General features: G+C 35.9%; 3 protein-coding genes across 3 annotated transcripts; all 3 read right to left on the bottom strand.

Annotated features, from left to right (window-relative positions):
* Positions 1 to 5,373: 5,373 nt before the first annotated feature.
* Positions 5,374 to 38,798, bottom strand: LOC128999327 (protein sax-3-like). The gene is made up of 16 exons (XM_054425763.1): positions 38,614 to 38,798; positions 31,856 to 31,986; positions 30,156 to 30,422; positions 28,460 to 28,665; positions 24,746 to 24,803; positions 20,547 to 20,780; positions 17,993 to 18,243; positions 17,067 to 17,402; positions 16,625 to 16,850; positions 16,062 to 16,177; positions 15,064 to 15,254; positions 13,814 to 13,980; positions 12,784 to 13,025; positions 8,926 to 9,019; positions 8,650 to 8,729; positions 5,374 to 6,120 (listed from the first exon to the last, which is right to left on the bottom strand). Exons 1-16 carry the CDS (start codon positions 38,796 to 38,798, stop codon positions 5,923 to 5,925), a joined length of 2,982 nt encoding a protein of 993 aa, XP_054281738.1. The 3' UTR covers positions 5,374 to 5,922.
* Positions 38,799 to 64,428: 25,630 nt separating this feature from the next.
* LOC128999318 (uncharacterized protein F54H12.2-like) lies at positions 64,429 to 65,751 on the bottom strand. The gene has a single exon (XM_054425751.1). It carries the CDS (start codon positions 65,749 to 65,751, stop codon positions 64,429 to 64,431), a length of 1,323 nt encoding a protein of 440 aa, XP_054281726.1.
* A 1,621-nt stretch (positions 65,752 to 67,372) lies between these two features.
* Positions 67,373 to 68,524, bottom strand: LOC128999309 (uncharacterized). The gene has a single exon (XM_054425741.1). It carries the CDS (start codon positions 68,522 to 68,524, stop codon positions 67,373 to 67,375), a length of 1,152 nt encoding a protein of 383 aa, XP_054281716.1.
* Between the last annotated feature and the right edge of the window lie 35,193 nt (positions 68,525 to 103,717).

The raw sequence follows: 103,717 nt of genomic DNA, 5'->3' as shown, positions 1-103,717 counted from the left end.
ATCTGAAGCCAGTTTGCACATCTACACACCTAGACGAACATTTTGGTTTATAATATGTGGGGTTAAATCTTAAAACAAAAAAGCCTTGTCGTTCACAAAGTTTCATGTCGCGTATTAAATATATAGATAGATTCACATTTATTATGGCGCATTGTCAATTGCCATAAAGATTATTAAGATTTTGCTATGTTATGCAATAAGTTACATTAATGAAAACAACTAATTCTATTTCTTTAATAATCTGTGGCAACAAAGACCTTATAAAATGGACTAAAAAGATTGTAATCATATTTATGATGGTTCAATGTGACTACTGGTTAACAATGGAAAAATATTACTTTTTTGGCAATTTTTATAATTTTTGGGACTTTTTAGCTTTAGCATATTTAGGCTATTTTAAACATTTTATTTTTATCAGTATTTTTTTCAGTATTTTTTATCAGTATTTTTTCAGTATGATTTCCCTACCATGAAACAAAACAAAAAATATTAGATTATGTTTATTTTGTTTACTCAAAAGTAGTTCCTTGTAGTTTGTCTGTTGCCATCAAGCAGTATTAATTTATGTTTTAAATGTTGATGAACTGGATGGTGATTAATTTCATTGTATTTACTTTTTGTAAAACATCAACATCTATCTATACCTCAATAGTTAGTTATTAAATAGACAATGCTCAGTATTAATTTTTATCAAACAGTTATTTTAAGCTTTTAGTTATTTTTGTATTAGTTTTTGTATTTATAATAAATTATATTTATTATTTGTCCTAGTATTCTTTGCCTTGATATTTTTCTTACAATTTGATACATATCTATCTATCTAATATATAAAATTCTCGTGTCACAGTGTTTGTCTGCAAACTCCTCCGGAACGACTTCACCGATCGTTATGAAATTTGGTGTGTAAATTCTGTAGGTATGCGAATAGGAAGTAAACTATTTCCCGTTTCGAAATTCTTAAAAGGGCTCCGCCCCAGTGGCTCTGGAGTTTCCCATGTTAACCTTATGGGAAATGGAATTAATGAATCTTAACAGCTGTTTCAATTAAACAAGTTGGTTCTGTTCTATGATGTTCAATGGCATTAAAGTTACAAGGATTACCAACAGGGTGCAGCACTATTATTTCTTTTACATTTATGACAACAGCTAATTTGCAACCAAAAGGTGAGTGAGCGTAGCGAACGAACTTCAACCTGGAGGCGAGTGAGCGTAGCGAACGAGCTAACCTAAAGGCAAGTGAGCGCAGCGAACGAGCTCCAACCTAAAGGTGAGTGAGCGTAGCGAACGAGCTCCAACCCAAAGGTGAGTGAGCGTAGCGAACGAACTTCAACCAGGACGTGATTGAGCGATGCGAACGAGATCATCTTGAAAATTAAACGTAACGGTACTTTCTTTCCATCGGTCTGTCTTAGGGGAAACCTATAACTTAGGCGATACGAAGTTCGCGGGGTCAGCTAGTATATAAATAAAATTTAAGTTTTGTGGTTACATAGATTAGAATCATGAAGTTTTTTGTTATTTTCAATGTTTCATGGCCTAAGAAAGCTAAAACGAGTTTAATCCCATTTCCGCCTGTTCTTCTGCCTATCAGTATGTCATTGTGTCTGTGAAACCAAAATTCCAATTTGCCAAATCTTACTATCAACAAGCATTAAGTTTCACGAGACTATGCGTTAATTCGCTGTCATTAGTACAGCATCGTAGCAGGTGTGTCAAGACAACCAGCCTAGTTGCCCCAAACTGAGCTTGGATGATACTGGTTAGGTTTCAGGTGTCCGCACTTTATTACATTGACTGTAGTTGTTATACTGCGCTGCACACTGCATACCTCCTCATACCTGCATATCTCTCTGCTACCTCTACCTCGTATATTAGGGAACAAAGACCAAAGTTTGACTACTAAAAAGAATTCAGGATTTGGTGGCCAATTAAACAGTTAAAAAGCAAAAGCAAATACAAACTTTTATAATCAAATTTAAGTAATATTTTAGTTGAATTTGTAAATTTCTGACCTGACTTCAGCCAGATTAGGTCGGTAAATTCATACTATTGTTACTTTTACAGTAATAAAAAAAACCACTAAAGTTGTGGGTAAATTATGATAAACATCATCTATACTTATAATATGACAAGTGGGCATAAAACAAAAACATGTCAACCAAATGTTACGTCTCAAAATTTATTGTATCACAATAATGAAAATATTTACAAAATACAAATGTACATTTCTAGGATACATTTAAACCTCTTACACTTAGCCCTTAATGAACACATATTACAGAGTTCTATGAAAGGCTCTACAATTATAATTTGTTTGGAGAAAAAGAAAAGAGTATGTAAGAAAGAGCAAACCCAGTATTAAGTGTTCAACTGTAATATGAGGCGTTCAGAAGTCAATCTGACTAAGTCCAATTTTTTTTCAAATCGAGTTTATAACATGGTTAGATTGCTTTTATAAAGAATTTTCAGTGGCCAAGACGACTAACTCCATAGTTCATTAGTTTGCTGCTAAAATGCGTTACATGTTTTACCAACTGAACCTTTCCCCAGCTGTTTCGGAGGCCAGTTTGATTAACTCCATGTTTCCATAACAACTGTCAACTAACAGATGTTTCATGTTTGAACTGTCATTGTAAAAGGTTATGATTTGCTAAGTTGATGCGTTAAGAGCTTTATAGTGCTTTTGTATGATGAGTTCTTTCATATCTTGCAAGGCGAAGTCGAGAGTGAAGACAATTGCATTACCTACGCAGAATTAAGTTGCTTGTATTGGATGGAAACCCATATTTATGTTTTATTAAATGCCAGAATTTGTGTTTAAATGATTTGCAATAATACTTTGTTATTTTTTATTTGATTGAGCTTTACTTTTTGTGTATTTGTTAAATAAAGTAATCTTTATACAAACCACTCAGAATGTTTTGTTAAATCTTTTCTGTTGGCAATGCGACTAACTCCATTAAAAGTGACTATTTTTTTTAAATTTAAAGAAATTTGAATTTTATAATAATGTAAATATAGGTTAAAAAGTTGGCCATTATTGTAAGACATATGTTGAGCCTAATAAAAATTTGCTAAGAATTTCTCAGAATTTTCCATTCAGAGATAACTTTGGGTCTCTATACTGAACATTTTCAATGATAGGACTTAGTCGGATTGACTTCTGAACGCCTCATATAATAAATAAAAATAATGGTAACCAAAAGTTATTGAATCGTGGAAAATGTATAGCAATTTATACTAAGGTTTATTACAATTTTTACAAAAGATTATTTTTTTTCTTTTGATATCATAGTTCTGAATAAATCCTAATATTAGTAACTCAAATCATATACAAAATCAAGTGTTTTTTTTTAACTTTTTGTCTGTAGCAAATACATTAATTTAATTTATACTTCATACATTTATCGTAGAGTATAATTTATAAAACACCTCTAGCAAAAATGTGTTTTCATTAAAAATTATATAGTTAAAATGAACCCAGCTAAAATAAATTCAAAATAAAAAGATGGAGGTATAACTGAAGATATCATTTCACAACTATTGTATGTTAAGCTTTTATCTTGAAATCTTTAGTTAATACAGTAGACTATTGCATGTATTCAATTATTAAAAACTTAGTAATGACATTTTTAAGAAAACGTTTTCACTTTATATTATAATTTTCCTCAGCAACTAATTTCATTTAGATTTTATAATAGCCCCTGATTCTTTGTCCCACAATATACAATTTTTAACAAGAGAGTTGATTAGTATATACAAAAGAGAGTGTTGGTTTATGAACTTAAACATTCATCCATCTAAATCTTTTATTGGCAATCCAGTATTTTATTTAGGACTAAGTCTATGATATCAAATAAAAAATCACTTAGTCCATTGACTGGATTGATAGTAAATTTGTATGAAACTTAGTTTTGTAAACATCCACATAAGAACTAGGAATTTTGTTAACAGCAGTAACATTGCTATAGTTCGGCTGCTTAGAAAGATACCTCCTCTAGCATTGATAGCATCAGCGCGCAGGTTGCTTTCTAAGCGGCCGAACTATAGCAACAGTATTTTGGAACAACAGCAAAGCACAGTGAACAGAGCCAGCCAGCAACATGTATGGTCTAAACAGTTTGAAGAAGTCAAATGTCATATAACTATAACCATAACAGGAAAGAAATCACATGAACCTCAGAAAGCTAGTAACTATAAACATTTGGAATAGTACAGTCTTTTTTATATTTACAATTCCAGTTACATTTATTTTCCAAGTATGAAAACCAATAAAAAATCTAGTAAATCGTGTTAACATTAGGAACTTTATACAAAAGCCATTTATTAAAGAATTACAACATTTCAAAATTTTGCCACATCAATGTTTTACAAATAATGTGATGTTTTAACAATATGACCAAATTGAACATTTTAGCAGTCCTTTCTAGATAGCATAAAAAATGCAAAAAGTCATCACACCCTAAACATAAAAAATTCCAAAAGTACTATTCCTATACCTAACACATTTTATTTACATATGTTCACAATATTTGTACATGTTATATCAGTAACGCACAATTTTTATTTCAGCTGCAGTTATTTTAATAACAATAAAATGAGAGCATTCTATTGGCTGAGGGAACACCATTAGCGCAATGAAACGATACGAAGCAATCGGCCTTGGTGGTCCAGTGGTTAGCGTGCTGGGCTATGAATCTTATGGTACCAGGTTCGAAACTCATCGGGGGCACAAACTTTTTGTCTAAGATTTTTGCATTATCAGCAAGTTTGGTTAGTTTTGTTAGGTTATAACAGTTAAATTTTATAATTAAAACATAAAATTGAATTTGAGCTATTTATAGTTTTATTTTATGAACAGAACTATTTTTTTGATTAGTAAACCTTCATTCAATTTTTTCATTATCAGCAAGTTTGGTTAGGTTATGACAGTTTAATTTTATAATTAAAAAATATAAAATTTAATTTGAGGCATTTATAGTTTTATCTTATGAACAGAAATAGGTTTTCTATTAGTAAACCTTCATTCAATTTTGTCATTATCAGCAAGTTTGGTTGGTTAAGTTAGGTTATGACAGTTTAATTAAAAAAATAATTATATATATTTTTTAGTTTTAGGCCTATAATAATTTTTTTTTAATTTCTAATTTTTAAACTCTCATTTTGTCCGTATTAAAAAACTGCAGCTGAAATAAAAATCGTGCATCAGTAACATATAATATAAATATTATTGCTTGTCAGTTATATTTTATTATATTTTTACAAAATGACCCTATAAAAAATAAAACTAAAATGTAACCGGTTTTTATATTAAAAATATTCAATAGGACAGGACAATGATGAATGGATGGATTTGAGAAATGGTATATAGGTATTTATTATTAATACTATTTAGACATTATAAATTATAATTATAATAACAACCCTTAAAGAATGAAAATATTTTCTTTTAGTTTTTAACCACTATCTGCATTAAAGGCATTACATTGTTTTAAAATTAATAGGCCTACTACATTATCACATTTAAAAACAATTAAAGACATGCATACTACTATTTTAATTGATTAATTTGATTTAAAAGACAGAATGTAAACAGTGATCAGCAGTCAATTTCCAAATAGGAATCCTGCATTTGCCCTGCACCTCCAAATCTTTTGAGATATTAAAAAAATCTGAAATTAATAGAAACACTTTTTAGTGGTCAGGTTGGTTTGAACTGCAATAATGGTTATTGGTTGCTATAAAATATAATGACACATGTTTTCCTACTTTTTATAGCATATAAAAACAGTATTAGCTACTTTTGAAAAGGATCACATTGTGGATGGTATCAATGCAGACATAAACTCAGGGACTGAATCTCCTGTTAGCAATAAACATAACGGTTTAGCCACTCCAATCCTAGATCCTCAGTTACTATTCTTACAAGCGAGCTGCACTTCCTCTAGGTTCACTGCGGCAGCTGTTGTGCTGGTAAATGTGTTGTTGATTGTGTGCAAAGCTGGAGAGTGTGTAGTTGGTATAGTTGCCACCAGGGCTGTGGAGGCGCCACTGCAGCGGCCGATGGTTCAAGCTGGGTGGCAGTGTCGGTTCAGAGCAAGGTTCACTGGGAACTGGAACCTGCCAGTAGGATTTATATAAGTATTTTAATATTTTAAACTTGCACTGTTAGCTACCATCTGGACAACAAAATGTGATGTTTGTGTTTTGAATATTATATTTACTATCCAATTATTTTACATATATGATTTTTGTATTACATTGTGATTAGACTACAACTGGCTACGATCAAGGGCTTGGTAATAGTAATGGTATGTTTGATATTGGACAGATTTAAGTAGTTCTCATACGTTGATAATTTTTTACCGATAAATTTTGACCCATCTTTACTTGATATTACCCCTTTTTACAGTATTATAGTTAATTTTACATGCAAAGAACACCAAGTCTGTGAGATCACAGAGCTTCTTTGGTCAGTCTGTTGCTCAGTAACACGATGCACTGTACACCTCCCAGTGCTGTCACCTAACATTTGTCATCATGGTTCCTTTCTCTAATGTACCAGAATTACACCTTACTGTGCTTTATTAATGTGCAGATCTCTTGTGGAGAGTCAAGGTAAAAAGAGAAAAAAAACATGATAAAAAATCCTATTGCAAAATTGACTTTTAAAATCATCAACAGTTATAGTATTGTTTATTTGTCACACTTAAGTCACAGTTAGACCGTAATTTACAGTCTGTGTTTAAAACCAAAGTTTGCAACAAAGAGAACACTATAGTTTTCTCAAAATGTTTTCAACACTTGTTCAGTGTTCATAACAATAGTTTAGGTTCCACAAGGATTGTGTAGTCTGTGGCTTTAAAAAAGTCTTGCTGTCCATAAATGTGGACATCCAAGTAGTACCAGTGGCGGCGATAAGAACCCGTGGGCCCCCCTGCAAGTATGTCCGCCGGGACCCCCTCTCCGAATGATCTTTAAAAACATTTTCCCATGTATTACCGCCTAAACTTGCAATTTTGCAATAAACTTGACAAGGCATCTCCCAAGGCGTCATTATCGTCTTCCATGATCGCGGCAAACTCGTAAATACTTCCCGTGGTCATAAGTCATGGAAGAAACATTATCATAGTTTACCGTGATTGCAAATGCAACCGAACCTATGACATCATTAGATAGCACCATCATCGTCTCCCGCGTTCACGGCCCAATCTAATATCACAGCCTAATATCTCCCCGCGACCCGTCGGTGGTGACGGGTAAATCATTTTTCCGTAATCGCGGCTAAATCCTAGATATATCTCTCGCTAAAAAAAAAGAAACGTCATATCGTCTTCCGCAATCGCGGCAAAATATTGAACATCTGCGGCCATGGTGACATCGTCATCATCACCTGCGGGGAAATATATTCTCGTCGATATCCGCGATCGCGGCAAAAGCGTAGAGAGAGAGAGAGAGAGATCTTTATTTACAAATCGTTAAGATTGAAAATTGCGTCAATTATATTACAGAATATATATTACATAATCATAATATTACAGAATTATATTACATAATCATAATATTACAGAATTATATTACATAATAAGATTAGGGTAGGCATAATCTTTCAATTTCGTGAGCGTGATCCTCACGGATATAAAAGCTTTTACTTTTAATAGTGCATTATTGTATTGAATACTGAGAAAATCGGCTTGAGCTTGATTTTATGACTTTGTGCTTGATCTCTCAAGCTTGTAGTCCAGGCTCTGCTCGGCTCGAAAATCGACATTATAGGCCTATTATAAAAATCAACCGTTTCCAAAGCAACCCGATTTTGAACGGATCTGATTTGGCCTAAAGCCCTTAGGTAAATAACATTTTTTACCTGACTCCATGTAAACACATCTAAAGTGGGAAGTAAATAAATCTAAAGGGCAGCCTCCTAATAGTAAGACATGAAATGAAATGAAAATCCTTCTTTAGCATCAATGAAAGAATGGAATTATTTATTAGCTAGTGCCCTAGCCACCTAGATTAATTTGCCGATTTGGTTGTAACAAAATTGTCAAGTTTATTTAGTCGAACCAGCATAGAGGATCCTCTATGGTGTCACCCGCTGGGGGCTAGGAGGATTGACATTAATGTTTTATCTTCCTATGCCAGAGGCCACATTGGTTATAAATACGGCCCTATTATTATGCAACCAATTTTGACTGCGCCTTCACACAATCCACGAGGACAGTTAATGCAACCCGCATGACTGATGACAATTCTTTTACTTAGGTTGGTAGATAATTAAAATAAAATAAAATCGATCGGGCAAGTAATAGTGTTAGTTTAGCTGTTGTAAACTACTTGAACTATAGGTTTGAACAAATTTTCATCATAAAAAAAAAACATATTTTAATTCTCATATAAATATTGTTATGATAGGGGACCCATGTGGCTGACCCTGTCACACTATCGCGGGCCCGTGGAAAATCCGGGTCAAGGCATACGGGCCCCCCCTAGCTCGCGGGCCCCCCCCCCCCCGCTATCGCCGCCACTGGTTTCAACAATATGCTGTAAATTTTAATTTTATTATTTAACTTGGCTTTTAGTGTCATTTTATATGCCAGTTTGATAAATTAGTGGTACCAATGTATTAATTGCAATGATTTAGCTTACCTGAGCTCTCAATGAACTTGGGCTGTGGTGTGTGGGTCTACGTAGAGATGAAGAATCTATGTCTCCATTACTTTTGTTTCCTGAAACAAATGTAAAATATTAAATACTCTTTGTGAACTTCATCAAATCTTAGGTTTAACTATTAGTGACATAGGCCTACTCTAATAATGGTTTTTAGAAATATGTCCAAACAATATTAATATTTCTATGATTAATAAAAAAGGTTTGATAATTGTCGGTAAATTAAGGCCAGTTACCAAATGAATGAAGTCTTACCTAAATTGTGGTGAAGGCAGTAGGTGTCAGAATAGAGTCTACTGTGGTAGCTAGGTGGGGAGTATAGAGGCTCCCGACTTGATTCCAAGCAAAACTGAAAAAGGTTAGTGCAAACGGGTTATAAAAACTATATGCGAAGTACATATTATTTTTCTGTGCAGGGCCCTGTTTCATAAAAATACTAGTCTAGTAATTACTAGTCTAGTAAATACTAGTCCCGTATTTACCTGTCCTACTAATTTGTGTTTCATAAACGTTTTTATACCGCTAGTAAATACTAGTGTATTTTACTAGTCACGTGACCAAAACTACTAGTCACGTGACCAAATTTACAAGGTAAACTTTCAAAACAAATTTCTAACCTCAATCACGGGTTTTCAAACCCTTTATAAAGGGTTTTAATTTTGTTTTCATTTGATTCAAAAAGTAAATAGTTGTAGAAACGCAGTGTTTTCTTTTAATTAATAACTATATAGACACATAAGTAAAACAATCACACATTATTTATCAAACCGCTATTATTTATGTTCATGAATGAGCCCGCCGGCGCGGCGCGGTTTCGCGTCGTTGCAATCAACACGGTGATTGTATTGTAGTAGCCGGTTGTAGGCCTAGTTGCGGCGCTCAACTGTTGGGTGGAAGTTGATCTGTTGCTGCCGCATTCGCTGTGATTTGTATAGTTTTTGTTTTATTCTGACATATAAAATTAAGCTTGCTATGGGTAAAGAAAAGAAGGCTCAAATTTTGAATGTAATTAAATCGTCTAAGGACATTTTGTTTATTGGAACGGTTTCAAGTACCCTTACCTATGTTTTCAAATACTCAAATGCATAAGGATATTTGGGTTAAAAACCATTTGGTGATATTCTAATTTTGAGTCTACAAACCATGAATATTAAGCCTAAACGTTTATTGATGTAACAAATAATTGCAACACCGATATAAGCAATGGAAAAGTAGGTTTTCAAGTATAGTAAAACATGGCATAGTCGCTGCGGCAGAGCGTAGCTCAGAGGTAGAGTTCTCGCTAGTCATGGGGCAGGTCCCTCGTTCAAATTCGTGCCACTCACTATACTTTTTATTCCATTAATTAAACTTTTACATGTTTTTACATTAAAATAACATAATCAACATCAAAATTTTTTATTACTTTGAATAACAAATTCAGAATGCCAAAATGGATTAAAAGTATTGTTTTTATGATAAGCAGTTCAGTTCAACGCCTAAAAATCAAATATAGGCCTACACAATTGTTAGTACATCACAGGGTTTTAGCTATTTAGGGAAGCAATTAATAAGCACCTTAAAAAATGCAATGCAACTCCTCTTTAAAATTGTCTTACTATTATTTCCTATTAAAATATCTTTAAATAAAACCGAGAGCCTTGGGTGTAAAATAATCTGATTAATGTTACAATGTTGGATACATTTGTTACATCTTTGTATGCAATTCGGTATGCGGTTTTAATTTGGTTTCTCTCAAAGCTTAACAATCTTTTCTTTGTGATAGCTAATAGTTGATATAACCATGAAATTAAACTCAAGTAAAATTAGACTAAAATTTCACAGAAATTGATAACTTATAATTATAATTAATTCTAATAGGGTGATTGTACATACATTATAAAATTCTATTTCTCTCATTTTGTTCTACGCCACATTTATTGATTGTAATTTATATCAAATAATTATGATTTTAGCACTCACAGATCTATTTTTATCTTAAAATGTGAGCCAATTTGCACTTGCAAAAAGAACTTAATAATTCATATTTTGTATGACGTGAGTAATGAAATATTTCTCTTTCCAAAAATACTAGTCTACTTCAAATAATACGGGTGTAGAGAGGTTGTTAGAAAATGGCAAGTATTTACCAGTGTAATTTACAAGAGTAAAACTTTTTGAAACACATTGCTGTCTACACTAGTAAAAACCACTAGTAATACTAGTCCCTACACTAGTAACTAGTATTTTACACTAGTAGGTTTTTGAAACGTAGACTTGTAAAATACACTAGTATTACTAGTCCATGGACTAGTAAATACTAGACTAGTAGTTTTATGAAACAGGGCCCTATGTTTGTTATCCCATCAATCCCATCCCTTTGTTAACTGCAATGCTAGTTTGATTATAAACATATTTTGTAACCTTAGACCCTTATTAGATGGTTACAGGTTTATTACAGGTACACAGGTTTCCATTGAAACTAAAATATTAACAGCAATTAAATGATCCAGCTGATCATAATGTAAACAAATATGTTCTTCATAAAGATAACATGGGAACATTAAAAGCCAATGGGAAAGAGCCCAAGGAACTTAAAAAAAAATTAAGGTAAATTTGCAAATCTATACACCTAGTCGAAAATGTTGGTATATAATACGTGGGGTTAAATCTTAAGAGTCCTAGGAGCCTAGACGTTCTAACCTGTTAAACAATTAAAAAAACTACAAAGACAATTTCTAATCTCACAGTATACTAGACATTTATGAGGCATGTTTTTTAAGTAAGTACAGTTTTTTAAATTCTCCATTCAAGCGCTGCGATTGGCATTATGGACATTTGTACTGTGTATGTGCATCTATTGGCAAGCCTGTGCCGGAAATTCGGCAACAATCGGCTGTGTTTACATCTGGTTTTGAGCATTCAAAATGGTGTCGCGGACTGCGAAGTGCGCACTGTAATTAGATTCTTAAGTGCTAAAGGTGTAAAAACCATTGAAATTCATCGACAGACTAGTAAAGTCTATGGTGAGAACATTATGAGTGACGGGATAATGGTACGCAAGTGGGTAAGGGCATTTAAAAATGGCCGCACCAATGTTCATGATGAGCGGCCACTGGGTGGTCATCTGTCATTACTGATGAATTGGTGCGTAAAGTCGATGAAAAAGTGAGAGAGAACAGTGGGTTTACCATCTCATCATTATCTGAGGAGTTTCCTTTACTCATAATGTTCTCGCCATACACTTCACTAATCTGACAATGAATTTTAATGGCTTTCACACCTTTAGCACTTGAACATTTCATTCCAGTGTGCACTTCACAGTAGGCGGCAGTCTCAATTGGCGGCACCATTTTGAATGCTCGAAACCGGATGTAAACACAGCCAATTGTTGCTAAATTTCCGGCGCAGGCTTGCCAATAGATGCACATACACAGCACAAATGTCCAAAATGCCAATCACAGCGCTGGAACGGAGAAATTTAAATCGGTACTTACTTAAAAAACATGCCTCGTAAATTACAATCACTCTGGTGTTTGAAAAAAAATATTTTGAGATGGTAAATAACTCTTCAGCGGCTGTTTAAAATTAACAAAATTAACATTGATCTTATGGCGGGCAAATCCAAGATGGCCGCTAGCTTTCATGGATTCCCACGGAGAACAATCCAAAACTACAATGAACATTTCTAATCTCACAGTATACTAAATAAATATTAAAATTATGATCACTTAGGTGTTTGAAAAAATATTTTTCGACAATAAATAACACTCTTCAGCAGGTGTTTTAAATTATCCAAGATGGCCGCTAGCCTCCAAGGTCTCTTAAAACAAAAAAAGCCTTATTGTTTACAAAGTTTCATGTAGAGTATAGTTAGGCCTATAACAGTCAAAAATGCTATTGCACATTGCTAATTCTTCTAAACAAAATCAGACTAAAACAGGCTAATCTCATGCTCATATGCACTTCAGCCTTATACGATACATTGAAACAATATTTTCTTTTATCCTTGATATGTTTGACTGATGTAAGGTACGGTAGTAGGTAGTTTATTTCTTGTGTCTTATCCATTTGTTTGACACTGCGGGCTCAAACCCTGCAAGATGATAGTTTACTACTACAGTTGAGACTCACCCCTCTGTCCCTGGAGCTGTGGGAGGTAGGAGGAGGGACGAGTGTAGTAGTAGCGTAAGCAGCTCCTGACCCATCGTCTACAGACTGGAACGTGGTGACTGTCCGATGTTGGACCTCCGCATAGTCTGGTGTAGTGCGGGACTGGCCGAGGGTCTTGGGTTCTATCCAGAGGGAAGCCTCAGTCTGCGTCCCACTCTTCAGATTGACAGGGGTTGCTAACACTCCAGCATTGCTGTGGCAGTCTGAACAACACATCAGTATGTCATTTGGTGGCAAAAGTATAAATATGATGTTACACAACAATTGCTTGCTATATTATTTAAACTCTTTTTTGTCACTATGTATTCGAAAATAGCCCATTTCCATACAGCTGAGATCTTTGAAAATCATCAATTTCCATACACCAAAAACAAATAGTGATCAGCTGACTTTTCCTGACATAAACATTACTTTCACAGTACACAAACAATACTTTGCCTGACATCAACAAAGTTACACCTGAAGTTCCCGAGCGAGCACCATTTTGTTTTAATTAAAAATACATAACAGAAAATTGATTTATATTTAAATACAATTTTTATTAACAGAATCAGCTGAATTTGACATTAAAATTAATTGTACAGCCGTATTGTGTTTGGATTAGAAAAATGAATAGATTACGAAATATCAGATAATTTTTTAAGTTTGATGAAGTACCATGGTTTTTTTCATTGTGATAAAAAGTATCGTTCAATACTCGTCATGAAGTCCCATTTCGGGGCTCGATACTGTTTCCCCATCTCGTCTTCTACTCGCATGTCACTGGGTCACTTTCGTGACTAGTAGTGAAATATACTATTATTATCATTTGAAATATATGTGTTGTAAAAGATTTTACATTGTTTAATTTTGATTAATTTAACAACGTAATAATTATTGCAGGCCCAATAGCAATGTAATGTCCTCCAAATCTTCCAGGGGCAATACTCACCTTCCTAAAATTGTTAAGCTATATATTCTTAGGTTGTTTTTGTTTACTATATAAACATACCTGGCAAATTTGTTTTTTTGGCGAGAAGTTGCCGTCTCCGGACAATGAGCATGGCAGCGAACATGAGCAGCATGACAGTGAGCAGTGAGCCAAGCAAGGCTACAAACCAAGTCTCTGTCACAAACTCTGAACTGGACGCAACAGGACTCTCCAATCCTACTGGTCTTCTGGGAAAAGTTTACATTATATGGTTACTTTGTTTTGATTTAGACAGTAATAAAATTGGTTTTAGCAGCTTGGAAAAAAAAAATATTTTGCTTAGCATACACACCAAAGGAACACTGTCAAAATAATCATTATCATTATCAATTATGGAGATGGAGATACCGCCTTGGTGTGTATTTGTAAACTAAAATATGAGCGATGGATGAGTGTAGAATGGTGGGAGATGATCTGTAGCTTTGTTTGTTGCTGACTGACTAATATCAGCTGTTTCATCAGTAGGATTGTTTATTTAAGGCACTATGATCAGGGATAGCTGGGTCCAGTTTAGAACAAATAAAAAGCTAGTGACTTTTCTCAGGATCGAAACGGCAACCTTTTGATTGTTAGGCATAAGCACTACAACCACTCAGCTACCCAGAAATGAATCAATGTAGGTGCATTAATTTATTTAAAGGATAGAAAAAATAATTGTCAACACTATTAATTCCTTAGGATAGTGTTAATGGTTTATAAAAACAAAAACCTTTACTTTTCTTGTCTGACTGTGTGATTAAAACTACCTTGATAAAAATTGGTGGTTAATTTAGGGTGGTCAAATCATCCCCGTAAAAGCCCGGACCCCTATTATTGTCCCTGCTGGATCTCCTGTCCCTAGCCCAAATACGCCCAGGAAATAAATAAACCATTTTTATAATTCCATAAAAAATTTTATACGCGTACATATAAATGGTTTGTATTCTTCTGGAAAGTTTTAGCGTCCAGAGAAAATTTTTCTAAACTCTGTATATTATGATAAAAATAAGAAAAACAACTGGTTCAATTCAATAGTTTTTCAGGACATTAAGACACAACAGCTTAACTCTGATTAATTTAAATAGTTGAGAAGTTACAAATAGTACAATACTTGTGGTCAGTATTGTAATAATCCATAGTACTTGTATTTTACTACAGATATGATCAGTTCTGGACTTATTAAAAAAATTAAAATAGTTGGGATCCATCTTAAAGAAAAAAATAATTTTCAGTGCCACTAATATTGGGAACATTAGTTGTCTATATTTCCAAACCAATGCTGAACCACTGACCGGTTGTAAGGCATGGATGGGTCTAGTCTGAGTGTGGCGGGGGCAGTGTAAGGCCCTGCCCCTACCCTAGTGGCCCCCGCTGCCTCCACCACATACACCACCCCTGCTGTGAGGTTGGTCAGCAGCAGGGAGGGAGTATCAGCAGGCACACTGATGTTGCTGAGTACCAGATGACCTGCTCTCACCACCACCTACACAGTATCAAATATTGCAATCTTCTTATTCGCAAAATTTAATTTAATCTAACTTAACACACAATTTAATCTAGTTGAACTTAAATGACTCTTGTGATTATCTATGGATAATTGTATTCTCCATTTAAAGTATTATAGTATGAAAAATTACTAAAACAAATAGAACTTTAGTTGGGTCACATTCATTCTACAGTATAAGAAGCTGTCCAACCATATGTTCTCTGTGAGTAAAACACTGGCTAAAATTGATGGTAAAATGGATGGGATGTATTCTTCAGAAACCAAAGCAAATGTTTAATCTGAGTGGTAACAGGGACAGTGAACCATTACTCGATCAGATTGCAATAAACCATTTCTGGATCTGAACGCAATACACCATTACTTGATATGAGCGCAATACACCATTACTCGATATGAGCGCAACACACCATTACTTGATCTGAATGCAATAAACCATTTCTTGATCTGAACGCAATACACCATTACTTGATATGAGCGCAATACACCATTACTTGATATGAGCGCAACACACCATTACTTGATCTGAATGCAATAAACCATTTCTTGATCTGAAAGCAATACACCATTACTTGATCAGATTGCAATACACCATTTCTTGATCTGAATGCAATAGGCCTACACCATTACTTGTTATGAGCGCAATACACCATTACCTGATCTGAACGCAATACACCATTACTTGAACTGAACACAATACACCATTACTTGATATGAGCGCAATACACCATTACCTGATATGAGCGCAATACACCATTACTTGATATGAGTGCAATACACCATTACCTGATATGAGCGCAATACACCATTGCAGGAGTGAGGTGGAGGAGGCTTCCACTTGAGGAAAACAGCCGTGGAGTTGAGAAGCACCGCCTCCATGTCTTGAGGAGCCTCCGTGGGCACTGAAATATAGATTTCAAACACCAAATAAAACACCACTGTAAAATAAAACTGTTGTTTAAAATCCTGCTCATTTTTACAAACCATAGTCTCTACACAAAATGTGATGTGGAAAGCGAAAAGGGACCTCTTGTCGGCAATGTAAAATTTTTAGTACGGCCGATATAACTAATTAAGGTTGAAAATATCGAAATTCAGGTTTTTGTCGATTGTTATATACCTCATTTAACATAGAACAGGACATTATCGGTCAAAATATTGAATTGAAGATGTCATCATCAAAAACAACTAAAGATCTTATTTTGAACTTACTTAGAACAGTTCAACAAACACTTTTTATAAGCACATTATTTTGCGATAAAATGTTAAAACAAATATGTCAACGTTTTCTGAGGAATTACAATCAAAGGAACTCCTGGCCTAAAACATTGATGAAACATTTCACTCACCGTCCTCCATTGTTCTAGCACTTCTGGAATTTGATGGCCTCCCATCGACGTTCTTGTAGAAGGGGATCAGGAAGAAGAGGTATCTCGTGAACGGCCTAAGGCCAGTGACAAGGAAACCTGAGGCCTCGCCAGCATGCAGCACGGTTAGCATGTTTGTGGACTTGAGATGTGAGTCAAGTGAGCGAGAGTAAATGTAGAAACCCTCCACAAAGTCCGCATTGACAATCTGCAAAGAGAACATACAGCGATGAGTCAATCCATCACAAAAACTGAGGCGAATGAAATAAAATAATGTACTGATTGTTGAAGCATGCTAAGGCAAGTTTGCAATCACAGTCAAAAGCATTTGATTGAAAAATGTTTCTTTTCTAATGGGTAAACCTGAAATTTTGGTTTGAAAAACTGTACAAGGTTTTATATTGATCAACACCTTAGAACCTACCTCCCAGGCCAGTTTGATGGATGTAGCGCTAGTGGGTTGTATGGCAGTCAGCTCCACCACATGTCCAGCTGACAGGCTAGCCTGCGCCTCCTTCAACTGATGGTCCCCTCCCTCCACACCTCTCACCCCCAGTGACAGCACAGTGGGGGTGGACGGGGGGCTTGGGGGAGAGAGGCCATGAGAGTTCTCCGCCCTTACCAGGAAGGTATACAGCAACCCAGGTCCCAGGTGTGTCTGGGTATATGTAGGTCCTGGGACTCTTCTAGCCACCACCACCCAGCCACTACCTCCTCCACTGCGACCTGACGCATTCGGGTCTCTACTGAACAGTTCCACCTAGACAAACACAAGACATAGACAGTCAGCCAACTACAGTAAAATCCCTCTATTGTAACACATTTGATAATCTGGCATCGGTCTCCCAGACATGGTCCCACTCATCTATAAAAGCCTTTTGGGCACATTCAGTTTAGTTTACAGGCAATCCTCTTGGTCTATGTTGTTATACTGTATACTGTACATTTAAAGATTATAAGTGAAATTGGGAAAGTAGCCTAAGCACCAGTAATAGTCCTTTTGACTAATTTTGCAGCGTTTCCACTACTCTTGCAATAGCGTTTATTTTTAGATTACAGTAATCATTTTAAAATATCCTACTGTAATGATAAAAAACAAGAGTTCATTATACTTAACTCTAGTAAAGTTTTGCCACAACGATAATTGTTACTATACAGTATACTGTGCCATCAATCTTACTCTTTTGAAGAAACTTACTTTTTTTACTTTACAACACAGTCAACATGTTGAGGGGAAAATCTTTTGATTAAAAATGTTTTTGTATTCAATGTTGGAGCATCATAAACTTGTCTATGCACCTTATAAAAAGCTTGCTAACAACTTATTATAGTCTAGACTACACTTTATACCTGATATCCCAGTAGAGAGGAAGATCCGATTTTGTTGTTCCTTGTCCAGGACACCGTGATACTGTTGTGGGTTGTGTTGACTATGACTGGTCTACTGGGAGGTCCTGGTAATGTTGTCAGTTCTGGGCTTCGGAAGAAGTGAGCATTTGGGTTTGTGCGTGACTCCAGCTTCAAGATAGCACTCCATGTTGCTTTACCACTTCGCGACGATGCAACACAAGTGTACACACCTTCGTCACTCGCAACAGTGTCTGGTAACACATTTCTTTGTTAAAGTTGTTTTGCTACTACCAGCTATGTTATTAACTTTAGTTGAGATTTAACCTGCTGGGATTCTTGATAAACTGATAGCAAATACCGTCTAATTAATAATTTATTTTTGTAAGTAAGGTGTATTTATTAACAACACCATGTAGCTAAATTGATTTAAAAAAAATTATTTTGGAGCAAAGAGGCAATGCTATTGTTTACAACACAACTAATTGCCACAAGCAACACATTCTAACACTAGATTTTGGGTGTTATAATAGGTAATAATAGGCATTATTAATTCGACTTAGCCTATGTTTTCACTGATATTAATTTTAGTATATTATCTTATAATTTAATGATTTTCATTTCAACGCTGCAATATAAATATTTTAGCCTCTAGTAACTTATAAAACATTACCCATAAAAATGATAGTTGTGTTAAAAACCACCCATTAGACATCTGGTTGCTAGATGATCACTGAACAGTATAGGGTTAGTTATATTTTCATAATCAAAATTTAAATATTGTCAGGGCTGTATTTGGAATCAATGAGCTAAATCATCATTGGCGGCTCTCACCAGAGGGACATATTCTGATTCTACGGAATGTTAAGGGTAAAAATACACGTAGTATTGGTTCAACTCGATTTGGCCTTTTGTTTTCATCAATCTGATCGGCATAAAGACCTGGAGTATAGATAATAAAATAAAAAGTCTCTTATTTTTTTTATAATACATGTATTATAAGAGGTCTTCTATCGGCGCCACTTAATCTTTGGGCATCGGATAAAAATCGGGTTGTTTCAGAAATAATTAATTTAAAATATTTTAATTGATATATACTATAATTGATTTATACAAAATCTGGGATTGCGGCCAAATACTTTTAATACTCATTCATTGAAATGGCGACCATACAAAGTATGTATTTTAAGCCAAATATGAGTGAAGGATGAGTGTAGGATGAGTGGTGTGGTTTGTAGTCTTGTTAGTGACTAAGGCCAGCATATTCCTTAGACACAGCGGTCCCATACAGCTAATGGCAACTAAAGGACCTGCAGTTTATAGTGAAATCCGAACCACATTTTTGCCTTGGAATTAACAAATTGGTCTAATTATCTAGGAAAGTTGTAGTAGGTACTCAATAGTGCGGACTATGTAATAAATAATTGTAAGGGTCTTCTGCGGTCACAGTAAAATCGTGGACATCTGCATCTGCCGCGGTCGTAAAGGGATCATGAACAAATTCTACGTTCACGGGAAATCCGCAAAAGTGAACGATCATAGAGACATCATCCTCGTCTCCTGCGATCATGGTGGAATCATGAACGTCTCCTATGGCTGCAGAGAAATAATTTGCGCCCAGCGCGAGCATGGAGACGCCATCTTCGTCTTCATCGATCGCGTGAAATCATGAAAGTGTTTGTGGCCTCGAATAAATAGTTAGCGTCTTGCGCGAGCCCGGAAGTCCCCCGTAAAACAGATTATCGGTGAAATAAATTTATCAAGAAAAAAAATTGAGGCTCCCGGGAACTGCTGTGTCCGCCTTTAGGTAAATACGGCCCTGAATATTGTAGTTTGTCAATGTAAGGATATGTACAATACGGTCTCGCTATTTTGAACTAATTGGGTCCGTAACCGGTTTGGGTTTGTGATGGGTGTTGGGAATAAGAAAATTTCTTAATAGTATCAACGTATCAAAGACTACACTGTTGTAATCGCAGTTGACTTTTAATATAGCTACGATGGCAAATATGTTGATCAAGAATGATTATGACTATGTTGCAATCATTGTCACTATCACAGGCGACAAACTGGCAATAATGTTTCTGCAATATTTTACTGTACATAATAAAAACTTTTGTATTGTTCATGGACACACCACAAACACACTTTGCCGACATTTGAGGTATCATTGTCAGATTCTCCACCATTTGCAGCAACAATGCAAATTTTGCTGACATTCGAGATATTGCTGAATTTTCCACTGTTCTTTGAGATGTCATTATCAATGTTCGCTATTCGAGCTTTGGAATAGCGAAACTCTGCTGCATTTGTAAAATTTGAATAAATTATGTTTTTGGCTTCTGAGGGCCGTGGAACAAAGAGGGCAAAAGTGTACCATGGTTACTGAGGTCGAACATATGGTAAGTAACTTATATTAATATTGAACAAATTCCAGATTAGGTCAGAACAGTTCAACTACAAAAAAGTTCAAAACTGTTCAAATGCTGTTCGATGAAGACTATGGCAACAGCCGAGCCATTTCTCTATAGGGAATCTCACTAAAACACAAACATACCATTGATCACCAGAGTGCCAGTCTCCGTGATGTTGATCCTGTCATGGCCCTTGGTGACGGGGACTCCACCCTTGTACCAGGTGATGATAGGTGGGGGGCTGCCAGTGGCCAGACATCGCAGCACTGCCAAGGTTCGTAGTGGCAGAGTCTGGTTGGCGGGGCCGAGCTCTATGACAGGCGGAGGTAGGTGCTCAGGAGATGTCACTGTCAGGCGTGCTCGCAGAACATCTGAACCTGATTGTCACAGGTTTTTGTCAATAATCAAATTATTTAAAAAACTAAAACCTAAACTAAAACCCTAGCTGTGTCAGTTAAAAATATGACAAAATAATGTATCAAAAAATTGTATAAATAGAAGGTTCTTTCACTTCAAAATGCCTAATATAAATAAGGCTAAGATGAGACTAAACTTAAATCTGAAAACTAATAACTACCCACAGTTAAGTGTTTTCAGTCTACCCTAGTGGAAGAGATCAATATATATCAATACAAAAATTGTATATTGATACGTATTGATACGTATGTGTATTTGGGCCAATACACATCAATACATATCAATACAAGTAAATAGGATCCGAGTCATTAGCTTATTTGAAAATAATTTGTAGCTTGTTAAAAAACCATTTTTAATTTGTTTCAAAACATTAAATAATATCAACTATGCACTAAAAATAAAATTAAAAAGTAAAAAAAATCTTGGCAAAAAGTTCAGTGAGTTCCCGAGATTTGAACCGGGGATTCCAGCATGTAAGCCGGTTGTCTTAGCCATTACACCACAGACGCTTCATGTTGGACTAAGTAATGATAGCCATTTTGAATGCGAGAAGCTGTGTTAGGCCTCATAATTGAAAAAGATTTTCAATGGCATTTGTCATTTCAAGCATGTACCTATATGCTTTCCCTAGTGGAAGAGATCAATATACAGACTGTTCCAAATGTCCCGGACCGGTTAAATATTTTCTAAACGACAACAGATAAATCAATAAGATTTGGTACATCACCACCACACCTAAAAATCTACTTTTTTAAGGAAATATCAATTTTCTGTCACATCATGGGGACGTCCCGCAAGGAGTCAGAAGGAAATCTTAAATAGAAGCATAGGTTGACATGTACATCAAATTAAAGGTCTTTACTAGCAAAATATAATGCCGCAAATTTGAACTCAAACGGATAAACAAGTCAAGAATGACAGTGGTTCAAAGATTCATTTAATTTGCATTTGGGGGCACAGCCCTAAGAATCGGAAAAAAATTGTTAACGTAAGCATAGGTCAATATGCATATCAAATTAAAGGTCTTCACTTGTAGATTACAATGCCGTAAATTCAAGCTCAAAAGAACGCCTGAGTAAAAAATGGCAGTCGTTCAAAGATTCAAAATGGCAGGTTCAAGAAATCTTTGAACGGCTGCCATTTTTTACTCAGGCGTTCTTTTGAGCTTGAATTTACGGCATTGTAATCTAATAGTAAAGGTCTTTAATTTGATGTGCATATCAACCTACGCTTCTATTTAAGATTTCCTTCTGACTCCTTGCGGGACGTCCCCATGATATGACAGAAAATTGATAGTCCCTTAAAAAAGTAGATTTTTAAGTGTGGTGTTGATGTGCAAAATCTTATTAATTTATCTGTTGTCGTTTATAAAATATTAAACTGGTCCGGGACTTTTGGGACAGTCTGTATATCAATACAAAAATTGTATATTGATACGTATTGATACGTATGTGTATTTGGGCCAATACACATCAATACACATCAATACATATCAATACAAGTAAATATAGAATCCGAGTCATTAGCTTAATTGAAAATAATTTGTAGCTTGTTAATAAACTATTTTTAATTTGTTTCAACACATTGAATCACATCTACTATGCACTAAAAATAAAATAAAAATGAAAAAGAAATATAATTCTTGTCAAAAAGCTTGTGGTGTTTCCGTGATTTGAACCTGGGACTCCAGCATGGTAGCCGGCTGTCTAAGCCACTACGCCACGAACACTTCATATCTGACTATGTAATGATAGCCACTTTGAATGCGAGAAGCTGTGTTAGGCCTCATAATTGAACTTAAAAGATTTTTCAATGGCATTTGTGTCATTTCAAGCATGTAGCTACCCATGCATGTAATTATGCTTTAACATGTTTCAAAACTGTTTTATTACCAGTTCAAACTGTTTTCTTACTACTTGGGTGATGTGAATAGTGTCAATACAATTTATTTTTATTGATTTCTAGAAATAAGGAATTAAATGATGAATTTGTGAGTGATTTTTATCCCTAAAAATAACCCATTAAAAGAAATTGTTAAAAGTTGTCAAAAGCTGTATTACAATTGTTGTATAACAATTTTAAAACATTTTGATTTAAACTTCATATTACAACAATGTTGATATAAGATTGAAAAAATTTAAAAAATGTTTAACAATCAGTTTTTTGAAGTTTAAAAAAATTAGTTTTAATACAAGTTGTAAACTGATTTACAACAATTTTAAAATTGTTTAGCAATCAGTTTTTGGCAGTTTAAAAATAAGATTTAATACAAGTTGTAACTGTTTTACAACAATTTTAAAATTATATATTTTTAAATTATATTAAGTTTTAGGTACCTCAGCTAACGTCTATGACCTAAAACTAGAGTTTTTCCTTTTTTCAAAAAATAACATTCTTATTACTGTTTATTTAACCACTTTACATTGATAGTTTGTATAATCCATAATGCTCATATGTGATTCATTTTAGAGATATTTTGAATTTTATTTACCCGTATTGATGTCTATTGATTTACATTTACATCTAACGTATTTAAAAAATATTCTCTATTGATATCAATGAACGATTTGTTTGCTCTAATGATCTATATTGATATATTTTATGTTTATAGATGTCTAGTGATATGTATTGACTAAGTTTTCAGTGATGTCTATTTGTTTGTATTTACTTGTAATGATATCCATGAACATCTATTGATATCACTAAGCATCTAGTGATATCAATAGATTTTTTCTATTGATTTCTATTGATGTCTTCCACTAGGGTTAACATGTTTCAAAGATGTTTTATTACCAGTTCAAACTGTTTTCTTGCTACTTGGGTGATATGAATAGTGTCAATACAATTTATTTTTATTGATTTCTAGAAATAAGGAATTCAATAATGAATTTGTGAGGCATTTTTAAACCTAACGATAACCCAATAAGCAAAAAAATTGTTTAAAGTTGTCGAAAGCTGTATTACAATAATTGTTGTATAACAATTTTAAAACATCTTGATTTAAACTTCATATTACAACAATTTTGATATAAGATTGAAACAATTTTAAAATTGTTTAACAATAAGTTTTTTGGAGTTGAAAAAAATAAGTTTCAATACGAACAATTTTAAAATTATTGTTTTACAACCACTTTTTTGAAGTTTAAGAAAATCAGTTTTAATACAAGTTGTAAACTGTTTTACAACAATTTTAATGTTTAGCAATCAGTTTTTGGCAGTTTAAAAAATAATTTTTAATACATGTTGTAACTAACTGTTTTACAACAATTTTAATGTTTAGCAATCAGTTTTTGGCAGTTTAAAAAATAAGTTTTAATACAAGTTGTAACTGTTTTACAACAATTTTAAAATTATATATTTTTAAATTACCTATATTGAGTTTTAGGTACCTCAGCTAACGCCTATGACCTAGAACTAGAGTTTTTCCTTTTTTCAAAAAATAACATTTTTATTACTGTTTATTTCACAAAGTTTACATTGGTATTTTGTATACCTAATCCATAATGTTCATATGTGATACATGTTAGAGATATTTTGCATTTTATTTATCCGTATTGATGTCTATTGATTTATATTTACATCTAACATATTTAAAAAATATTCTCTATTGATATCAGTGAACGATTTGTTTGCTCAAATGGTCTATATTGATATATTTTATGTTTATAGATGTCTAGTGATATGTATTGACTAAGTTTTCAGTGATGTCTATTTGTTTGTATTTACTTGTAATGATATCCATGAACATCTATTGATATCAATAAGCATCTAGTGATATCAATAGATTTTTCTATTGATTTCTATTGATGTCTTCCACTAGGGTACCTTCTTACAGTGTGTATTCATAAAGTATCATTTACATTTTACAACCCAATTTCATACACATTACCAATTTAAACATTATAGTTTTCTGATTTGTATTTACCTGCTGAATTGACTGCAGCACACATCACTGTGAGTCCACTGTCGTTTCTCTGTACATCCTGTGAACAAAATTATTAGTTAAATCTCCACAAATGACAAGAAGTACTAGTAAATCATAAAATTTAGGATTACATTCAATTTTAGGTAATACTTACTTACTTACTGCCGTGGCTCTTGGTACCCAAGGTGGTACTTTGCCTGGCCAACACACTGCCTCCAGATTTTTCTATCCATTGCCTCATCTTCCCTTCTTCCCAGTCTTCTTAGGTCTTTTCTAACCTGGTCTCGCCATCTCAACTTGGGCCTTCCTGGTGGTCTTCTGCCCTCCGGATTGTTCAAAAGGACGTTCTTGACTAAGGAGTCGTCCTCTTTCCTTAGTAGATGGCCAGCCCATCTCATTCTCCTACCTCTCACCTCGGCCACTATGTCTGGGTCCATATATAATTGCCTCAACTCTGCATTGTGTTTTATCCTCCACTCTCCATCTTCAAAGGTTGGACCATATATTTTTCTCAATATTTTGTTCTCAAATACTATCAAACGTTTTTCTGTTTTTTTACTTAACACCCAATTTTCTGAGCCGTATAACAGAACTGGTTTTATATATACGGAGTTTTGTTTTGTGTGATAGTATTCGAGAGCTTAATAGTTTGTGGGATGCTGATAAACTTCTGTGTGCTGCATTTATTCTTTGTTGTATTTCCATATCTTCTTCATTATTATTCGTCAGCATTACTCCCAAATAAGTGAAGTTGTTTACTTTTTTAAAGTTGTACCCTTCTATTTCTATATTGTTGTCATTGTTTATTTGGGTTGCTCTCCCACACTCCATTATTTTTGTTTTCCCTTCATTTATTCTTAAACCAACTTTCTTTGTATGGTTTAGGAGTTTTGTGACCAGCATTTTCAACTCTTCTTTACTCTCCGCTATAATTGCAACATCATCTGCAAATGCAAGGACGTTTATTTTGGTCCCTATTGTAATTCCAGCTTCTGTTTGCCTTACTTCTTGTAGTGCTTCCTCTAAAGCTAAATTAAATAGCAATGGGGACAAACCATCCCCCTGTCTTACGCCTGTGCTTACATCAAACTTTTCTGAGATTTCGCCATTTATCTTAACCTTACACCTAGATTCTGATATGCTTGATTTTGATAAGTTTATTAATTTTTTGGGTATTCCATACTTTTCCATATTCTCTTTTTTTCACCTTTCTTATGAATAGGAATGACTATCGCTTCCTTCCATTCGTTTGGAATCACTTCTTTTTCCCAAATATCCAGAATCAATTTGTGAATCTCCTTCGCTAGTCTTGCCCCTCCTGCCTTAATCAATTCTGATGATACTGAATCCTCTCCTGGAGCTTTATTGTTTTTTAATTCCTTGATTGCGTTTTCTACTTCTTGTACTGTTGGGTCTGGGACCATTGGTTCCACATTTTGATACACTTCCTCGGTTTCCTCTTCCTCTTCTTCTAACTCTTCTACATTCAAGAGATCTTTAAAATACTCTTGCCATACTTGTATCCCTTCTTTGCTCTGTATCACTAGTTTCCCAGATTTGTTTTTAATTCCATATGGCATTGGGCTATACCCCTTTCTGAAAAATCTTACCGATCGATAAAAGTCTCTTATCAATTTTAGGTAATGAGTGAAAATTTAAAAACGTACGTTTTCATGTCCCTGGCCTTTTACTTCGTAGATACTGGATTTGTAGTTTATTATTATGTGTTTTAATATTTTTTGGGATGGGGGCAACATGTTACACACATTTATTTGGTTTTAAATAGGTTCTAGGTATTTTTTTCGTATTTTTAAAGTCTCGAGATTCACGACCATGACGTGTCCCTAGGGTACATTTTCCAACTTTCACGCTGTTTTTAGACTAATTATTCATGCCGAAATATATAAGGCCATATTTTTATGTCATCAATGGTTATTAAACTTACAAAAAAGGAGCATATTATAATTTTATTGTCATTGCAGACTGACTACCATGACAAAAAAGTCTGTCCCTCGATTTGGCGTCACGACCATTTGGGAAAAATTTTCAACTTTGGAGCACGACAGTGGCAAGCCTGGCGTCGATGGAGTCAGTTGGTTTTAGAGACTAGTTCGGGGTGTACGTCAGGATTGTAGTGCAGGTCGTTTTGAGTTGAAAGGAGGAATCACAAGATTAATAAAGGAAAGATTGTGTTTTTTGTAATTTCGGTGTGTCCATGACCGTACGTAGTCATTTGATGAAGTAGACATGGTGTTAATTTTTGTTTATAAGATATTTCAATTGCTAGATTAACCTAGAAGTCCACTTTGTATCATCGAACATGAGGTGCAGAGCTACCGCCAGAACAGAGCCAAATAACACGTAATTTCACGACCAAAGTTTCACGACCATCGCGGTTTTTTTCACGACCAATCCAGCCTTATGGATTATAGTGTGTTTGGTCGTGACAATAACTTTAATATAATTGTAAATTGAACAGTTTAGTTCAATTGAAACACATAATTTTATTATAACTAACAGTATAATTGAAGGATTGTTTAGAAAGATTTAGATTAGTTCAGACAATTCACGACCGTACCGCTTGTCCCTGACCATCACGTTTATGATTTCTATCTAAAAATTTCAAAAATTAAAATATTGCCATATTTCAATGTTTTATACACAAAAGAAGCACACCTCTATACAAACATAAAGATTTTTCGGGTCTCAGGTAAGTTTTTCGGAGTTATACAAACTTAAAAAGATTTTATTGGCTTTTTTTATATTTTTTGAGTTTTTATATTTTTTTCTAGAAAGACCGAATATACCTAAAGCTCAGTGACCTTTTTATTGTATAATGGTCATAAAAGTAAATTAGTTTATAGCAAAACATAGTTATAAAAATAATATTAACTATTTTTAATATTCATTTAAACGTCCGTTATGGTCGTGACAGGATTTTGTGTTTTTCTACTAAAGATGCTCTTTAAAAAGAAAACTACCAAAGATATTGCGTTACCATGGACATTTTATGAAACTTCAAATGTTAATGAAATAAAAAAAATTATAAAAGTTTTGAAAAAAGGGGAAAAAATTTGCAAAGTGCTTTTCCTGAAAACGTACGTTTTTAAATTTTCACTCTAATACAATAAGAAATAATTTACACCATTAAGAGTTTAGCTTGGTACTAGATAGAAGTTAAAATAATAGTATCATGGTTTTGTTTTTAAGGCTTAAGGACACAGCAGTAAAAATATACAAGAGAAAGAAAATTATGATTAGAAAAAATACAGTTTTCATCACTCTGTATTCGAAAATAACCCATTTCCACACATCAGCTGAGATCTTTGAAAATCGTCAATTTCCATACACCAAAAACAAATAAGCGTAGTGATCAGCGATCTTTTCCTGACATAAATATTACTTTCGCTACACAAACAATACTTTGCCTGACATAAAAAAGTTACTTTAAATTATAATGTTTTTTTTTAGTTTGATGAAGTAGTTTTTTATTCATTGTGATGAAAAGTATCGTTCAATACTCGTCATAACAGTCCCATTTCGGGGTCACTTTTGTGACTATAGTAGTGAAATATACTATTATTTTCATTAAACACCCATTATCTCCTTTGGGAATTGTAAATTATTAGATTACATGTAAGTGCTGAATAAGTGAACTGTTGAGATAAATTTAAAACATTTGTAACACCTGTATTTCATATGCAGTAGGCCTACCTGAATGATGAGGACAGTGTGTCCAGCAGAGTTCAAGGCAGCTCTAAGTCTACCCTGAGTCTCCCCTGGGAACACCAGACTGTGGTTACCCTCCAGGCTCCAGAACAACACAGGCTCTGGCTTGCCTTCCACTCCACAAACAAACATGGCCTCCCTCCCCTCCTCTACCTCCTGGTCAGCTGGCTGAATCAGGATCACAGGCGGAGCTGTCGCACACATCATATAATTAGCAAAAATGGTTTCAAAAGTAGTTAAAATGCTTGATAAGTTGGTACAGTAATAATATTTTAGAGTTATCAATTAAAAAAAAAAACTTCACCTATCTTACCCATAAATAAGTTAACAAAGGATATATTTGAGTATAAAAGCTCAGTGATCGAGGACAGCTGAGCTGGGTTCAGTTTCAAACCACTAAGAAGCTATGAACTTTTCTCAGGCCCAATAACCCCAGGACCCAAATAAATGAGCAGGGAACCTTTAAGCCTGGTTTACATTGGTCGAGCAGAAGGGCAAGATTAGAAAGGCGAGCTAGTACTCTACCATCAACTTGACCAGTGTAGACAATTTAACTAGTCGAGTGACAGGCGAGTTGAGTGACAGACCCAGCTGGCGGACGAGTCGAGTAGTTTATGCCAAGAGACAGCCACTCGACCAATGTTGAGCAATTTTTAATCTTATTCGTCTTTTTGTTATTTTAAAATTGATATAAATAATATTTTGACTTGAATATAAGACAGAAGAGGAAACATAGAGTTAAAAAAATAAGTTAAAAAAAGTTGGAAAAAGAAAATTAAAAACATGAGGTCTACATACAACCCAACTTAACTTACGTCCCATTTTCCTATTTCTTTCTTCTTCCACCAATTCATCAACCTCCTCTACTAACAAATTATACACCCTCTTTAAGCACCTTCAAAATGTAACACGCATATTACGGGGTAGTTTACGTATAATTTACACAACTGTACATGTAATCATCAAAACTTATGTAGTCATCTTGGCCGAATTAACTTTAGCAATGTAAACCCACTTTTCTAAAACAAGTAAGCTTGGCCAAGTATGTGGGCCGATCCAAATCGGCCGAGCTTACTCGACCAATGTAAACCAGGCTTTAGAGCCAAATCATGTCCATGTGTCTTGCAAGGCTGGCAAGTAAGCATAAAAAATATATTCTAATAATTTTTATTTGACAAAAAACACACGTTTTATTTGATTCACACTGTACTAAAATTCGAAGTAATTTTGGGCACATTAATAGGATACCTTTGACTTTTTAAACCAAGTTTTGGTTGTCTAGAATGATTATTTAAACAGACAAAACATTTATTAGACTGAGCAGAAGTGACTAAAATGCTTAAACAGACCAAAGCACTACTAGAGTTAGTTGTAATTGAAGGAGCAGGGTTGTCACAATCGTATAAATGGACTACATCCCACATACTTACTAAATCAACAAGCTCTATTTTATCTTGGAAACAGTTAATGTAGAAATAGTATAATTTATTAACAATTAACTAATTAATTAATTATGGTTATTTTATGATGTTTTTATACGTTTCATAGATTTTTTTACATACAAAATTTAGGGATTGTCAAAATGTTGAGCACAAATAGTAGTCCCAGTAGTCCCCTATTCATAAGCTAGGGAACCCATGACAGTACTTTCTACTGTCAAAGTATACAACTGAGCACTTACAGTGTACAGTGAGCACAGCACTGGCCACAAGACTCCCTACTGCGTTGTCTACGTCACACACATACTCGCCCTGGTCCTCTACTGTGACAGACTGTATCTTGAGGCTGCGGTCCTGTAGTACAGTGACACGTCCCAGAGGCATGTTGCCGCCTCCTCGGCGCCACATCACGTCAGGCAGAGGGTCGCCGCCCACCACACAGGTGAACGTCACTGTGCCACCCACTTGGACTGTCACGTCCTGGGGGCCTTGGATCAGGAACGGACGCACTGTGTCAAACATAGGACAAATAAATAGTTAATTTAAACGCACCTTATTATACCAAAATAAAGTAAATTTTTATTTGTGCTGTATGTGATGTTCAATACAACTCACAACCTAAAATGGTACTTGAGTTTATAAGTAAGTTTATAAATAGAACAATGTATTATGTAAAATATTGTTCGCTGTTAATATAATTCACTCACTACAGGGTGTCTCGTGACTCTACATTCAGAGCAATTTGACGGTAAGTACTGAAGTGTCTTTTCAACCATCCCTCATTTTTTGACCTTTTAAGTCATGAAACTTGAACTCTGGTTGAAAAGAGTCACTTTGCGCCCTACTGACGAAATATACTATAGTAGTAGGGCCAGTGATGATATCCGAAAATAATACTGTACAACTTTTATACTAAACTAATATAACAGCATCAAGAAGAAAAAATACAAAATATATTATACAGGTTGAATCAAAAGTCAAGGACCTCCCTATCTAATACTCTTTTAAGTGGATATACAGAGATATCCTTATGGTGGTCGTTCAATATTAGCAGGAAGTTATATTTCTGATTTATTTTGACTTATTTTTTATAAAAATTTTGAGTGTTCCCCAAAAATGGGGGATTATGGGGGCAACCAAAATTTTTTAAATGTATACCTCCTTCAAGTGGTAGCTCATTTTGATGACGTTACAACAAAAAAGAATGGTGGAAACCAGAGTTTGCTAACTCTTCTCTGTCCAAAATGGTAGCCCATCAAATGTATTGAAGTCAACACATTAAAAATATAAGAAAAATCAATGTAATGATAATATTGGCTAACGTTTTGGATAGAGACTAGATAGCAAACTCTGGTTTTAAGCATTCTTTAAGTTTATATAAACAGTTCAAAATGAGGTGTCACTTGAATGGGGTTTACATTTAAAAATTCTGAGTTGCCTCCAATATACCCCATTTTTGGGGGACAGTAAACATTTTTAAAATCTTAAAATTAAACTTCCTGCTAAGGTTGTACGACAACCAAAAGGATATCTCTGTATATTTACTTAGGAACAAATTAGAGTGGAGGGAAAACTAATTTTTTAAACCAGAAAATTAATGTAAGAGTAGACGTCATTTAACTTTGACAGGTTACTATTTTGGATAAAGAAGAGATAGCGGACTCTGGTTTTCACCATTCTTTAAGTTTTTGTAAACACTTCAAAATGAGGTGTCACTTGAAGGGGTTTACCTTAGTAAAATTTAAGTTGCCCTCCAATCTCCAAATCACCCATTTTTGAGGGACACTCAACATTTTCCAAATCATAAAATGAAACTTCCTGCTAAGACTGAAGGAACACAAAAAATATATCTCTGTATATAAATCCACTTAGAAAAAGATGACTTAAGGGTCTTGAATTTTGATTCACCCTATATATCGCTAATTTTTGCTTTCCCACTTACCATCAACCTTGAGGTTGGCTACAGTGGACTCTCTGAGACCTACTGTGTTCTTGGCCACACACTGGTACTGTCCTTCGTCCTCCTCTCTGACATCCTGGATAGCTAGGTTACCACCATCCACCACCTGTATCCTGCACATCAACACAATAATCAGATAATCAACCTTGAGGTTGGCTACAGTGGACTCTCTGAGACCTACTGTGTTCTTGGCCACACACTGGTACTGTCCTTCGTCCTCTTCCCTGACATCCTGGATAGCTAGGTTACCACCATCCACCACCTGTATCCTGCACATCAACACAATAATCAGATAATCAACCTTAAGGTTGGCTACAGTGGACTCTCTGAGACCTACTGTGTTCTTGGCCACACACTGGTACTGTCCTTCGTCCTCTTCTCTGACATCCTGGATAGCTAGGTTACCACCATCCACCACCTGTATCCTGCACATCAACACAATAATCAGATAATCAACCTTGAGGTTGGCTACAGTGGACTCTCTGAGACCTACTGTGTTCTTGGCCACACACTGGTACTGTCCTTCGTCCTCTTCTCTGACATCCTGGATACCTAGGTTACCACTATCCACCACCTGTATCCTGCACATCAACACAATAATCAGATAATCAACCTTGAGGATGGCTACAGTGGACTCTCTGAGACCTACTGTGTTCTTGGCCACACACTGGTACTGTCCTTCGTCCTCTTCTCTGACATCCTGGATAGCTAGGTTACCACCATCCACCACCTGTATCCTGCACATCAACACAATAATCAGATAATCAACCTTGAGGATGGCTACAGTGGACTCTCTGAGACCTACTGTATTCTTGGCCACACACTGGTACTGTCCTTCGTCCTCTTCTCTGACATCCTGGATAGCTAGGTTACCACCATCCACCGCCTGTATCCTGAACATCAACACAATACCTAATCAGATCATATCAAGTTTACAGGAAAATGGACAATGTTGATCAAAAAAATATTTGAAAAAAACTATCAAATAATTCCAAATAGGCAAACATAGTGCCGCCTCTACAGGAAATTTTGAAGCTGTTAATTTTGCGATCAGCAAAAAACATGCATACAACCTTAGGACTTTTACAGGTAACTTAGAAACCAAATGCAATCTCATTTAATACACTGTCACTCTGGCAAATACAACATTGAATTAGGTTATTGACGTGATAGTGTTGGACTGAAAAAAAATTAAATTAATGGTATTGTAACTGGTAAATATCACAACTACAGTTTGGTTTCAAAATTGAAAAATAACGTTGTCTGTTCTAAAAAGTAATAGATAAAAAAACATAGTATGAAAAAGAAGAGCTGATTCAATGATGAATTCCTTCAACTTTCAGTTTTTCAGTAACATAAAAACCTCTGTTATCACTTAAATAATCACTTCCAGTTCCCTTTCCGAGCAATAATTGAATGAATCCATCAGTCTGGGTAACTGTTTCCTCCCCTAACCCTCCTGTATCCTACCCCCTTCCACCACTTTCTTCTTCCTAATCACCTACAGGATAAGACATCATCAATGAGAGACACAACATCCATTTGTCACAAGGTCTTCTTAACAACTTTGTGACCAGTGTACAGTTGATCAAACACTTTTACCTGTATAGTTTACTTCACATTGTTGACAATAAAAATACACAATTAAAATATGTTTATTTTACTAGGTAAAGCACGAGAAAGAACTTTAATTTTGTTAGTAATACAGTGTTATCAACGTATTTATGTACATTTTAATGTAGACATTGATTAATAGTGAAATCCTTACAGTGTGTGCATAGCTAGTAAAAGTTATTCATAGTTTAATCTGATTCAGAGCTATTTGATCAAAGACCGTGCTGTAAGTGCGTTAAGATTTTTTTAAATGGAAAATTATTTGACAAAATAAATTTTTTTAGTAAATACGTGTTTGTATACATTAATTGATAATAATCACTGAAAAGTAACATGACAAAACATGTACTAGGCCTAATTAAAAATATTGAAGAGGTGTTCAGTACCTTACATGAAGACAATTTTCTGACTTAATTCATTCAATTAATTTGGGATTCATTTCAATTCAAACTATCTTATTCTAAAATCTAAGACACTCTAAAAAAAAAACTTCTAAGATACTTCCAAAGTTTACAGTCTCAAGATATTATTACGAGTACCTACCTGTAAGAAGCTTATGCGATTATAATATCATGATAGTAATACTGTACACGTACCTATAACCACTGACTATATACATATTTAATACACATTCTTTGTATAGTAAATGCCATAACAAACTATGAGCCTCTGCTCTTTACAGTCTATCGATAATATTACAAGCGCCTTTACGAGTAGGTACCTTTAGTTTATGAGGAGCTTTGTTAGTTTATAGAAAGAGTTTTGAGCAATCAACAATTTATTTTCCTGGTGGTTTAATGTAAGACTATTCATCAATCATTCAGTCTGATAAAAACTAGTTTTAGTAGAACAGAAATGCTAGTGGCTAGTGTATTGAATGTTTCTGTTTTAGTGCAGTTCAATTAGGTTGCGAGAGTAGATAGGCCCATCAAGCCAAGTTATCGTCACCACAGAAAGTTGTGGAGCGATGCCGCAATGAATCTGACGGGGTCGAATGAGCGCCTATCGGGAGTTGAATGTGCTTTTATTAAAAGGCGATGTTTATTCAATGGTACGGGCTAAATAACCCTTCACGTTCCTATCTATTGTGGAACGCGCCATTCCACCGACTCCATTACGTTTTCCAATGTTTCTGAATAAACAGTGAATAAACGTTTGTAAATAAAACAGGGAGTTGGATGATATCAGTGAAATATTGATGGACACACTTTTAATGTATAAAACATGGAGAATATTACAATTACAAAAGTACTTTAACCTAATTACCAACCTACCTTAAATACCTTTACCTATTTACTGTAAAGATATAAACAATAAAACAACTGTAATTTTATGCTTATAAATCGAAGTGGATTTTAACAAATTAATGGATAAGTAGTTATGTGTGAATAGAATTTTATAGAGGATTCAAATACAAACACCTCTTGCAAAATACCTCAAAATAGTGTAAGTTTTCCTAAAATGAACAACTCATTTTATTTATATGATTTACATGTATACTCTCCTGATTCCGTGCAAATATTTTTAGCTGATACAGCAACACAGACAAACTAATTAATTAATGGTAATTAATGTGAAACGTGTGAAGAAAGATGGCTTGAACGGAATTAAAAAGTTATTTCGGAGTGATGTTATAAGCCCAGATTATTACGTGAAAGGATTTTATAATACTAGTTGGAATTTGATTGAACAGCTCAAAGAGAGGATTTCATTAAACGGTTTAATTAGTTAAATGACTAAAAACAAGTCTCACGCTTCAAAGGACAACTTTATTTTCAGTACATTCAAAACTGTCTCGTCTTTCGTTCAAAAATAAATTACAAAAGCTTTTGAAACCGATTCGAAAGTAAAGTAAATGGGCTACGTTAGTCCTTCGGCAAACACATTAATAATTTATAAACACTCAAAACTTCTGGTAATCCCCAACCATCCATTTTCATTAGTGGATTATTCAAACAGACTTTAAAGCCAAGCTTCATTTACATTTTTATTATGTATGAACATGTTTAAATATTCTGCTCGAGTGAGGCAACAGCCAGTGATTCAATGGACGAATCTGATTCAAACTGGAAATGGTCGCCAACTTTTTTATTTCAATAACTCACCACTTAAAAGTAGTAAATGGGCAGAATTGAAAACTATTACGTCAAATAAGGTTTCTTTTGCGTTGAAAATAGCTGAGATGTAAATATTGTTTTTATATTTACTTTTTCTAAACAGTGGAACTATGTAAATTTATATATTTTATTTTATTTTAAAACATAAAGCGTTCAATCAGCCAGACTGCAGGTAAACAAAAGAACAAACCGAAAGCCTTTTTGATTTGTGGGACAATACTCTCTTAAATAATTGTATATTTATTTTATAATTTTATATATGTAAATAAATATATAGGCTACTACATAAATATATGTAAATAAACTATATCAAAATTACATATATTTATTAAGTATTTTACTGTGCAATCATAATTATAGCGTACTTGCTTCACTATCTTTATGGCTGATTCTAAAATAAACAATTAATTATTCTGCCTGATGTCAGAAGAAATACAATGATACAATCATGGCTTGTTCATGGACAGAGTACACAATATAACCAAACTATTTGTAAAGCCAATATTGACATAGAAACCCTACCAGGGACTTTCCCACTTACATAGGAAATAGGTGACTGAGGATCGTATGCATTCAGTCATATTTATTATTTCGAAATACCACATACCACTCTACTTTGTTTTATACAACTGTTTGCTGTAAATTGGAGCCCTTTTACTAACTTAAATAAAACGATCGTTCTAAAGAAGTAACACCACGTTGAAACTAAAAACTGGATATTCATATTTAAACTCAACTTTCAAGCTTCTTGGTAACCCACACAGCTTTAAACTTACCCCTAAGGTGTTTACGCACGTTTAGTTTGGATTCAATCGTTACATGATTCTCGCCACGTAGAGCAATGTTCGTGCCTCTTGTTGATCAGCTAGTTGGTGTGTTAGTGGGGGAGAGGGTAAAAGAACATGAAATTTATGTTAAGTTACTTGCAAACATGCTAACATATCAAATCTGACTTTAAAAATTACATTTAAAATCATTTTACATGGCCACACGTTATATATCACAACTGCAATTGCCTGAGTGTTAATAGAAAATAAAGTATGGAAAAAACGTATTCTTTTGACTATATAGAGTGTGGGTATACTTTTAGACAATTTCAAATCTAAACTGGAGTTTGATATATTGAAATAAAACAACACATATAAAGATAAATATAAAATCGAGTAAATATACTTTAAACATCTTTTTCGAATTAAAGAAATCATATACGTCACAGCTAAACACAAATTTACAGCACAGTATTTTACAAATTGGCTAATGAAGAGATTTCCCACGTTAGTAGTAAAAATTTTATAAATATTTTTAAGTCAGATATAGATTATTTTAGGTAATAACGTCGTATAGAAAAATGTCCATCATAGTAAGTATCACGAATATTAGAACAGAAACGGTATGGATAATAGACATAAACAAATTACGTCACTGGAGTAAATCTCATGGTTGACATAGGCTACGGCTATCTACGGTTCAATTTAAATAATAATACAAATATGTTTACATTCGGGCCAGTGACATCATTCATTTGTGTTTATGATCTATATAATTTCTGTACTAATATTTGTGACAAGAATAATATCAATAATCGCCATTATTAGTAACCTCATAACATTTTTTAAGACAGCAGTTCTGGAAGCAATTGTCTCTCATTATCCAGTAACCGACACAGGTGCTTCTCGGATCCGTCTTCACCTGATCTCGACAAGGATTCAATTTTCTCACACATTTGTCACTGTCTGGTTTGTAACTCAATTTGGGGCCGTCCGCACTCCGCAGTTCTCGACTGATGGTCTGTCTTCTCTCCAATCTGAGAGGAGCTTAACCTCCCCTATCCTCACACACAAACGTGGCCAGAGTAGGGTTGAGAGTGTGGCTACTGTGTAGGCTAAATAAAGAGCAGCCAATCCCATGTGTGCAATGTTTATAGGGTAAAAGTCAGAAGGGTAACACGGGACACTAAAAACTGTTTACAGAAAAAAACGAGGCGCTTGTTTCAGGCGCGAAGAAAAACTACTATGGTGTGAGAAAACAACTAACCACCAGATAGGATCGTCCCCTTTCAAAAAGTTAAAAGATGGCAATGGTGTGAATAATAAAGAGAAGAACAGCAATAGGAAAACACGAAAAACGGGTTTGTAGTATAAAAAATCGCTCATCACGTCTAGTCTGAAAGCCATAGGATGAATTTGTAAGATGCCGAAATTGTCCATAGGGAGCCAATTTCTCAAACAGAAATAACATTGAAATCTTACAGATTTTGTTTAATTTTTTTGACTGCGATGCAATTTTTGTAGTTGAGATTTCTTTTGCAATTTCCTAGTTTTTGTTTGGTTGTGTGTTAATCTTCTTAAATTTTAGGTACTTTCTCATCTGAGGACGGGATCAAATCTCAGATCTCGAAACGTCATGAAAACTCGTTTATCTTCTAATTCTGATGGGAAATATCCACAATAGCATAATCTCACCATTACTAAACATTCATTCCAAACTAAGAATAGACAGATAGATTTGGATGGGTAATTTTTAGGTTTAATTACTTTGCTACTAAGTGGTTATATTGTATAAACCTCTTTGATTTTACTTGGCTCGAATAATGAAAGTTCAGAAGGATGCAAGTTTAGACGTTAGAAATAAGCCAGCGATCCTGCGATGGATACATGTTATATAGAAATAAAAGGAAATACATACAGTACTTGCAACGAAGCCGGAAATCTATACGGTACTTGCAACGAAGCCGGAAATCTATATAATTAAGTTCATTCAGATAACAGTCACATAATGAACTGATACACACATTTTCTCACATGTTGGAAACTTAATTAAGGACGTAATTTTAGAATATTGAAAATTTACTCCCGTTTTTGCATAATAGATACTTTAACTTAAAATAATCCATTAAAAAGGAATGGAAAACGATTTAGTGTCATAGGAGTATGAAAATCCTATTCAAAGTAATTAGAGTCCTACAATACGTTGTTGAATACACAATCATTCGAAACATTGTTTACATACCTTTTAGGGTTGTCTATTTCCAGAACTTGTCCGTTCTTCTTCCAGAAGACCGTTGGCTCGGGTTGACCCCTTGGAGGACCACACTCCAGCAGCGCCGTCTCCCCTTGAGCTACCCTCAGGCTGGTCGGCTCCACACGGAACTCCTCCCTCAGCACTGGAACAAACACAGGGTTAGGAGCATACATCTCTAAACTTGGTGGATTTGTGTTTGTGTTATTATCTATTTGATGCGACTAAATTAAATAAATTTTCATAGTCTTAGAAAAATTGCTATTCCCGAAGGTTTATACTTATTTAACTACAATTAGAAAAAACACACTCCTGAATTACGCATGCTAATTATTTAACATAACTCTTTCCTCAAAATATGACATTTGAATTGGTTACAACAATGTCAATTATTTATTGCGTTGTCAAAATTGCCCTGTGGGTTGCTGTGTGAGAATTTCATACCACTAATGGGTGTAATTGAATTCTCTTTTATCACTAGTAGCACAGAAAACATACTCTAGTAGATACGTAACTGTTTTCTAAAGTAGATTTAAAGAACGCAAACGGTAATGTTCTTTCTCTGTCACTATCCGTTGTGAAGCACGGGTAAAGCAACTGGTTAACATAGATAGAAAATGGTATAGCAGGGTTTTCATCATATTAAAATGTTATCATGTGCTATCATTTGGCGAACGATAGTAGCTTTTAAAAGTTTTTAGCTGAAAATGACTAGATTCTGTCGCAGGGCCGGAGATCACTACTTTCGGTTCCGTCTACCATCAGAAAAAAAATACGCTAGGAATGCCACAAATAACCAGCTTATTTTCAAACAGATATAAATTTGACACTTTCCCCTATTTTACGTTTTTGTTCTGTTTTTCATTCCCCGTTGACTAATGTGCTGACGTGGGACTGTCACGTCATATAAATCAGCCAGGTAGGTTGATATGAAGACTATTATCTCACTCCCGGTCTAAATAATCACCTCCGCTGTCAAATCACGTGCGCGACAGCTATTGAGTCGTCTGGGTAAGTGACGGCTGTAAACATCACCCGTCAATCATCATTATCATACATTTGCATCGTCGATTATATGTGCTTACTACTGAATATATGGCTGTATTTACTCACAACGGGTTATTTGCGTTACGACGTGTGAAACATTGCTGAATATTGTACAACGTATTTGGCAAATAGAGGTCGCTTGAAGTAATTACAATTAGATAACATTACTAACTAAATAAATATGTTGTCTTAGAGGAAAAATGTTGGTAAAAAATATGTTTTATTCGTTATATATTCATATCCACGAGATTTCTGAAAGTTTTGACTGCATTTTTTTAATAGGGTTGTTTACTTTTTGAACTTTTAATATAATCTGTTTAATACTTGTGGTAAGATAATAATTGAAATAGACATACAATAAGGCATTTTAATGAGTCGGGAATTAAAAAATTCTAGGGTTTTTTTCAAACCCCTAATAAAACTAAGAGGGAATAGGGACTTGAAATTAATAAAAATACACCTAAATTAAAAAAAATGCGTATTACATACGTAAGTGTAAACTTGTTATCATATAGCGTTTGCTTTTGAAAAGATATCCCACACTATTATAGCACCGCTATGTACATAAATATATTAACCGAATACTTCATACTTCAGACAAATGAAAATAATAATAACGCACACACAGCACAGTTTATCTGTCAATAATTACACAAAGAGACTAATTACTCCCAGGTATGTTCGTGCAGATAAACAGTGTACAATGGCACATCTGAGGCAAGAACAGGATCACAGCAGCCGCTACAATATGTTTCCTCCCAGACTAGACCACAGATTAGGTTCTGGCGTGTGGCGTGTGGCGTGTGTGGCCCACCCCTCACCCTCTCTCTTACTTACACACTTACACCTGGGATATTCACGCGTTCCTGGTCATCTCACATAGAAATACACTTAATAGTGTAACTCAAACCAATTAAGAATCAGAGCTCATGTCTTTACCTACAACATGTACTCAATATTTGGAGATTTAAACTCAAGATACAATATGACGCTTAGTTATTGTTCTTCAGATTTTTATTCTACTCTTCGCTCTTAAATTGGTTAGATCTAATGTAAAAGGGAAACATATAATTTGTTGTAAACATCATACTACAGTTAAAAATAAATTAGTTTAAAAAACCAAATTAAAATAAATAAAGTTAAAAATAAATTAAAACGGGATTCGCTGTTGAACTTTTCTCGTTTTTCAGCTGACGGATTCGAGGTCATAAAACTCTATAGTTGCAGTGGTTGTGATTGAAATTATGAGATAAAAGCAAAGTTGCAGATAAATTTGATGTTTTGATCTTTATATTAAACTTAATAAATTGATTATAAGTAAATCCGTAATAATGGAATGTAATACAAGGGTTAGTAAAAAACGCGTTTAAAACTTTCTTAAGACATTAAGGGTAAATTATAATAGTGTTATTACTTCATAATTATACGTAGAAGCTTGATTCAAAAGTTTCTAGACGATAATGTGTTTTATACATAAACGGCCTCTGGAAGTATCTCTCCCAAGTTAAACTGGTTATCGCGGATGAGATAAACCAATAGCCGCTCTTTAGCCTGACTCAATTTTTAAACTAAATTATAACGCCTCTTTACTTCATCCCCTCCAATTGTATTATAACATTTCAAGACACTTTAGGTAATTGAGCTTTTATAACTCAATTGACACAAATAATACATTTGACTAAACAAAGCAGTTGTTTATCATGTAGGTATTAAGATAAAATACCCTTAATTTTTGTTTTGTGTCCATCCATTCCATCGGCATGTTTTAAGTTTCCTGTAAAATAACTGTCCAAATTGCATTGTGTAGTAAGTAGGAAAAAATTTAACAGTTATATTTCCTTTCGACTTCATGTAATTGAATTTACAGTATTTAGTTACAATAAACAGCACGTTTTCATTTACAACTTATTTACCTACTTTAGAGGGTTAAGGGTGGCATAAGGATCAAAAGAACAATTTGTAAGCGTCAGTAACAATCCTGTGACAGCCCTCGAGGCAGCTCGTAGACAACGTGAAAAATGAACAAACGTTTGGAGACAATGTATCCATCTCATGGCTACAACCGAGACGGCAACACGGAGCACTGTGATAATGTGTCGGATGAAATATACATCTACAACTGTAACGCATTAACACATATCTGAACAGACGTTTGGAGACAATGTATCTATCTCATGGCTAAAACCGAGACGGCAACAAGGAGCACTGTGATAATGTGTCGGATGAAATATACACCTACAACTGTAACGCATTAACACATATCTGAACAGACGTTTGGAGACAATGTATCTATCTCATGGCTACAACCGAGACGGCAAGACGGTGCACTGTGATAATGTGTCGGATGAAATATACATCTACAACTGTAACGCATTAACACATATCTGAACAGATGTTTGGAGACAATGTATCTATCTCATGGCTACAACCGAGACGGCAACACGGAGCACTGTGATAATGTGTCGGATGAAATATACACCTACAACTGTAACGCATTAACACATATCTGAACAGATGTTTGGAGACAATGTATCTATCTCATGGCTACAACCGAGACGGCAACATGGAGCACTGTGATAATGTGTCGGATGAAATATACATCTACAACTGTAACGCATTAACACATATCTGAACAGATGTTTGGAGACAATGTATCTATCTCATGGCTACAACCGAGACGGCAACACGGAGCACTGCGATAATGTGTCGGATGAAATATACATCTACAACTGTAACGCATTAACACCTGAACAGATGTTTGGAGACAAAGTATCTATCTCATGGCTACAACCGAGACGACAACACGGAGCACTGTGATAATGTGTCGGATGAAATATACATCTACAACTGTAACGCATTAACACATATCTGAACAGATGTTTGGAGACAATGTATCTATCTCATGGCTACAACCGAGACGGCAACACGGAGCACTGTGATAATGTGTCGGATGAAATATACATCTACAACTGTAACGCATTAACACATATCTGAACAGACGTTTGGAGACAATGTATCTATCTCATGGCTACAACCGAGACGGCAACACGGAGCACTGTGATAATGTGTCGGATGAAATATACATCTACAACTGTAACGCATTAACACATATCTGAACAGACGTTTGGAGACAATGTATCTATCTCATAGCTACAACCGAGACGGCAACACGGAGCACTGCGATAATGTGTCGGATGAAATATACATCTACAACTGTAACGCAATAACACATCATCTGAACAAATGTTTGGAGACAAAGCGTACGGATTCAAATCCCACCTATCGCAAATTACTTTTAGATTATGTGATAATGTCTTGACTCTCTAGGCCCAGACTGAAGTTTTGTGTAAACCCAGTTCCTGGTTACCGTATAGGTAGAAAAAAAGCTTATAGAGCAGTCCATTAGTTAAACTGTCTATAACTAAGAGTGTTACCTTTATTGGAATGAGTGATCATTAACCAATGATCGGTTTAAATTTTGTACGGCATTTATTTACGACTATCACCATTTTACAATTGTTGAGAAGTATGACCCTTGTTAATGTAATCTACTTATCTATGCACATTAATTACTGTAGTTTAAAAAATCTTTGTACATCTAAATTTAGAATTATACTGGACCGATTTTATTAATAAATGGGTCGTTGGAAAGCTTAATTCGTGTTTTTGTTATGATTTATGGCAAAGAATTAAGAAGCATGTTTAACTTAAGAAATGCATGTAAAACATGTTGCTTTTTTCAATTCTTTACCATGAATCATAACATAAACTTACTTTCATAATTATTGAATGTACACTAATTATGCTTTCCAACAACCCATTAATAAATAAAATTGGTCCAGTATAACTCTGGATTTAGATGTACAAAGATTTATTTATTTAGAATTTTTATTTCGATGCAACTTTTAACTGCCTTTTTGAGTATTTTCAAGAAATGCATGTTATGAAATTGTTGGAAATTTTATCCTCCTTCAGAATATCACCTTCTACTGAGGTAAATTTCCTCGCCATTAAAACGTTATTTGCTAAAAACTGTTTTTTTTTTAAGTTTCTGTTTTCAAGTGTCAATTCGTAGCCAACTTTTGGCTGCTTTTATTGAGTATTTTTCAGAAATACATAGCAGAAATCTGTAGGAATTTCAAAATATTACATCCACTTTGCTAGATTTACCGACGGTTAAAAAGTTATTGGTAAATAAGCTAAGCAATTCCAAATTTATAGTAGTTAGAAAATACTGAATTAGAAATATTAGTGAGTAAAGTGGTGCATGGATTTCATTAGTGTTCTTTTCCTAGAGACCGTTGTATTTAACCACAACAGGCTCTGTGGCTAGTTAATAATAATTAATTTATCATGTGAGAGATATCATTATGTTGATCTGTGTAGGCTTATACAGATACTATTGGTCGACTGATACTGTAGTGTATATACACGTTATTGGTTTGCTAATTAGCCTAGTGACATCATCAGTCAGTGTTTAACAGTTAAGGTCAACATCAAATACATCATCTGCTGTGAACATATGATTTTTGGTTACAGTTTTATAATTAGTGTTTATGTAGCCCGATTGTAATTGTGCAGGTTGAGTGTAAGAAAGTTTTCATTTCATTTATAATTCAATGATCAAATGGTAGTATAGGTTCAATTCACACGTTACGAAAATAAAATAAAGGACGTTTAATGTAAATATAGAAATTGGCAAGTATCACGAATTTTGCTAAATGAAATACCGTGTGTCAAAAATCATTGGGATTTATATTATTAATGTGATAATGACCTACACTACTAATAGAGTACTTATATGGTACTGAATACCCTAATTACTCAGCCCTTCGCCGTCATTTCACTAAAGCAATGTGGTTTTCAGATAATATCGTAATTAGGCTAATAACTAATTAGATAATATCGTAATTAACGTAATTAGGCTATGCCTATACTATTTTTGAATAAATAGGAGAAATATTATAAATTGCTTGATAAAAAATCAAACTCCGCCAGGTGAGGCTGAGGTTGATAAATTACCATTGCCGAGAGCGCGAGATTTATCATTCAATCTGTATAACCTGAACGCGGGCTTGAAATTTATATCTACTATAAAAAAACACCTGATACAAATATAATATTTTACCACTCCTCCGATTTAGTTGAGAATTGTATATTTATTCTATTTATATTAAATAAATTTTATAAGAGCGTTAGCTAAATGTTGTTTCATAAGTGTGCTCTAGGTTGTCTTGCTTATATTTAATCAAATGTGCGATTTTATACGCATAATTTTGTCACATAAAAAACAATATTGGTATAATAATGAATAATTATTAGGAATAGTCCAGTACGTTTTATATGGGATGGACAACGGCAGAGTAATTAAAATTGACTTTCAATAGAACAAACAGATGAATATATAACGGATGGAACCTAAACTAATATCAACCAACGAATTAATGCCAACTTTAATTGTACCCAAACATTGTTCCGGCCACATTTCGTTATCTAATTGCTTTTGCTTAGTTGTTCGTACGTGATATTGCCTTAGGAGTTATGGCTTGTAACATCTTATTCCAACGTGACACGCATATTCATACAAGGATATAGTGGTTAACATATGTGCGTCTGTAAAATAAATATGTGCAATGCACGTTTTACATTGTTAAATTGTGTACTTGTATAGGTATATAAAAATACATTCTAGGTATATATTCATTAAGTTGTTAATACCGCAAATCATGGAAAGAGACAGTGTTGCTATTGAACACGCGGAATGTCTGACTGTAAGTAGTTTTACCTCTTGTGAATAATTTATATTTTGGGACAATATTTCAAACACCACTTATCACAAACAAAATTGTGGAATGTAGTATTTTCCATATGATTAAAATTTAAGGATAAAATTTTGTAATTGTATTTAGGAACAGGTGCACTTTTTAAATTTAATTCAGGTTACCTCATTGTAGGATTGACTTGTGTATTCATTTTACTGTTGCTCTTATTATATTTCTTTACCAAGACAGAGAAAATTCATAAAGACGAGTAAAGCGATTTCTGCTGAACGTGATGAATTTAATGCAGATATCCGTTAGAGCATACGTGATTTCAAAATTTTTAAACGTTATATAATATTATTTTTATTATTATTTGCGTACCTAATTCGGTGTACTACATCGGCGTCGTCAATGAAACATCTGTTAGTGATCGTTTAAATGATTCAAAAAACACCCAGGAATTTGTGTACAGCTCTAGTGCCACCAACAAAGTAACACATGGAACCAAAGAAGTTTCTAAGATAATGAATATAATTTATTAAATACATCCTACATACATGTGTTTTTAAAGCACGTTATGGAGGTTTTAAGAAATTGAGAGAATCACTTCAGTGTTTAGCAACTCAAGAGAGTTTACCGGTCCCGGATTGATAGGGGATTACTATCCCATTTCCCTAACAATTTCACTTTCCTCGTACCCCAATCCCGCTGTCAAACCTCGGGTTGACGGGTGAGACATCTATTTGCGCCCATTAACTCTTCCCCTGTCACACCATTCGACATCGGAAACAAAATTATATCTGTCGATTTATAATTATATATATTTGAATATAAAACCACAGCATTTTTATTTACTGATGGAAAGTAGGGATTTCGTTCTCTATTTTATAAACATGTTTAATAAATATTAAAAGTTTATTATTTACAGAAAAATAGTATTTTTCTCTTATCTTCTCATCCCGAGATCCTAACATCTAAACTGTTATAGTTTAAAACTTTATTTCAGGATATGCTCGGAGTGTGTCGACATTATTACAAAGCTGAAGTCATTGGCGATTGACAGGTTTTGATCTCAGGATCTCAGCAACCAAAGTTCCGCCCTCTACCACTGCTCGCATCTACTTGCCAGAGGGTAAGCATTTATAAAAACTGGGTAACATTTCTAAATCAATAAAGGCCACTTACCTACCTTCTGGATCGTTATTGAAAGATAATTAAATTAAAAGGGCAATGAAGAGGCACTTGTATAGAATTTTTAATTTCTATAAACATGATCCAGATGTAGATTAAGAGTGCATTAAATCAAGAAAATACGTGTAGTCAATTTCAAGGTCGTTAATTGAGTTATATAACGTAAATTACACCACCCGCTGCGATCCTCTTATTTAGTAACGTGACAAAATGCATGCATTCAAACAGCAGGGAGGATCATTATAAGGTTGCAACACGATATCGTGGAGGGGAGTTCGACCCCGGTTTGGCAGACGATTACACATTTAATGATGAAGCACTGCCACCAATTAAATAACGGAATAACTGGGCGTGCGTGTGGCAATTTTACGTCTAAAGTTTCGTTTGCAATTATGAACTTTTGATGGCCATACGTTCGGGTTCGATGCGTGTTGTTACGTTGATTGCTTTTGTGAAGTAAATCTACAAGGAATCCGTTATCAAACAATTAAAAATCGGAGCGGTCGGGTTTAACTAAGAACAATTGTACATCCTTACTAAAAAATATACATTTGTATTTCTTACTGAATTATTATATGCCAGTTTCTCATTAATATTAATTTTTCTTTTAGATTAGATGTATATAATGCTAAGATTAAGAAAATCTCATTCTGTAGCAAAGTTGAGTTTCAAATAGTTTCACATGATTTTTCATTTAACGTATACTTACATGCCTGTTGCATCGGTACAATTGAAAATCCGTAGCTTACTTAAGGTCTGAGGTAGTTGAACTAAAATATGGTTAATCTAAAATATGGTCAGATAACTCATACATTTACAGAATGAAATTACTATGAAGTAGGTAATGACAGTAGAAATGGCTATGAACTGTTGAATACAATTATATTTTTCACTAATAACAAAAAAAGCCTGAATGAGGAAGGTAAGGGCATGGTGCAGATGTACAACGAACATGTTTTATATATTGTTAATTAGTAATTTTATTCACTTAACAATTCTCTCAAACACACATTTACATACTTTTTATTTCATATACTATCAAAATACTACTAAACATTTTATAATCCCATTTCCATAGGAAATACGCAATTTGCGCATGGGCCAGCTTGTACAAAATTACAGTCAGTAAAAAACCGGATAGCATGAAACCCAAAAGCTACAATATATTAAAGTACGTTTCCTCAAATGGCTAGTTGGATTTTACTTGAACATAAGTACGTTTTTAAACGCAAAACGTTTTTGGTAATGTACATGTTATTAACATTAGTTATAAATTGCTTTCATCATAATAATACGATTTGGCTAAACACACAATCTTCACTTCGTTAACCTGTGATGATGAAAAACGTTGAAATTTCCTGATTGAGTTTGCAATGGGGACGAAACACTTGATCATAAACTGTCAAAGCAGGTCAAACGATGATGGAGGAGCTCCTAAACAACAGCCTCCATCAATGAATACGTGAAGAATGTAAACAGATTCAGAAATAATTTGTTGTTCATCGACGAATTTAAAGCTAAATCATTGCAATATTATGTTTCTATAGAACTTTTCGCTTTAACAATATGCTATATACATACAGAAAACTGTAAATATTGTTAGATTACTTAAAGATCAAAAGAGAACAGATTACTCTATGTTAACACACAGTATTTGATATAAATAAATTTACAAAATGTACTAAAAAATTATAATTAAAGCTGAGCTAATTAGGTGGTGAAATTATTGTTGGTATTGTGTATTGCTTGAATTTGCCATTGTTTACTGTAAAGTGGTTTTACCAATGGTATACAAATGTTTGGTACATAGAAAACCTTGGAAGTATAAGAAATGAATGAAAGTAGTAAGAGTCATGAACAATTTACATCCATTCAAATTGATGGCGTAAATCAAAGTTGTCATGTAAGAACCTTGCTGTTAGTTTGATCATAACTGTAACTTAAGTTTCTTTAAAAGTGGAAAAATAGCTCAAATTTAATTTGTTTTACTTACCAAAAAGAGTATTGAGAGTATACTATACGAGCTTGATGCTCCATGAGGCTGTGTGATAGAATTTGTAATTAAACTTAAGATAAACGACGAGGCAGTTTATCAAACCCTGTCAAAGCCGTCAGGACGATGACTGAGAACCTCTTTCACACGGCTGCGGGGTCTGTATGGATATTACAAACATTGATAGGAGGTAATTAATTATTGCTTATAACAAAATCATAAAATAACTTATTCAGTATTGTAGGATTTAAAATTATCTACAAATAGTTTGAGATTATATTTAAACTTTTAATAATTTAACTATCTATATAGTCTGGTTGCCGGTCAAAAAACCTGGAAGTAAGGTCCACCCGAAGTTTTATGGTGTTTTCTGTTTCTTCAAGACCTACATAACTAAAATCTGCAAGGTGCCACTTTGTCACCCTTGAGCAAATTGAAATATTCAAGATGGCGGCCAAGATGGCTTAAAAACTGTATATTTGCTGTATCTTTCCCTATAGAAGAGACAGGATAATAATTTTTGTGTCTAATTTTATGTTTTAAGGGTCAGAGAATACCAATAATTGATTATCTTAGTAATAAAATACCCCCGCCACAGCAAACCTGCCGACTAAGCGAATTTCCAGTTGCCTGAATTGATTTTCAATTAAATGTATTTAATTAACATTAATTTTTATGAGTACTTAGGCTTGCTGCTACAGGGAGGATAAAAAAGTGTTTTTTTTGTGAAATATTAATAACTTAGTATAAAATAAATAAATTTACCAATTTTGATCAAAATATATCCTAATATAAAAAATATATAAAATATAATCAAGAATAACATGTGAATTTTAAAATAACAATTATTTGTATTTTCGTAACTAATAATGGTACAAAAACACTTTGATATACTAAATTATTTGTTCTTTTAAGCTCTTTAAGAAGGTTTGAAGATAAATTGGAAAATTTTGCGTTTAGAGGGTCAAAAATTAGAAAAACAAATTTTTACCCCATAAAACCCCACGTAAAACCCCGTTCCCATGGTCCGATCATGCTGGTTCGGTTTACTAATCCTGTATATCTGCTGTATCTTTCCTTATAGAAGAGACAGGATAATCATTTTGTGCCTAGTTTGATGTTTTAATTAGAAAATTACCCAAAATAATAAATCAATATAAGTTTTTAATAAATTTCCACATTAATTTGTTGCCAAGTTACCTTATCAACAATGTTTTCAAGTATTTACTTGACTTAAAAAATTATATCTATGGTTTCTGAGGATAAGTGCTACATTCAAACAGAACACAGTCATCAAATCAGTTCACTTACAAGCAGTTCTCCTAATTGATGCTTGTGCTGTACTGGGGGCAGTGCATTATCCTTCTTCAGGAACAGTAAATGACTTTATCAACTGCTTTTTAAATTATAGTTTTCTTGAATTAAGAAAAAAACACTGTTCTTTAGGCTAGTCAAAATACGGCCCAACATCAAACTTAAGGTAAAAGAAATAAAATATATTTCTTCCCCATATATTCCAAAATATATGGGATTTTGTCAAAAAAGGTGTCAAGAATATTATACTAAAAATCAAGAAAATCCAAGTGGTGGAAATCCGCCATTTTTGAAAAAACTTCCGCCATATTGGATTTATGTAAGCTTTTAGTAAACCATCAATTATTTGACAACTAATCGTCTTAACGATTTGCGGTTTGTCTTAATAGATTCCTCTTCAAGTTTACTTTAAGATAATAATAACCTTATACCATTTCATTATTGATTTATTTAAAATAGACAGCTTTAAATTGAAACAATAGCAAAATTTCGAAGATTTATTTTGTAAAACCTTTAAATGTTTGCAAATACAAACTCAGGTGATAAGAACATTCATATTTTGTGGCTCTTAAAAGAATCTGAATACAATTTTCAACAATTATCAACCTCATATCAGTTTGTATATTGCTTTGAAGATATATTATGGGATATATTGTCATTAGTCTTCAACTTGGAACGCTAGTCGTGACGCGGGCTGCACCACTACATCTAGTTCGATTAAAATACACTTTGAGGTGGGAAAAATTGCTTTGAGAACATTTAAAACATATTTTGGAATCATACATTCATACATATAGGGCAATGTATAAAAAGATCTGACAAAATCCTAGCATGAGAACACTGAACACTGTTTTTCATAATATGTTGGTGCAGACAAGCCTTGTATGGTTTTTGCACCTATTGTATAATATGCATGTATTCATTATAGTTCAATAAATAAATTGATTGATTGATTGATTGATTGATTGAAAAAGTTGGGGTTTTGAAACATACCAAAATTCAATTTTTCATAATAGACAATTACATATATGTGTCCGTGAACACGATAACTTGAGTAATTTTTATACAATTTTGATGAAATTTGGTTTAAAGGTGTAAGGCAGGATAAACTTGAATGAGTTCGAGAACCAGCATGATCGGACCATGGGAACGGGGTTTTACGCGGGGTTTTATGGAGTAAAAATTGTTTTTTCTAATTTTTGACCCTCTAAACGCAAAATTTTCCAATTTCTCTTCAAACCTTCTTAAAGAGCTTAAAAAAGCAAATAATTTAGTATATCAAAGTGTTTTTGTACCATTATTAGATACGTAGAAAATTTAAATAATTGTTATTTTAAAATTCCTATGTTATTCTTATGGGGAATATTGTAAAATGTTGTAGTCTGCTTGTTTATGGATATATTTTGATCAAACTTGGTAAATTTATTTATTTTATACTAAGTTATTAATATTTCACAAAAAAAAACACTTTTTTACCCTCCCTGTAGCAGCAAGCCTAAGTACTCATAAAAATTAATGTTAATTAAATACATTTAATTGAAAATCAATTCAGGCAACTGGAAATTCGCTTAGTCGGCAGGTTTGCTGTGGCGGGGGTATTTTATTACTAAGATAATCAATTATTGGTATTCTCTGACCCTTAAAACATAAAATTAAACACAAAAATTATTATCCTGTCTCTTCTATAGGAAAATATACAGCAAATATACAGTTTTTAAGCCATCTTGGCCGCCATCTTGAATATTTCAATTTGCTCAAGGGTGACAAAGTGGCACCTTGCAGATTTTAGTTATGTAGGTCTTGAAGAAACAGAAAACACCATAAAACTTCGGGTGGACCTTACTTTCAGGTTTGGGTGAAAAATGCCTTTTGGCAACTAGACTAATACTGTTTTTTTTCCATTCACACGGAAAGAAAATTATTTTAATTGCTCTTCATACTTTAGTTACAATAAACGTAGGCCTATCACTGCTTCAAGCCAATCAGATTTCTCTTAGAGGTATGCACACGGGGTAAGAATTGCGGTTATTAGGGCAGTTCGTCTAAGGTTTCTATAAGTATGATAAACATTCAAATAAAGTATACATATAGTCTAACATATAACATATATAGTGCAAGTTTAACAAACAGTTTTTAACATTCACTCAGTCTGCAGGCATTCTGTGGTGGGGTGTTTTATAGTAAAATGTTGGATCCAAGAATTTATTGTATTTTAGAATGTTTGATTTTCAATACCATGACAAATTCAATGAAGCAAACATTAGTTGTGCTCACTAAATCTTTTAACTCCGGGGCGCAACATTTTTATACAAACACGTAAAATACGAAGCAAGCATCTGATTGCCCAATCTTTGCTTCAAGATGACTAGATGGAACGCAATAAACTAGAGTGAATGTTACATAGGACAGCTGCTATCCCCCTCCCTCCCTGTCAGAACATATGACTTGTCAGCTGACAACAATATAATTTCAGTGCAGAACGTTGTCTCGTAGACATTAGGCACCTGATTGTTACAAATCACGTGTTCATGATATTTGATTTGTATCTAATTTAATTACATATTTTTATTGTTTAGTGCTATATTTATGATATAGATATTTTAAATTTGGTTTATGTTTATAATTGATCAATTCTCTAATCATTTAGCCATAAATTTATAATTTTAAGTTAATAATACTTGCAAAGTGGGTAAAAATGTAGTTGACATTTCTCAAGAGTGTGTATCAGTTTTATTGAAAAATAAAAATGTACCTAATAAACTTTAGATTCCCCACATAGTAGTGTAAGGGTGAGTATATTTTATTTCTTGTAGCGAAAGCGACAGCCCTTGAATAGAGTTACAATAGTTTTGCAAACACCTATAAAACAATAAAACTAATAGCCATAAGGGGCTATGATAAAAAAAAAAACATGTTGGTTTCCAAATCTACATCAATTTCACAGCTCAAAATTTTATTAAAAACTAATTAGAAAATTGAGGAAGCATATATAAATAAATTCAGTTCTAATGTGTAAGTGTTTTAAGAAAAGTCTTAAATTAACGTAGGATATAGCAAACTCTAAAATAAAGTATAAGTATAATATAAGTATAAGTATAATAAAGTACTAAGCGTTGCTCAGCTTTCTTTAAAGATCAGTCGATGAGATATCGCCTCTGACATGTGAGTAGTATTGTTATGGGTGCCTTGCGCGATGTGCAATTGATGTGCACTGATGTGCCAGACCACCCACGGTGGCACCTCCCCCCCCCCTCCCCCCTGCACCTTCCCCTGCACCTCCCCCTGCACCTCCCCCTCCCACTGCACCTCCCCCTCCCCCTGCACATCCCCCTCCCACTGCACATCCCCCTCCCACTGCACATCCCCCTCCCCCTGCACCTCCCCCGCCATGCACCTCCCCACGCCACTGCACCTCCCCCTCCCCCTGCACATCCCCCTCCCCCTGCACATCCCCCTCACCCTGCACATCCCCCTTAGTCATCCTGCACCTCCGGATGTGCCAGACCACCCACGGAGCGAAGTGCTGGTGGCTATCCCTTTGAAGCTTCGATACAATGGAAAGCAATTATCGGTGGCGCTCTCTTTGATGTTTCGATACACCGGCACATCCTGGGATGTGCTAGACCTCCAACGGAGAGAGGTGTAGTCGGCTATCCCTTTGATTTTTCAATACAACGGAAAGCAATTATCAGCGGCACTCCCCTTGATCCTAGGATACAAAGAAATCCACTTAACAGGTGATTGACAGATCCATTAGTAAGACCATTACATTTGACGAAGGTGAGCAAATCTTGACAAGCATCTAAAAAGCTTTGTTTAGTTCACTAACAAAGGATCCTTTCGAGAACGTTCCTTTGATTGTCGACGACAAAGGAACACCTGTTGTTTACCACTGGATCTTCGTGGAGTTTCCACCCTCCGTGCGTCATGTCTCTGCCTATTGGCACAGACAAAGAAATCCACTTAACGAGTGATTGACGGATCCATTATTTGAGTTTCTAAAAGCTTTTAGTAAGACCATTACATTTGACGAAGGTGAGCAAATCTTGACAAGTATCTAAAAAGCTTTGTTTAGTTCACTAACAAAGGAAACCTTCTAGAACGTTCCGTCGATTGACACCGACAAAGGAACAAGTGTTGTTTACCACTGGATCTTCGTGGAAGATTCCACCCTCCGTGCGTCGTGTCTCTGCCTTTTGCCACAAGAGCTTCAGTTAGGGTTTGGAGTTCGCTGTGTGCAGTTGTTAGTTTCTTAGCTACCACGCTCAACGGAAATTAGTGAACAGTGTTGGGCAAGTGTTTGTTTGGATTAAATCGTAAGTACTAGAGTTAATATTAATACATAATAAGTGTATAATAGTATTACTACACATTTTAGGAGATTTAACAATTATAATAACTGTCTTTGGCATATTGTGTAATCATCGAGTCAAAGGCAGTGTTTATTTTTTTTAAGAGTCTATCTCATGAAAAAAAAATATTTTAATATTATTGTACTTTAAACAAATTGAAATCCATTAAAATCAGTTGTAATTATTATACATGTCTTTATCATATTGCATAAACGTCAAGTCAAAGTCAATGTTAATTTTCTGTGAGTCTATTTTGAATAATATTTTAATATTGCTATTTCATTTTATTTTAAAGATAAATTTATATTATTAAAAGAAGTACTCCTGTCTGTAATACGAGGCGTTATCATATTGCAAAATCATCGAATCACATTAAACATTACTATGTTTCTTTGAACAATATTTCTAACACATATACATTAAAAATAAGTTCAAATTTTTTCAATTCAATTCAATTCAATCAATTTCATTCATGCAATTCTCAAATTAATTACATAATCCCATGTGCCATGCAAAGCACGCGCGGGATGAAAAACACATTTCATTTTCTTGTTTCTGGCAGCAAACAGTTCATTTTTCCTTCTTTGTAACTTTAACAGAACAGTGAGTAGACATTTCCTATTGCAACGAAATCCATTAAAATCAGTTGTAATTATTATACATGTCTTTATCATATTGCATAAACGTCAAGTCAAAGTCAATGTTAATTTTCTGTGAGTCTATTTTGAATAATATTTTAATATTGCTAATTCATTTTATTTTAAAGATAAATTTATATTATTAAAAGAAGTACTCCTGTCTGTAATACGAGGCGTTATCATATTGCAAAATCATCGAATCACATTAAACATTACTATGTTTCTTTGAACAATATTTCTAACACATATACATTAAAAATAAGTTCAAATTTTTTCAATTCAATTCAATTCAATCAATTTCATTCATGCAATTCTTAAATTAATTACATAATCCCATGTGCCATGCAAAGCACGCGCGGGATGAAAAACACATTTCATTTTCTTGTTTCTGGCAGCAAACAGTTCATTTTTCCTTCTTTGTAACTTTAACAGAACAGTGAGTAGACATTTCCTATTGCAACAGTTTTAATCATATAAATAACACTTATGTTATAAATATAAAAAAAAAATTAGAATAATTTAATAAGAACACGGTTTTTAGAAAGACAATAAATTCTACATGCAAATATAAATATAGTTATTTATCTAAAACAAAGCTAAAAATAAGTTACAGATTATTTATGCTATATTATGAATGATAGGAAGCAACAAAGCTTTTGACTTTATAAAAAATTTAAAAAATAGTTTGTTGTGTGGGTGCGCGTGCGCATGCGTGTGAGTGTCTCCCCCTCACCCCTGCACCTCCCCCTCACCCCTGCACCTCCCCCTCACCCCTGCACCTCCCCCTCCCACTGCACCTCCCCCTCCCCCTGCACATCCCCCTCCCCCTGCACATCCCCCTCCCTCTGCACATCCCCCTCCCCCGCCCCTGGTCATCCTACACCTCCGGAACTGAGTGGTTACTATATACTGCATACGGTATTATTATTATTTTTTTTTTTTACTCAAATGCTATTCTATTTTTTGAATATGTGACATTGGTTCAGGACAGGTTTAGCTTAAATTTTAGACTACACTGGCATAATCAAAGATATTATTTTTTTTTTTTATGAATAATTAATTATTATTTCTGTCGCGTGTCTTGCTGTAGATGAACGGAGACGTGCAATCACCACCGCCGTCGACGTACCTCGGTCCGAACGTGTGTCCCGTGTGCGATCGACCATTCTCGTGTCATGAACACGCCCTGCACCATTATCAGTCGGTCCACCTACAGACCGGTGGATACGAGTGTGAATGTTGTGACAGGACGTTTTCTTGTCATGATCATGTTCGAGAGCACTATGCGGAGACTCACGCGTCGCACTGTGGTCCGTTACCAACTCCGCCGCAGACTCACCATCAACGGTTTGAGTCGCCGGAGATTGACGACGATGACGTCATTGTCATTGATGACGATGACGACAATGCATCGGGGACGATCGAAGAGCTGCTCGACGTGCCTATGCTTACTGATACTCAGCTAGAACCTGAAGGTTTGTATATTAATAAAATAAAAAAAAAATAAATAAAATAAAGTTAATCGTATGCATTCATTCGTTTTAATGACCGAATTTTTTTTCTACATTGACAGGATAGAATTATTCTTTCACATCTGAACGAGGAGAAGATTATTTATAAATGGCTCATAATTAAATTTTAATTTATTTTAACAAAAAAAAAAAAACTCATTGCAAATAGGTCAAAAGAATATATATTTATTTAAATATTCTTTCAAAATATACGACATTAACTATTCTGGGGATCGTTATTGTTTACTATAGAAGCAGAGACAGCCACATGTCGGTGCTGCATGGTGTCGTTCGGGAGCCGGCGTGAACTTCGGGATCATCTTCGGGTGACCCACCTCGTCAGCGTCCAGTCGACCCTGGACGAATGGGCCGGTCTCAGCGAGGACGAGGACGAGGACGAAGACACCAACGGGGCTCGTCAGATGCTCGTCGATAATGTTCGGGGAGGTAATAAGGATATGATTTATATATAAAAAAAATAAATAAATAAAAGATAAATTTAGTTAATAGACTAATGTTTCAATACAAGATTCTTTGTTATTTGGTTTATAACATAAATTTTATTTATAAACCAATTTATAAATATTCTTTTCTACTCAGTTTATTATCTACAAAAAGAAATATTTATTTAAAATTTCTTCCAAAATAAATAGATAAATTATTTAGTAATAAATGCATTCAATTCCTTTCAATTTAGTTTATATATAAAAAAAAAAATCTTTATGATTGGATTTATTTCAATAACGATTGTTCTTTACAATTAGCTGCTATAAATTAACAATCGATTGAAGAAACTGATCATTTGATTTCAGAGAGCCGTTCTGCTAGTATGCGAGAGGAGGCAGACATGATGGCTGGTCCATTGTCCAAAGGAGACAGTGTCAACGACGTCGACGACGACGACAATGTAGACCAAAACTCGTCACCCGACCATTCTATTATCGGTAATTATTATTTGTACTTAAAATATATATATCCTATTTGTGAAAAAAAGTCTTAATTATCTTAAACATTTATCAAAATAAATTAAACTTGATTAACGGAAAGTAAAAAAAATATATATATATATAAAAATAAAATAAAATAAAAATAAATTAATAACATAATTGAATAATAAATTAAAATGTATTGATTGAATTGTAAATTAAAATGAAAGGATTGAATTGTAAATCAAAACTAATTGACTGATTAATACATAAAAATGCTATTGATTCAATTATAAATAAAAGTTTTATTGATTCAATTATAGATTCAAAAAGAGTTATTAAATAAATCAAATATTAATTAAATATTTTGTTTGTTTGTTTATCTAAGATTTGACGACCCCGTCTCCCACCGGCGCTTCATCGGTGCCATCGCCGTCGCCGTCGCCGCCGCCGCCACCGCCGCCGCCGCCGCCACATCAGCAGCAGCAACAGCCGCCGCCGCCACCACAGCCCCATCAACTCTGGCGTCCGTGGCAGCAGCAGCAGCAGCAGCACCAGCAGCAGCAGCAGCAGCAGCAGCAACCGACACCCCCACAGCCATCACCACCGCCCCCAGCGACGCGATACGTTTGTCCGGACTGTGGTCGAGCCTTTGGCAGAAGATTTTGCCTCAGAAGACATATGGAGGCCAACTGTCCGGCAGCGATATCCCTCAAGAGATTTCGGTGCCCTGAGTGCGGCCGCCAGTTCAAAACAGAGTTCAGCATGAACAGACACTTGCGTTTTCACTGTAGGTCGAAGAGGGTGAAAATATGGGGCACCGAGGATTCTCCTCCACCACCCCCACCGCCACCACCGACACCGCCTCCACCAACTGCAGGACCGTCCAATCAACATGGAGGCGGTGGCAGCCAAGGTAGTAGTAGTTACAGCCCTAGTGGTAGTGGTAGTGGTAGTGGTAGTGACGAACCGTCAGAAATTCCGGGGAATATTGCACCTGAGAATTTTGAAGAAGTCGAGACGGCGTTTCGCGGACGATTAAAAACGTACAGATTACGTGACGAAGCGCCCTCTCGGCTTACTATCCCGGAGTTTCTGACTCAATTGTTTGAGGATATTGTAACGCTTATGCACCGCATATTGGAACACGTGACAGCCATCAAGACCAACCTGTGGCTAGATTGCGAATTCACGAACGTTCACGACCAAACGTGTCGACGCGCCTTTAAGACAAAGAATGTCGCCGTTCTCCGGTCCACCGACATAGATGAACTGTGTAGTAATTTGTTCCAAAAGTTGGTGGACGAAAAGGAGGCGTGCGAAATGAAGGGCTCGGGCTGGACCTTCGCGAGGATCGTAGACATGGAGATCCGCGTCAATGTTTACCGACCTCTCGGAGGTAGCTCGTACGTCCCGTTGCCCCAAAGCGTCGCTGCTAAAAAGGCCGTGATCAACGTGCTGAATGATCGGGATCAAAAATGCTTCATGTACGCCATTTTGTCCAAATTTATTCATAATCCCTATCGTCACCAGCTAAACGCCACGGACTTTTCACCCGAGTTCCGTGCGCGAATTGATTTAGATTTTTCCCAATTAACTTTTCCTGTACGGCTGGAGCAAATCCCGACATTTGAGAAGAGAAACGTTGGAGTAAGCGTAAACGTGTACGGATTGGATCGGGTCCGGACTACACGGAGAGACGGTCAATTAACATCAAAGTACGAATACATCGTATATCCACTCCGTGTAGTAGACCGAGAACTCGATGACCATTTCGACCTCTTGTACCTGTCAGATCATGAAACTACACATTATGCACTCATCAAAAACTTCGAGAGATTGGTCAGGAGCCAGATCACTCGACACCATGGTAGATTGTTCATTTGCAAGCGCTGTTTCGCTCATTTTGACAACACACCGACAGTTGACGGTAAACGGGGTGAGCAGCGACTTGCAGAACACAAGAAATATTGTTTAGACCATGCGCCGTTGCGCACCGATCTGGCTCCTAAGAAACACATTAAGTTTGATAGGTACGAGCGTACACAGCGACAAAGATTTACTATTTATGCCGACTTTGAGTGTGCGCTCGTACCATACGATCAAGAAGACGACCAACAACCTCTCACAGATCCACCGACAGTCCCCCCTCCGGATGAAGATCCAGCAACACAGCGAGGGGGAAAACCACATAAAAACAATAGACCGGATTCTGATCATGTCAGGACAAGGAAGGTTCACAGACCGTACGCGTACGCTTACTACGTTCGTGATAGCCACAGGTTAGGAGTCAATCAAGTAGACCGCGGTAACACGTTTTCGGAACTTCGTCTCTATAGGGGTGAGAACGCTGCGCATCATTTTATGGAATCCATCAAGAAAGACGTCCGGCGTATAGGAGATGTTTTGTACAAAACACGCCGGACCGAACCACAATTAGATGCGCAGCAAGAAGCGGAGTTTCGTGCCGCCACCAGATGTCACATCTGTAAGAAACCATTCGTCGACGGTGACGGTGACGGCCGAAACGATCCAGCAGTTCGTGATCACCAACACTCACCCCCCTACACGTTTCGAGGTGCAGCACATCGGTCTTGCAATTTAAAATTCAAGGAGCAAGACACGATACATTGCTACTTCCACAATTTGAGCAATTATGATGCTCATTTTGTGGTAAGAGAGCTGGCCATAGACGGGGGTGACGTAAACGTACTCGCCAACACAGAAGAAAAATACATCTCCTTCAGTAAACGATTCGTACATGACGGTGCGAATCGTCACAACCGACTCACACTTAGATTTGTAGATTCTTATAGATTTTTGTCCCGAGCCTTGTCAAATTTAGTTTCCCTTATGCCAATAGAACATCTTAAAATCACAAAATCCTTTTTTCCTGCCGATGCTGACTTTGCATTAGTACATCGCAAAGGAGTTTTTCCATACGAGTACGTAACGTCACTCTCGGTATTGGACGAAAACGTGTTACCGCCACCAGAATCCTTCAGAGACAGCCTACGCAAGGAGGACGTAAAAGAAGAAGATTATGCTCACGCCCGACGCGTATGGTCACACTTCAATTGCACAACCCTCGGAGACTATGCCGACTTGTATTTGAAAACAGACGTGTTGCTGTTGGCGGACGTCTTCGAGGGCTTTCGGGACCAGTGTCTGGAACATTACGACCTCGATCCAGCCCACTGGTTGACCTTACCGTCGTACGCTTGGGACGTGATGCTCTTCAAAACTGACGTGACCCTGGATACCCTACAGGACGTAGATATGTACCTGTTCTTCGAGAAAGGGATCCGGGGTGGCTTGACCCAGTGCGCAACCCGACACGCTGTCGCCAATAATAAATACACCAACGCTACCACCGTCAACAATCCTTCAACATCAGCAGGTGGTAGCAGGAGTAGCAACAATAAGAGGCGAATTGAAAATGGCGTCAGCCGAGACGGTCGGTTCGCACCTTCGACTAGTGTTAGCGCCGTAGATAATAACAACCACATATATGGAGATTATATTATGTACTACGACGCAAACAACCTATACGGATGGGCCATGTCGCAGTCGCTCCCGTACAAAGATTTCGAGTGGCTGTCGCGTCAGGAAATAGACGAATTGGTCATCGAGGACATACCGGCAGACGGAGATGTAGGCTACGTCTTGGAGGTGGATTTGGAGTATCCACGAGATCCTCGACTCCATGACAAACACCGAGACCTGCCGTTCTGTCCGGAACTGCGGAAAGCGCCTCGAGACCAATTGCCATATGCGGACGACGTCCTCCGCACATACAGCGTAGGCAAATCTGCTAAACTAATGGTCACCCTGTTTGATAAAGACGCATACGTAATCCATTATCGAGCACTTCAGCAGGCGATGGACAACGGATTGCGTGTGCGTCGGATACATCGTGTTCTGCGCTTCAAGCAGCGAAAGTGGCTACAACCGTACGTGGCGATGAATACCAGACTCAGGCAGCAGGCCAAGAACAAGTTCGAGGTGGAACTATTTAAGCTTATGGTCAACGCTGTCTATGGTATGAGCCTCCAGAATGTAAGAAAACATATTAACATAAAATTGGCTACAAACCCGAAAACGTACACCAAGTATGTGGCCAAGTCTAATAATTTCAGTGACCGGACGTGGTACAACAAAGACTTGGCCCTACTACACATGAAGAAAGTCCGCGTCATCTTGGACAAGCCGGTGTACGCGGGTATGTGCATTCTGGACCACAGTAAGACGTGGATGTACGGATTCCACTACCGTCTGCAAGAGCGGTATGGAATAGATCGGCTCAGACTTCTCTACATAGACACAGACGGGCTGATCTATTTAATCCGTACCGTAGACGTCTACGAGGACATGGTGAATCACCTGGACGACTTCGACACCAGCAACTATCCCCGGGACCATATCTGCTACGATCCAACCAACGCCCGGGTCCTGGGGAAATTCAAGGACGAAGCCAATGGGGTGATCATTAGTGAATTCATCGGCCTGATGGCGAAACTGTACTGCTTCATGTTCCTGCGGAGCGATAGCAGCGAAGACGGTGTCGGCGACGGTTTACCACCTGTGAAACGGGCCAAGGGGGTGAATCGCGCCGTAGTGGCCAAAGGCCTGACTGTAGACGATTACAGACGATGTCTACAGGAACAGCGGGTCTTGTACACGGATAACGATCGGTTTCAGTCCCGACACCACATAATATACTCCGTTGTGGTGTCGAAACGATCGATGGCGCCGTACGACGACAAACGTTATATCGAAGAGGACGGCGTCAATACGTTACCGTGGGGTCACTATAAAATTCCAGCGCACCGGGCAATGCTTTTGGCTCCAGAAGACAGCAACGGGAACTCCAGTAGATGCCACAGTCGTCGCAACATTGCATCGTCACCGTCAGCGACAATGGATGCGAGCGATAACGACGTTGACATCGAAGAAGTAGATTGAAGCAGTACAACAATAACATCTACATAGTGCGCGTGTTTGCGGTGCATAAGCCTCGGATCGTCGTCGTGGTGGTGATGGCAAAGACAATTGACGGACAACAACTAGTTAATTATATTAGGAACCAAATATACGAGGAATTAAATTTTATTAGGTAATAAATTCTAATTTATTTAGGAATCAATTAGTATTGAATTAGTAACAATTTTTAGTTACTAATTTCATTCAGATTTTATATTGAATAAAGTAATAAATTATTTTAACTGTGATATTAGATAAAAAAAAAATTGTTTTATTTTAATATTTATTTATATAATGTTATTATAATAATAAAATATATAGTGAATTGTCACTAACTTGTTTTGATTTATATAGAGTCATAATGGTAAATAAAGCAAAACCAAATATTTTTCAATATAAACATGTGTTTTTATTTTTCCCAAATTTACTAATTCTAATGTACATTAGATAATTATAAATATATATTTTTTTTGCAAAAATTCAATTCGATATCTATACAATTCAAATAGAAAAAAAAAAAAACTCAGGTAAGTGTATGGTATGGTCAGTGGTGATAAAGCATATGGAAGAGTCTTCGGACCAGGAAGTCGTTGTTGGCTGCATCGGTGGGTGTGATGACAGAAGAGGTGTCACCGTTGAACAGCTGTACAAAATCGTTCATTGTCTTGTCGTACATTATGCGACAGTACAGGTAAGTTAGACAGTAGTGTCCACACACGGAAGTGTCGTGGCGTTGGAGTTGGTACTTGTTCGAGACGTAACGACGAGAATTTCGTCTGAGAAACTGTTGGTATTCGGCCAAAAACGGTTGACGGCCGAAACTGTCGAAATATTCTATATGCGTAGCTTCACTGTCCATGTAGAAGGCCACCCAATGTTCCCCGCTTTCCGTGTGCGGCATTGTGTTGACTACTATGGCCGTCGAAGGTTCGATACGTGTTGGCAGGCGGTCTGACGCGTACACTCCTGTGTTCGCTATTTTCTCGCGTGGTAGTTGAGACAAATATTTCGTGATGTCGGTAGTATTCATTATCATTTAATTATTATAATTCTTCGTAGTCGTAGCCGTCTCCTTCTTCGTATTTGTTGTCCTCGTTCTCTTCTTCTTCTTCTTCGGAAATGGTATCGAGACCGCTGATACCACTGCTGTTGATCGATGTAGTCGTCACTGTCATCGATGCTTGGGTTATCAGTGACGGTGATGATGCAGCCGCAGCTGTTGATATACCGTTGTCAACTTCGTCATTGTAGCAAGTCCTCAACTGTTGTCTACTACAAAGGTAGCACGACGACAAACCGCAGTGTGCGTTCTCTTTTGTGGCAGCGGAAGTAAGCAGTAACCAACCGCGTAAGAGAGTGCAGTTAGACAGTGAACAACGGTGTTTTACGCTCTTGTGTTGACCGCATCGCAACACGTTGGCAGACAGTAGATTACCGACCAAAGCCAGTGATCCACAACCCATATCGCTCAAGTCCACCACAACCGTAGTCGAGGTGGTAGCAGCAGCAGCAGCAGCAGCTATCTCGTTGGTCCATCTGTCGTACTTGTTATTCTGTGCGAAAATCTGTCCGATAGTCATACCGTCCGACGCGGTGACGATTAAATTCTTGACGACATATTCTTTCTTTTCCACTCCTTTCACATAGACGACGCTGCGACGTGAGAGACATGTGCGCAGTTTATCAATCAACACGTAGTAGGGCACGTCACCACGATTCCAGTCGAGTCCGTGACAGTGTTTGGTCAACCAGTAGGACTCTCTGAGTTTATCTGCGGACAGTGAATCACGATCGAACGGCGCACGTGCTACGTGATGTAGTAACAAAGTACCGGTTGACACGTCGACCACACTGGCCTCTTTCACTATGAATTCGTTGTTGTTGTCCTTGAAACATTGTAAGTCCAAAACAACTGCTGTAGATTCCTGTTTATAATTATGTGTTGGTGTTTGTGTCTGCTGGCGCGACGGAGCGTGACGGTAACAACGATCCATCACGGTCGAATGTCGATGTTAGACTGAGCTGAGTGGCGGTGACGTAGGCATGAGCTGCGGATGCTCATGTATTTTTGTTTTATTTGTTGTTGTTTTTATCCACTAAAATCCACGGACACGTTGCGGTGTCGATCCACTTCGATGACGTTGTCTAATTCGGCGTACACTATACAGTTGACGGACGCGGCCAACGCTTCTTTGAATTGCAGTTCGATGCGTAAATTACCGTTACGCACCAGGTTCCAGTGACTTGATTCACCGGCCGACATGTCCGGCGTCAAGTCGAACGCCATCAAGCAGTAGCCATTCGGATACTCCGTTCTGTCGATCTCGTTGCCCTTGTCGGCGAACTGTATTCCGGTGCCGGTGAACAACGTATGATATGCGAGAGCGTACAGTTTTGAGTCGCCCGTGAAGGCCGGTGTCAACGCCTTACAGGGCACTTGTTCACCGTCGATGTAAAGAGCGAAATAGTTCAAATTGAAATGTTGAAAATTGAACGGGTTCTTCTTGAAATCGCCGTTGAACGCCACGTTGTCCACCAGTCCTACGATGATACGTTTCGGCAACTGTCCCAGGAACACGCTGTCCAACGTCTTGCCCAGGATACCACTCGGCAGCGTGATGGATTTCACGTCCACGCGTGTAATCGGATACTTGGCCGTGCCACTCTCCAGCGTCTTGCTGTGCGCCACCAACACGCCGGGATTGATCTTACAACGACGGACGAACAGATTCGCCTCTCGAATGTGCACCTTGCAATCCGTCGCAGTTTTTGACATGACGGCAAACGAGTTTCTCGATCTGACGAGACGCAATCGCATTTCGACACCGTTCAACATAAACTTGTCTTGATTGCACAAGTCCAGATGTAAATTGCCCACCATGTCGACGTATGTGCTCTTCTTGACGAATCCTCGTCGCTTGACCAGTCCGTCGTTGGCAATGTCGCAATCGTCCATTTTGTCGGCTTTGTCTTCGTAGAACAGCGTAGTCGTGAGATGTGACTTTTTCGCACTACCACCATAGTTCAGTAGGTTTTCCAAATAGGCACGATACGCGTACGTATTGTTTTGCGGTGACACCAGTTTGTGATTGACGAACAGATCCACTTGACTGAACAGTGAGTGCAGCCAATTGTTTACCGGACCAATTTCTTCCACTAACGCCTCTTCCACTTTTGTGCCGTCGCCTTTCACTATTGTCGCCTCGACGTGTAACAGTGTTTGCGTCAAGTCCGTGTATTCTTCTCCGTTAGCCGGTATGACGAACTCTATAGGCGAATCGTCTGTCAAAGACGAGATAGGCTTGTACTGAATCCACTTACCGTTCTCTATACTAGTCTGAGTGGGTGGTAACGAGAATAAATCCAATTCGGTTTTCACACATTCGCACGATTTCTGATGGATGAACGACATGTTGTTGTTGTAGAAAAATTTTATCACGTCTAATTGAATATATCTATTGCCGGTAATCCTCCTCTAGCTCTCGTTCTTTTCGTAGATCGAATCTTTTTAGACCTGCTCCTGCGCGTCGTCCTCCTCTTACTGCCTGTTGTAGAACGTCGAGTTTTCGTTCTTTTAATCCTTTTGGTCGTAGTTCTGCGCCGTTTATTCGTTTTCTTATGCTGTCTCTTGGTGGCGGTAGAATATTTTCTCATGCTCCTCTTCCTCCTCCGTTTAGTGGCGGTAGCAGTGGACGTCCGTACTCTTAGAAGTGTCGCCAACGACTGTGGCGTGACGCGACGTATTCGTCTTTTCTTATACACCGCGCCACCACCACTCAGTACACGTTCTACTTTGTCATCAGCTCTGCGTTTCAGCGAGCCGGTAAATTCTTTGAGACGAGCAGCAGCCGCGTACTTGGGATGTTGCGTACCACCGGCGGACACCAAGTCACCCAAGAATCCGACTCCCGAACGTAACGCCTCCTTGCCGACAGTGGTCGCGCCGGACTTCAGTAACGGTGCCACAGAACGTACGAGTCCGGCGAGAAAACTGCCGATACCGTGTCCACGCTGGAATGCCGCACCTCTGTACACGGACGACACGCCATGTCCCGACTGTTGCAATTGTCGCCGGTAGTATGCCAAATACGGATCGTTCGTATTCATCGTTGCTGCTGCTGCTGCCACTGATGTTTATGCTATCGTCGTCGTCGTCGTCGTCGTCGTCGTCTATTTAAGCTGTCGCGAGCGATCGGCGCAGGTGTAGCTTCATGCACGTAGTCCCGAAGTGGAATGGCAGTCGATCACCCGTGCTGCCCCTTAAGTCGATTTCCACGTTCTCGAACGCACTCTTGATGACAGGCACGTAGTGTGGATCCGTGAAATGAACGGTCTTGTGTGCGCCGTACACGTAGTTTGACGTATCGATGTTGACGATCTTCAATAACGGCGCCACCGTATCGCCAACCAATTGTGGCTCGACCAAATCGCAATACACGTACATGTCACCCGGCAGTCCGGCTTGTATGTTGGCCGGCAGTTTTGCTTTCTTGTTGCTCTTCAAGTCCGTCTCGGCGGGATCAAACCCCATCTGCAGCGCGAGACCTGTGCTCAATTCCATTTGTACCACGTGACTGCGAATCGCTATATCCACCACTTTGGTGTTTCTGTCGTAGACGAACGTGGCGTAAAACTGTAAGCTTTCCATAGTGTTTATCACACGTATCAGTTCTTCGATATCTTTGTAGTTGCCGGGCTCAACGTTGAGAATTTTCACCTTGACTTTGTTGGTTTTGTCGGAACCACCGGTGGCTATGTCGCTGAGACCTTCGTAGTAGATGAATATTTTCGCGTCTTTGCCCACCGTCAGAAACGAACAGGGATAATGCGCTTCGACCAGTGCCACTTCCCATTCACCGTCCGTCAGATGTATCGACGTGGGCAGTTGAGTGATATAATCGGCCACAGTGTTGTTCGGATAGTAGTTCATCGAACTGTTACTGGGCAGTGTCAAATAGAACTGACTGTGTTTGCTCATTTTTTTTATTATAATTATTATTTATTTATTTTTTTTTTTTTTGCTGATGCGTGCCTTATAATTGTTTAACTTCCGACGCCGGTATCCAAGAGTTAAACTCGTTACCGTAACCTATCCACTTGACGAGGTAACGCTTACTGCGACCGACACCTTTGGTGTCAAGTATTTTATCGATTTCGTACAGACGGTCCGGTGGCAGAGTGATCTTCTGCAATTCTTCTTCGTAGAAACGACCGATCAATGGTGATCCATTCAAATCACGCAACAAGTACAACGGCAACGGATGATGGCCGTATTCGCGGTCCACGACAAACACTTCTTTACTCCAGTTCGTCTCGTATCCTTTGGTGAACGTACCTTTTTCCTTAGCGATACGCACCGTGTCACCCGCTATGAATTTCGCCTTTCTACGCTTAGGCAATTTAGTCTTGATGCCGCTGCCACTGCCACTGCTGTACATGTTCTTCCACACTCTATAAACGATTTTCTTATCTTCTTTCTTCACGTCTATCGGCCGTAAGCCTCTGCCACCGTCAGTGCCCAAACTTCTGTGTGCACTTCGATTGTAGGCGTTCACCAGTTTTTGTAACACGTTGATGTAACGGTGCGTGTTTTTGTACGTGAGATAGCGCCACATGCGTGATTTCAAAGTGCGATTGACACGTTCAACGACCGCCGATTTCACGTCGGGGTTCTGTGTCGTGACGTATCTGACATTGTATTTTCTGAACAATTGTTTCACCTTGGCGCCGGTGAATTCCGTACCCTTGTCCGTCTGCAGACATCTCGGAGGTGTGACGGTGGTTTTTTTAAATATGTTCTCGAACGCGTTGGCCACTTCTGCGCCGCTCTTAGTTTTCAACGGCACCACGTACAATCTTTTACTGAACACGTCAATCGCCGTCAACAGATAATTGATTCCGTCGTTGAACGCACTCAGACCGCGCATGTCATTCAAATCTGCTTGCCACAATTCGTCCGGACCGAATACAACGTAACGGTTGCGTGCGAATCGTTTACGCACCGGCTTGTGCAATGTGTAAGTGTCTTGTGTTCGTAACCAGTCCAACACCACTTTTCGTGTTGTCTTTTTCTTTTTCCCCTTGTTATTGTTTTTCTTCTCAATCCCGTCACGAATCGCTCGCACTAGAGGTGTGACGCCACCGTATGATGCCGGATCTTCGGGATCGTAGTACAATCGTTCCATGATTTATCCGCACTATGGTGAAAACGGTTCCCACCTGTCCAACGGTGAAAGTGATTGATCTCTATCTTGCTGTTGTTGTGTTCGTTGTCTTCGATGAGCCGCCAACGAGGGTAACGGTGACGTAGGTGATAGCGTCCGCTGCTGATTAACGTAAGCAGAACGTAAACGATCGCGCATAGGTGTTCTCGGTGCCGACGATATGATCTGACTACTTGCCGCAGCCGACGCCACGTCACCACGTAACGATCTGTATCCCGCACCCAGATACTGTAACGCCGTTGAATTGTTTATATACTCCTTGGGCACATTCATGTCGCGTAACGCGTTCATGACTTCGTACCAACCGGCGGGCATGTAATCCACCATACGGACTCTCACTATGCAGTGTAATATGTCCACGATGTTCGAATCGGGAATTTTTTCATTTCGCACATACACCGCAAAGTCCTTATCCCAATTTATCACACTACCTTCGCGGACGATGAATCGTAACAGATTACGCACATCCGGCTTGTACGTTTTAGAAAAAGTGTCCACTATCTCCTCCACTGTACCGGGTGGCGGCGACGACGCTGATGCTGCTTGCAGTAATGATGCTGCTGATGATGATGATGATGTTGATGTCTCTATGATGGGAATACTGATCGGTTGTCTATTGACAGAGGCAAAATGTAAAAATCTTTGCAACACCTGTTGATATTGCTTCCATTTTTCGTAATCGCTCAAAGTTTTATCCGTCAATATGCGATGCATTTCATTATCGATACTGTTGCCTCTGTCATCTCCGAATCGATTCGATGACGACTTTATATTATCATTGTTGTTGTTGTTGTTGTCACCACTGTTGCGTAACCGCTCGATCAACTCTTGCGGTACGACGACCATTTTCTTCGCGTACTCCATTATTATTGTGGGATGGATTTATGAAGTATGGCTTGTAGTACGGTGCTCAACAGTATGGGCAGTAGGAAACCGCCTCCTTTCTGTACTAGATATTGGCGTTTCTTAGCCCAAGTCTCACCTCTTTTTACCAATCGTCTGAGATTCGTTTTATACTTGTTCAATTGTCTCTTGCGTTTGTCAGACACCGATACGTTACCGCGTAACAGGTTGTATGCGCACTCGCACACCGACCGTATACGACTGATGTCGCACACCTTTAACAGCGCTTTACGTTCCTTCGGTGTAGCGTGTACGAGTGCCGACAGTAGAGCCGCGTCTTTCCTCACACACTGCGACATGACGACTGATACTTACCCGATGTGGATGTGTTCTATTTATTATTAATGTGGCCCCTGCTACCACTAATCTTCGGTAGGTATACAGAATTAATCGGATCGTCCGGAAAGATAGTCGAACGAATGCGCATCTCATCCGGTGTAGATTGTTTTAAGTCTATCAGCAGATATGCGTGTGGATCGCGTGTAGCGTCCGCGTATGCTTCCTCTATAAATTTAGTATTATCCGGATAGATTTGACGAGCTAAATGTTTTATCTGAGCCCGATCTCTAGGGTTCTTAAAACACACTATGTAATGAGCATTAAGGGAAATATCTCTCTGACCGCGACCTTGATGAAACAGATTCTGCGTTATAAAGAAAACACTCAAGCTTTTGTGATGTGATCCTTTAGTGAACAGATCCACCACACTGCTGTCTGTTTCACGCATCATATCGTCCACGATGATCAAATTAGGTACACTTCCGTCGAAATCGTTCATGTCTGGCAGACTGTTTCTGTACTGGACAATACCTCCTCTGCCTCTGCTGCCACTGCTACTGCTCTGTTGGACAATATCATTCGAGTGCGGATGATGCCAATATATGTTAGCAAAATCCGTATCACAAATTTCATTTGAGTGATCTATGAATCGCATGACGAATTGTGATTTACCAGAGCCCGAAGGGCCGGCTACTATGGCCGAAAACGGATGTTTCCACCTCAAGTCCATTTTGCTTACTGACTACACTAACAACACCACAAACTAATTTATGATAATTATTTATAACAATAGGGAAAAAGGAGTGTAAATAAAAAGACTATTTGATTATGCTGTGAACGTGACTATACGTATTGACTTACAAAACCTATCAAAGTTACAATTTCATTTTAAGAAAATTACAATAATCATTAGTTTTTTGAGGTTAGTAAAAATGATAATAAAAACAGTTTTGTACATTAATTTAAATTTATTTCAAACAAACTCCAATGGAGTATATTTACTGCCAGCTGGAGCGCTTCTTCTGACGAGGCATAGTCGATCACCGAATCCCCTGTTGTACTGCTCAATGCGTTGATCTGTGATCGCCTCGTTAAAGCGTCGTGGTAGGTAGACACGGATGTAGAGCTCATCGCCGAGTAGTCCTTCCAGCACAACCATGATAGTCTCTCCGTACGGTGTGGTCACTCGTTCGAATTTCACAATACGATAAGCGCACTCTTCACAAAGATCGATGATCTTCGTGTATGGCGTGTTTAATTGCACGGCGTTGAGTTCATTTTTTAAGTCCATCACATCACTGCTGCCTCCACCTCCACTACCACCGACACTGACTGACTCGCATTTCGGCATAATAAATGTTTTAGTGAAAAAAGTTTAAGTCAAGCAAAACTGTACACACGTTCGATCCGCACAGTGGTTAGACGATGAATGAATTGTTGTAGAAGCAGCGACAGCGCAGTGGTGGGGTGAAGAATGCAGGTGTGTCTCAATATTTCTCAGAATCCACCCCTGTAGGAGAGTCTAGCACAGACCGGTTTTTTGTAGTTGTTTCTTTTTGTTTCGTCCCCTCGACTGCAGCTGCGCATCAACACGTGGCTTCTTGGAAACGCTGCTATTGTTGGTATAATCTTTTGTCTCATCCGATTGCATCATCTTCTCTGGAGCCACAGAACGTTTCTTCCTTTGTTTTATTCTTCCGCCGTTTTCGATTGCGCAATCCATTGGTCGGCGCCACGCGGGTAGCGGCGTCATTGACTTTGTCACACCGTGTATTTTCGGGACTCCTGTCAAACGATCGACCCATATATTCTCTAATTGTGACAGTAAATGATTCACACTGTTGTATATTTTATCTCCTTTCTTTTCATTCAAATATATGCCGCAACTGTGTGTTTGCACTCCTTCCTCAAATAAATGTAATTTCAATAAAACTCGCCCTCGATTAGCGGGATTCTGTACGGTGTATTGAAAATCTTCGTCAATCCACGTAATGGCTGGCGAATCGTTAGCCGATCTAAACACCCATCCTTCGTCTTGCCCTTGACCTAGTTCATCTTCTTTTTCTTCTTCTTTGTTAATTTCACTACCAATATCAGCTTGCACATTTACATCACGAGTCTTCTTCTTCTTGTTGTTATTAATTTTCTCCTGCTTATGCTGTTGCTGCTGCTGTAATTGTTTCAGCTCAAAGTCTGGCTGCTCCACATGTTCTGTAGAAAAACCACTGATTGCGTTATCCTCCAAAGCTTGTATCTCCTCCATAATAAAACGTATTGTTTTTTCTGTATCAGCAATATTAGACATACCGACGTCACCAGTAGTAGTACTAGTAGTAGTAGTAGTCATAGTGAACATAACACTATGAACGCACGACACGAGTTTACTCAACGCACTCACAGAACTAACTGAATTGTCGGCGGTTGTATCATGTGATATTGACACCACCACTAGCGTTTTGCTGCGGGTAAACCAACAACTAATACTACGATATGACGTCATCACAAGGTGACGTCAGGACCTAGATACGTGGGTGGTCCAACTCGAAAACTGTACAGCACGACATTGCACCTTCCAGTTTTCTCGTTACAGTGCACTTAACTCACTAAAGCTTAGGTGGTCTTTAAAAAGACCGTTTGACGCCGAAGGAAAAGGGAAAGGAAAAGGAGGCGAGGTGAAGAATAATGATATAATTGTCTTTTTATTTCTTCAGCTCCTCGATTTCATCGTCGAGTTCTCTCATTCTCTTAGAATCATCTGCCCACCAGCTCCATTCAAAGTCGTCCCTGGGCTGACGGGACCAAATACGAAAAAATTTAATATGCAACTCTTTCTGCTCCTCCAGCAGCCGAAGTAGAGTCGCCTGACGTTCCCGCTCCCGCTCCTCTGCCACAGCGCACGCCCGGTGTAAATCGGCGTCGTCTATATCGCTCGCCCACTCTTGCTGTTTCTCTTGCTGTTGGTTGGCCATCTCGTGTGAACTCCAAACCCTATCTGAAGGTAGCGGATGAGTAACGCAGTATAGCCAGAGAGAGGGGGTGGGGATAGGATGCACGACGCAGAAACGATGGAAGTTTCCACGAAGGTCCAGTGGTAAACAACACGTGTTCCTTTGTTGGCGTAAAGCGATGGAATGTTCCAGAAGGTTATCCATTGTTATATTGGACTAAACAATGCCTTTAGAAACTCTTCTAATGGATCTGTCAATCATCCGTTAAGTGGATTCCTTTGTATCCTAGGACCAAAGGGAGTGCCTACGATAAAAGCTTTCCATTGTATCGAAAGATCAAAGGGACAGCCGCCAGCATCTCGCTCCGTGGGTGGTATGGCACATCCTAGGGGTGCAGGATGGGACGGACGAGACGATGGGTGGGGGGGGGGAGGTGCCTTCATGCCTGCGTGGTCTGGCACATCGCTCCGTGGGTGGTCTCAAAAACTAAACAGTGCGAGTATGGACCATATAGTTTTCTCATTAAGTGAACTTAACTCACTAAGGCTTAGGTGGTCTTTAAAAAGACCGTTTTATGATGAAGCAGGAGGAGGATTAGGGGAAGGATGATTTAAATTCTGTTTATTTCTTCAACTCCATAATCCTATTTTGAAGTTTTGCCCATCGTGCCATATCTGCATCATGATGAGCCCACTCTACGTCGTCCCGAGGCTGGGAGCACCAAACATGCTCTATTTTGTAACTCAGCTCTCTCTCCTCCTCCTCCAGCAGCTGAAGTAGAATCGCCTGATGTTCCCGATCCCGCTCCTCCGCCTCGACGCACGCCCGGTGTAAATCGGCGTCGTCGATATCGTTCGCCCACTGTTGTTGTTTGTCAGCCATCTCGTGCAAAGTCCAAACCCTAACTGAAGGGAACGGGCGAGTAACGCAGTGTAGCCAGAGAGAGGGGGTAAAGAATGTGCGACGCAGAAACGATAGAAACTTCCACGAAGATCCAGTGGTAAACAACAACAGGTGTTCCTTTGTCGGCGTCAATCGAAGGAACGTTCTAGAAGCTTTCCTTTGTTAGTGAACTAAACAAAGCTTTTTAGATGCTTGTCAAGATTTGCTCACCTTCGTCAAATGTAATAGTCTTACTAAAAGCTTTTAGAAACTCAAATAATGGATCCGTCAATCACCTGTTAAGTGGATTCCTTTGTATCCTAGGATCAGAGGGAGCGCCGACTACACCTCTCTCCGTGGGAGGTCTAGCACATCCGGAGGTGTAGGATGTGCAGGGGGAGGGGGATGTGTCGGGGGAAGGGGGATGTGCAGGGGGGGGGATGTGCAGGGGGAGGGGGATGTGCAGGGGGAGGGGGAGGTGCAGTGGCGTGGGGAGGTGCAGGGGGAGGGGGATGTGCAGTGGGAGGGGGATGTGCAGTGGGAGGGGGATGTGCAGGGGGAGGGGGAGGTGCAGTGGGAGGGGGAGGTGCAGGGGGAGGTGCAGGGGGAGGTGCAGGGGGAGGTGCAGGGGGAGGTGCAGGGGGAGGTGCAGGGGGAGGTGCAGGGGGAGGTGCAGACTGCAGGGGGAGGTGCAGGGGGGAGGGGGGGGGGAGGTGCCACCGTGGGTGGTCTGGCACATCAGTGCACATCAATTGCACATCGCGCAAGGCACCCATAACAATACTACTCATGTGGGCTTTAATAAGTGAAGAATAATATTAATTTCATGGTTTTATTATTAATTTATAAGAGCAAACAATCTGTAATAGTCTTATATGATATTACTCCAATGCTATTAGTCCAATACAACTGTTGAATTACATTCTTCGATGCATTCTTGTGAGCGATCACAATGTCCAACAAAAGCACTTCCAGGTTTTAGTGACTGTTTGACATTAGGACAATCCTTCTTCATGTGACCAAGCTGGTTACATGAAAAGCATTTAGGTCTCCATTTCTTTTTCTTATTTTCAGCTCCAACATCACTGACGGTAATTACGCTTTATGTTGATTTCACACGGTTAGAGTTAGGTTGTTGAAGAGTTGGTTTCAGTTGTAGGAAACTTTTTGTTTTGTTCCACAGGCTCCTTGAAGTCAACAAAATATCGATTGCCACCAACTGATAGCACAGGCATTGGGCCACAAACATCGGCATTTATGCGATCACCATGTTGATTAACAAGTATTTTGCGAGTACCAAAACTCAACCGATGCATTTTGCCTACAATACAAGCGTCACATATCTCAGACTTAGTACCTGAATTTGAGATATGTGACGCTTGTATTGTAGCCTACAGGACTGAGTAAAGTGTCATTTTTTAGGGGAAGTGTTGAGATAAAAAATGATTTACTCAGTCCTGTAGGCTCAACAGCTGTATAATGTAATTCTGATTATTATAATGTTAGTTTGTTTAAGTTGTTATGAAAACAAACTATTAGTCTATTAAATGGTTCTCTAACACTTCTTACATTTCTTTTATCCTACTAGCAAAATCAGTTTATTACAACAACAACAACTCCTTTGTTGCATTGGAGTTCATTTCTGGTACTGATCAGATGAAACATTTGAATAGTTTTTTCAATACTACCAGACGACACAAGCTCCAAATATTCAAACAGTTTATAATGGTAAGATGAAAGATCATCTTGTCAACTCATCTGTTAGTTGTAGTGATTGTGTGTCCGCAGTCAAGTAGTTGGCAACTTTGGCCAATTATTTTTTACATAATCATAAGAACCTTCAGTTTTCGCTTGGATGTGTTGTGAACGAAAATATAAATATTTTAGTGCCTTTGCCATCTTTCTATTCTTTTATTTTAAAAGCACCTTTTTTAATAGCTTATTTTTGAAATCCAGTCCATAGTGGCAAATGTAGCAAACCTAAACTGTGGTATTGACGCAATCGTAATCGTACAGAACAGCTTGACTTGGTAGGCTACTGTAGGTATTTCACCCACAACGTGTTTAAATGTCGAATGTGAAATATGGATGGCGAGAACAATTATTACGGGAGTATTAATGTTTGTTCCGAAGCTTTAGTCCAGCCATTGGACAAATGGCGCTAATTTCTACAGTTTGATGAATTGTGGTACGGCGACGGGGAAGGTCTTCAACATGTTATGCCATTAAACACTTAGTTAATTCTGTAATTCCAATCAAGACACGTGTTTCATTCGCGTTAATTAAACCCATTAACATTCCTTTTTTGGGATATTTTATAGCTACTGAATCTAAAAATCAATAATCTGATTTAGAAGGCCCGTTATTAAATTTCAATAGAGATTCATCTTTGGATTGTTGTTTTCCAAATCAATTTGAATTCGAATTTATCCTGTCGGTTTCATTTAGAAGTAAATTTATCATTCGTCTTCTCTTATTTTTCTTTAATCTAATGCCTACAAACTAATTGTTTGTAGAATACGTTTTTTTAAATTTTAAATAAATGATATGACACAATAAACGATTTTATGTCAGTTTCATTGTAATCTACTCGTGTATTTAGATGTTAGACATATAAATAGTATATTTCCTATGAAGCTATTGAAAAAAACCCTTATAAAAATTGAATCCTTAACTATCATTCCCAAAGTGAGTAGGTTCTTAAACAACAAAAAAATTAATGTAAAAAGTAAATAACGTTAGAGTTATATTTTATACACTAACACATTTCAGATTAAAATGTATATAGCAAAAGTTAAGTGAGTAACAAAGACCATGCAGAAATATTCATGACAAAGAAAAATATATGGATGTATTGAACCACATTTGTCTTGTCTGCATAGAACTGATAAATATGGATCCCTCAAGGGAAGGGCTCAGGTATCAGCTTCAGGAAGGAATCATGGAAATCTTGAGCTTCTATATCGTTCAAGTGAATATTACCGAGGATGCTAGATAAAACCATCCAACCTGTGACAAACAACGGAACTGTTCAAGTGAATATTACCGTGGATGCTAGATAAAACCATCCAACCTGTGACAAATAACGGAACTGTTCAAGTGAATATTACCGAGGATGCTAGATAAAACCATCTGACCTGTGATAAATAAAGGAACTGTTCAAGTGAATATTACCGAGGATGCTAGATAAAACCATCCAACCTGTGACAAATAATGAAACACTGTTCAAGTGAATATTACCGAGGATGCTAGATAAAACCATCCAACCTGTGACAAATAATGAAACACTGTTCAAGTGAATATTACCGAGGATGCTAGATAAAACCATCCAACCTGTGACAAATAATGGAACTGTTCAAGTGAATATTACCGTGGATGCTAGATAAAACCATCGAACCTGTGACAAATAACTGAACTGTCCAGACCTACTTGTGATTAAATGATTCTGTGACCTTTGTTCGATATTTAGCCTAAGTTGACTAAACCAGTAACTATATGTTCACTGAACACACTTAATATTGCGTAAAAGTAATTAAATAAATGAGGCGGAAATAAAATCGGGATTTTTCTTGCAATTTCTACTTTACTCTACTTCTTCACTTTACAGCCCATTTTAAAAGATAATAGTCTACAGCAACATTTACTTAAAAATAAGTTATGCTTTATCCAAGTTAAAAATAATGACAGAATTTACATTAACGATTAACATAAATAATTAATAAAAAAAACAAGAGGTTTGAATGTTTATTTGAAGATTTTTTTCATTTTGTCAAAATGAATTAATATAACTTCAACACAAAAAGAACGGTTTGTGGGTGTCACGAACACCTTCGTGTTTTCTTGTATGTATTTTGTGGAAAATAAATAGACATACTCAAGAAAACGTTCAAATGCTGAAAATAAAATACTTGAACAGAAGATGTGTTTATTTAAAACACTAAGTAAAAGTTATACACTCAGACATATAAATAAGGTACATACACTGTTTGTGTCTAGCTAAACACAAATTATTAAAAAGCTAAAATAAAGTACTGTATAAATATTACAGTTTGATCAACGTTTTCAGACTACAACTTCATCAGTTGATTTAGTTTTTTAGCTTTAAATAGGTTTTCCAAAAAGTTCTTAGTTTTCTCAAGGCACGTGTAAATCTGTGAACGTTAGAGTTAGTGGATTGATTATTCTATTACTTATTTATTGATTTTTATATATTAAGATTGTTTAAGAGTGTTCCACCGGCGGGCTGGTTACCCCTTAAACATGATCCTACAAAAAAGAACCTCGTGACATTAAAGTGTTTATCGAGTTAAAATAAACTCTAAAATATTCATAAAGATCCAACGATGACCTTGATGAACTGAAGCTTTGTAATTGATTCTTGAAATATTTAAAAAATCATTTTGAAAATCCGTAAATTATTCTTTTTACTGGTGGCTCTAGCTTCTAAATAATAGTTAAACATTAATTCATCCCTATCCATTGCAAGCTCTGGTATGTTAAGAGAAGAAAAAGCAGACAATCATTGGAAACAAATTAATTTTAGAGTGTTACAATTTTGTACCGTAGAGGCATGTTTAGAAAAATTATCATGCTTAGCCGCCATCTTGAATTGAACGGGTAGAACCCTCTTAAATATAAACCGTTATAGGTTTTGTAATAACAAAAAGTTAAAAACTCGTATATTAAGTTACTAGTACTGAAAATTGGTATATACCAGACGAATAAGATATTGGACGAGTGACGTACTATATCTTTCGCCATACTACTGTAAAATAACCTAACGATAACAAAAAGTACAAATCCGTTGTATATTCCCTCCGACTGATGGACTTAATCACTACTCGTTACTTTTAAAAGAGGTTATGTTTATTTAAAGGAGCCATTTAGTTTATAACCAGTAATTGCAATTATAATCAGGTGGTGTTGGATAAAAAATCATTACAGTACTCTAGTACGTAATGAAACCTCATTTGAAGAAGCAGGCGTCAAACAGCTGTCCGGACTAAATCCTTTCGTGGAATCTAAATCCATTAAAACAGTTTAGTGTGGTGGAAACATCGTCACAATATATTCACTGCATTCGTTGTACGTTTGTATGACTAATATTTTTTTAAGTACTTCTATAATATCTGACTTTTTTGGTCCTGCAAATATAAGTCAAACAGGTAAGGTGAGACAAGTCGTGCAAAACAGACAATTAATCTTAAGCTGTAACAATGGCTCTCAAGACGCTGTCCTAGACTGAGATTACGTCTTTGTCAGCTGACAAATGTAGTGACAAATCATCTGTTCTGACTTCTGTTAACGGGGTGTATAGGGGAGTAACAGCTGTTACTGTATTATTGAGTGCATACAAAAGAAATATGTATGATTAACCCCACCACAGCAAACATGCAGATATATTTTCACCTAAATCTATTTAAACAATTTTAAATTTTAGATTTAAAGAGTACCCAGGTTTGCTGCTGCATGAAGGGTAATGAAGTGTGTTTTATCAAAATAATAATAGCTTAGTATAAAATAAATAAATTTAAGTTCGATAATATTATTTTCATAAACAAGAAAACTATTGATTTAATTAAACACGATAGTTAGCTGACATTATACTTTGATTATTTTTTTCTGCAAAAAATGGCTAAGATGGTATAGTTAAAACTAAAAAAGTATAGTAGATCCATTGGCCATCTCAACAGATTGCACCACGTTTTTTTGCGTATGGGTAGTATAGGATTAAGCCGTTCTAGAAAAGTAATAACCTTTTTAAATTGTGAAATAATCCCAGACAACTTGTTTCAAGGCAAATGAGATGAAAACCAGCAATGTCGGAAAGAAATGGTTCATGTGATATTCCGAGTTCATGAATAATAAGAGTCTTCATGTGATAATAAGAGTTTACTTATTCCATATTAAAAATAACGTGGTAATTTTACATTATATAAATTTTATCTGGGACTGTGCAAAAACACATCAATATACTAAATTATTTGTTTTCTACGCTCTGCAAAATGGTTTGGAAAGAAATTGTGAAATTTTATGTTTTTAGTGTAAACAATGGAAAATAAATTTTTACCCTATAAAAACCCGCAAAAGCTGCCTTTCCTATTGTCTGATCATGCTGGTTCTCAAACTCATTCGAATAAACATAGGTTTACATGTTTTTAATAAATTTCATAAAAATCGGACGACTGTTGCTCGAGTTATCGTTTTAGCACATTGACCCCGGGGACATAAAAAAGAGTAAATGGGAAATTCGCTAATAAGCATAGTATTTTGCCTACTGAAGTACACATAGTATGCATTAAGACCATATGTAGGTAATGATATGTTATTAAAATAGAACACAGTTGAATGAATAACTTAGAAAGTTCACTGACGACTAAATTTGATTTCCTCCTTTGGTTTCAGATACTTTGATAGTTGAGTATTGAAGTTGCTATAGTTTAAAATATACAATCCTTTCAATTTGGATTGGATAAAGACTTTTTGTATTTGATAGAAATCGGCACTTAAAAGCCCGTTCTGTCAGAGTGTTGACAGGCCTTTAAACGGGATCTTGTAACAAATCTATTAGATGATGCTCTATATTATATTTAACGCACAAAGTAATTTTTACTTGAGAAAAGTATATGGACAGTCGCAATTTATTATAAAATGCGAGAATTTGTAGCAAAAATTTAAAAAAATGTATCATTGATGTAATAACTTGAATCAACTAAGGAGCATAAAGCCACGGAATCTTCAAAAAAAGGAATGAAGTAAACCCACCAGTTTTTTTTTGTAAAACTCTTAAATGCGTATTTAAACTGTATCTCGATTTTTTAAGAGTAACCTCTGGGGACCCTAGGTTTAGTGTTTTAAGCTAAAATACTAATTCATGGAAAGCGTTATTGATCACATCAAATATTTTTACAGTCCATGCTAGGGATAAAAAACCTACAACCACACACTTTTCATGCATTTTGCAATGTAACATTCCAAATACATGCGAAGTTCATATTTAATCATGCAAAAAATAGGTGCACATATCGAGTATCAGCAAATAAAACAGCATTGGCCGATGAGCTCTGTAGTGGCCGAGCTTTATATTTGACTTCTTCCGAATACTTGAAATATTGAACTGCAATTGCAGCACTGAAACAACCAACTTTATATCACAGCTAGATGAAAGCAACACTTAGTAACCCCACAGTGTTAGGTACTGAAAAAGTTACTGTTTTACAAGTATTTCACATTATTATCTGATAAACTTTATTTTATTTTACAAAGCTCACACTATTATTTTATTACCTGGGATTGTTACAATATAGACATTAAGGTACTCATCCTGACATGACGTATATATTTATAACATTTTAAACTTTATTTTGCCATAAACCACTTTTAATGTAAGGATAACTTTACTAATGACAGAAATAATTAAAAATCACAAGAGCTCAGGAAATTTGTGATAAAGTAATTCTTTATACTCATGTCAAAACAATATTGGTGTTAACGAAAAGCTTTGTATCATGACGTCAGGTCCAGCACGAGCCTTATCAAGTGTTATCAATACAGCTTCAAGTGACACTCGACGGCGTGCGGCGACCGTGCAGTGACACCATGTGATGAAGGACTTGAGCTGAGCGATAAAATAAAGAGCCCACTCACTGTAGATCGGTAATATTGTTGATTAAGAGTGGCGTACAAGTGACATCTTTGCACTTAATGGGTTAAAATATGTTTTTCAATCGTTCAGCTAGTTGACCTAAAGCAATATTCTAACACACTAGTGGTCATATGGGATTAAACTGTAGCTAACACGAATGTTAATTCTAAAGTTTGATTCGAAAAAGTGTCAGGGTCTAGAGGACTTTTGGCCTACTATGGTACAATAAGATTATATGTGATGAAACAAGTTGCTGAATCAACAGCAAAAATTCCAACATGACGTTGTGACAATGATTTCCGTACCATAGAAACTGTTATAAATTTGGACAAAACACTACCATAATTATTATAATATTAACTACGGATTAGAACAGCCAGATACTCTTCCAATAAATATTTTTGTTTTGAATATCTTTAGTTATATGGCTTAATATTTTGTGATTTGGAAACAATATGGCCTTTATAAACTTTAATGTTTGTAAGAAATACAACAGAATATTCTTTGTTACACAGCCATTTATTTCGTGAGTGATTTTAATTTAGTGAAATTTTCGCACAAATAACTGGAACTAGTAAAACAGTAGGAGTAGACTATAGGTCTTCGTTTTACCAGTAGGCCCTATCCAACATTATCGGACGGTATCCAACTCTACAAAATAATGTTAGGCGTTTCTATGTGTTAGCATGTGTTGGACTTGTGTTAGCGTGTTTTGTCCTCATAACCGAAGGAGACTGCAAGATCAAGACTGATTCTCCAGTTCGATAAGACGCTGGGCCCAGGTGTTGAAGGACCAATCCCCTACTAATCTCGTCAATTTGTTGCAGCGTTTGTCACAAACAGTGTCTGTCTGCTGGTATTACCCCCTCTCTCCTTCCACGTGTCAACAATATACCACTCAACCAATCTCCTTGTTATGTATGTTAAGTGACCCGATAATAACGCTTACTAATTATAGAGTATAATTACACCTTTATTATAAAAACGATATATTGAAACATTATCATTTTTGTCTCGTTCTAATTATTTACAAATCTATTACCCAGTGCTTTGAAATGTTACTAAATGAAACTATTTAGGTACGACAAAAAGTTATATTGCAGAGTAGATATTCTAGCTTCTTTACTTAAGCTTCACATACAATTTGATTGTAGAATTTGAAATTAACTCGTATATTGTAACAGAAAAAATGCCACTAGGCCTATGCGAAAGCAAAATATATTTGTAAACATCCCCATTACTATTATTGAGCGGAGCGAGCGAAGCGAGCGTAGCTCTTTGGGATCAACTTCAATGCAACAAATAAAGCAACATCACGCAATAACGGCAGAACACATTTCAGCTAAACTTAACAAGATTACTTAGACTAATAGTGAGATGGTTAATAAACAAACAAATTTCAATTAGATAATGCTAATGCAATTTAAAACGAACTTAAAATTTCCAAATTTTAACATTAGGCTTATGGGACTAAAGTAGCCATATGACAGTTTTTTGTTTACAAGAAAAATGTAAACAAGAGAATCATAAGGTATTTCTGAACTTTCTAGACTTTCCTTTTAAACATTTTTAAACCATGAACCTATTTGTGTTGCCAGCTGATTAGAAACAGCCAATGTTAGCGATCAGGATTTAATAAGCGATATATTGAACCGAATCGAAATCGATATTTAATCCGATAATACATCACAGGTTATATTATGTTGAATTACATCGACGGTGCAGTAAGTTATTACACTTATTTATAAAACGCAGATTGAACACTGATCTAATTTAGGCATGTGGGGAAGGTAGGTCGGGGTTTATGAGTATTCGTGACTACATTAAGTGTTTTGAAGTAAGGTTAGATTAGAAAGGTAAAGTGTAGGTTATAGGTAATTGAGCGAGTTGTTTATTTGTGTTGCACCACAAATAAACTGATAATATTTTCCTGGTCAAAACTACCATAATGTACTTTTGGAAGAGGTATCTGAATAACAAGATGTAGTAAAAACAAATCTGAATTATTATAATCTTAAACAATAAAACCAGCATTAGTACATCTATTGACTTTTTTACATTTAGTTACTTATGCAAATATCAAATCACGTTTGTTCCGCTCAACTGGCTTTCACCTCTCTGAAAGCAACCCTAGTTATATAGGGAACCTATTTATGAAAGGATCTGCAAAGTAAGTTATGCAGACGCAACTTGTTTTTCTGCGTACCTCTGATACAGACCCAATACTCTGGGGAGAGATCCAGATTCCTCCTTGAGGCAAGTATCATGGAAATCTGGAGATACAATTTCGTTATGTGAACAAATTTTGAGGATGAAGATATTCCTCTTTTTTACTTTATACTAGCTTTACCAGGATTATTAGCTTTACTGTTGGAAATTTATACCAACAAACATTTCAAATACTTCGCTATAGGTATGTAAAGTATTGTTAAAGTAATAAGAATTAATGTATAAGTAAATGTACCCAATACCAGGCGGATATTGTAAAATTTATGTTCTCTAGAAAACTGAATTGTTTACTAAATGGTAAGTATTAATTAACTGGTTGTATACATTTTACAGCTCAATATGTATGGTTTTATTGTAAAACAATTTCCATAACCATTCAAGTAAAAAAACTTGAATTTATCGATTGTCCTTGAAGTTTATTAGGAAAAAATGCTAACGAAACTAAGATGTTTACAAAAACCCATATAAATGATACAAGTAAGTTAAATTAATTTAAACTATTTCAATGCCGTTTAAATACATTCTTTCCATTTAAATAGCTTTTATGGGAGTCTTCTACGGAGATTTAAATTTTGAACAAGCTATAATTTGTGGTAAATAAATAGTGAGAGAGACAATAGCAGCCCCAGCTCGACCCTTCCCTGATAAATCAATACACTTTAACCTCAGAGGGATCTCCTAATCCGCCCAGCTTCACGGAACCGCTACCTGAACACTGGCCTACAACACATACTTACACATAGAAATAATTAATAAATTAATTATTTAGTTAAACCGACACAAACTATAATTTTACTAAACAAAAAGTGTAAAGTTATTCGATTGGTGGGAAAACATACTAACTGCCTAGAGACATTTTAAATTTTAAATAAGTAGTTTACTTATTTATAGACATAGCAATAGAAATACATTATACATCAACCATCTGCTGACATTTTTGTCATACAGTTTAATAAGCCCTTTGAAGTCTGTTAATTCGCTTATTTATTCAAATTCAATTACGATTATAGGTTCTTACCCATTGAATGCTCTTGAATTCAATTTTAATGCAAGTTTAAAACTATGCATTCTTCTCATATATAAATATTTGATACACTAAATCAATACTGTACCTTTCTTTGTTTTGAATCGACTTCACTGAATAGGGTAAAAAATACTATCACAGACTACTTTAAAATATCATTTTACGAATAGATACAAGTTTAAACTTTGATTTAAGTTACGTATCACGTTAGGCATGAAACCAAAAATTACAGCTAAACAATGATAGCTCGTTTCCCGTATGGGAAATTCGCTAAAATCGATTCAAACGCAGTTGGATGAAACAAACGAGAACGATGCTCGCTTTAGCACTAATTAGTTAGTTATTTCTAATAACACGAAATCCCACGATTTTTGGTGTGATACTTTGCACGATCGTTTTAACCAGAGTTTTTTACATTTATTATTTTTACTTGAATTACCCCAATAAGCTTTTGCTGTGACCCACGTGAGCAATAGTGGATACGAGCTTTGCCAAGTGCTGGTTTGATCCTCCGCATAAATGCACGGATAGGACGAACAATATATTCACTTGACACTGGACGTCTAAAGCGTCTAAAGACCGCATAAATAGTATTGTATATTACATGGTAGTAAATGCATGACCAATAAATTTTACAACTCATGGCAGTAAATTATTTAATACTTGCAAAGATAAAGTGACTTGAAAAACAACATAGTATTCTTGTGATTCTTGGTTGTAGCGATCTTGCTCACAATCAGAGTGAAACCAAGTCGAAACAATGTTGTCACACAGGCCACGGGGTATGAAGATAATGCAATACACTGGTTGTGAACAATATCACATTTGGGTTTTGTATTTTTGTTTGGATAAAAAAATTTAAAAAGTAAATGTCAGTTTGTTTTATAGGTTAATCAATTAATATAATTAAATATTTTCTGGGAAAATATACTAGAAATAAACGTTGAGGCAGTTTATAAATATTAGTTAAATATTCATATTGCAAACAAAGTGGTAATTCAGACGTCTCTCGAGTTGTAACAGATGTCACGTGTTGTAACATAAATAAGAGGTATAACATATAACGACAGATATTTGTTACTAAATGTTAGCTATTCTGGATGGGATTAGGCAAGTGTTTGCTATAGTAAATAAAAAAGTGAGTAAAAGGAAAATATAAAAAAATCCTTCCTAATATCAATAGGACATTTAATAAACGATTGGAAATTCCTTAATTCATAGTTAAAAAATGAATAGAGAAAAAATTAAAACTATACTAATTATTATAATTTTAAGAAACAGTGGATTAGAGTGCATAGCTACTGTGCCCTCATTATGACAGTCATTTAAGAATATAGCAAATTATGCAGCACTTAATCTTAAGCTGGAATCAGGTTAGACAACTCTTCTGACTGCGATAACAGATTATATAAACTCGCAGAAATATTAGAGTTTGTTGAAGCAATTCTACAAGGAAGTCAGCACGTGCCACTGTTACCAATGTACGTGGACAAACTCGGATATACCTGGCAGGTCTTAAACTTTGTCGGAAATTACTTAGATAACTCGAGGAATATTAAAAGTGTTCATTTTCTTCCAAAGTACCATCACAGCATTATAACTTTACTCGACGGTATATGGAATTCCTTTTGACTCAATGAAAACCGGATTTCCGTGTATTTGGTAAGTACTTAATATGTAACGCAGACTGTAAACGAATATTTAAATTTATATGTTTGAAAAGGTATTTTCTGAAGATATAATTTACTCGTAGTTGCAAATGCCAACGCATTATCACTAAAGTCTGGTCTTTGTGTAACAAAAACCTATAGGCAAGTAATATCCTATATACTGATCCTTATATACCTTTTCATCAACCTGTCATGGAAATAAAAAAAAATTGAATCAAAGTAATTGATATTAATTAATAAAAACTAAAAAACTACAAAAAATAAAATTGGCATATCAAATTGGTTTTTTTTTATTAAAACGAATGTTCTCAATTCACAAAAATATAAGTTTAAATTTATATTCAACACAAATAATATAGTTCAATTCTATACTTTATAGGAATAATGGTAAAAATGACTTTTTATCATAGCAATATACATATTAGAGATTACTCTCCAAGTAACCCTACTTATAGGTTGTATGAAAATCCAACTAAAGTAAACCCCCAGTGACTACAACTAGTCTAATAGAGCCTTTATAATAGTTTAGTTATTGATTCGGCTAAAAGGTTTCCAAACAACCTCTTTTTGGTTTGTGTACACAGCTTCTTTCTAATTGATTGAGATGGTTAGCATACGTGCAGCTCATTAAATGTTTAAAGGTGAAAAACTTCAACACGAATAACCTTAACAAAACCATCATATTATGTGATCATTATTCAATTTATAGAGGCAATAATTCATGCTTTGTGATGAAGTAAATATTCAGTTTTAATTTAACCAAACTATTTCAACGTTATTAAATTAGAAGTAGTTTGAGACAATCGGGAAACAGAATAAACCTAATTCTATATAAGTGTGTGAATCCACAGGGTTTTCACAGTTTGTTGAAGTTATTTTACAACGAAGCCTGGACGTGACGTGAATCAATGAACACTTTACGAACCGAAATACAAAGATAGAAGCAGTAAAAATGACAGTCATCAGTTTATAGATACAGTATACCAAAAAAATATACGATGAATTGAACTGTTATAGAAGGGATATAAAATTGAAATGTAGCAAATTATAACTACCACACTGTTTTTATATGAATGTTCGTCCCGAGAGTTGAAGATTAGTTTTTAAAAAAAGGAAGATTGTTTAAAGTTTGTTTGGTTTAAAGGTTTATGAATATATAAATCTATGATTTTCATTGGATTACCTTTCAATACATTGCCTAATGTTTAAATATCAATGCTAAGTAAACCAGGTTGTATTTAGTACTTAAAATATAACATTCAACCTACAAATTATCAAACGTTTCTTCAAAACAATAACTGAAAAATCGGTAAATTTTTGTTGTGGAATCGAACTGATAGTCAAAGTAAGATGTTAAAACGACATTTGGTGCATTTCACGTTCTAATTAAGTGTTGCATTTACGCCAACTTTTTAGTTGTGTGATAGTTAAACTGTACATAAAATAAAATAAAAATATATATTTAAAGAAACCAATCAATAATCAACCTAACAGTTACGTATTCCATATAAATTTAAATGAGACAAATCAACATGTAACGTTAATTTATATAGTTTTAAAGGTGAGACAAGTCGTGCAAAACAGACAATTAATCTTTAGCTGTAACAATGGCTCTCAAGACGCCGTCCCAGACTGAGATTACGTCTTTGTCAGCTGACAAATGTAGTGACAAATCATCTGTTCTGACTTCTGTTTACGAGGTGTGGATTGAGTAACAGCTGTTCCTGCAATTTCTCTTCTAGTTAATTTCTCTAAATAATCCCAACAACTTTAAGTAAAAAAAAACCTATTATTTACAAACGTTTTAACACGTGATTACTGTATATTTAGACCTCAAATTAAATTCCAAACAGCACAATGTCATGAAACAGTTCTTATTTCTCTGATTGGATATTTTATCTAAACTATTGATTGCACATATGAAGCTTTCAAGAAAAAATTTGAAATATTGGCACTATGAGTGTGAATAGTCTGGGACGTAAAAAATTGAATTATTATGTTATTCAACATGTATGCGTTTGTACAATGTTATTAAAATATTAAATCTAGTTTGAGTCTGTAGGTGATCTTTTATAAAAAAACATATTATTTTGTGGAAACCAATATTTGTGAATTAAAAAACAAGTTACAAAAACATTTCGTAGCCCTAAACCATATAACAGAAAACAGTTTAATTGCAAAAACAAGAACAACAATTCTGGTTGGTGTGTAGATGGGGTGGGGAGGGCCGTAGTTGCTACAATCACGGGAGATTAAACGTCGAAGGTAAAATATGGACAGTGAGACCAATTACAGGGGAATATTAATGTTTGTTCCAGTCATTGGCTAAGCTGCTGAGCATTCCACAAGTTTGCAGACAGAACATTCAATCCTATTGCATGGTTATTCAGATATTAAAGGGTCTAATTAAAATATAATTCTAGTCCGTTGCTAATTTATTTTGACCAATAAAAGATGTTTCGATTCCTTAAATATTTTATTTAATTCTGTACAAACTATACAAGTCCCCCATACAGAATAATTATGTAACTTTTCCAAACATAAGAGATTAGGCATACTCTTATTTATTCTTATTTGTTTGTTAGTATCCTTGTCTAGTTCACGAAACGTATCAATAACCTAGTGGATATAAGAGCTTAAAAAGAAGACCTGCAGTCAAATGGTCCAGTATATACTACCATGAAATGGTGATAGATACTAGCATGCATGAGCAAACTTGCTTGACCTAATTGTTTGAAAGATTACTTTTAGTTTAATAACCTTACAAGTAATAAATTAATAATGCATTTTTTTAACATAACAGAAACTGTAATTACAAATGACTAAATTCTATTATTTTATAAATAGGTCTGAGTAGACGTTGTTAGTCTAAGATAACATATCATGCATTTTGCTAAGAATCCAGTATTAGAAATTGTTTAAGCTTAGGATTTACTGGAATTATAATTTTTTAAATTTTACAACATTGATTGGTATTGTATTGATGAATATTGATTGTTGATGGAACAAACATTTAAGGTGAATTTAGTTTCGTCTTTTTGGTATGAACAAGTCAAAATCCATTTAAGATAATGAGGAGAAGAAGAACCCTGCTACCAGCCTTTCTTGAAAGTAACATAAGATTTTCCCGTTGTGGCAGATAAGTACAAAGAAAGAGACAATACCCCCCCCCCCCCCTAAGTCTGACCCTTCCATGATCAATCAATACACTTTAACCTCAGAGGGATCCCCTAATCTCTCTCTGTTTTGCGGAACTGTTTACCAGAAAAGCTCCCAAAACCTTTCAAAGTTCCACTTGGGCTAAATGTCAAGTTCAAAAAGGCACTTTGTACAATAATAAATGATAGTTTAACATTTCCTGGAACAACGGAATACTAATCAAAAGTCTGTAATGTAAATTTGGGAAAACTTTAAGTTTGCAAAAAAGTTACACAGTAATTATGTAAGTGGCAATATTGTTCAGAGTGATTATTGTTATACTGTATTTATACAACCTAGATACGTACCGTAATTCGAAAACAGTGTTGAGTGTTGAATTCGTATGTTCTTAGATGACTCGTATGATTCTTAGAATAATAGTTTGAAAACGTTAAGTAGTCCTATTTACTGTATATTTTATTCCACTCACATTGTATAGGATCAGAACTTAACAAAGCGTTGGTGTAAAAGCAGCAAACAATATCATTTTATAAATGAACATGAAAGCCTTGTAAACTGAGCACGGATGTCATTCACTTTTTGTTTAGCTCACTAGGGACTGATGCACAGAAATGCGGGGTTATGCTGGTACCAATCAACAAGTCCCCGTCATAGGCCGGTTATGTGTGAAAGTGAACTCATGATTTGTGATCTTTGCTACGCCAATTTGACATTTGAGTGATGTCAGAGAGTGAACATCACGTAATCCGCATTTAGCATAAATTCATTAGTAGCATTAACATTTTATTGTATTTCATCAATTCTTTGAACATGTATGTATCAACATTTGCATCCAACTATTCACTTTACGAAACACTGTACATATCTAGGTTGTATAAATAATATTCCAAACACAATTCCAAAACAACCTGACGTGTTGAATATAGTGTTTTAGTAGTAGTGTAGTAGTATTAGTGTGTTAGGGTTTTGCAGTGACTTACCACCCAGGATGAAGATTGTAACCGGTCAACTTCTTACCTGAAAGATTCGTTAAAATTAGTTTGAATGATCAACATTTCTCTTTTAACTGTACTTTAAACTATTGTGCAATCCAAATTCATACATAAATGTATTGACATTTATGTATGAATTTGAAGAGTTCACATTATCAAATCTCGAAAGGGAAGTGCCAGAGCCCTCCTAGATACTAAATAGTTTACAGGAGTATGCCTACTGTATTGTTGTGTTTTGCCACTAGCCACCAAGTGACCCATGAAACAGATCACACAGAGTAGCCTCATGAATAGGCAAGCGGATTAACTTGTTACAACAAGGGACCATTATAGTGGTGATGCGGTGACTGGGGTAGTGTGTAGTGGAGGACTACAGTACAAACCACTGACCTATTGCTTTGTTTGTTTTGGGGAAAAACTGAGTAAAGAATAATAATAGAGACTCTTTCAATATAAGTTAGCTAGAATAACCATTTATATTTTTATTATTAGAGATTTCATTAATTACTAGGTATGCTTATTGATAAAAAAAGAACAGAGGCAATGGCTTAACTTTTTGTCTAAGGGGTAAGGTATTTAACTAAAACCTATCAAACTTAATTATTGGTATTTTGAGTAGCAGAAATAGTAAAACAGTACTAATACTAATACGTTAAATGGTTTACAGAGTTAAAAGCATTGTTTTGTATCCAGTTGAATTTTTTTTTATGTATGAGAGCGAATAATAAAAAAAAGACAACTGTTGTATCCGCTAATTGTATGTATAAAGACTTTAATTGGCAATTATAAATCACTGACCATGAATGGGACTTTTATTTTTACTTGATATAAACCGAAGCGTTCCAATTATTGATATTATTGGGTATAATGAATTGGCATTATTATATTAACTTTATGTTATTTTTAAGTACCAAACAACACTCATTAATAACTACCTAAAATGTTTTGTACTAGCAGATGTGTTTGATAGTGAAGCTGACTAGTATTTTAATATAATTTAACAGTGTTAGAACTCATATAATATACACGTTTTATGTGATTGTCGTTTGAGTAACTGAAGGCTTATTGATTTGTATTTATTTGTATCTCTTGGTGTATTTAAGGAAACTTAACCCAGGCGATGATGCTATGCAATATTTTCAAATGAATCAATTTCCAAAGATACAAGTGTGAATGCTTAATTTAAGACTGGTGGATTACACATTAACTACGCATTGTAAATGTAAAGTATCTCACAGATGATATAGTAAAGGGGAGTATTGTAATTTAAGATTCCTTTTAAGTAGATTCATGTACAGGAAGAAAGGGATTCTAGATAAAATGTTAACACGTGATATATAGCATGGCCATGAAATAAAATTGCCAGATGGTTGGAGGAGTATTTAATAATTATCACAATTTAGAGTGACAAAATACCTTGCAGCAGTGTAGTTAATATTAATTTTATCAATTAACCAAACAGGTTAATGTTGAAAGTCAACGATATTATATACTGTACTGTGTAAAATAAGTTAGTCAATTCATTTTATTGGCATACAATTTCGCTAAAAATTCTCATAGTTTTAACGAATATTCTATCCATGTAAATCTTAATATACTTTTTTTAGGTTAAGTTTGGATATACGCAATTTTGACAGCATCGAAGAGTAACTGAGATGACCGTACCCTATTATTAAGGTGTTTAAATATAATTACATATCATAACAATTTCGCAATTCGATTTAAAAATTCCAGAATGAGCTCTATTTGAAATGTTCGAATGGCTGTATAGTATATACCTAGTCAATAGTAGCTATTAACTCGGATAAATTCTAAAATATCAGATAGTCAAACCTCGAAAAATAAAACATCTTTAAACATTTGTGATAGCTAAGCCGTTTAGTATTGATGCGAGTGCAGCTATCCCTCTGTGGTGATAGATGCAGTGTCAGGGTTTCAGTTGTACTCAGCCATCCCCTGAGGTAGGTATTAATCTGTTGAATCAACAAGGGCTGTTGTTCAGTCAATTTAGCCCATTGCAAAGCCGATCCACTTCATACACTAAACTTATCAGCAATAACTGTTAGACGTAATACTCGCACAACTCAGGTAGTTTGCGCATTTATATCCGAGAGACTTTTTTGTTATAAAATAGCCAATTGATTGATTGTTTTACAAAAACCTAGTAGTCATGGTATGTTTATGAAATAGTTTTAACTCATGCATGAAACGATGATCAGTAATTTAACGATGTTTTCAGTATGAGTTAAAATATCATACTTGTGGTTAATTGATTTTGTAGGGATTAAAAAAGCTAACTAGTATAATTTTACAAAGAAATTTACATTATAGACACTGTTTTATTGCTTGAAAAAGTTAAAAAGTATTTTACTCTGAGCAATTTAGTAATATTATTGAATTTTAAAACTGCGAATAAAATATCACAGAAATTATTAACGAAATATTTTCATCACATATTATTAATAGGTAATTGTTGGTGGGATGATTGAGGTATGGTGGCTACGTGAAGTATTGTGTAAATTCAGAGAAAATGAAATGTGACAGATTATTTGAAATAAATTCTCGTTATGGTCGGCGTGGTGTCCCATTGTAATGAGGTCGGTTGTATAGAGGTCTGGTAATGACTCTGTAATGATGATAAGTGTATTGTTGTTTGGTGAGATGTATTTTGGTATAGTATCATCAGGGATATTACAAATAAACTTAAATTAACAACTGGATTTGTGAAAAACTGTAAAAATTATTCAGATTAGATTGGTAGGAATGAGCTTGAATTAAATGTAAACTGATTATATCAACATATTTAATGCAATATTGAACAATTATATTGTTTGGTGGAAAGTTATTTATTACCTGGTGTATTAATAATCAATTATACAATATGCATGTATTACTGTGTGGTACATCACATAACAATATACTGTATAGTAACATATTATAGCCAATTATGTGGTATTATTACACATATTTAGCCCAATAAAATTCCAGAAATCAATAGTATCATTACGTAAGTGTGGAAAATGATTTTTTGACAAAACGTAAGACGAAAGATGATAATATAATATTACGTTACTAGTCCTGAAAATTAGTGTTTACCGGACGAGTGTGGTCGTTCCCGTGCGGGAAGAAGTCGAGTCCGGTACACACATTTTGGACGAGTTACATTTTGGACGATAGTTTACGCCATACCAATAAATCTGTACAAATCCTTATATATTTCCACCAACTAAAGGACTAAAATCACTAGTCATAACTTCTAAGAGAGGTTATGTTTTTGTTAAAAACCATTCATTGCCACCTAAATACAGAATAATCAGCTGATTGGTGTCCGGTAAAACTCATTACAGTACAGTAGTACGAAATGAAACCCCATTTGAATAAGCTGGCGGCAAACAGCTGTTTTCTGGACCAAATCCTTGCGTGGGAAGGTCGTCAAAATAATGTAGTGTGGCGTAAAAAATATTACACTGTTTTAACCCTAAGCCCGTAAGGTTAAAACAAATCAAAACGCGTCGGTAAATACCTATGTAATTCGTTAGAGAAACAAAAACAACCATTGTTCATTTTTAAATAATACATATATTTTTAAGTCGGCTCTCTTAAACGAGCTGTAAATTTAACTTTTGTTTAGCTAAATGGTTGCCATGTAGGTATTCACCTAAGTTAAGTAGAGACATGGACAGGGTGGTGCAGGGTGACAACAGAGGGGGTCTTCTCATGAATAACCATCGGGATTATCTTATTTAGAACACGACCACCATTGAGGCTCTGGCTATCCGAGCCTCTGATCCTTGAAGTTATGGGAACTCTTATACGTGTTAAGTCCCAATATACTGTACATCTACTAGTGGTTATGCTAATGCTGTACTCATAACAGATAAAAACAGATGAGGAAACTTAATTCAGAGTGATAATGATCAACGTTTGAATTAATTTAAAGAAAATACTTACTAGTACAATAAATCTTTACGAGGTGGTTAGATAATGTAAAAATTCACTTTGAATTGGATACAAAGTGTGGATTGGTTTTTACTAGCTCAGAATTACGTAATGCCTGGTGAGATGAGTGTACTAATATACAGGGTGCTCAAAAAAGGTGGTGACATAATTTAATATAAATTAAATACAGTACATTATGTTTTTCAAAACAACTCTAGTCCTTAATAAATCTCTAGTCCCCAATAAACTATACATTGAAAACAAAATGTAATAAAAAACATTACATTAGATAGTTTTTGCAGACGTATACAAAAATCAATTGTCTATAAAAATGTAATTCTATAAAATGACAATATGCTCATTCTTCATTAACACAAAGATAAATGTAATTTATTATAGTTTAGTTTACAATATATACAATCAGGGTAGTCCTCTTTTGTTCGAATGACATTCTAAAAACATGAAAGGATTTCAAATGAAAAGTCTCGGACCTGCAATAGTATATTTCGTACCTAGGGCCGAAAATGAGGATTTGCCGGCTCGAGATAGTCTTTAAGTTCGAGACGAAGTCGAGAACTTAAATCGATCGAGAGCTGCAAAACCATTTCGGTCCGTGGTACGAACGCTATTTTTCACCACACTATACCATATTACTACTATTCACCACTATAATAATGCACACTGATAGTCAACACAACTACAACTTTAAGGTTATGTGAAGAAATAATTTGAGGAATCAGCAAAAATAAAAATAAATAGTTGCTAGGCAACGGTTACAATAACACAATTATATTGCAATGCTATGGATTTTGATTGTGTATTTAAAATGCATTCATGTTTTAAGTAAGCGGACAGCTGATTTTGCGGCCCCGGCCTGTAAAAACCTGCTCGGTCCCCAAATTACGATGACAGCTGGCATGGCCAGCAAAACGTAACTTTCAGCCACCAATTAACGTATGTAATAAAGCCAAAAACATCATAGTGTGGTGAAATAGTATATTTCGTACCAAGGGCCGAAAATGAGGTTTTGCCGGCTCGAGGTAGTTTTTAAGTTCGAGACGAAGTCGAGAACTTAAATCGATCGAGAGCTGCAAAACCATTTCGGTCCGTGGTACGAACGCTATTTTTCACCACACTATACCCTATTACCACTATAATAATGCTGAATGCACACTGATAGTCAACACAACTACAACTTTAAGGTTATGTGAAGAAATAATTTGAGGAATCAGCAAAAATAAAAATAAATAGTTGCTAGGCAACGGTGACAATAACACAATTCTATTGCAATGCTATGGATTTTGATTGTGTATTTAAAATGCATTCATGTTTTAAGTAAGTAAGCGGACAGCTGATTTTGCGGCCCCGGCCTGTAAAAACCTGCTCGGTCCCCAAATTACGATGACAGCTGGCATGGTCAGCAAAACGTAACTTTCAGCCACCAATTAACGTATGTAATACAGCCAAAAACATCATAGTGTGGTGAAAAGAACATTTCAGGAAGGCAAACGCGACTATAGTTTAGTAGGATCTAGATTATGATACATTTTATGACTGTCTCTGTCTGCAAGTAATAAAACCTGGAACCTTTCGGTCGGCCTTTCATTCCGGAAATTTATAACACTTTGAGAGGCATATTTTGCTAAAGCTTTTCTTTTCTGTCATTCTCATTCACATATGTGTAATTAGTTACATTAGAATGAATGTTTGTTTAACTGGTTTTATTTCAAATTGCCATCTTAATGTGTATTACTAACTCGTTTTCATATTTATAAGATGAGGTCAGTTATGTAGAAACTACATTTCCTAATGCGTACTTTCAGACGGAGTGGTTAAATCTAAGGGGTTTAGGCCTAATGGATCCCAAATACAATTAAAGTAAAAATACACTTTTAGTAATTCCATGATATACACCTTAAACATTGCAAATGAGATAATTTGCTTTGCTGTTGTGTCTGTTTTCTGATAACCCACTGTGTTTTGTAAAGTATTTAGGATCAGTAATTTATTATAAGCAATACATGACAAGTAAAGGTGTAAGTGTGTGTGTACATAAGAACCTTATGTGGTATCAAAATAGCTATTGCTATTTACAATATGCTATTTTTTCTGCAGTACTTAAATCAAATATGTAATAAATATATAATAAATGTGATGGGTAATTTTGTATTCTGATCCTGTCTTACATGACGACTAGAGAGGTGCGAGTGTAAAGGTAACAGGCTTGATATCCCAGGTACAGTAGCGGCGTTCATGAATAAACATTTGGATTATCTTATCTGGACACGGGTCTCATTACTGGGACGTAGATGTTTCAAGCTGAAAACAAATTGAATGGGAAACAAATCGTCGCAGAAAGCATATTTTGTTGACATTCCATCAGGTAAAAGTATAAATAAACAAAGATGTAATAATGTAATGCATATTATGCAGAAAACACTATTTGAGATGCCGTCTGTAGCTTCCTTCAGTTAATTAATATGTATGGTAAAATGCGAGCAAATCACAACTTATCCTTTATACGCAGGATCACAATTAAGTATTTTAGTATCCCAGTTATTAATATGTAGTTCAATAGACACATGTTTATGGAGACTAATGATCGATTGAATTGATAAGAAACTTGATTAAACATTCTTGGAAGCTTAGTGACGAGAAATAACCCACTATAGAGATTTACCATGTAGTGGATATGTCCTATTTATTTTAATAAAAAAACGAATAGCTTGTTATGGATAAACGTTATTCTAAAGTCAAAGTTCACATGGATCTTCATACTCTTACAAGTCCCGGATCAAATTTGTTTGGTACAATAAACATCGCTTGCGTTGAGTTTTTAGGTAAATTTAAAATAATACATATGGAGGTCAATAATACCAGGAAGACTATTACTGTACTCATTGAACCCCATCCATGTTACTGGTTACTCTGTGTGTTGTTTATGTGTTATTTCATACCAAAATCACCGGGTATATCCGGATCAATGTATTATAAAAAATTCTGTTAAGTAAACCGTTACTATGCTAAAACTTATGTTCCATATAAACATGGCAACACGAGAGCAAATATTTGAAGCTTGTCGCCGGCGGCAACTCACGGTCCGCGACACATCCTGGGAATACCCACGACCTACAGTTGGTGGTGTCGTGTAGTGGATTAGATCACTCACCGGGGGGATGAAACACTCCTTGAAAATAATATGATGCAAGTAAACTCTAACATAATTTAGATAAATACCTAGTAAATTAACCCCTTTTTGGACTTCAAAATTTTCATTGAGTTGTTAGCTTTGGTATGCCTACTTCCGGCTGTGCAATGCGATTCATGAGAGTCAGTTTAAAAGTCTGGCGAAGTAGGGCATAGGTCAAAGATTTCTAACGTAAATTTTAAAAATATGTGCCAACACACTCATACAACTCACCTTTTACTTATTTTTATTGCTTCGCTCAAGTTCTTGACTTTTTAATCAACTTTCCATAGATAATTAAAAATGTATTACAATAATAGTACAATAATCAAGCAACTACAATATTAATTACATAATTTAAAAGGTATTACATTGATATTGAAAATCTGAAAGCCAAAAATGTGGTTGGACCATGAAAAGTTGGATTTTAAGCAAATTAAGCTATTTAACAATAAAAAAATCTAATTTTGTTCTAACCAACAGAAGATGTAAATACCCCCGCCGCAGCAAACCTGCAGACTAAGCGAATTTAAACTTGTCTGATTATATTTCTACTAAAATATTTCCATAAATAAGACATAGGCTATTTATTCCCTATTTAAATAACATTAGATTTAACGAGTGCTTAGGTTTGCTGCTACGGGGAAGGTAAAAAGTGTTTTTTGACCATACGTCAATAGTATAGGATGAAATAAATAAATTTGCATAATGTTATCAATATATATCCATAAACAAGTACAACAATTTTCATTTTCTCCATATAAGAATAACATGGGAATTTTTAATTACACTATTTTTGAATTTTCTCCGTGACAGTTAGGCCTACAACAGTGCTTCAATATACTAAATTATTTCTTTTTTTAAGCTCTACAAAACGGTTTAGAAAGAAATTGAAATTTCTTTTGTTTTTAGGGTCAAAAATGGGAAAAACCCATTTTTACCCCATAAAACCCCCCATAAACCCCTGTTTCTATGGTCCGATTATGCTGGATCGCAAACTCGTTCGAATAAATGTAGGTTTACACGTTTGTACCAAATTTCATGAAAATCGGACCATATTCGCTTGAGTTATCGCGCTAACGGACATATATATATAAAATTTGAACGGATGGTGTTTTTGGCCTCTAGGGACCTCAAAATTAAAAAAAAATCGGTCTCGCGTCCAGGTCTTACCATGAGTACTACGGTAATAGCTTATTCCCTATATGGGAAATTCGCTAAAAGAGACAAAGTGCAATAATTTGATACATTTTTTACAGTATAGATAGGCTACAGTTAGCAGGTTCGAAAGAATTTGAATCCATAAATCTTTTTAATAATATATACATTAACAAACACTTTTCAACTCTGTCAACTAGAATACCATATAAGCTAGAATACCAGCATTCACACAAACTTTGCATGTTAAATAAGCAAAACCACATAATTTTGAAAAAAAGTGTGGATTCCTTACTTTAATATATTTATTTTTCATTATTAATTTAAAATTGTATTCCAATAAGTCAACTAGAGAAAGAATGCCTTGGACAAGTACGTATCAATATTGATGCAACCAAATGTTTTACTCGTTTTGATAAACTAAACGTTCAACTGTAGACTCATTGAAATATTCGTTTTCAGCTCAACGTCATTAACCTGACTGAATGCCAGGGTGAGTGGGTTTAATGAAAATAGGTGAATTTGATCTCCCAAATCTTTGACCGATGGTGTTATTACCACAAGTATGTATGGTTTTTTTTAAATAAATTATTCATAATTAATAAATGCACTTGTAATTACACTTAGTAGGTCTTAACGCCATTTCACACTACCTTAAGTGGTAAACTGAAATACCACCTAATGTACCAAAATGGGATAAGCCTCTTGCTTCCCAATATCCTAAAAGCTCAGGTCACATTCCAGGAATAACGCGAGCGAATATTTCAGATGCGCTCACTCACATCACATCACATCCTGGCATGGTTGGCTGCGTTACCTCGCGAGTTGTTAGTTGCCCTCAGATGGCGTATGTTATGGCGGCGAGAACAAAAATGAGTTAGGCCTATTATGCAGACTAGATTTCCATTAAGAACAATCCTTAAAATATGAAACTAGTATTATAGCTCTAAACTGATGTACATTATTGTAAATACTTTTTCGAAAAGTATCTTGAACAGCAAATAATAAACATAACAGTTGTTGTACAGTTCATAGCAAACCCATAATGTTACATGTTATAAAACAACACCAGAATATTTTATGATTATGACTGAAGAAGTGTTGAAAACAATGCAAAACATGTTTTATTGTGAAATAAAATTATTAAAAAAAACTTGTGTAATAGATTGATAGGACAATAACAATACCTAGGTAGGATACCTAGGTTATAAATTCTATGATCACATGTAGAATTTGGTAACCTTGAAGTACACCACAATGTCTTATTTTACAATACATAAATAAAATAACATTTCTTTTGATTTTGAGGAATGTTTCTAAATTAGGTACCGTAATTCATAACGATATTTTTTTATTTTAAACTTATATGGCACTCTAACAGTTGAGTAGCACCAAAATTAATTTTTCACCACACTATGATGTTTTTGGCTGTATTACATACGTTAATTGGTGGCTGAAAGTTACGTTTTGCTGGCCATGCCAGCTGTCATCGTAATTTGGGGACCGAGCAGGTTTTTACAGGCCGGGGCCGCAAAATCAGCTGTCCGCTTACTTACTTAAACATGAATGCATTTTAAATACACAATCAAAATCCATAGCATTGCAATAGAATTGTGTTATTGTCACCGTTGCCTAGCAACTATTTATTTTTATTTTTGCTGATTCCTCAAATTATTTCTTCATAACCTTAAAGTTGTAGTTGTATTGACTACCAGTGTGCATTATTATAGTGGTGAATAGTGGTAATAGGGTATAGTGCGGTGAAAAATAGCGTTCGTACCACGGACCGAAATGGTTTTGCAGCTCTCGATCGATTTAAGTTCTCGACTTCGTCTCGAACTTAGAAACTATCTCGAGCCGGCAAAACCTCATTTTCGGCCCTAGGTACGAAATATACTATTTCACCACACTATGATGTTTTTGGCTGTATTACATACGTTAATTGGTGGCTGAAAGTTACGTTTTGCTGGCCATGCTAGCTGTCATCGTAATTTGGGGACCGAACAGGTTTTTACAGGCCGGGGCCGCAAAATCAGCTGTCCGCTTACTTACTTAAAACATGAATGCATTTTAAATACACAATGAAAATCCATAACATTGCAATAGAATTGTGTTATTGTCACCGTTGCCTAGCAACTATTTATTTTTATTTTTGCTGATTCCTCAAATTATTTATTCACATAACCTTAAAGTTGTAGTTGTGTTGACTATCAGTGTGCATTATTATAGTGGTGAATAGTGGTAATAGGGTATAGTGTGGTGAAAAATAGCGTTCGTACCACGGACCGAAATGGTTTTGCAGCTCTCGATCGATTTTTCTCGACTTCGTCTCGAACTTAAAAACTATCTCGAGCCGGCAAAACCTCATTTTCGGCCCTAGGTACGAAATATACTATTAAAGATATTTAATCCCAATGTTTGGTTAAATATCTTTACCCCACTGATGTCAAAACTTGAAAGTGCCTCTACCAAAATAGATTTTAAAAACATTTATTTTTCGTTGAACAGCATAGTTACATAGTAATCTGCAACTTGGACGATGTTTGTGTTAATCCAACGGAAACTACACAGTTGGTAATTGGGTGTGTGTTAGTTTGTTTTTTGGTTTCAAGTACATAATCTGGCGAGAGCTGAGGTCTCAGTCGACGACGCGAGACGCAAGTATTTGACACGTTCCATCTCATGAGTACGAGCTCCACATAGATTGAACATTCACTGAGTGTTGTCTGTTAGTATTAGCGAAACTCGCTAATATTTGTTTTAGTGTTACCAATAACAAAATTAAGCGCTTAATTAATATTTAGTTTTGTGTTTATATTCGCCATTTGGATGTTTTTTGTAAGGAAACGGTCTATACACTGGCCTGGTTACTGTCTAAGTCAACCTTTAGGTGGGTAGAAACATTTATTGATAGCCTAACGACAATCTAAATCTGGCTCCAGGAAAAGTATAGCTTGGAATCGAACCAGCAACCTTTAGATTTGAAGGCTTACACTATCCATCACCATTCAGCTTGTCTCCTTTTTATAAATATGAATATTTTATGAAGAAATGTAAACAAATAATTGTTCTTATTCTTCGTTATTTACATGTACTGTATAACGGGATACAGCCTTCTCATTTAGCAACGGGAGATAATGTGTTGTTACTGTAAGGTTGTGCACTATTGTGGATATTCCTTTACCATTATTTATTTTCATCTTATATTTCACTAAATTACAACGCTATGTTTTTCCACATGTTAAATATTTTGAAATGAATCAATTCAGTCATGAGAAAAGAGTTGTGATGTTTTTGGTAAAATAAAGAAGCATATTATGTGTTCTATGAATAATTGTAAATTATTTGGTAGGGTTGTTATTGTTACAGTTTTCTAAATGTGCAGGTTGTACTGATTTTTTCTTATCAAAAACTATTTTATATACTGTTATGAAATGGCATAAAATCAGTATTCTTTGATTTTTAACATACTCAAAACTAAGGCAGAATAAGTAGGTTCTTCTACCACAAGACTGTGGATTAAATTGCCCTCAAGGTATTGCGATTGCTGCCATACAAGGCATTATTCCATTTACATCTAGATACAGCGGCGCATACCAGCAATGTAGAGCCAGACGTGCTGTGCAGGTATTGCGTTGTGAGAACGGCACGGCGCGACCAGGCAACGCTCGGGAACACTTTTGGTAAATTAAAGAATTAAGTACAACTACAGTTTGACAACTTTATAACCAAACAAATATTTACTGTTACCTAACTAGTAATGTGATGTTTACAGTTTGCACCTCCATAATACATATTATTTTATTATGTATAATCAGAAAAGGTGACTTTATTAATTTGAATTTCAAAACGATCAAGCTAAACGAGGAAGTAATTCCTCTAATGGCCACTGTATTGGTATGATTGGTCAATTATTGGTATGATCACTGAGTAAAATAGCTCTAATTAACAAATAAAACGGAAATGATTTTAAACTCCCGTCGTAGTATCTCATTGAATGCTTTTTTATAGTGCTAAATACATTTTTTATGATAGAAAAACACGTTGGGACGGTTCGCTAAGAACATTACTTATGGTGGATTGCCACAATCCTCGGTCAGGCCATTGGCAAGTCTCCCCTCCGGCCGCTGCTCTTTACAAATATATCGGACAATAATAATGTTACGTAATATGTTGTTACGTCACTCGAATATCCTGAGAATAGAACAATAAATGAACTATGAGGATCAAATACAATAAAATTTACGAAAATGGTTTCATAAAAATCTGAATGTGTGTGTGTGAATCGGATTTCTAAAACTGTAATTAGAAGTAAAAGTAATAAGCCTATTAAAAAAAGTTAAACCAGTTTAAACGCAACCTAATCTTTTATTTTATTTTATTTTCTGTTTTAAATTATTGACAAATATTTATCATGAACACGAGGATGCTTTGTAAAAATAACGATTTGAACAATAGGCCTCTCTGATGTTGCATTTAATAATTAACAGTTTAAAAATAAACATGTAACTGATATACCATAACTGATGAGCCATACTACAAATGAAATTAATTCGAAAACTTACAATACAGTACTTGTGAATACTCGTAATAATAATGACAACTAATCGGGTGATTATCGTTGAGATAAACATTATATTTTACATGAATTAATGTTAAGACGACAGTAATTTGTTGTAAGTTTGTATTAAAATGCCGTCGTGGTGGCCCTTTATACGAAAAAGCTAAATTAAAATCAACATTCCGTAGTATAGTTGGACAGAATATCGGTTTCTGATTGGCAGCGCTCAACAATGATTGGCAGCGCTCAACAATATGGTGCCATGTGCTCTGGTAATGGTATTTCGACCATCACGAGCCACTGAATTCATCATTTGTTTTGGCGATGGTGTCATCAGGAACCAGCTTATTGCTATATAAAGAAGCATTACTTTAAATTTTGGGAGCATTTATTTTAAATTATTATCAGTATAATAATATTAGTGTTTTATCAAAACAAAGCAGTTAAAAGTAGCAGGGGTATGCGTGAAAGGTTCATGTTCACTGTATGGGAGGATGAATCTGTTGAACCAAACATTGTTGAGAATGGCGGCCCAGTGAGGTAATCCGCCGTGAGTGACGTGGGTGGCTGAACCTGGG

Source organism: Macrosteles quadrilineatus, unplaced genomic scaffold, assembly GCF_028750875.1.
Source record: "Macrosteles quadrilineatus isolate MER2022 unplaced genomic scaffold, UCM_ALF_1.0 Scaffold_1__1_contigs__length_201487025, whole genome shotgun sequence".
Taxonomy (NCBI): domain Eukaryota; kingdom Metazoa; phylum Arthropoda; class Insecta; order Hemiptera; family Cicadellidae; genus Macrosteles; species Macrosteles quadrilineatus.
The sequence above is the reverse complement of the archived record's forward strand: the minus strand, read 5'-3'. Positions and strand labels throughout refer to the sequence as shown.

Excerpts from the sequence above, each read along its gene's own strand:
- LOC128999327 (XM_054425763.1), bottom strand. The coding sequence starts at position 38,798 with ATGTATGCTCCTAACCCTGTGTTTGTTCCAGTGCTGAGGGAGGAGTTC. Across the intron at positions 16,851-17,066 it reads CCATCAAACTGGCCTGGGAG|ATTGTCAATGCGGACTTTGT; the intron begins GTAGGTTCTAAG and ends TTCTCTTTGCAG. Across the intron at positions 13,026-13,813 it reads CAAAAAAACAAATTTGCCAG|ACTGCCACAGCAATGCTGGA; the intron begins GTATGTTTATAT and ends TGTGTTGTTCAG.
- LOC128999318 (XM_054425751.1), bottom strand. The coding sequence starts at position 65,751 with ATGTCGTTCATCCATCAGAAATCGTGCGAATGTGTGAAAACCGAATTG.
- LOC128999309 (XM_054425741.1), bottom strand. The coding sequence starts at position 68,524 with ATGGAACGATTGTACTACGATCCCGAAGATCCGGCATCATACGGTGGC.